Genomic DNA, 144,179 nt, shown 5'->3' on the forward strand with positions numbered 1-144,179 from the left:
TTGAGGGAACTAAAATGCACTATTTCCCTCACGTGTTTTAGGAAAAATCGGACAGAATAGCTTTTTTTAAAGATTTTATTTATTTATTTGAGAGCGGGAGAATGAGAGAGACAGAGAGGACGAGAGGGAAGAGGGTCAGAGGGAGAAGCAGACTCCCCGCCGAGCAGGGAGCCCGATGCGGGACTCGATCCCGGGACTCCAGGATCATGACCTGTTAACCAGCTGAGTCACCCAGGCGCCCCAGAATGGCTGTGATCAGTAAGCCATGTTGGCTGAATCATGGACACAAGATTGCCTAGAGTCAGATAATCTTGACTGTAGAACTGGTTCTACCAATAACTCTGACCTTGAGCAAATTGCTTAGTTTCTGCACAGGTAAAATGAGGAAGTTGTATGAAATGGTTTTTAAAATCCCTTCCAGTTATAAAATTCTGCAGTTTTGTGGATTATTCTAAAATTCAATGCAGGAGTGAAAGTGACTCTTTTTAGGATCATTTTCTTTCCTTCAAACTCTTCCTGACTGAATGTTAGTCCTTGAGAATAGTTTCATGTTATGCAACAGAACTGTTTGTCAGTCTCAGGTCTGAAACTATGTCACCCCCCACTACCACATTCACCCCACTTCACCCCATCCCATTCCACCCCCTCCACTGACTTGGGTTAAAAGTCAGACCCAATGTCAGACCAGGGGCTCTGCCAGGGAATTAAGGAGACAATGACAGGGAGAAGTGGGTGGAAGGCTGAAAGAGGGTGGAAGGAGTCAAGATCCAGGATCCTTAGCTTCAAGGCCTACGTCATTGGGGTGGAATGTTCCAGACTTTGTATCCTGCTGCATGAAAAGGGAAGATCCCGAGTACATTGGATGCACCTTGGCAAAAATGAACCCATGCTTGGGAAGTTTTGCCATGAGCTAACCAGGGTAGAGACTGAGTGAGGACAAGAAGCACCCTCCCCTCACTCCCGAACTTATCATGAGTAGGGTTAACTGGCAAAGGTCCACAGTGGGGTTGGCCAGAGCCACATCTCTATGGGACAGTGGGGGCTCTTGACAGGGTGGTCAGCAACCATAGAGAACCACCAAAGACACCAGTGGAAAAATCTCTGGCATTTGAGACAACCAAAACCAGAAGGCATGGCAAGAAGCCAACAGTTACAGTTTAACCCCAAAGGGCGTTTGAGTTCTCTCTCCTCTAGTGGACAGTAACAGGGAAACTACAATAATCTGGGGTTGGGTCGTGGGCAGTGGGGGAAGGCTGCTAATGAAGTTCCAGGTTCTTGGGACCATTATAATTTAGAGTATTAAGGTAATTGTAATCTTATTTACACATTGAGGTTGTTGAAGGCTGCTCTACATAGATTATGTTTTCAACTTTAGAAATTTCTTACAGTGAAGGTCAGCAGGAAGTTAATAAGAGGGTGAAATGGTCATTTCTCCATATTACCCTTAAATATTCATCAAGAAAACATGGTCAGGAGAAGTAAGAACCCATGTTCTTTTTTTTTTTTAAAGATTTTATTTATTTACTTGAGAGAGAGAATGAGAGAGGGGAGGGTCAGAGGGAGAAACAGACTCCCTGCTGAGCAGGGAGCCCAATGAGGGACTCGATCCCGGGACTCCAGGATCATGACCTGAGCTGAAGGCAGTCGCTTAACCAACTGAGCCACCCAGGTGCCCAAGAACCCATGTTCTTACAAGAACCCTAACTCAATGAATGCCAGTCCACATTTTAAAATCTCCTTTTATTTATTTGCTTTATCACCTGAAAGTTGTTCTGTGTCCTAAGAACTGTATCTTTGTTTGAATGTTTCCATATAATATTCCATCTTCAGTCATGTACGTTGTGACTAAAAAGAGTGCTATGTATTCAAGGAATACTTGTCAGCAAACACTATACTGAACATATTAACATTCTTTAAAATCTTATTTTTATGATTTCAAAACAAATCACTTTTATAAAGCTATTATAGGAAGTAGTCACTGAGCCACTGTTTGGGAAAACAGAAAGAAACTTTCAAGGATTGAGGCATATTTCCCCATTATATTCATATGTAATTTAATACAAAGCTATAAGTGCCATTTGTAAAATAGTTTTGACTAAGACGTATAAAAGGAAACTTATTTTCAAGTCCAAAAAGGAAATCATTTTGGCACATATCATGTCTTAAAGTTGTGTATGTTGCTAACCCCTCCATCAGCTTCTCTGAATTTGCAGCCTTTTCTATTTCATACAGTCACTCAAAGATCTGCCCAAGACAGGCTCCAGAGCAGATACCATCATTCCCACAAATGCTGGCAAATTATGATCATATGTCTATGTGCATATTTTATGTGTGTATGTATGTATACGTATACATTATACACACAAATATATAGGCATATATTATATATATACATATAAATAGGAAGACACATTTCTTAATCTGAAAAGGCATATATCAAAATGTTAATCGTGGCTAATTCTAGGTTTAGAATTATTCGGTAAATTTTATGTTCTGTCGGCTTATTTTCCAGTTTTCCAAAATGGCCAGGTACTACTTGTGAAATAAAAATATTTATTAAAATACTCTAGATGAATATTTTGTGGTTTGGAAACATGTTCATAATGAAGGGTGACTATTCTGACAGCAAACTTTCAACTTCCGGAAGTATAATCGATGAAGGGTCTCACCTGCTGTGCTCTGAAATATCGTTAACATTTGTCCCAAGGTCACTCTCTCCATGTCTGCTCCCAGCCAATGACAACCTGACAGGGTGACTAAGACATGGGACTCCTCCGATGGCCAATTTTTATGCAAGGACTCCCTCAGACACTTACTGAACTTTCCCTAGACTGGGCAGACCCAACCTCCTGTCCCTCTCTCCTTCACTGGACACCATGGTCTGATGCCTTGCCCAGTTCCTCCCAGCTCCCTCCCCATTTTCTCTTAGAGGTGTTTTCCAATGAAATTCATGTGTATTTAATCCCATCTTGGTGTCTGGGGGCACCTGGGTGACTCAGTCAGTTAAGCATCTGCCTTCGGCTCAAGTCACGATCTTAGGGTCCTGGGATCGAGCCCCGATGTCGGGCTCCCTGCTCAGCGGGGAGTCTGCTTCTACCTCTGCCCCTCCACCTACTTGTGCCTGCTCTCTCTCTCTCTGTCTCTCAAATAAATAAATAAAATCTTTTTTAAAAAATCCTATCTAGGTGTCTACTTCTAGCAGAACCTGAAATAACACAGGCTACAAAACAATATAGCACATTATTATATTTTGGCTGGAGGAAAAATACACATGTGCATATATGTGTCTGTGTGTGCACGTGTGTGTACATTACGCATATACACATATATCTAGGTGTATTTATAAATAGAAAAACTAGGACGAGTGGCTCTCTCGGGATAGAAAGAGTATATATAGGCAATTTTTGGCTTATCTGTATTTTCTTAAATTTCTACAATAGGTAGGTATTACTGTGTAATATAAAAAAGTAAACCTTTACCTGTCACTAATTTAGTTGAATCTGTGGCAGAGTCATTTATACCTAATTTTAGACTTTACCAGGTTGGTTAAAGAATCTATCCGTTTGTTCATTTCTTCACAGAAACATTTGCTATGCCTGCTCTGTGTGAGCCCTGTGCTGGGGTCCATGGCAGGTACAAGAGTAAAGAGGAAATCAGCGACATGAAGGAAGCAGGAATCTGAATGGAGAGGAGGGGACCTTGGGAAGTGCCCTGAGAGAGGCACAAAGCAAGTGTTAGGACGGTGAAGGAAGGACACCTGTGTGGAAGACCAGGGAAGTTGGTACAGAGGTGGCATTTCATCTAGACCCTGAAGGAACGGGCAATTTTTTTTTCTTTTACTTTGGAATATTATTAAAACAGTCTCAACAGTTTGGATCACAGTTTGGGAGTGCTTCAAAGTTTGAGCCCCAGTTTTTTATACTCTCTCATATGTCCTGGTGCAGGTAACATTGTTCATGGTACTTTCCACCCCTGCTTTTCCCATCCACCATCTTTCTCCTTCTAGGGGTCTCCTTGCCAGCCCAGGCCTGCACCTGAATCAAGGAGTCATTATCTAAGGTTCCTGTACTCTCGGTTTTCTGGCCAGCTAGTGTGGCTTCTTCAAATTCTTCTCTCAGCTTAAAGAAGATCTCATTAATTCAATTTAATTTAATTTTTTAAGTAGGCTCCATGCCCAGGGTGGAGCGAAACATGGGGCTTGAACTCATGACCCTGAGATCGAGACCTGAGCTGAGATCAAGAGTCAGACACTTCACCGACTGAGCCACCCAGGTGCCCCAAGATCTCATTAATTCTAAAGAGGCTATTGGTGTTTATAAAAAAGTGATCACATCTCCATTTGTACCAATGGGCACAGTGGGTTTTACCAGACAGCCTAGTTTCTTGCCGGCTTTTCCTATTCCTTCAGTAACAGAAGTCTGAGCATCCAATCTTCAAGTATCTGTTTCAGTTGGATCAACTCTCTTTTTGGAGCTTCAAATGTTGGGCATGCCCTGGTGCATCAGAGGCAGATGTTGTAAAACAGGTTCCTTTTTGATAATTAAAGATGGGGGGGAAATGGTAGGCACAAGAGCAAAAGGCTAGGTCCCAATGCTCTCTACCTTCAGTTCATGGAAGCAGTTGACTTTACAAATTAATAACATGCACCTGGTTTCTCTGTGGAAAACAGCACAGTTTTACCATGATCAGGAGCTCACCAGATTTCTCATCATTTCACCTAAAGACCTAGACTCATTTGTTTCAAAGTGGCTTAGTACGGTAGTCTTTCCAGATTCGGAAACACCCTTGAAAATGTTGAAAATTATTTTGTCATGAACAGAACATCTTTCTTCCTGTTCATGTATAGTTCTGAATTGTTGATGATTAGTATAAGTGGGGTGGAGTTGGGGCAGGAGTATACATTACTAACGTCGTCCAACGTCAATTTCTGCTACCTGAGTCCACAATGTCCCTTTGGCTCACCACGAGTTTGTAATTCACATACTGCAATCGCTTGTGGTCTTGAATGTATTTCCTTTTTCTAAGAGTTCTATCCAAATCTCACAAGACTGTCCAGATTCGGAACCTGTAAACGTATAAAAGCACCTCCTAATCACTTCCTTATCGCCAATGCCCTGCCTGTTCTTTGTTGTTAATAGATGAGCTGTTAGAAACTAAGAATCTTGACATCACGTGGAAAGGAAAGTAGTTCGAAGAAAAAAACAATAGAACACAAAATTCTTCAGTGAAATGCTGACTTCGAGTGTAACATAGACAAAGCAGTTATTCATAAATCTGAGGTAACATTCTTTTAGATTTTATTTCAAGAACTGCTATAGTAGCTGAAACTAGAGTCTACAAGTATTTCCTTAACATGTCATTTTTTCCTCCGATTCAGATACATAAACTTATTATTATAAAGTTCTTCGGCATTCATAAGGTTTTCCATTTTATAATAGCAAGGATTTCAACGTTTATTTTGGAAAAAATGCTTAGAAAATGTCGTGAATTTTTCTAGTAAGTAAACCAATCATTAGGTCTAGGAACATGCAGAGTATCCATCTAGGGCCTCTCTTCACCCACAACCCCCCTCCTGAAATGTCAAAAGTTAGTTTTCTTTCTTTTTTTGGAATTTATATAGGAATTTTGCTTGATGAGAAGGTAAGGGGAAGGGAAAGAAGAGGGGGTACTCTTCTGTAGGTCTATAAAATCCGGACGAAATTGTCTTACTGAAAACTTCCTGTGTGCTTGGCATCACGTTTCTGCTGGGATTCACCAGGGCAAGGAAGGAGAGCGGGAATGCCCGCACTCTGCGTACACAGACATATGAAGCCTGGAGAGACCATACAAAGTTTATTATCTGAATTTTGTCATTTGTAAACTTTTTGAGAATAAGAACTAACTCCTTTTTAATCGAAGTGTGTCTTAAAAGGTGGCCCTCTACACAACAGCAATCATACTTTTGTCTGTTTCATTTTCAGACCATACTTGGGACCTTTGTGAAATCACGGACTCTTTACAATCACCCCACAGTCCACAGTCCCCAGAGGACGTCCCCTCCTCCTGCCCCAAGCTCTGAGGCTGAGACACAGGTCTTTTCTGTTCATTGATGAAAAGCATTGTGAGTCACAGAGCGATTCTGTTGCAAATACGATAAGCATTAGGGCCCCGAGTCTCAGAAAAGCGTGGGTTAAAAATTAAGGATTTTCAGCCACCTTAGCGCAATAATGGAGGCAGAGCGGAGAGGACTTAATGTCCAGATACTAGTGCAAATAAGATCAGGTTCAGCAAGGATGGGAGAAGAGTGACAGGGGCAAGGGAAGGAATTCTGTGGCACCCTAAAGCCTGATTTACGTGGAAATTTACACACGTTGGGCAAGATTAAGGCAGGATGGCAAACCAAGGAAGAGGCAAACTCTCCACCTCTCTCCCATTCCACTACACCCCCAGCCCTGCCAAAGAACCTACTGCAAATGTAAGGCCAATGCTGCTCAGACTTTTTGTCTGCTGCCCTGTCAATGTTCCTTTTTCTTCAATTCTTTTTCACCAACGTGGAATGAGGTCAGTACTCTGTGATTGTCATTTCGTTCCAAATTCTTGAAATATTTTATTATTTACAAAAGATTTCCCTACTGACTTAGGACAGGAAAAAATATGAATGTGCAAACCCTGAGAGTCCCAATAATAAAAATTTCAATTGTCATGGCTTTAGTTAAGCAAAGATTATTCCTGAAGGACTTTTGAAGGAAAATATTTAGGAAACATGGTTTAATTTGTTTGTTTTTATTGAAGAGTTTTGTTTGTATGTGTATAAGTAACATATTCATTGTTTAAAATTTAGAAAAATACCACCAAAAAAAGTATAAAAACTAAAATGAAGATTACGTCTAATGTCACCACCCAATGTTATATTTTGAAGTCTATCTTTCCAGATTTTTTTCTAAACATACCCACATTCAGGCATATGCCCACAGTTTTAAATGTGATCAGAGTATTTTTCATAATCTGGCATGCAATCTCTCTGCCTTTTGCACTATTTATAATATTGTGGCATCTTTTGGTTTCAAGGTATATAGATCTACATTATCCTTTTTAATCATTGCATTATATTCTATCGTGTCAAAGCACCAGCTCATTACTTATTAACATATACTTGGGTTGGTTTCTATTTTTTTACTATCATAAAGAAGGTTGAAGTAAACATCCTTGAACATTTTCAAATATACCTACACCTTCAAATATATGTCCAATTATTTCTTCCTAGGAGCAGAATTGCTAGGTCAAGCAGTTTTCGTATTTAAAATTCCAATACACATTGTTTAACAGCCTTGTGGGATGCTTATACCAATTCTACTCCCACTCCTAGGCTATAAAAATACCTCTGTCTCCACTGTGCCAAGGCTGGGCTTTCTCTTTTTTTTAAACTGTAGCATTAATCAACAACAAAAAAAATTAAATCTCATTGTTTTTGAGTGCAATTGGCTATTGAAAATGAATTTATTTTCTTGTATTTATTGACCATTAGCAATACTTCTAAAAATAATCTGTTTATGACCTTTGCCCATTTCCTGCTGGCCTGTGGGGTTTTCACCTTATGATTTTTAATAACCTTTTGTATGTTAGGGATAGTAACATTAGTCTGTAGAGACTCTAAATTCTGTGAGGGCCAAGACCATCTTCAGTACCACACAGCCAGTATTTTAGTGTGATGCCTGATGCAAGGCAGACCCTGCCCATCATATATGTTGTAAGTTAATTCTCCCAGTTTATGTTTCTCTTCATATTTTCTTAAAAATGTTTTTCCTGTCCAAAAGTCTTTAAGCTTCATGTAGTAAAAATCTATAGATATATTCCTTATGATAGATGAATATTTGAGTCACATATTTCCCATATGAAAATTATAAAAATAACAACAAACATTTACATACACACTACATGTGTCAAGAACTGTTGCAAACACTTTACATATGCTCATTCATTTAATCCTTGGAACAAGTCTTTTGTCCAGTAGAGTATGTCCCACTCTGCTCCCCACACAATTACCCATCCTTTTAAAAAACTATTCTAGCTATTCTTCTCAACTGATCTCATTAATTTTAATAAGCAATGCTTTCACATTTTCTAAATCAGAAGGAGGAGGAGGGACAGAAGAAGATTTCTTACTCCCCTTTACTTCAGCTGCCCTCATTTTCCTCCCCAGTGCTTGTGTGTGATTTTCCCTTTCCTTTACACAAATTGTAGCATGATATACACACTATTCTGCATCCTGGTTATTTGATTCACTTAGTAAAATATCCAAATGCTCTTTAAAATCCCTTTGTCAGGGCGCCTGACTGGCTCCTTTGGAAGAACATGCAACTCTTAATCTCAGGGTCATGAGTTTGAGCCCCGTGTTGGGTGTAGAGATTACTAAAAATAATAAAGAAACCAAAAAATAAAATCACTTTGTCAACTTTTAATTGTGATTGAGTTAAATTTATAAGCTTGGGGACAATTTTCATCTTTAAAATATTGTCTTCCCCCTCAAGAATATGTTATTTCTGTTTTTTTCTGACTTTCTTCTGTGTCCTTCAGTAGTTTTCAATTTTCTTCTTATAAATCCTATATATTTCTTACATTTATTTCTGAATAGTTGGTCTTTTCAATCTTTATCTGATAGGCTGGAAAAAATGTCTCCTTTTTTTTTTTTAACTTGTATTTACGTTATTACCAATGAGGTAATACATTCTCATACATTTATTGATCATTATAGTCTCTATAATCTGAATTACAGATTACAGACCTCCTATACATCTGAATTACAGAGAAAGCTTGAGAAGGTCCCCAGGACAACTAAAATAATTGTTCAACACATTAAAAATCTAATTCACCATTCCCACAATGCAATTTCTCCACTTTATTTCTCTGTTTCTGTTAATAGGTTGATAATTCCCCGTTATTCAGGCTCAGAATCACATCACTTTCTTTGATAACTTTGTTACTTTCACCCCCATCTTATCTCATTTGCCTAAAGTGATTTTTAAAAATCTACTATTGCAATTTCTCTTGCTTCTGACTCTTCCTTTTCATCCCCACAGGTTTGTTCATATGTTCTCTATCCCTTTACCCAGAAATAGTCAGCCCTCTGGTCTCCCCACCTCCCTCTCCCCTTTCTGTACCTGAGAGACAATAGATGAAGTGCAGACCAATTATATTCCATTGTTCATAAAACTTGAATGGTATACCACTGCCTCCTATATTTGTCTCCTACCACTATCCTACTTTTTCCTACAGTTCGGTAAAACCAAACTACCTAGTATTCCCAAAATATTCTCTATGATTTTCTGACTATACTTTTTCTACTGCCATCACATGCACCTGGAATGCTCTCCTTTTTTTTTTTTTTTGCAAACCCATTGTTTCCTCAAGACTCATCTGAAACATCATCTCCAAGAACCTTTCCTGTGATCTCCAACTCTTCTGAACTCCCAGAGTAACTTTGTTTCTCTTAAACTACTCACCCTATTATTATCACCACTATAAATTCTTTAAGCAAAGAGAATATGTCTTATATGATGGTATGATGAAAAAAATCCTGGGATATGTGGTCAGAGGATCTGTTGAAAGCCTCACTATTCACTTACTAATTGTTTTAGATGGGGTACGTCATTTAACTCTTACCTTAAGATCTTTAGTTGTGAATTGGTGGTGGTAGTAATAATGTATATAACAAAAGAAGCTGTGAAGAACAAAGAAGATAATGTATGTGAAAAAAACTGTAAATTGTAAAGCACTGTATAAAAAATATTGGCTTAGAATTGATACATTTAGGGTGCCTTGAGTTCCTACCCGTTTGCACATCACGCAATGTATCAAGGTGCCATATTCCATATAAGATAGTAGGAATAATTTGTAATAAGATTTTGCATCACAATCTAGTCTCAAAAATAGAAACTGTCATTATTAAGTGGTTGAGAAAATAACAGACTTTTTAAACACTGGTTTTATTAAAGGTAAAGAAGAGCCTTAAAAATACAGAACACCCATGCCCACATTAAAGATAGGTGACTGTTGTTACAGATTGTAAACAATTGCTAATCATGCTGACAGAAATCTTTCTGAATGACACATATTTCTATTAAAGAGTCTATGATACATGATGACAGGGAGAGATAAAGATGAGATTAGCCGTTCTAACTCCTGTTTTCAGGTCTAGTCCTGAGGCAAAGGATAGCTGAGTAAATGAAGACTGTTGATTTCCCATGACTTCATTGTTACTATTTTCCTGAAATAAATTTTTAAATTATTCATAGTAGCAGTGTCTGGTGCTTCTCCCTACAGTGGCATCACACAACACATACATACCATATTTCGTACACACAAGAGCATGTGTACATAAAGCCACCTTATTTATCCTAAAAGAGAGAAGACAAAAATGGATGAGTGATTCTCTTCCTTCATATCACTATCTTCTTTCCATGAATTTGTAATCCCTTATCCAACACTCTTACTCCGAGCAAAAGACCTTGCTTTCCGCATATCTGAAAGGTTGGAGAGCCCCACAACCTTTCTACTGTCCCTCTCTCTCTCACTTTAAGATTTATTTGTTTATTTTAGAAAGAGAGAGAGCATGAGCGGGAGGGGTAGTGGGGGAGGGAAAGAGAATCCGAAGTGACCTTCACACTGAGCACAGAACCCAACAGAGGGCTTGATCTCACAACCCTGAGAGCATGACGTGAGCAGAAACCAAGAGTTGGACACTTAACCGACTGCCACCCAGGCTCCCCTGTCTCTCTCTTTCTGAGCTTAAGTTCTCTACATTGTCATCCATATTTCTTCATTTTTGTAAGTGTTTTTACTGAAGTAAAAGATATATTCAGTAAAGTGACAAACTCACACTTAATTTTAGTTGTATAACTCAATAGATTTTTGCATATGTTTGAATCCAAACAACCACCACCCAGATCAAGATGTGGAACACTTCTTGTACCCCAGTAAGCTTCCTCATGACTCCTCATAATCAAACTCCTTACCCAGTGTCCTCTAGAGGTAACCACTATTCTGACTTATATCACTATCAATTAGTTTTGCCTATTCTTAAACTTCACATGTATGAAATCATACAATGTGTACTCTTGTGTCTAGCTGTTTTCTCTTCCCAGAGTATCTATGATATCTATTTTGTTAATCAGTAATTCATTCTTTTTACATATGTAACAGCTTTATTAAATATAATTCATGTGCCATAAAATTCCCCCTTTCAAAGTACAAAATTCAATGGGTTTTGGTATAGTGTTATGAAACCATCACAATATATAATTTTAGAACATCTTTATCATCCCCACAAGATACCTTATACCAGTTAAGTCATTCCAAATTCCTCCCCTTTCTCCAGCTCCTGGCAACCATTAATCTACTTTCTCTCTATGGATTTGCCTATCGTGGACTGTTCATATAAACAGGATCATACAGTAGGCAGTCTTTTGTGAGTGGCTTCTGTCAGTTAGCATAACATGGTCAAGGTTAATCCATGTTGTAGTATGTATCAGTACTTCATTTTTTTTTATTGCCAAATGCTATTCCATTGATGGAAATACCACATTATGTTTATTCTTTTACGGGCTTTGGAGTTGTTTCTACTTTTTGGCTATTATGAATAATGCTGCTAACAATAATTATGTACACATTTTTGTGTGGACATATATTCTCATTTCTCTTGAATGTATTCCTAAGTTTCTAATTTTTATGAAGCCCAATTTACCTGTTTTTATAAGTGACAAAAGAAATAATAGTAATTATGGAGACTGTCAAGTTCAAAATCTATAGGATGAGCTGGCAGGCTGAAGACCCAGGAAGAGCCAATGCCACAGTTTTAGTTCAAAAGAAAGAGTTGATGTTCCAGTTCAAGTCAGAAAGCCATCTGCTGGAGAATTTCTCCTACTTGGGGGAGAGTTGGTCTTTTATTCTATTCAAGCATTCAATGATTGGATGAGGCCCATCCACATTATAGAGGGCAATCTGCTTTACTCAAAGTCCACCAATTTAAATGTTAATCTCATACAAAAACACCCTCACAGAAACACTCAGAATAATGTTTGACACAGACAAGTGACACATAAAATAAACTAACAGAGTTGGGTCATAGAGTGGGCATATGTTTAGCTTTAGTAGATACTGCCAAAGAGTTTTCTGACATGGATAAACCAATTTACACTCCCATCTGTAGTGCATGAGATAGTTCAGGTTGCTCTCTATCTTTCTTTTGACAACACTTGGGCACTGTCAGTCCTAAATTTTAGCCATTCTGGTAGGCAGGTAGTGATTTGTCATTGTGTTTATAATTTGCATTTCCCCTATAAGAAATTATATTAAACACTTTCCTCCCTATTGACCATTTGGAAGTCACCTTTGTAGTATACTTCTTCAGGAGCGTTTCCTCATTTAAAAAATTACATTGTTTGGTTTTTCTTATTGATATACCCAGAAGTTTCCTTTTTTTACATATTCTGAATGTGAGTCCATTGTCAATATATGTACTGAAATATATTCTCTCTTCCTTACCACTCTCTTGGTAGTGCCCTTTGATTAATAGAAGCTTTTTTGTTTTTAATTTCCCATTTAGGTCTATGATCCATCTTGAATTGATTTTTATATATGGTGTGAGGTAGGAATCAAGTATCTTTTTTTTCCATATGAGTAGCCAATTGCCCCAGCACCGTTTGTTGAAAATATTATCCTTTCTTCACTGAACTGCAGCAGTGCCTTTGTCATAAATCAAGTTCTATTTCTGGATTCTCTATTATGTTCCTTTGGTGTATTCATGTATCCTGGTGCCAATACCACACTGTCTTAATTACTGAGTCTTTTAATAAGTCTTTAAATTTGGTAGTATAAGTCTTTTAACTTTGTTCTTGTTTGAAATTTATCTTGGTTATTCTAGGCCCTTACATTTCCATATAAATATTAGAATCAACTTTCAATTTGCATGCACACGCACGCATACACACACATTGGGGGAAATTTTCTTCCTTTCTTATTTATTTTTGTCTCAGAAAATATCCCTTCTCCTAAAAAGTTCACACTCTCCTTTTGTGCCTTCAGTGTTAATCCCCTAGGCTTCTCTTGCATGCTCAAGCATCATCACCTCATTCTTGCATCTTCAGTCTTTCACTGTCCTTTGAATTGTTCCCTTCAGCAGATAAACACAGCTAAATGTCTCTTATTTCCTGCCAAAGCAAAACAAACAAGCAAAAACAAATGTTTTTCAACCTTACATTTCCCTCATTTCCTGTACTACCTTTGCCATCTAATATTTTTAAATATATGCATATACATTTTTAATTATAAAAGACTGTAACGTTACACAAAATCTGGAAAACTCATTGTTCAACCACTCCAAGATAATTATGATTATTTCATAGTATCTTTATATACATGTGCATGTATGCTTTTTGGTGTTGTAATCTATGTGTGTTTTTTAAAAGTCTTCTATCTTCTTCCTTCACTTAATAGTATAAAAATTTTTCTGTACTGTTCCATAATCTTAATAATTACTTTAAATAACTGCATCGCACACAATTGATTACACAAATCCTAATTCTTAAAATTATAGTATATTCAGAAATTTTTGTTCCTTCCAATTTTTATTCATATAAGTAAATATTGCTATAAACATCTTCATTCATGTAGCTTTCCCTTTCATGACTACCAAGCCTTTGGAAAGAATAGTCTGTATTTCATACTTCTACCTACCTATCTGCTCATTCCTTGACTCCTGAAATCTACCTGCTCCTACATTACTATAAAACAAAACAAAACAAAACAAACAAAAAAACTCTCTTAAAGGTCACGATGATCTTTTAGTCAGCAACCCAATGCCTCTAAGTCTATATCATCCTGAATCTCTTCATAGCACTAAACACTGTTGGCCTTTTTGAAACTCCATCCATTCTCCTTAATTTCTGTACTATATATAGCCCAACTTTGCCTACTTCTCTTGCTTTCCCTGTTTCTACTTCATCCTCCAGGGTTGTGTTGTAGATCCTCTCCACTCCTCCTCTCCTTTGACAATCTCCTGGCTTCATTTATTTTCTCTCTGCAGATGACATCCAGTGTATATCCCCAACTCTGATCTTCTTTCTGAACTCCAGTCTCATGTTTTCAGATGCTGATCATCTCCATCTAGATAACTCTTTAGCATCTCAAATTAGAAGGACTATTGCGAAGATCATCATCTTTCCTTCCACAACTTTTCCTTTTCCTGTGTACCGTAGTCATTTAGGCTTAAACCCTGAGTCATCTTTGACTCTCATCTCTCTGTCTTTGACTCCTCAATACTTGTTCCATCATATAAACCAGGAACTGTTTCATGAATGGGCATGGGATTCAATTATGGCCTAAAAGATGGGGTATGGGTGGGAAAGTGGTTCTGGGAAACATTTTCCCTTTCTTCAGAAGACTTCTCCTCTTCCTCTGGACATTATGACTTCGAGATATGATCATTGGGACTGCCATCTTGCCATTAGCCAGACAATGATGCCAACACCCAAGACATCAGAGCAGAGATGGAAAGAACTTGGTCTTTGGTGATATTATCAAGCTTCTGGATCTTTTAAACCTGAAGTCTACTCTAGTTTACAATATCCAAATTTACGAGATCTAAATTTCCTTATTGCTTAATCCATTTTAAATTGAGATTTGTTATATGCCAGGGAGAACATCCTTACTGATAGACCACTTTATATCAATTCTTCATTATCTCTAATTTGGGCTATTGCAGTGCTATGTGATCTTTATGCCTTCAAACCTAATCTATTTCATACATCTGCTGCTAGATGATCCTTCCTAATGAACTATTTGATCATGTCCTTGGTTTTCTCCAAAGACCTTTAGTAACTTCCTATTGCCTAGAGAATAGTTCAGACTCAGCAGCTCAGCGTTTGTGGTTTTATGCTTTCCATACCTCGTGTAACAGATACACAGAATTAAGCGCTATCCCGCAAATGTACCTCTCCCTTTCCTGCTTTTTTCCTGCTTTTCTTTCCCTGGAATACTCTTGTTCCACCTACTCCTGTCCATGTACAATTTTCTTCGTGAAGCTATCCCTTCCCTATTTCCACCCCCTGGAAAGTAATCTCTCCTTCCCCTAAACTTCTATGGTCTTTATTATTACCTTGAATTGGTATTATTTATCTAGCATAATCTCTTCTACTATCAGTACTGTTCCATGGAATTTTCTGTGAAGATGGTTAATGAGCACTTAAAATGTGGTTAGTGCAACTGGTGGCCTGAATTCTTCATTTTGTTTCAATTAATTACTTTGAATATAAATAGCTACAAGTAGGTAGTGGCCACTGTATCAGACAGCATAGTCCCAGACTAAAAGGCTCTTGAATGTAGCACAGGGGTTATGTCTCTTTTCTCTCTAATCACTACAAAGAGCATTGGAAAGGCACAGTATATTTTATTCTCTCTTATTTTCTCCACAGAGCTTTGTGGCCAATAGACACTGAATATTTATTAGATCGTTAAATTTGGAAATCACATTTACCAAATACGGTATATAAGTAAGCGTTCTGAACTATTTTTGTTCCAAATTCAAGTAGATTAAATAGGGGAGAAGGGTAAACTGGATGGACAAAACTCTCACCTGTTACTGAGATACAATGGCTCGCCCATACTAAAAGGATCTATTTCTATTGACCTGTCTACCTTCCAACTTTACTCTCTTCATCAAGCAGAACTCTGCAGTTTAAAGCCCTTTGTTTTTGAAAACTTTTAATTTTGCAGTAATTTCAAACTTAGTGAGAAATTGCCAAGAACAGCACATAAACTTCCATATTCACCAGGTTTTTAAAATATTTAAACATTTCTTGGAATTTAAAAATACTCCTGCAGTTGCCCAGGGCTGGGGGAGGGGAGAGGGATTTAGTGTTTAGTTGGGTATAGGGTTTCAATGTTGCAAGATGAAAAAGTTTTACAACTCTGTTGTACAATAATGTGAATATACTTAACACTATTGAACTGCACACTTAAAAATGCTTAAGATGGTAAGTTTTATGTTATATGGTGTTTTTACCACACACACAGACAATACACTCCACCACCTTCAAGCACGAGAACAGTTAAACCATCTTTGAAAAATAAGTTATAATTCTATTACAGACCCCAAAAAAGAAAATATCTTTTATCCTCTGAATTATTCTTCCAGAAATCAATCTGTTTTGTGTTTTCAAATTCTTTTATTTTCAAATTCCCTATGGCTCATTTTAAATTCCTTATTTTATAAGGGAACCCCTTTTTCATCATATTCCAACCTCAATAGAAATAAAATTGATTCTTTAATAAAAATAATAACTTAGATTCACCAATCTTTAAATTTTTTTTAAAGATTTATGGTCTGTGTATGTGTATGGGAGACATGAGAGATATGTCTGTGTGCATGTGTGTGTGTTTGTGTGTGTGTGTGTGTGTGTGCGTGCGTAATTTCTTTTTTCTGAACCATTTGGGAGAAAATCCCATACATAATGTCCAATTACCATTTAATATTTCAGTATGTTTTCTTATGAATAAGGATATTCTCGGACATACCATATTCAGGAAATTTAACATTGATACAATAGTTTTATCTGCTCTGCAGTCCATATTCCAACTGCACCAATTATCCCAATAATGTCCTTTATAGCAATTTTCTGCTCCAGGAAAGGATCCAGTTTGGGGTCACATTTTGCATTTAATTGCTATGTTTCTTTAGTTTCATTTAATCTGCAGCTTTGTTTTGTTTTGTCTTTGATGACATTGACAATGTTTTAAGAATACAGGCCAGTTATTTTATAAAACTTTCTTCTTTTGGGGTTTGTCTGATGCTTCCTCATCATTAGATCGAGGTTAAAGCTCTTCAGTGTATGTTCACACCTATCATACTCATAAGTTTATAAAGCATTCTGTTTCTATTAAAATACACTTATTTCATTAGATAAGTTTCTAAAAGTATTTTTGTATAAAACACACAATTCTACTATTTCAAGACGTTGTTGGCTTTGTGCTTTTTAGTGGTTTCAAAGACCAGTGAAGTTTAGTTAATAATAGATCCAATTTCTCTAAACTCATTTATTCAATTACTTTAACATTAAGTATGGAAGTAATTCATCAGACAGGACTACTAAAAGTATCAAGGTTTGGTGATTTTTTATTACCCACCAGTAAATAAATTAAAACTATAGCATTTCCTTTTTTTATTTCTACATCTCTTAATGATATCAACAGGAGAGAAAATACTTGAATTCTGATATTGTAAACAAGTACTTTTGGCTTTTGAAATGGTAAAGGTTTTGAGTTGGTTCTTTATTCCAAGATTACAAGTATTTTTAAATGATGAGTGGGGAAAAGAGAACTGGGAATAGTCCCTTAACTGTATAGAAAGCTGTACGTCTTAAAAGATATTAAAAGAAATTTTCACTACAGCTATAGCGCTCATTCTGGAAACAAAAATAAAAATGGTCCTTCAGGATTTTTCTGGGGAATAAGTAAGAATTGTTTCAAGGAAGAAACTGGCAGGGATGTGGACATTTTGGACAGGGACAGAAAAATGCCGTAGTGTTTTGGACACCATGAAAGTACTAGAATCTTTAAATAAATATTTTACATTGTGAGAAATGTCTGAGTGTTAAACACGTTCCCCCCACACACACACCAGGGGAAATTAAACAAATATTTCTTTAAGAAGATAGAAACAAGTCTCCCCTTCTCCCCCCAAGTTAAAGTGTCTTTGGCTCTGCTTCTAGGACTTCTAGGAACGTGCAATTAAAATAAAATCGAAACAACAAAACCCTTGCAGCATTTAGATTTTTTTTTTTTCCAAGCGCTCTAGAAAACTCAAAGTCCGACTCTTTTCAAGTCAAGTCTCGACGGTGGGAGTGCCGAGGCTTCCAGGACTTCTCCCACATACTCTATAGAGACGGGGCTCTGGCCCCGGTCACCTCCGTCAGCCGGCGGCCCCGGCGCCGCCGGGCTCCAAGGGGGTGTGTCCCGGCCCCACGGCAGCCGGACGCCGCCTCCGCCGCGGGCCCACCTGCTGCCCCCGGCGGCCCGGGCCCACGGGAGGCGCGGAGCGACCGTTGCGCCGGGGCCGCCCCCCCGGCCCCGAGCACGAGCCCCCCCCCCCCCCCGGCGGGCGCAACCGCCCCGGAGCAGGTCCCGCCGCCCGCTTCCGGACGGGCCGTGCAGACGGAACTGGAGCTCCTTTCGCCTTTCAGCGCGAACTGCTACCGGCCCCCGTGGGTTGGGGGAATTTGCACTTTCTCCGCACGCACGCACGCACACACACACACACACACACAAACAGAGCCCTCCAGAGTATGGGAGGTCGGGAAAAAACGTAGGCTCCCGGGCCCTCCCCGAGCTCTTTGCGCCGGCGGCGGCCAGCGCCAATTCGCGTCGCGGAGCAGGGTTCTCCCTCCGGCCTTCGCTAGGCGGGCGTGGAGTCTGCGGGTGTCGGGGGAGGGGTGCAGGGCGGAGAAAGAGCATCCCCGCGCCGCCGCTGCGGCCGCCGCCGGCCGGCTGGGGGAGGCCTCGTCACAGCCGCCGCCTCAGCAGCGGCCGCAGATCTCGCGGTGTTTGCCGGCGGCTGTGCCGCCATATTGTGTGACAGTATTTTGATTTGCACTGGGCTGGCGGAGCCGCGGCGAGAGCGAGCGAGAGCTGGGGGGGTGGGGGGAGGGCAGGCGAGCGCGAGGGGGGTGGGGGCAGAGGGAGGTAGGGAGGCCGAGCGAGCCGGAGCCGAGGAGCGGGGAGCGGCGACGCCACCCAGCCAGCGTTTTTGATCTGCAGCAGCCGCCGGCGGGGCGACCCAGCCCGACCCCCTCTCCTCCCCTCCCCCTCAGCCACGAGCAGCGGCGGCAGCGGCCGGAGGGAGTTGGCGGCGGCGGCCGATCGGAGGGGCTGAGCGGGGAGGGAGGGAGGGCTGAGGTGTCCCCCCTGCCGGGTGGAATCGGAGGCGGCGGCGGCGCTGGCGGCAGCCGTGGTGGTGGAGGCGGCAGCGGCGACGGTGGAGACGGCTGCCCTAGTGGGAGAGGCGGCGGCGGCGGCCGAGGAGGAGGAGGGGGAAGCGGCGGCGGCGAAGGGTAAACGGACAGCACTGCCGGGCCTCGGCGGGATCCCCAGTCCCGGCTCTCCCCTCAGCTCCCCGCACCCCCCCCCTTCGTCTGGAAGGGGCTCTGCTGACTCGCAGGGCCCTTGCGGGGCGTCCGCTTCTTCCTCTCACTCTTCCTCCCTCCGCCTCCTTCCTCCCCCAGTGGCGAAGCAGAGTGGGAGGCCCCCCAATTCCTCCCGACGGGGTGGGGGTGGGGAGCCTCGGGCCGGGCCTGGGCTCCGGGGAGTATGTGTGTAGGGGGAGGGGGGCATTCATTGGAGTCAGGAGCTGGGGAGAGCCCCGGGTAGGGGAGGGTGCCAGGGGGTGGGGAGGGCCCCTGCCTGCACCGGTGCCCCCGGCCCGCCCCTCAGGCATGTGTGAGATGGGGGTGGGGGAAAGGAAAACTTTTTGGGGAGCCGTGGTCCAGATAAAGATGACTTAGCGAGGGTGTTGGGGAGAGAGACTGAAAGAGTTGTGTGGGGACGGGGGGAGAACTTCGTTCCCTTTGCAGTGTTGGTTTTCTGCAGCCTTCTTGAAATGGGGAGCAAGCCCCGCTGTGATTATGTGGCCCCCTCGATTTCACTGGATAATTCTAGTGTTCTGTCCATACGACCTCCAACCCTAAGATTGTGGTTGTAGCAGGGAGGCTGAAAGGGTCTGGGTATTGCTGAACAGGTGACAGGTGTATCTTTCTGTTGCTGATGCTGTCGGATTGCTCGGGCAGGGTTGTATACCAAAGTCTCAGAGACCGTGTGAGTTTGTATTTATGTGTTTGGCCACGTTTCATTCCATATATAGTATATTTGGGATGTTAGGTTTCCATTCTTCAAGTCCGCTTAATTGTTGTGGAGAAATTCTTCAAATGTTTCTGATAAGAGGGGTTTCCAGGAGAGCGGAGGGAATTTGCAGCTTCACAGGGGTTTCTCAGTAGTTCATGAAATTCAGGTCCCCAATGCGAGGCTGTTTTCAAGAGCTTTTTATTCACTGGAAAGTTCTTGAACGCTAAGGTCGTATTCGAGGCAACAGTGAGGCAGTATAATTTTGCATCCATTTTGTCTGTTTTAGGTAAGTTTGTAAAGTGTCAAATTTTAGGGTCAGGTTGATTCACTTTATAAAAGGAACTGGTCTGTGCTTCAGCTCACTCAGAAGAGAATGTTGCTCATTATGCAATATCAGATTTGGCTGGGAATTTTGGTGGGCATGGAATAGAATTTTTGCTTTCAGTTTTTACAGTATTAACTGGTTGCCACACTTTTCTTCCTACAGTAGCAGAGTATTGGCACCCTTTTTTTGTGACAGTGAAATAGTGATTGGTTTTAATAAACCCTGCAGTTTGAAACTTTAGTTTGAAAGCATTGCATTTTCTAATAAAGGAAGACATGCTTTTCATCTTATTGTATGTTTTGGCTGAGCACTTAAATTAGAAACAATGGAAGGAATTGTCAGATAAATGAGTTACAAATTAAATTAGGGCCAAGTTAGTTTAAAAGGGATCCTGAAGTATTTAAAAACGTGTATGAAACAAATATATTGAGTGATGGTACCATCAGTGTGTTAACAGGAAATAGAACAAAAATTCCAATGATTCAGAACTTCTGTTGGGGTTTTTTTTTTTTTAAATCTAATCAGTTTCTAATATAGGGTCTTATGATTTAAATCTTTAAAGAATCAACTGAAAGTTGAATGTGTTCATTACATGAGTAGTCATTCACTGAATATACTCCATTATTTCATTTTTTCTCTTGGGTACATGGAATAACTTTCTGAGTTTAAAAGTATTCTCATAGGACACTGATGAACTGCAATTATTCACCCCTCTTTAGTGAACTGTCAAGTAGTAGAGTCTGTGCTTTTGTAACTCATTATGAAGAGGGTAAAGGGCACCCGGGTAGCTCAGTCGGTTAAGCGGCTGCCTTCAGCTCAGGTCATGATCCCAGGGTCTTGGGATCGGGTCCCACATCGGGCTCCCTGCTCAGTGGAGAGTCTGCTTCTCCCTCTCCCTCTGCCTACCTCTCTGCCTGTTTGCGTTCTCTGTCAAATAAATAAAATCTTCAAAAAAAAAAAAAAGTAAATGATGGGAGTCTCATCTGATAACCAGTTTCCTGAAAAATACATTTTGACTTAAATCAATCCTGTTTGATTGAAATAACATCTATATTTGGACCTCTCTTTAGTGGAAAGAAGGATTTGCCTTCAACTGAGGATTGTTTTAAGATTTGCATACAATTATTACATCTAATGAAATGAGGCTTTTAAACTGTGCAGAGTTAGGTAGACACTGCCCAGATCCCCAATTATGTTAATGAGTATTCCTTCGTTAGTATTAGTAATATGGGTAATTATCTTAACATGATACAAATAAAAGTTTATTCTATTTGTCATTTTCTCTGTAAGGAAAATTCTTTTCTCAAAATACTGTTCAGGATGAAATGTACACATATATCTGTGAACACACTGTATTTTGAAAAAAGGTATAATGTAGATCCTTTACATGAAACTAAACGTTACATGCCAAAAATTCCTTGAGGGATGTCTGAATTTTCTAAACATTTTTTAAGATACATAAATTGATTAAGACTAAATGTTTATTTTTTTTAACAATCATCAACATACTTTAAGTGGGAATCTTTGTCTTTTATAGATCGTTTAGAAAAAAGTATCTGATAATCTTTCCAATATGTAAAGTTTGTAAATTAAACTGTAATTCAGAAAGGCTTCAATTCTGTTATATCTCTGCCTGGTCAGCCTCCCATGACCCAGAGAACAGTGGTAGCACTTTTCCTTTGTTTCACTTATGTCATCTTTATTTGATCCATCTGAGATTGGGACTGTCTGTAATAGAAGGATTTTGAGGTAATTACAGAGGCAAATGTGAAGATTGGGGCAAAATAGTAATGAGGAGAAGATAAAGGATTATTAGATGAACAGCTTTAGGTAGCTAGAAATATGTAGATGTGGGTAGTGGTGGCTGCCAAGCATAAGAAAATGATCATGCTGAACTGTACTAAGGAGATTTGCTCTGAATCTTTTGAAAGACTCTGACCATATGTATGTCATCTTATTTGAAGCCTTCTGTATCAAGGGACGCCTGGGTGGCTCAGTTGGTTAAGCGTCTGCCTGTGGCTCAGGTCATGATCCCAGGGTCCTGGGATTGAATCCCGCAGGGAGCCTGCTTCTCCCTCTGCCTGCCGCTCCCCCTGCTTGTGCTCTCTCTCTTTCTCTGACAAACAAAATCTTTATTAAAAAATGAAATAAACCTGTATCAAAGTGGTAAGGAAATTATGTGAAATTTAAATGTATGTACATATTATTTACCTTTGGCTCATATTTTGAAAATACTTTACAGTAGTTTAATATTTCATTTCTTATGATTCTGGTCCTATAAAATCAAGGACACTTGCTTAATCAGAAAGCTAAAAAACCTGAGAAAGTACTCCTAGGGTAGCTAGTATTGTACTTTCAGCATTCTCTTTTGTTGACCACTAAACCTGACTGTGATCTTGATGGAGTCATAGATTAAGAATGGCTTTCTTTTTCTTTGTTTTTTAAATATTCCATTCCTCAGAACACAGTGTTTAATACCAAGTAATACTACTGACCTTCTAGCATTAAATTTAAGCAATTCATTTAGACTTTTCACTCTGATTTTTATTGAGTCACTTTACAGAATATGCTTAGTTTCTAATTTCTTAATCCTCAAAAAAGGAATGAGCTACTGTTAAAAGCACAGTAAAAAGTGTCAGCTGACAAGTTGATATTTCAGGAGATCCAAGTCAGAATTGCCACAAACTAAAGTCATAGATGTTAATATCAACAAAACATACCTATGAAAATAGATTAAAGTTTAGGCACTTAAAAGTGCATTTTTTCAAAATACGATTTATGTAGACCCCCCCTTATCTCTTGATGCTTGATAAATTGCTGAATGTCTTTTCTATTTGCTTCTTAATATTTTTTATGTAAAATTTTAATCTATTGTATTTCTAATCTGTTTCAGTTCAAAATTTGGTTATCAAGGGAACGATGACTTTTTTTTGACCTTTAATAACTTAATATCTTTTAGTGTTTCTTTCATAGTAAAGGAAAGAAAAAGACACTAACATGTACCAAATGCCTACTGGGCGCCAAGCTTTCATTCACTTCACAAATACATATTGAGCACTTACTATGTGCCAGAGACCTTTGCAATAATGGAGATGGCAGCAGTGACTGACATAGACAAAATTTCTGTCCTTTGTTTTGTTTACATTTAGTAGTGAAAAACAAATGAGTAAAATGTAGTATGTCTGGGATGAAAAAGTACTGTGGAGAAAAACAAAAATGGATTGGAGAATGGACATTGTTTATTTGCTGTTTTCAGAACTGAGGGATACTATCCTTGATTTCAAAAACAAACTTACATAAGTTTTTTCTTTAAGAATATACTTTATAACTTGGGAACACAGCTATGTTTGTACTTTAGCAGTGCACTGATAGCAGTTTCCTATTGTTAGTACTTCAGAAAACTGCTTTGCCCCTCAATAGAAAATCGAGTCCACGATCCTGGTTTTGCCACTGACCAGCTTTGTGATTTGCAGAGGATAACAATTTTGTAGCCTCTCTGAACTTGTTTTCTTCTCTCTAAAAGGAGTGTGATATCAATAAGGGTGATGTGATTACAAATTATACATTTTGTGTCAATTATCTGCTATATAGAAGGGTTTGGGTAAGTTGTAACATTTTTGTTTACTGCTTCTCAGAAAGTTCTGTCAAACATAGTTAAAGTTGGTGACCCTTCCAAGAAGCTCTCCTAACACTGTGGGTCATTGTTTAATATATATTTCACTTAAACTAAAACATTCTTGTCTGATAGCATAAGGTTAATTAAAATGCACCTGTAACTTAGCCACTAGTACTGTCTGGGAAATTGGTACACTTGCCTAGTCAATGTGGTATCAGGTATAAATCTACAGTGTTTTTCTGGTGACAACATTGTGACATAGCTTATTAAGGTTGACGAGCTGGATCTCAGCATCTTGACGAATACACACAATAGTGTATTAAGATTCCAATTTATGCAAATAGTTGTGAAACATTTAGTACAGCCTGGCATATTGTAAGCATTCGATAAATGTTTGCTCTTTTCATTATTTATTACTCCTTTGTTGTGTGAAGGGAGTAATCCAAAGAATTCACAAAGTATTAAGGAAAACTTTTACAAAGATAAAAGTGCAAATTGTTGATGAGTTTTTTTGAGGGGAGAGTAGCCAATCAAATTGAAGTATTTGTTTTTCATTTTTATTCTGGAAGATTACTAACTGAGCTTCTCAGAGACAGACCATGGCTTATTTTCATTTCAGTCTTGACTTCACCATATCTTCAGTGGTTGGTCTCTGCTTAAGAGCTCAAGAAATATTGTGTGTTAATTGTTGAATGGTTCTTAGTTTTTCTGTGTATCACAACTCATTTTGGTGGTAAGCCACTTCTGAGTTTGAAAAGTGACTACTGGGCTTAAGTCTTTGAATCTCTAGTATAAGCGCAGACTGAGGTGTCAGGCAAGGTCTCCTGAATGCCATTTTTTTTTTTTAATCTAACCAAAAATTTGAAAAATACCATAGAAATTGAAAGGAAGAAATCAGTTATTTGCAGCTAGATTGGCATTTATTAACCTATTCCTATGCAGTTGTTGACGTTCAAGTGAAAAAGTGAATAGCACTGTTTATAAAAAGAAGAGAAAAAAAATTCATGCATAATTATATGCCCTTAACTGTTAAAAGATAAGTTTATTTTTCTCTTTAAGGCACTTTCAGTGAAACTATAGAATTATACTGGCTTTATGAATTAAATGGCTCAGTCACGTTGTTACATTCTTGCGATGTGGGGAATATTGGTGTTTTCACAGAAAAAACATCGCACCCCACCCTACTTTAACAGTAACCATTTTTCATATGTTTAAATCTTAGCATCAGCCAGCTTTTTCCTGTTCTGTGGCAAGTTATCCTCTGCCTAATAAATAGTAATTTTAGCTTTCTTAAAACCCAAGATTTCCTCAAGTTCTAAGACATGCAGTCATTTATATAAAATATTTCTTGGCTTTTTAAAAAATGTTCTTCAAAGGTATATAGGAGCAAATTGCTTTATATTCAAATTTGATGTGTTACAATACTGTTTTAGAAATGAGATAGAAATACATACAATTGAGTATTTCTGATATTCTTGTGGGTTTTTTTTTTTGCTTGTCTTGAACTGTAACAACCTACCACTAAAAAGGAATATTCCTACAGAGTGTCAGTTTGAGTGGCTTCAGAAAGAAAGTCTGATTTATCCAGAAACAGGGAGAACATAGATGAGGGCATTGTAAGAATTTATAGTATTTTAATTGTGTTGTTAAAGAAAGTGGTGTCATTGCTTCACTTAAGAAAAAAACAGTCCTAGTATAAGTCACAGAAGTCAGATAATAGAGGTTGGGAAAGTCCTGCAGAGAAAGAGACAGGAGAGAAGCAAGAGTAATGTAGAATTTAACAAAGATTTTGGTGGAAATATATGAATGCTGGTTGTAACCAATAAATTATTCAAAAGAATTAATCCATCAAAGCGTGTGATGCCTGCAACCGGTCCCCCCACCCAGTCTTGCCAAAACAGTAAGTCAAAGCAATGCCACATTCCTAGATATATGACAGAGATTAGTGCTACCAGTAGAGTCTTGAACATTTCTGGGGGGTAGTTCTGACCATTTAACTTGCCTGTTTGGCTGGTGCAGAAGACAGGTTCTGGGAGAATGACAGCAAATTACTGCCCCCTCCCCAAAAAAAGTGTGTGAAAGAGTCCTTTTGATTACTAAATTCTACTTATTCCCTGGTTTATTAACCATACTTCTGTCTGAATTAATAGATAATATTGTTTTGAGTTTTAGCTTAAAGTTTTACTCTTAACACTTATATTAAGGAAAATTTCTTTTGGCCTATCTTAATGTTAACCTTTTAGGTGTTAGCAAAACTGAGCACGTCACAGGTTTGCTTCTTGTCATTTTGCCCGCTGGGCAGGCAGAGATACTGCCTGTTTCATCAGTATAGAGCCAATGGCAGTTCAGTGAATGATTTTCCTTTCCCTATCAATGAGAGAAAATCCTTGCCCATACAAACAAAAACTTGAAATCAGCAACTTGACCTTGCAGAGAACATGGTTCTCACACCAGGCAAGTTTTGCTTAGTCAGACAAATCAACAAAAACAGTAATTCTGATATGAACTGGAGAAAGAGGAGATGAGGGGAGTTTACTTAGTTTTAATTCTGTTAGCAACTGAAGAAAATGTTACTTTTTGATTTTGAGTTGATCTCTCTTGTCAACTTGTCAGTCTCTACCCCTTTAACTAAATATCTTAAGATTACCATGGTGAGGTTCACTGAGGCTTAGTAAGAAAAGACCTGGGCTTTTTAAAGTCAGATGAGCCAAAGTTCAACTGCTGGGTTGTATTGCTGGCTATAAATCTGCGATCTTAGATTAATCACTCAAACTCTTTGAGCCTAGGACTTTTCTTTAGAAAAATAATGTATACTAATACATGTCTTGAATGGTAGTTTTAACTACATTATCTGTATTTCTTATGTTAGTACTGTACTGACATGGAACCTAGTAGGCATCAATAAATAGTCAAAATGCAAAATATATCCTATGGTATCCTGTGCTTTTCAAGGTAGCTTTTCTTCCCTGTAACTTTTTCATGTTAGCTTCATATTGAGCACCTTCTGTTTAGTCAACTTTAATTTTTTGAAGTATTAATCTTTCAAATAGAACAGGCAAATTCTTGTTGTAGTTACATTAGACATATAGCTTAAATAATTAGAAGTAATTTTACATTTGGAATTTTGCTTTGTTAGGTTTTTCCTTCGGGGCACTTACTTTATTTTTCCTCAACAAATAGAATGAAAAGGAAATAATTTCTCCTCCTGTTTAATTCACTATTACTCTTTAGACCAAGGATGAAATAAACAAAGCATCATCATTTTTTAATCACAAAATAAACATGTGACTTCTTTGTATTTTCCTTACCCTTTCCTGTGAAGAAGCCTACATTTTCAATTTGAAAGTAGTCCATGCTCATAATTAAGTTCTTTCTAATTAGAAAATTGGCATGGATCATATTTGAAAACACCTTAAATATGAGGTTAAATATAATACCATAAAACTGATGCTACTTTATGTAAAATGATCTTTGTACCTTTTCTGTTTTAAGTTCCTAGTTAATATTTTTTTAGTTACTTTGATAATACTCTTCTGTGTCTGTATTTCACATTCAAAAGGAATATAGTGCTAATTTTCCCAATGTTTATTACTGGATTAACTGTGATTTTTTTGCTTTGATTTTTCCTAAATGTTTTTTATCTTAATCTATTGAGTGAATTAATGTGAATGTTGTAGAATATTTTGCTCTACTAGTTAGTATTAAGTGCTATCTGCATAAATAATATTTTAACATATTAATAAATACCATTTGTTTATCAATCACCCAGTAAACCTCAGAACTTTTCCTGATATTATAAGTAATACAAATAACATTACTAAAATGTAAATCCAGCTGCTGTGGTTACAGTTAAACAGTATGAATGAATGAATAAAAGGTATGTTTAGAACATTTTGTAGTGTGTATATGAAATCTCTAACCCTAGAGGTAATAAATACACTTTACTCTTACACGCATGCAGTTTTTGTGCAGTCTGTATAATAAAGCCAGAAGCACAAAGAATAATGGAAACCTAGCCATTAATCATTAGATAAATAACATTGCAGAGAGGATTATAGAGTGTAGGTCTTTTCAGTATTGTTTCTATAGCTAAATAGTTTTTCTTTTAGCAAAGTCAATATGTAGTGTGTAGGATTATTTATATACTTTTTGTGTTCCTCAAAGACCATTTTTGTTTTCCTCAAATACCATTATTTTAAAAATTTAACATATTTTCAGAACCTTTCAGGTGGGTCACCTAATGCTAGTAATAATTAGGTCAGCAAATTAATTTTGCTTTTTTGCCCTTTGCAACAGAGTTCATCTTACATGTAGCAGATCAATAATTCCATAAGAATTTAAATTGAAGAAGTCTACCTTTAAAAATTCAAATCTATGGTATAGAGATAAGACACTTGCTTCCATATTCTCGACTTTCTATGGGCAGTCCTGTCTCATACTAGCATTTCCTGATCTTAGGTTTTTACTGGTGCTAAGTCATCTCTAGAAAATAGTTCTAGAGAAGACAGTAATATAGGCAAAAAAAAAAACCCTCGTTTTTTGAAAGGAATTCAGAACATAACGTATGTTCCATTTTAATCCATTGAGCACAGATTGTATAGTTGCAATTAGTGACCTGATAAACATGAACTGAAGCAGATGTATGTAGGCATCACCGTTAAGTAGTTGCTAGAATTGAAGAGAAAAAGTACTTAAGGAGATAACCTAAGATATCATTGTCAAACAAAAGTTGGTGGAAATACAGATACTAAGAGCAACTTGCTGTTTACCTTGTAACTAGCATTTACCTAAATGGTACTTAACTAAGTACTGTTTGCCACTTTATGATGATTTTCTAAGGAAATGGAAAAATAAACTTCCATTTGCATGTGGACAATTCTGCTTTTTTACATGGGAAAATGTATTCACATGTATGGTTAAGCTTGCCAGCTTGCCTTTTCCTTCCTTCTTCCTTTCTTTCTTTCTTTGAGGTTTGGTTTTTTTTATTTTTTGGTGTTTTTTTTGTTTGTTTTTTTCTTTTTCATGGTTTTTGTAGGTGAAGTAGTTGGTCAGCCTGAGTGAGACATCCTCATTCTCTTCAGGAGATTTTCCCCTCATGAACAATGGCATGAATTTACAGGATTGCTGTTCAGAGCCATTCCTATAGGTCTGCAAGTGGAACAAGAAGTACTTTTGAGGAAGGTAGCTGGTTCATGGGAAAATTGAACTGGTGATCTTAGCCAAACCAAGCTACAGGATTAGTACTTCAACTTTTATAGGCTGTCACGTGATCAGAGACAGAAAGACACTCCACAGAATCTGTTTCAGATGCCTTCTATGACACACCTGTGCAGAATAGTTGGCTAACCCAGGGAATCTTGCCTGACTCATTCTCCCACTGTGTCTCATTTCTTCATTGTTTATTAGTCAACCTAAGTCACTTATCCAATAGTTTTGACTTAGTTTTGAGTTTCTGCTATGTGCTAGGTATTTTGCTAGGTGACAGAGATGGAAAGATGAATAAGATATAGAGGTTTGCCTTCAATAGACATGTATACAAGCTAATACGCTGTTCTGTAACAAATACAATGGTAGTGTTAAACATAAAACCCTTCAGGAATCTGTAGGAGGAGTGTTTGACTCAGTGAAGGATAAAGGGATACGACAGTGAAATCTTCATAGGAAAGGTGATGCTTAATCTGAGCGTATGTCAGACAAGGAATACAGGCTGGGTGAAGAGAGGCCATTTCTGTCAAGAGAAAACATGTATGAAGGATGGAGGGAGGAAAGTCCCCACACCTTTAGTAACTGAGTAGTTTCACCATGCATAGGCACTAGTGAGGGGTTAGTAGGAAATGAGGTGGAAAATTAGAAGACAGAGCATGAAAATACCTGTATGCTCTGTAAGGTAGATTTGCCTTAGTCTAAAATGATGGAAGGCAAGTGCTTAAATTTACATTCTAAAAAGATACTTCTGGCTGTAGTGTACAGAATATTTAGAAAAGAGCCAGGCTTGGAAGGGAGGGGCAGGCCTTATAACTACGTATTTGGATAAGGAACTGGATTAATGAATTAAGGCAATGATTAAAGAGAGGAGTAAGTAATGAATTTGAAAAGAGAATACTGAGTGTGAAGTAAAACAAGGTAATGGTCACACATGCCCTGGCTTGAGTACCTGAGTGCATAGTGTAATGCCTGCTGTTCACCAGCGTAGTAACATACTAGGGCAAGAACAGGTGAGAAATACGTTTGAGTTCTTGTTGTTCGTTTCAAGGTTCCTACGGAGAGAAAAGAGAAGGAAGATACCACTTTATTGGGGAAAGACTGGGAAGACTTCTCTAATTAGATGACATTTGAGTAGGTACCTGATGATGTGATAAAGGGAAAGAGCTTTTCAAAGAGGAAGTAGCAAGTGCAGAGGCCTTTAGGTGGGGGCATACTTGCCATGTTCCAAGAGCAAGGCAGCCACCGTAGTTGGAGCTGAGAGAGAAGGGAAGGGTAGATGAGATCCAAGGATGCGTTTCATGTAGTGTCTTTAGATTGTAATACCAAGAGTTTAAATTTTACTCAGGATGTGATAGGAAGCCCTGAAGGGTTTTAAGTAAGACGTGATCTATTTGCCTTTTTTCCCCTCATTTTTTAGAACATGTTTATTTGTTCACATTGTGTATGTATGGCTGTATATCATTTATCATATGTAAGATTGGTGTAGCCATCGCAGTCAGGATATAGAACTAGAACTGTTCCATCACCATAAAGAAACTCCTTTGTGTTACCCTTACATAGTTATACCTTTTCCCCAACCTTAACCCCTGGCAACCACTGATCTGTTCTCAATCACTATAATTTTGATGCTTCAAGAGTGTTATATAAATGGAATATTATCTTTTGAGATTTTTTTTTTTACTCAGCATTATGCTCTTGATCCATCCAAGTTAATGTGTGTATCAGTAGTTGATTCTATTTTAATGCCAAAGAAGTATACCATTGTATGGATCTACCAGAGTTTGTTTAACCATTGACTGATAGAAGGACTTTTGAGTTTCTAGTTTATAAAAATAAAACTCTACAGGTTTTTGTGAAAATACGTTTTCATCTCTAGAGTAAGTCCCCAGGAGTGCATTTGCTGGGTTGTGTGGTAAATACATGTTTACCTTTATAAGAAACTGCCACTTTTCCACATTGGCTATGCCATTTTACATTCCCATTAGCAATATATGAAAGATCCAGTTTCTCTACATCCTTACCAGTATTTGGTATTGTCAGTATTTTTTATTTCAGAAATTCTATGTTTATAGTGGTATCTCATCAAAGCATCAGTTCGCATCTCCTTAATGGTAAATGATTTTGAACATATTTTCATGTACTTTGCTCTCTGTATATCCTCTGCAGTAAAGTGTCTGTTAAGTCTTTTGCTCATATTTTAATGGGATTTTGTTTTCTTCTTGTTTAATCTAGCGAGTTCTTTAAATATTCTGGATACAAATGCTTTGTCAAGTATATGATTTGTAAATACTTTCTCCTGGTCTGTGGCTTATCTTTTTTTGTGTGTGTGTGGCTTATCTTTTTATCTTGGTTGACCTTTGCAGAACAAAAAAAATTAATCTTGATGAAGTCGAACTTATCCTTTTTCCTTTTGTGTTTGTGCCTTTGTTGTCAAGGCTAAGAACTCATTGCTTAACCTTAGATCCCAAATTTTCTTCTCTTAAGTTTTCTGAAACCTTTACATTTTGGATATATAGATCTATGACCCATTTTGACTTAATTTTTGTTTAAGATGTAGTTTTTTCTTCAAGAATTTTATTTTTAACAAAAGATTTTATTTATTTGAGAGAGAGAGAGCACACAAGCAGGGGGAGGGGGAGGGGCAGAGGGAGAAGCAGACTCCCCACTGAGCAAGGAGCCTGATGTGGGACTTGGTCCCAGGACCCCAGGGTCATGACCTGAGCCGAAGGCAGATGCTTAACCAAAGCAACTGAGCCACCCAGGCGCCCCTAAGATGAAGTTTAGATTCAGGTTCATTTTTGTCTGTAGATGTACAGGTTGTTCCAACACCATTTGTTGAAAAATTATATCCTTCCTCCATTGAATTGCTTTTGTACCTGTGTCAAAAATCAGATGGTTGTATTTGTAAGGGTCTATTTCTGGATTCTCTGTTCCGTTCCATTGATCTTTGTGTCTGTCCCTCCATCAGTAACTATCTTGATTACTGTCACTATATATAGTAAGTCTTAAAATCAGATGGTAAAATTCCTCCAGTTTAATTTGCCTTTTTTCAAATTTTTTTTAGCTATTCCAGTTCCTTTCCATGTAAAATTTATAAAATTTTACAAAAATCCTGCCAAAAATCCTGGGATTTTGGTCGGAACACCATTAAATCTATAGATCAATTTGAAGAAAATTTGCATTTTTACTTTGTTGAGTCTTTCAATCTGTGAACACAGTATATCCTCACATCTAGGTGGTCTTTGATTTCTTTCATCAGCATTGTGTAGGCATAATAGAGAAGTCAAGGATGACTCCTAAGATTTTTGGCCCAAGCAATTGGAACTATGGAGTCACTGTTTACTGAATTGGAGGAGACAGTGAAGTAGCAGGTTTGGGCAGTCAAGAGTTTGTTTTTGGACATGTTAACTTGAAACCTTGTACATGTTTTGTTGGACTTATACCTATGTACATATTTTTGGAGCATTTATAAATGACAGTGTTTTTAACTTTGGTTTCTAGTTGTTCATTGCTAGTTTATAACAGATTGATTTCTGTCAGTTGACCTTGTTTCCTTAGACCTTGGTAAACTACACAATTTTAGAAGTTTTTTTTTTTTAGATTCCATGGGTTTTCTGATGTGTCTGTGAATAGAGACAGTTTTATTTCTTCTTTCCAAGCTGTGTGCCTTTTATTTGCTTTTCTTGTCTTACTGCTCTGACTAGTACTTCCAGTACTGTGTTTAATAGGAGTAGTGAGATCAGACAACCTTGTCTTGTGCCTGATCTTAGAGGTAATGCATTCAGTCTTTCACCATTAAGTGTATGTTAGCTGTAGGTTTTTTGTGGATGCTGTTTATCAGATTGAGAAAGTTTCTATTTCAAGAATTTTTATCACGACTGGCTATTGAATTTTATAAAGTGCTCTTTCTCCATCAATTAGTAGGATCGTATGTTTCTTCGTTAAACTGTTAAACTGATGGTAACTTTTCTTTCTAAAGATTCACTGAGGCCTGCTGTGTGGAATAAACTATGGGAGTGGGGCAAAGTTATAAGCAGGGAAGCCATATTGGAAATTATTACAGTAGTCCAAATGAAAGATGATAGTGGCTTGGACCAGGGTAGTAACAGGAAAGGGTGAGAAGAGGTCAGATTTTGGATATGTTTCAAGCCTTGTGTGGGCAGGAATTGGTGATGAATTGGATCTGAGGCATCAAAGAGAAATCAAGGATGACTCCTAAGATTTTTGGCCCAAGCAGTTGGAACTATGGAGTCGCTGTTTACTGAATTGGAGGAGACAGTGAAGTAGCAGGTTTGGGCTGGGCAGTCAAGAGTTTGTTTTTGGACATATTAACTTGAAAGGCCTATTAGACTTGTAAATATCAAGTAAGTGATTCGGTATACAAAATAGAATTCCAGCAAGAGACCCAGGCTAGAAATAGAAATTTGAGAGTTATCAGTTGAGTTGATGTATGAGAAATTTATAGTCATATTTATTAAAAACTGTACCTGTAACCTTTTTCTTTTCACTGTCATCTAAGGTTTATTAGCAAAATGCCACATTTTCCTACCACATGAAGAATTTTTACCAAGTTTCAGTTTGGATTGGTTCTATTTATCAGCCTACTGTTGTGTATCTGATGTTATTATGTGATTGGGATATTTATTTCCTGTAATAATGTATTTAACCATGCTTATTTGATAGGAAGATGACTGTAATAGTCATAGTGTAGACACATGTGTCTTACTTATTTTCAGAGGTTTGTCCTGAACCTTTATAAAAGGAAATACTTCTGTGTGTATTGTGAAAAAGATTTGACACTATTATTTAAATGCCTTATAGGCTTTCTGTGGCAATATTTCTCTTATAGGTAAAAACAGGACAGCCAGAGAGACAGATCAAAAACAAAAATTGAAAACAGGGATGCAAAATAGCTAGCAAGGAAGAGACTTCGATTACTGACTTAGACCCAAGAATAAATCGGTAAAGGGGAGAGGGTGAGCCTCAAATTACGGAACTGGTAAAAAGACAGATCTTCTGGGTTCCATTCAGATGTTTACTTCATATAAAGGTGTTTCAGAAAATACTTCTTAAATGTCACAGTCTTTTCTGTTGTAACTAATTAACTTAATAATATTTTCTTATCGATAACATGTATTTCTAGCACTTTGTTTTAGTTCCTCTATTGTAGAATTTACCATATTGTGTTATAATATTCTGTTTACTTTTCAGTTTCTCCCACTAAATACAAGTTTTTACAGCATTAGTACAGTGCCTTGGCACTTAAGCTTTCTGTAAGTATTTGTGAATGAATAAGTGAATACACATACACACTACTAAAGTTCAGAGCTAACCTTGCTTGCTTTTGAAAGTAAATGAGTTTTTGAGGTTCCAGAGTATGGGTTATGGTCATATGTCTCTTCCAAGTACCACATTTTGAGTTGATGCTTTCAAATGAACGTTGTACTCCTACAGAATGCACATAGCAACAATACTAAGTTAGTGAGGCACAAATTTGCCTATTATTATCTGTTCTTCTTTTCCTTGTGGTAATGGATTTATGCAAAAATCATCTCAATTTTGGCCCAGACTTCTTGTATTGAATGGGGCACAGATTGCGAACAGTAGGCTGAGCTTAGAATTTAACCCAAAGTAGCATGTCTCATAGGAAATTCCCTGCATACATTTTTAAAAATCTGTCTTTTCCTAGTCCTTCTCCCCATTTCCAGGTAGATGGTAGATTTATAGGCCAACTTTCTCTTCAGTAATAATTATACTTTCAAAAGCATTAGGATATTTATTTTTGCAGTGATATATTTTATTTCCAGATCCATAGTGTGTTTGTACATGTATGTGTATATATATATATGTGTGTATGTATGTATCTGTATATACATATATATGTCATGTTAGTTCATAACAAATTAATAAATTTTATAGGAGGAAGCTTTCTCTGATATTGTTGATGCAATAATAAGTGCTTAATAAATGTTACCTGTTTATAGAAAATTTTTATATTATAAATTACCTAAAAAATTATTTTCCAAAAAATATTAAAACTCTACAATCATTATTGTTATGCTTATTTTCATTTGGCTTTCTTGACCCCACTCCTTCCTGAATTTTATCTAACTCTTCTGACTCTTTTGTTGTAAGTTCTTGGTCTTCAAGTCTCTTTTCCTGGTTAGCACGTTTTCCATAATTCCCTAGGTTGGTGTCACCACCTTCTACTGAAACTCAATACTGTATAACTCTACAAAGCCTGTTAACCTCTCTTGGGGAGGAATGTGAGTAATTCAGTTATGTTTTAAGAGCTAGAAAGTTTGTTACCACTATGAAATAGAGCTTAGCAAGGTCTAAGAATAGAATAAGCCATCAGATATAAGAGACTGTTGTGTTACTGTGATTGTTCAGGTATCAGACACCTGAACAAGGACATTGCGGATATAGAGAAGGGTATGAATGCAAGAAATATTTGTGGGAGTAATCAGTGGAACTTCGCTATTGATTGTATATAGGGAGGAAAACAATTGAAGACCCTGAAATTGCCAGCTTCAGAATCATGCTGTTATTAATAATTGACATAGAGGTACATTACTGGGTGGAAGGCAGTGAGCTAAGTTTTGGACGGGATAACTGTGGGTGCCTAGTATGGCACTGTCAGTCTATTAGTTTTACTTGCTCCAGTCCTTCCACACCTGGCTCTTGCTAGTCTTTGCCCTCACTCACCGTGCATTCTAATACTATTGGTCTAAGAACTTCCCTTTAGGAAAAGTAAGTTCTTTTTGGTTATAATCAACAAGAGAAATTGTAATGTATGGAAAGCAATTCCTTGTTTCCTACCCACATTCCCATTATCCTCATCTTTTGACCCTTCCCTCCAATGAAAAAATTACTTAGAATGATATTTACCACCATCACTACTACCACCTCACCCCACATCCACGCAACCTCTGGGATATTGGTACATAAGTTTTTATATTTTTTGAAATAAATGAGTCAGCTTGGTAGAGATCTTTGAAGAAAAACAAAACTTTATGAAGTGTTTGTGAATAAAACATTAATCAATGAGTAGAGTAACACCTCATTCATCTGGTTTCATTAGGTAGTAAATACACTACATAAGATAATTGAAACTTAACCCAAAATATTTTTATAGATTTTATGTACAGAGATTTTTATATTACTTAAATATACACTACATAGTTTTACTTATATATGTGTGTGTGTATACATTTAATAGCTCTAAATATGTTTATAATGTTTTATATGATTTACTACCTTCTGAAATAGGGAACATTTCCCTTGCTCCACACTTAACCTGTTCTGAAAGATAGAAATAGCTTTTTGTTTCAGAGCTTCAGAATAAGAGTCAGGAGCCCTAGGTTCTAGTCCAAGGTCTAACAGTAAATTCCTATGTGAGATACTTTGTTTTTTTACCATTGAATCTGTGGAATCTGGAATAGTGCCTGGCATGTAGTAGGTGCTTAGCAGATATTTTTGAAACAAATCATTGTTTTATGTCTACTTTAGCACTCCTTTTCTGATTTATTACTTGGACTTCATTACTACTTAGTAAATAAGCTTCTGAGTTTTTAATATAATAGGGGTATCTAGATTTTTATTGAAGTGAAGTATTAAACTTAATTTATGTTGTCTTTTAGCTGCTTAGTGGAATTTTGGCCTTCTTGATGTATTTTCTTGTATACTTAAATTTGTCAAGCAAATGATCTAATACTCAATTTATTGAGAATAGTTTCCTTACTGAGTACATTCTGTGTGCCTTTATTATATGTAAGCAGTGTCTTATTTACAAGGATATATCCTTATTACAAGGACATATCCCATGTCCCCAGGGATCTTATAACCTAGAAAAAGAGACACAGAAGTGAAACTAAGAGAAAAATGTTGGATCGTGAAGCGTTGACCCACAGGTACAGTGGGAGTTCTAGGAATAGAGTGATCCATGTGGGCTGAAACAGTAGCAAAAGAATTCAAGAAGGAGATGAAACTTGAATTGGTTTTGGAGAGTAGTTAAGATTTTGATAAGCATCAAGATGGAGAAATGACATTCTAAGCCAGGGCAGTAGCATAATCAGGAAAGAAAGCTGGGTTAAACATGTTCAGACAAGCCTGACAGGATTCCTATGGGTGTGAGGACTAGTGGGAAATGAAAGTAGATGGACTTAGTATGAGTTTTATTCTAGGCTCCATGAAACTAAAAGGGTCTGAGGATAGAATTTAACGGAATCCCTCTGTTAAGGTGAGAAAAAAAAAAAAAAACCCGCGTCTTTATGTTTTCACTAACAGGAACCTGTAACTGAAACTTAGCATTTCCTTCTACTGACAGTCCCTATTTAAAATGGTTCAACTTAAAATTTTTCAACTTTCTGTTGGTTGAAATGAGACACGCATTCAACAGAAATAATACTTCAAATTTTGAGTTTAGATCTTTTCCTTGGCTAGCAATATGCAGTACCGGACTCTTTTGTATGCTGGGCAGCGGCAGCAACCCACAGCCCCCAGTCAGCCACAAAATCATGAGGGTGAACAACCAATATGCTTACAAAACCATTCTGCTCCCAAACAGCCATTCAGTTTTTCACAATTCAGTACACTATTCAATAAATTACATGAGATATTCAATACTTTATTATAAAATAGGCTTTGTGTTAGATGATTTTGCCCTTTTGTAAGTGTTCTGAGCACATTCAAGGTAGGCTAAGCTAACCTGTGATGTTCTGTAGGTTAAGTGCATTCGATGCATTTTTGACTTACAGTGTTTTCAGTTTACAATGGGTTGGGACACAGCCCCATCATAACTCAAGGAAGATCTGTATTAACAGGATTTTAAGCAGTAAAGCCCAGTAGTATTAGCAGTGCCTAGGTACTAATAGTAAAGCACCAGATATTTTCATATTACTTTATAATTGTTGATATTTCTGAATATAGTTCATGTAGATTACTACTTCAAAATTATGGTTATTAGACTTCTGCTAGATTTTATTTTGAGTGCTAATAAAGCAGCATATATATTAACATATCACAAATACAGGTTTTTAAAAGAAACTTGGTAATTTTCAGTATAATTACTTTGTAATCATTTATGCATTTAAAACATTCATATTTTAAAAAAATAATTATATTTTTAGTAAAATTGACTTTCTTTGTAATCCTGTATACCGTATTTAATGCATTTAAAAACATTCTGAGAGGATATCTGTAGCCTTCTTCAGACTGCCAAAGGGATCAATGACACCAGATCTAGTGAAACCAAATGGGAAAGGCCTTGAAAACCATACCAAAGAGTTTTAGTTGAAATGATAAGTAGAGAAGGAGTCTAATAAGTTTTTCATTTGTTTGTTTTAATTACAGAATAAATACAAGTTAACTTGAAATTTTTTTTAATTTCATTAAGTTTAAAAAAGAGAGGAAGTTCTTTATTTTACAGCTACTGATAAAGTTTACAAGGTAACAAAAACTTGTCTATAATCCCACATTCATTACCCTTATACTCTTCATGTGTCTGTTCCAGTTTATTAAGTTGTTATGCCAAGGAGTGAAATATTTATTAAAGTGGTTATATAGGAGCATTTTTAATCTGCTGTACTATACTTGATAGGTCAAGTAGGAAGACTGGTGGCAGGGAGGTAAGCTATGGGTCTGGTAATTTAGATGTGGGATGATTGGGTAGCGGTAGAGGTGGAGTAGAATTGGCGATACCAAGAGGTATTAAGAAAGAACTTAAAGGGCTTGGTGGTAAACATGGGAGCTGAAATGCATGGAGTGGAGTAAGGGAAAGTAACAAAGTTAAGAATAGAGTACCTAAATCAGGATTCCTGGAGTAATACTGTGTAGGTTCACAATACTTTATCTGTAACCCGAGGCCAATTGTGTTTTGGAATTCAAAATTTTTTTGGATTTTAGAAAGGAAACATAGTATTTATATTGTATATTACTGTAACACCCCCAGCAAGGTCTGAGGCATCGCCCAGTAATTAAACACTAATATTTCTGCAGTGAAACATGGAAATAGTCACAGTCAGTAGGCTAATTAAAGCCTTTAAGTAGGCTCGAGTCAGCTTAAAGCAGGTTTTTTGCCACTACCAGATGAGGTTTTGTTGTTTATTTTTTTTTTAAGGTTTTAAGTAATCTCCACACCCAACCTGGGGCTCAAACTTACAACCCCAAGATCAAGAGTCACATGTTCCTCTGACGCCAGGCACCCTGTCCAGATGAGTTTTGACATGAAGTTTCATGAAAAAAATCTTTTAAGAACTTTTTAGATTTCAGAACTATGGACGTGATTGTAGACTGTATTGACTAATACATCCAGTGAGGAGAGTCTTAGGAGTTGTGTTTTGAGAAATGTTGATTATGAAATGGTTAAGATTGGAAAGAAAGAGGGGTATAGAAAGGCGGGAGAAGAATTTAGACTAGTTTTCAGGCTAAAAAGAGAATTACTATTTCTGATAAAAATGGGAAGTTAAAGAAGGAAACTATTTTGGTGAGGAGCTTAAGTTTAAACTTCCCTTTTATTTTTCAAGTATTCACAGCTTACAAGTGGAATATAAAATTTCCTTTTAAAATGATCTCTTAATTTTCACAGCCTATAACTCTGGTGTTGAGACATGAAAGTACTTTAAGGCTGAGAGTGGTTAAAGAGGTGTTCCTAGATATTTAAGGGTTGTGGCCCTGCTCACCAAAACAAAACCTGGAAAATAGACCAAAAGAAGTAGAGTGAGGTACTTGTACCCCAACAGGATTCTTGTCCATGTGGTTGAATCATTGGTATGGCCATGTTTATAATGATGTGACTATATACAGTAGTAGTAACTGTTGCAGCAGCGGTGGTAGCGGACATGTTTGTTTGAATGCTTTCCACATGCCTGGCTCTGTTCTAAATGCTCTACAGCAAGCAGCCTAGTGGTATCTTTCTTCCTTGTAGATTGGGTCATGACTGCAACTAGGAGGGAAGCATTAGCATAGGCAGAGGTATGATTTTGATTCCCAGTTCACTTTAAAAGTCTAGAATGTAGATAATTCATGAATATGTAGAATTGAGTAGGTTGTGTAACTATGGCCATTCTGTGATTTTTTTTTTAAATCTACTTTGATAAGTGGACTCATGTTATTATTGTTATGAAAGTAAAATCTCTTAGAAATAGGGACAAAAGTCTTTAACAAAAATGAAATAAGGTTCAATAATTACTCTTAAAATTAGTTTAATTACTTTATATCTATTGTATATAAATGTATACATTTACTTTATGGTTCATAGTTTTAAAAGGCAAATTTTGTCTTCAACCTTTATTCAGATTCTGCTACTGACTTAGATAATTCGAACTTCATGTTTTTATTAAATAAGGATGTTGGACTAGATAACACATAAGGCTCCTTTCATCGTCAATCTCTACGATTCTGAATGTTTAGGTTTCATCAAGTAGAAGAGAAAGATTAAACTAGAACTTAAAGGAGATTCTCCTTCAATTCTGCTGTCAGTGCAATTCTGAATGTTTAGGTTTCATCAAGTAGAAGAGAAAGATTGAAGTTGAAGGAGATTCTCCTTCGATTCTGCTGTCAGTGTGATTCTGAATGTTTAGGTTTCATCAAGTAGAAGAGAAAGATTGAACTAGAACTTAAAGGAGATTCTCCTTCGATTCTGCTGTCAGTGCAGCTGAGATGCCCGAGGAAGACAGGCGAGGATGAGTGTCCCACTGCACCTGCATCCTTTGACAGACGTTAAGAAGCCTAGAAATAACAGTCCTAGGAAACTAGAAGAATGTGCACACTGTTGACCAGAAAAAATTTTCAAGAAAAGAATGATCAGTAATCATTCAAGTTAGTAATCAGTCAATCAAGTTAATACAACATAGAGGAGGGAACTCTGGACCAGAAATTAGAAAGCCACAGATACATTTCTGGCCTTCAATCTGACACAGATTGAAGTTTTTGATAATTAGTATATTACTTAATTTTCTGAACCTTGCAGAGTAAGAGTAATAACTACCTAGCTTTCTCAGTGGTTTTTCATGAAGATCAAATGATACGATGAATTAGAAAGTACCCAATAAAACTTAAAATATTCTATGGAGTTACTGCAAAATGGTGGATGAGGATCCTGAAAGGGTTATTATATTTGATGATCTGAATAAAACGATTATCAAGGGAGGAAACTTGGAGGCAGATTTAAAACAAAATTGAAGCCATAGTATAACTACTCGATAGAGAAGTTTGGCAAGGCATGAATGGTAAGAGACAGATGGCCTAGCATAGCATATTCATTCCTTACATTGCTATTGCAGGTTTTTGTATGTGTTTCTCAGTTGAGGAGGAGGAGGCAGAGGCAGGAACTATAGTTCATTCTCTTTCCTCAGTGCCTTGAATAAAGTAGCTCTTTTCATAAATAGCTTTGTGAATAAACACTTGCTGGACAAGACTTAACTGGTAAGGAAATACTTTGTGGTATGAGTATATACATGGATGTACGTTTAAGATGGTTAAGACTTAAACACGTTCATAGGTTGAAAGGAGAGATTGAAAAGAAAGGTGTGGGTTTCCTCAAGATGTGAACGAAGGAGGATAGCATCTGGAGCCGTAGATGAAAATGATGGTCTTACTAGTAACAGACTATTCCCTGCAAAAAGCACCAGACCTAGGAGGTTTTACCATTGAATTCTTAAAACTTCAAGCCCTAGATAACTATTTCAGAGTGTAGAGAAAAGTAAGATTCCCAGTTCTTTTTACAAAGCTAGCAAAACATGATAAAATAGCGTAAAAGATTACACACCAATCTCACAAAAGTTGGTTCAAAAAATGTTTTATAAAACTATCAAATAGAAACTACCATTACATTAACAGAATAATACTGTAATGAAGTAGAATTCAATGTATAAATGTAGAACTGTATTGATAAATTCATATGTTAGTAGGTGAGGAACCGGGTTATGAATATCTTGAGGGATAACAAAAAGTGGGAGATCAACATTTATTCCTAATAATCCTTCGTGAAACAGGAATCAATGAATAGACGTAAGATTTTGCATGTCTCAGACCAGAAGTCTACACATTTTGTTATTAGAAATGATGAAATACTAAATTCCTTTTTAAAAGTCATGAGTCAAAAAGGTCTGGCCAGCATTAACTATTCTATGACATTGTCTTTGGACTACTGTCCAATGTAATTAGACCAAAAAACAAAATAAATATTGAAAGGGAGGAGGCAAATTTATTTATAGATGACATTGTATATCTGGAAAAGACAGAATCTATTTACACTACTGTTTAATCTACTTACATTACTGTGAGTAATGGGATTTCATTATGACAGCTAGTTATAAAAACAGTAATTGTTTGAAGTATTTTTCTTGACGGTCTTAATACTAAAAGTCCATCTATATGGATTAATGAATGGGAATCCTCATTCTTAAATACTTTTTTTTTTCTTTTGCCTTCTAGGGAATACACAGACTGAATTTAATCTTATCATCTCTAAGTAAATTGTAGTGTGTTTTGAATGAGACACTTTCCATGTTAACTATTTTTTTTAAGATTTTATTTATTTGAGAGAGAAGCAGACTTCCTGCTAAGCAGGGAGCCCAATGTGGGGCTCGATCCCAGGACCCGGAGATCATGACCTGAGCCAAAGGCAGATGTTTAACTGACTGAGCCACCCAGGCGCCCCACCATGTTAACTTTTAAAAAACTGTTTTGAAATAAAGTTGTAGCAGTGAATAGAGTGACTTTAAGAAAATCTTTTTTTTAAATCCTTGTTACTTTGATACTTGCTGTATTACTTGGTAATGCTAGGGAAGGTGTAATCTGATCTTTGAGCCATATTTGGTAAATAATAATTTTGTATGGAACCCACAGTTCTATCAGTAAGAGGAAAATTATTGCCCAAATGTAAGGCTTTTCTTTGCTCTTAAAGCATTTCCTGACTTAAAGACCAAGTTATATCATGCATGGAAATCGTTTTTTTTTTAAAGTATAGCATATTCCAGATCTATAACTTTCTAACAAGAGTGTGTGGACAAAGATATTTTCTACTTTACTTGTAGGGAGAAGAATTACATTTCTCCTTCTTTACCACTGATTCTGTTTATATCCTAAAAGTAAATTGTTTTATTTTTATTCATCATCAGCTCTTGACTTGAGCTCTCTCACACATTTCCTTTATAGCTGTTCTGAAATCAATGTTGATAAATCAGTTATATCTCTTTGGATGTGATGCTGTTATATAAACCTAAAGCTTTTTACATAGCTGTTGCTTTAGCATATATAAAAATGAAAACTTAAGTATACCCATATGTTTAGAATAAAAAAATGTGTTTCATTCTGTAGTAATGCAGAAAAATGTATTGAATATCCACCATGTGCCAGGTTGTTAGGTACTTCTATACTTTAGCTAATTCTCTTGACAGTCCAGTAAGGTAGGGTGTGGTATCCCACTTAATAGAAAAGAAATTTGTTCAGAGTTTAGTCCAAGGCCATCCTGAAACCAGATTTGAACCTGGATCTGTCTCTTCCAGAAGTTCTCACCGACAACACGCCATCACAAAGGATGGGAAATTTACATTTTTCTTAAAAACTACTTCGATTTTGTTTCACTTTGTTGTGTTGCTAGTCATAAGAAATGCAGGAAGTTAAGTTCTTTGAATCCTCCTCTTCACCGTTTTTTTTTTTTTTTTTGTCCTGTTACAGTTCTCACAGTCTGCCATCATTTGACAGTAGCAGAGGCATTCAGTTTATTTTGACTGCTATGACATTTGTTTCTTAGAGAAATTCCTATGGGTGCCAGTTCACCAAGCATAAGGACATCGTTTCCAGGCCCTCGTACAACAGTCTGCTATTTCTAATATCCTACCATTTCTGTAATCTTTGTAGTTACAGTGTTCTTTTTTTTTTTTTAATAAGGACCTAACAAATTTATACCAAAAAAAAAAAATTGAATCTATTTTGGTAATGGAAAAAAGAATTTCCAGTGTGGTTATGAACCACATCTTATGAGCTGTTCTTTGCCTCCCACTTTAAGAATTACCAAGTATTTTTAAAAATTGGAACCTGAAATTCAGTTCATTGCTTGGATGCATTTCTTAAGAAACCTCTGAGAATTGATTGTAGGAAATTAGGGGAGCAATTAGAAGATGATTGGAAATAAGATAGTGAGAGAAGAGCAAAATGACCTGAAAATGAGGACTTTACAATTTTAATTTTACCAGTGAAAGTGGATTTGTTGTTTTTCTCTTCCTGTTATATACTCTATGGTCCCATATTGGACAGTCTGTTGCAAAAAGCTATTATAGATTTCATATAGGCCACTGTTTGAGTATCTGGAACCGGGAGTCTATAGAGTAGAATTGGGTAAAGTAAGACGATGACTTAACTAATGTAAATAGCATCTTCTGGTATCTTGGAACTTAAGAGATACTTTTTCCACCTCAGCATATTTTATGTGAGACACACTGGGGACTACCTCACTGCTATTAGATCTCATAATGTTATCTGGTCACGTTTCTTATTCTGCCTACCTCTAGTTTACTCTAGTTTCTCTTCTGCTTTCAAGGCTCCAGACCCAGTTCCTGGACCTGCCCTGGAAAAGAAGTATCCAGTAGAGATGAGCTCACTGCAGTTACTTAATTAAAAATTTGTAAGCTACAAAAATGGCAATGGGCCAACCAAGAACAGCTACAATTTGAATTTTTCTATTTCCAGGTATGCTAAAGTCCATGGCACCAGTCAAGCTTAGCCTGCATAACTGCCTTACTATGACATCTATAATAACCAAAACTTTACTTTCAACATCTGTGGTCCTCTTGCTTTCAAGTTTAGTAACATTCCTAACATCTAGGTAACATGCAGCTACTCTTGACTTTAACATACCTTTTGCCTGACTATTTCTAATTTAACTTGTTTGTTAGTAGTAGCAAAGTAATGAAAAAATGATTTAAGAAAAATAAATTTGAAGTGCTATTGAGTTAGGCCCTGTAAATGTACAAAAAATACTCTGGTCTTCATTGAAAAGTAAACATTAATGACAACAAAACTGTCTTCCTTTAAGAGGTTCACATATAGTATAAGTAGTACAGGGAATTAAATAAATGATCCTAGTTCTCTCAACTATTCTACACTACAAACACCTTCCCATAGAGTTAATATATTCTTCAGTAATTGGAAATCATAGGATTTCTGAACAGAACCAGATAATTTTTATATAGTACTTTTTACCTGAAGAATTTTAAATGTAAGTATATAGCTAACATTTGCTATATTTTTACTTAATTGTTCAAAATTAGATAAGAAAGTCATAGTAGTTGGAATTGTCCTGGAATATAACAACACAACCAAAAACTGAGGTTTCCTGTTGCCTTAGATTTTAACGAAGTAAAAACTACTTATGGATGGTTAGAGGTCAGAGGGCAGTTAGCTTTTAAAGGCTTTTATTGCTTTTACCCATTTGTATAGATTTAGAAACAGGATTAATCCATAAAAGGTGACTTTATTTACTAAATGGGTGAATAGCCATATATACCTCTTGTTTTTATTTATTCTAAAGATTTATTTGAGGTGGGGGGCAGAGGGAGAGAATCTCCAAGCAGACTCCCCACCAAGCGTGGAGCCTGACATGGGGCTTAGTCCCATGACCCACGAGATCATGACCCAGCTGAAACCAAGAGTTGGACAATTAACCAACTGAGCCACCCAGGCAACCCCCCGTATCTTTTGTTTTTTAAAGTTCAATTCAGAGGAATTGAACAGAGGAATTTTATATCCCAACTGTGATTTTGAAAGATGATTCTAATATCCTAACTTGTGCTTTAAAAATTCTCTCCTCCATTGTTAATGTATAATGAATTTAATGTCAGCCAGTGTATTGAGCAATGGGTCACTGATTATGTCCCACATGATTTGTTTGGTATTGAAAGGGTTGTATCTCATGGAGTGTTGAATTAGGACTGGAAAGGGAGCTACTGCCAGAGTTATTATAGGATCATTACTGCTGTCAGGGGAATTGGAGGGGAAATTCAAGAGAGAACTGCATTTGAATTTCAAGTCTTATTAGTTATCACTAGGGCTATTAGTAATGGTGAAATTTTTCTACATTCCTGAATGCAATTTTTGTATAAAACACTGTACTAGGTACAGTAGGTATGCAGAAATGAATAAACCTGGTTTTCAGTGACCCTACAGACAAGTAATAGCAAAGAAGTACCATAATAGTGGTATGAACCACGTACTGGAGAATACCAGAAAGAATCAACTTTGTGGGGAAGGTAACATTTCTACTGAGCCTTGAAGAATATCTATTCTTTTGAGAGAATGGCAAGAATATTTCTCAGTTATGGAAATGAAAGTATATAACATGTTCTAGAAATTGTGAGCAGTCCATTGTGCTTAGACAACAGTGTACGGGATATGATAGAAGTTGGATCGATGTCATACATGCTTTCAAATGTCAGGTGAAAGACTTGGGACTTCAGTAGTAGGTAATGGGAATCTGTTGAAGATTTCTTAGCATTGGCGCACTTAAGTAGGTGAGTCTTTTGAAAAGCTGACTGGTAGAGTAAGGGTTGACTTGATGAAGTCAGATTAGGCAGTAGTAATACCTAATTAAGGACAACATTTATTGTTATATGTACCAGACACTATGTGTGAAGAGTTTTACCTGCAATTTCTCATTTAATCCTTATTACGGGAATGTGAGAAGTAACTGAAATAATACATGCTAGGCATTTAGCACAGGACCTGGCCCAGTAATGCTGAACCATAGTGATTATACTATAAACTCAGAGAAAAGTATTCTTGTCCACCTTTATGTGTGATAACTTTCTACAAGAGTATTGTGTTTATTGAGGGACTCTTAAGAAAGTAACAATAAACCTCTTTTTTTTTTCTTTTTTTTTTTTTTTACTACTCCCTACCTCTTTTAAACAATTAAACTATCCCATTGGTGGATGAATACTTCTTATTCAGTTTGAGAGCTGAGCATTAGTTGACATTGAGTTAGCCTTTGGTCAAAAAAAAAGGGGGGGTCTGACTTTTTTGTTTTAACAGGACTGAGCATAGAGATAGTCATGCACCTAAACATAAAGCCCATACATAAGGTTTAAATCAAAATGTAACTGTAGGGGCGCCTGGGTGGCTCACGTCGTTAAGCATCTGCCTTCGGCTCAGGTCATGATCCCAGGGTCCTGAGATCGAGCCCTGCATCGGGCTCCCTGCTTCTCCCTCTCCCGCTCCCCCTGCTTGTGTTCCCTCTCTCGCTGTCTCTGTCAAATAAGTAAATAAAATCTTAAAAAAAAAAATGTAACTGTAGATCTCATCTGTCAAGCATCTGGAAAAGTGATAATTGTTGCAGCTGTTAACTATAACAGTAACAGTTTTAGCATAGATAACATAGGCTCTAAGTTATTTGGAAGTATATACAGTTGGCTAAGTACAGTTACTTTCAAATTATTCTGCTCTTACTCTCCTACCCATGTAGGAATACAAGTAATGGTGGATCATCTTCCATTCATGTGTCCCTTTAGCTGGCCCCCTCTCCAAAAGAATTAGTGTGTGTTCTTTTTTTTTAATTTATTTAGAGAGTGAGAGAGAGCATGAGCAGGGGGGAGGGACAGAGGGAGAAGGAGAAGGAGACTCCCCGCTCAGCAGGGAGCCCTAGATGGGACTTTATCCCAGGACCCTGGGATCATGACCTGAGCCAAAGGCAGACCCTTAACTGACTGAGCCACCAGCCGCCCCCAATTAGTGTGTGTGCTTTCAGAACCTTTCCTATGCATTCATATAATAATGTTTTTTAATCTATTTTATCTTTTTCTTTCTAACCACAAAGGGTATCCCTATACATGGGTTCTGCATCTTTCTTTTTTCATTCATTAAAGTCTTAAAGGTCTTTCCATTTAATTGTTTGGATATCTTACTCCACTTTAAAAAAACCAAAACAGCTGCATGGTATTCCTTCATATTGCTCTGCAATGATGTACTTATTCATGCCTCAACAGAGGTTGTTTTTAGTCATACACACTTAAGGTGACTGTATGCTCCTCTTTAAGCATGTGTTTGTCTCTAGATTAAATGCTTTAATTTATATAGATAAAGAGCTAGACCTCACACACTTTGTTATTTGTAACAGATTTCATTCAGCTCACCTCACAGCTGATTGCAGTAGCAATGTTGGTGACACCTCAGTTGTGAATTGCTGGCTCAGAATACTGATCTGCAACTGACTTAGTGGGAACTGTGTGTATATCCATGATTCTCCTCCATTAAAAGAAACGGTATTAACAATTGGCCTCTCTCCCTCACATGTGGGAAGGATAAAGTGAGATAATGGATATGTGCTTATGGGAAATCCAGTATAAATCTGAATTCTACTAGACTATAATCTTCTCAAAAGCAGGGGCTGTATTTTATTCATCTTTGCATATGTAGAGCAAAGACATTGCCTGGCATGTCATGGGCAGTTTTTGTAGAGTGGATCCCAGACATCAACGTGACCAAAAAGTGGTTCAGGCCAGTAGAATTTTCTTAGATGTATTTTCTACATTACTAGGAATCTGTACAGTTTTCACTGAAAATTAGCCACCTTTTCAACCTTATCTTATTTTTCTGCTCCACTCAGCCATAATTCTTCAGATTTGTCATGTTCTTTCATGGTCTTTCCCCCAACACAGTTGTCAGGGATATCTTGTAAGACCTTTATTATTCCTAATGACTAAAGTCAAGCATAACATTCTTTGTGATGTTTCTCCTGCCTTTCTTTAGTTTCTAAGTTTTAGGTGCTTCTTCCTCTTAACCTTCACTGCAGCTTATACACCTGTAAATGGCACAGTGTTTGTTGCTGTCTGAAGACGTACCTGCCCCTGGGGCATGGCAGGGCCTGGAACTTCAGAGATAAATCACCTGCATCGAGAAAAAGAGGCATGTTGTTTTTGCTGACTTGTGGGATGCAGCATATATGATGCAGAGGAGGGCCATTAAAATCTTGTGTGATATGCCCCTCCTTACCCTACTTCTTCAGCCTCATCTTTCATCACATGGTCTGTGAGTCTTTCTCCCTGCACTTCAATGTTAGCCAGCTACCTATGGCTTCCTGAACTTGCCACGCTGTTTCACTCCTTTAAATGTTCCCCTAGGCAACTACCTATGCCTGAAATACTCTTTCCCTCTCACCTGTCTACCTAGTGAACACATTTTATCTTCTAAGACCCAGCTCAGGTATCCCCTTGTTTAATGAATCCTTTCCTTAAATCCTCCCCTTCCCTCAAAATTGACCGGCCCCTCCTTTGTCTCCCCTGTTTACTGCACATTATATCTGTAACAATTCAGTTATTACATTTATTTATTGAATGTTTATCTTCCCCTACTAAAATGTAAATTTCTTGAACATAGGCAACTGTGCTTTTATTAATTTTAATATTTTCACCCACAATAGTGTAGAGTAAGTAGGCACTCAACAAAGCTTGAGTAAGCAGTATATCATACATATGAAAAAATATAAAAAGAATAAATTAGAAAATGGGTTATCATAAATAAAAATGTTAAGTAGATCGTCACTTTTATATATTTTTCAGTTCAAATTTCCTGTTAGAAAAGTCTTTGTTGATTTATGGATAAGTATTTGTAGGATGAGATTTCTGGTTCTTTATTTAATTACATTATACAATTTAAAATATTGAATATTCTCTAAGAGTATCTAAATTGGAGAATTGTGAAATAGATTTATATATAATAAATTTGCTGATAAAACTTTCCGTACAGTTCTGAGATTATTCTTTTTTTTTTTAAAGATTTTATTTGAGAGGGAGAGAGAGCACATGAGCAGGGGGGAGGGGCAGAGCACAAGGGAGAAGCAGACTCCCCGCTCAGCAGGGAGCCTGATGTGGGACTTGTTTCCAGGACCCTGGGATCATGACCTGAGCCGAATGCAGACGCTTAACCGACTAAGCCAGCAGGCACCCCCTGAGATTATTCTTGACTATCTAATTAAAAAACTCATTCACCATTACTATAACAAGACTAATAGCCAACTGTATACAACAGTTTCAGAGTGTAATATTTGAAAGACGAGCACATACTAAACAAAATTATTGCATTGTGTTGTCTTTTAGAGACTTGATTCAATTTAATACTGTTTTACCAATTCCACGTTTGCTCATTTTGAATTCTCTGTAATTTCTTTTTAAGGTTCTGAGTACTGTTATAGTAATGAAATATTTAATTTAAATGTTCTTTACAAATAAATTTTTATATATTTTCTTCATTAGCAGGCTTAGCAGTCTCCATTCAGCACAGTTGTATTACCAATCAAGTGTATATGTATAATTTTAAAATTGCCAGTTTAACTTGTTAGTTCTTAAAACTTTTTGTTATTAAGAGATCACGGATACCTATTTACACTATGTGTAATTCATGAACATAATCGATGCACACCCAGTGCTATGACACACACCCAATGCTATAACACACAGACATCTGGCACCTGGTCAGGAGTCCACTCTGGGGAAAAGTCATTTGAGGGCCATGACATTAGAAGGAAGATGGGCAAAGTTATATGCGATGTACCACAAAAACATGGGGCCAAGTAAGTGTTTGGAACTGCATGGGGATTAGTTGATCAAATTTCTCATAACTTTCTCTGAATCTTCATATTAAGATGCCATTTTAGATTAATATTTTAATCAGATTATTATAATCTTCATACGCCATTGAGTTCACTGGTTCATTACAAATGTTTATGGTTGATATAAGATGCTAACTAATCTTTCCAAGTGCTTTCATTTTCTTTTATCCTCTCTTTTTCCCTCTTACCCATAATAGGAACTTATTGTCGTATCATTTATTTATATCATGTTTTCTTTTAAAGATATTTATGCTCAGCATGGATTATCCAAAAATTACAGTAAAAGGGGGGCACTGAAAAATAACTTTGTGTCTCCCATCTTAAAGCCCTAATGGGAAAAAAATGAGATATGAACTGGAAAATACACCCAAGGTAGTTAGTTATATAATATGTTTTGATGAATTATTACCATTCTGTCTTAGATTTATTGTGCTTTTCTTGATCCTTAGAAAATGGTAGCACTCACCACAAAACCACAATACATAAATTGCCAAGTGTGGCTGACTTTCACATTCCTTTAGAAGAACTTATAACTGGTAAGCCTTTTAACCATAAGAAATGGCCAACATTCATGGACTTGAGGCAATGTATTAAATGAAAAAACTGGGAACTTTTCTTTTTAGGAGGAGGTAGTATGAATCATTATGTACTTTAGCCTTTGATGTTTATTTTTTCCTTTACAAAGTAAATTATTGCAGGAGTATAAAGTTGAGGAATCGATTTTCTGCTAACATGATTCTTTGCTGCTTTCAAGCTTTTAAATAACACAAAAGCTGAACATGTTAGCTAATTTAAAGTAGTAGCATTTAGATTACTGATTTGGTATGTTTCTGTTATTTTATTTTTGTAAATAACTGGCTGTGTAAAATGATTCAATATTACTGTTTCATGCTGAAATTTATGCTAAAGATGGATTACAATTACCTTGTTTTTAGGCTTAAATAGTGATAGTATTTGAATTTTTAATTACATAGCTATAGTTATTGCTTTTTTTTTTAAAGATTTATTTATTTATTTATTTATTTGACAGAGAGAGAGAGAGACAGACAGCGAGAGCCGGAACAGAAGCAGGGGGAGTGGGAGAGGGAGAAGCAGACTCCCTGCAGAGCAGGGAGCCCGATGCGGGCCCGATCCCAGGACCCCAGGATCGTGACCCGAGCTGAAGGCAGATGCTTAACGACCGAGCCACCCCAGGCGCCCCTATAGTTACTGCATTTTAACTCTTAGGAAAATAACTTGATATTGTATATTTGGTCGGGGGTGGGGTTTGCTTTGCCTTAGTAAAGTTGTAACATCATGTTCCAAGAAATAGAATTCTAATAATTTGCTGTTAAAATTTTTTTGAAACTTTTCATGTTCAATTAGGGGCATTTGCAAATTCTTTTGAGGTTAATCAGATGTGAAGTGCATCAACTGTTCCCTAACTAGCATTTGATGAGATGCTTAGGTAATGTATCACTGAAGTAAAAGGTATTTAAAATAGTGTATGTAATTAGGCAGGGAATATATATATATATATATATTTTAAAGTTTAATTCTGAAATCATATTGAGGCTAAAAGCTTTCAAAATCTGCTTTAATTTTAAAAATTATAGCATCATTTAGCTATTCTTACTGCATATCAGTGCTTCTTTTTCTGATGAAGATACCCTTTAAGAATTAACTCACTGCCCAGTCTGATAATGTCAGCCAATCCACAGAAGACACACAAATTGTAATTAGTTATGAGAAACTATTAATATCATTTTGACAACAAAGAGAGAAGTTGAAACATTCTGCCTTCCCAGTAGGCATCCTGGGGAAGTTAGTATTCACAGTTGTTGAGGTCAGAGGGGCTTTGCAGTACAGACAGTTCTGTTAAAATTTAACATAGGTGTTTCTAAAAATCACCGTGCTATGCAAATCATGGGGAAAAAACCACAGGGCTTATGGAAAAAGCAGAATTTGGGATGCAACACTCAAAAACTTTATCAGAGAACATTAAAAAAAGATAGGAACCTTAAAAAAATGACAGAATAGCTTTACACAGGTTAAATGATTAAGAAATATGTACTCGAGTGTATACAATATGCAAACAAATGTTGTACTTTGAAAAAGTTCTGAAGTTTGCTTATGGAAATGAGCGTAGATGTGGCAGCTTTTTATTGTGAAGTGGTCAAGGAAGGGTTTTCTGAAATCAGAAGGAAAGTTATAACACAAGGTGTGGATAGGTGGGACCATGCAGAGATAGGGTGAACTGAGGTGGCTGGCAGATGTTTAAAGTGTGTTCATATTTACATTTTGTGTATCCACATACAACTTGTTTCAGCTGAGTATGGTTTTTCTGTGTTCACCTAGTGTTTCTTGCTGGCGAAATCACAGCAAAATTCACTTAATGCTCAAATTGTTCCCTATTATATCAATTGCATTAGAACAAATTTTGAGTTTCCAAACAAGTACTGTAGCAGCATGAACTTACAAGGGAAACACTTGTTTGGACAGACAGATGCCACTTTTTATAGTCTTCAAAATCTAGGCATTTTCTGATGGACGGAGATTTATTGCAGCAAATATTTATTGAGTGTGTACTATTTGGCCTACACTTTTTTTTAAGTATTTAGGATACAGCGGTGAACAAGGTCGTCTTTCCACTTTGGGACTAATGGGACTTGTGTAAAGAATTTTGTTTGTCATCAAGGTTTGGTTTTAAGAAATAGGTAGCTGGAAGAGAAGTCTAATAAAGGAGTCTACTGGGCAACAGGCTTTTCTCTAACCTTTTAAATTGTATACTTTTACAAGATAATTTCCTGGGATCCTGTCCGACTCAAGATTCCATTGTTTACAGAAAAAATTATCTCTCGAGGTTATTAAGCAGAATTAAATTTTGATATGGTACATATGTTAAAATGGGAAGACCTCCTTACCTTCTGGTCCATAAGCTAAAGGAGAATCCTAATGCAGTTGAGAAGTGAATTATAGTTGTATATATTTCATTCTATTTCTTTTTGATACTCAACATGAACTATATTCTTCTTTGTTAGAATAATTAAATTTGTTCAGTAAAACTCAATCATGTAAGAATGGGGCAAAGATAAAATATGTATATAGTTTTATATAATAATATTAAAACTTTAGTGTTATTGTCTCTCAAGGAAGGTCTTCTATAATAAAGGCCTTTCTCATCTTGTCCTGTAACTACTCCCCACCCCAAACGCCTGCTTCAGAATCCACTTCTTCCCTTCTGGCCCTCCTTTCTTCTAGCCAGATAGGTGACTGATTCACCATCTCCAGGATCTGCCTCCTCTTTGGTTGCCTTGCCTCATACTTTAACCTTTTTTTAAAAATGTTAACTTCCAGTCAGTTAGCATACAGTCGGATTAGTTTTCGGTGTACGATACAGTGCTCCAGCAGTTCTGTACATTACTCAGCGCTCCTCGCGGTAGCTGTACCTTTAACCCCTTCACCTCCTTCACCCCTGCCCCCTCCCCACTCCCTTCTAGTAGTTACCAGTTCTGTATTGTTAGGAGTCTGTTTTTTGGTTTCTCTCTTTTTTTTCTTTGTTCTTTTGTTTCTTAATGTACACATATGAGTGAAATCATTTGGTGTTTTGTCTTAATTTACACATATGAGTGAAATCATTTAGTATTATACCCTCCACATCCGTCCATGTTGTTGCAGATGGCAACATTTCATTCCTTTTTATGTTCTTAAACTTGTTAAGTACCCATGATTCTAGAGCCTCCCATTCTCTCCCTCAGCCCAGAGAGCCCTTTAAACACATACAGCACAGTTTATACCACTGATCTGGCACTCACGTACAGCCTAGTACCGTTCGCTTTCTCAGGGAGCTTTGCCTGAGTTTTAGTTATGCAAGGTGTTTGTCCATATACCTGGAAGGGGAAGGCTTCAAAGGCTCAGTCAGCTTTCTCGATATTCTATAGCCAGGGTAGCATGCAGCCCTGTTTTTGCTGAGGTTTTGTTCCTTTGTACTTTGTGAGAATTCATGGTATTTAGAATGAAAATTACTACCAGTGTGTATTTTTTGCTACAGGCCAGGCAGGTGCAATGCAATTTACTTTTACTGTGTTATCACTAATCCTTAAAATTCCTTGAGCTGTTTTCTCCATTTTACAAAGAAGAAGTGATAGTATTAGTGACTAGCACTTACATAGGCTACTTTATTTACTTGTGCGCTTACTCTGTGCTCTTTTTAATTATTTTGCATGTATTATTCATTTAATTTCATAATAATATGCGATAGCGACTCCGTCATCACCGTTCTGTAGATGAGGAGACTGAGGCACAGAGAAGTTAAACGATTTGCCCAAGAAGGTACTGTAAGCAAGTGGCGGATTCAGCTTCGTAAGTGAGTGAGCACAAATCACAGCGTCCTGGAACTTACACCTAAGCAGTCACCACCCTGTGTCAAATACTGCGCCTTATATACATTATCTCATTTATTTATCGCATTAAATGAGACAGTGCCCACTAATTCAAAATTCAGGTTGAAATATTTAGCAGTGTTATCTCTGCTTTTAACCATTAACATGCTCTTTTGCCTGAAAATTTTATAAACAAATGGCTAAAGTGTAGAATATGGTTTCTTGAAATGCTACTTTTTGGGAAAATTTTAAGCCTCTCTAGAGTGACATTTAATTTATTCACTGATTTCTTTTTTTGATAAGACTTTAATAGTAAAAGCCAATACTTTGTCAAGCTTAAATTATACAAGGTACATTACGAGTTACTCATTTTATTTTAAAAGTTGGATCTCATCATTTGTTCCTTTCATTTTAAAAGTTTGCTCCATTATTTACTTTGTATGGTACCTCCTGGTCAGGAACAGTCAACCTTAATCTTTGATATACTTTTTCATATCTCCATAGTCATTGTTTATCTTATCAAGGCAGTTTGCTTGCTAGAAAGTAACATATCTCATCTACATCTATAACTTCAGTAGAATGGTAGTGTCTCCCCTTCACCCCACCTCACCCCATTTCACCCCCTTTTCCTCATTTCCTGTGGGGTGAGAATTGCAAAAGCTTTGTTTATTGTACTTGATGGAAAACTAGCTTTTGATCACATATGATTAATATTCTACAGTTTTTTCATTAAGAACTCTCACACTGTTCTTCCCCAAATGCTAGTGTGGGAAAGCACCTTGGAGATAAGAGCTCATCCCCCATAATAGACCAAGTGGCTAGGCTAACACTGCTTACCAAAAAAAGTAATATAAACACTACGGATTTAAGCAAAAATTGTGGAATAAGTAATTGGGCAGATGGGCATAGGAGTCGAGAAGCATGGTTGTGTGTGTGTGTATATGGGAACTGAATTACAAAGCTAAATCTTCATTTTCTACAACAGGAAATCCATAGATAATGTGTAAAATTGGAAAGTCAAGAAATAATCCTATAATCACCTTGTGTAGGAATGTGGAGAAACAGCCCAGTGTTGACAGTGGTTACTCTATAGAATAGAATAAGAGTAGGAAGGCATGACGTAGGGAAGTTGCTGGTTTCCCTGATAAATTTTATAGTACTCTTTGGCTTTTAAACTGTGTATGTGTTTTTGTCTTTACAATTTTATTGAAATTTTTCATTATAGGGTATGTCATGTTAAAATATTTCCTGGACAAATGATTAAGATTTTTTAAAATCATTTTTTTTGTATATACTGTTTAGTTGTTTAGGCTGGAAGGAATGTTGGCCTTTAGGGAAAAATTAATGACTGTATAATGTTTTATACATAATATAACCAAGAATATTTTTCTTCAAGTGTTCTTAAATTACATGGTAGGATTATCTACACTCAGGTTTTAATTAATGCCAGCACCAGAGATGCCTCTCAAATGTTTACCTGCAGCCCAAACCTGCTCTCTGAGCCCTAGACCCATCAATCTCTACTCCTTCTGTGATATATCTATTTGGATATTTTAAAGGTTCCCGAGACTCAACACATTCAAAACCAAACCTGTAAGCTACCCCTTTGTTTTCTTGGTCCTGTTCTATCATTTACACATCAGAAACCAGTCTTGACACCAACTTCTTCACCACAATATTTAATCCATCAACAAGTTCTATTAATTTTTACTTCCTAAATAACCCTTCAGTTTTTCCTTCTCAGCCTCCACTGCTGTTTCTACAGGGATGAGCTATTAGCATTTCCTGGCTAGCTAGCCTCCGGCAGTGGTTTCTAATGGAACTTCTCCTATATTTTACTCTTTTCTCCATTCTGTAGCCATTCTTCGTACATACGTGATTTCTAGATCGCATCTCCTTCCCTGCCTCTGAGCCTAAATCTGCAGTGGCTTCCCATTACTCTGAAAATAAAACTTCCAAATTTTAATGGCCACCTAAGGCACATCATGACTTGGGCCCCACATTTTTCTCGCTCTCTGCTCTCTACAATTTTCCCTCATGTGCCATGCTCCCTTCCAGCCTCTTGCTGAATATGAAAGAGAAGAAACAAATATGGTAGCAACAAGCTAGACTGAGCTGGCAGCAGGAGGCAGGCAGAAGGTAAAATAGTGTGCAAGTTCAAATAGCTATCTGACTTAAAAACTTGGGTCGGTGTGCCTCTAATCCAAGAATCTCTGTGACCTGGAGAGCAAGGGCACAACTCCTACTTGTATCTTCAGCACAGTATCTGCTGCATTCTAGGCACTCCTTAAATGTATGGGTTGTGGATAATTAGAGGATGATTGTCCAATTTTAAATACTCTTCGTATCTAGTTGCCTCATAAATGCCCAAATTTTGATCAGACCTGTAAGTCCTGTTGCTTTTCTCTTTGTTGTTTTTTTAATCGGGAACTCCCAACTACAAACTCTGGGTACAGTTAAACAGCTGTGTTACATACTCTTAACAGTCCTGGAAAAAATCACCATGACAAATGATGGTGAATGTGAAGACTTGCTTAACTATCAGAGCTTGAGGTGTCAGTGAGCCATGTTCCCATACTTGGTACTCTGCACTGTCATGATAATTATTGAGGGGTCAGAAATAAATTGTTTACGTATTCTTTAAGAAAGGAAAGAATAAGGCATATTTTATAAGGCTTTCCAGTATATTTACTGTTAGATTCTGTAGTATTGTATATATTCTGCTACTATTTAGAATCCTTAAGAAATTAATCCTCATACATCATTTGAGGTGGTGACAGTTTAGGTGCCAAAAGTTTGCACCTGATGCTAGAAACATTTCTAGCAAATATGATTTCTTTATTTTCTCAAAAGAGCAGTCATGTTGCATCTTAACTATAGAAAATATGTTTCCATTTATTATTCGAAATAATTTTCCAGATTAGGTTATATTGCATGGTTTTCCTTTTGAAATTAAATACCACCTGCTGTTTGTTTCAGTAATGAATTTTTTTGTAAAATTTATTTACTCACCACAAAGGCTACATGAAAAAGTACCTTGCCATGTCCTTAAAGTTTCCCTTGCTGGATACAGAATGTGGGTTGATGTTTTTTCTTTCAACACTTACATTATGTCATTTGACTGTCTCCTGGCCTCCACAGTTTCTGATGACAAGTCGACATTGGAATTGTTCCCCTCTGTCATTTCTTTTGCTGCTTTCAACATTTTCTTTGATTTTCAGCAGTTGGACAGTTAGGCCTATGTGTGGTTTTCCTGGGCTTTTCCTGTTTAAGGTTTGAGTCTAATCTGTTTAGGTTTTGATATTCTTCAGTAGGATCTTTGTTTTTGTGTTGTTGTTGTTGTTGTTTCAAACAAGCTCTGGCTGGTTTTATTAAACATTTTGCATGATTTACTTTTCACCAGTGTGTTCTAACATGCTTCTAGTGATATCAGAATCACCTGGATCAGTGAAAGCCAGTGCATACTCGCAAAATGTTCCACATGCTATGCCCAATCCAGTAGTAGTGCCACCGTAGTGACGGACACCATTTTTGGCCTGTGCGGCTTAGTACTGTTTCAGATTTCCTCAAGGCTGGGCAGTTGTTACAGATGGCAACCAGTTTTGCTTTGCCTTGCTGATCATCTTTAGAGTCTACTCCTGCCCCAGCAAGGACTTTCCACTTCTCATGAGAAGTTAGAGCTTAGAGTTGATTGACTCCAGCAACTTTTTTTGTTGTCTTTACAGCCACCATCTTCTGCCTTATGTGTGGGATGACCCCCAACCAAAAGCAGTCACCAACGTGTCTGGGGAGGTGATCAAGATCTTCTTGGTCTGTAAATTTATATCTTTTACTAACTTGGGGAAATTTTTAGTATTTCTTCAAATAGTTCTTTTCTACCCCATTGCCCCTCCCCTGTCCTTCTGAATCTCCAATTACAAGTACTTTAGCCTTTGTGGTATTTTCCCACAGGTTCCTGAGATTCTCTTCCTCCCCTCACCCACCCCACCCCCGGTCTTTTTTTTTTTCTCCATCCTTCAGGTTGGAACAATTTCTATTGCTTTGTCTTCAAGTTCACTGACTATTCTGTCATTTCCAATATGCAGTTAAATCCATCCAGTGAATTTTTTATCTCAGACATTTTATTTTTCACTTTTTGATTTGAGTTTGGTTCTCTCTTTTTAAAATATAGTTTCTGTTCATTTGCTTTTTTTTTTTAATCTGAGATCCAAGCATATTTGCCCTCACATCTTTAAGCATGAAGTAGCTGCTTTAGAATCCTTATGTGCTAATAATTCTACCATCTGGGTCATCTTGGGCTTGGTCTCCCTTGGTTGCCTTCTCTCTTGAGTGTGGGTCAGTTTTTCCTGTTCCTTATATGTTTAAGAAAAGGACGTGTAGAAACTTTGGATTCTATTGTGTTCCTCAACTAGTGAGCATTGATGTTTGGTTGGTTTGCTTGCTTGCTTGCTTGCTTGCTTGCTTGCTTGCTTGCATTTAGTAGGCAGTTAACTTGGCTGAACTCCCAAATACAAACTCTGAAATCTTAGTTATTTTAGCTTTGGCCGGGCTGCTTGGAATCTCACATATGTGTAGTTTGGGGATCAGAGATGTGTGCAGAATTTATACATAGGATTTGGTGCTCCTCTCTTTCTGTGATTTACTTACTAGGTTTTCAGCTGGTGGGGTTATGCCAAAGTCTATCCTTTGGTTCATCAAGCAAGTAGGGCTGTAGGTTTTCTGTCTAGGTTTCAGCTACCCAAACCAGCTGGGGCCTGCTCTCTGGCTAAGTGCCATTTAAAAAAGGGAAAATCACCCTGTGCTGTTACCTTCTAAGTGCTGACTCCCTTCTCCTCCCCACCATCCTTCTGTTGCTGTTTATGCTTTCTGCCCCCAAGTAGTTGTTTTTATACTTTGTCTAGTGTTTATAGTTGTTTTTTTTTAAAGATTTTATTTATTTATTTGAGAGAGAGAATGAGAGATAGAGAGCACGAGAGGGAAGAGGGTCAGAGGGAGAAGCAGACTCCCTGCTGAGCAGGGAGCCCGATGTGGGACTCGATCCCGGGACTCTAGGATCATGACCTGAGCCGAAGGCAGTCGCTTAACCAACTGAGCCACCCAGGCGCCCTAGTGTTTATAGTTGTTTATGAGAGAATTGATCTGGTAGGAGCTACTCAGCCATTACAGGAAGTGGAATCCCTAAAATACAATTGTACATTTGAACGAAGAATCTTGGAAATGTATGTTTTAATGATGGAATCAGTTGAAATTTATATTCATGATTCATCCTCCTCTAGTAAAGGTGGTCTGACTCAGAGTGAAAATTTATTTGCCTCTCCCTCAAATTATGTAAAAATTTCCAAATCTAGATCATTTGAAATGTGTTTTAGAAGCAAAATAATATGAAGAAACCATACAGTAAAACCTTCTTTTCATCCAACAAATGTTGCATCTCTGACCTAGGTCCTGGGGATGTAGCAGTGAACTTCAGAGTTCTTGATCCTGCGGAGTTGACGTTTTGGGACTAGATAGATAGATAGGTAATAAATGAATACATGTCAGGTGTGGACAGCTGCTATGAGGGAAAGCAGGGCATGAGGATGTGATGGGGGGAGCCCGTTGTGGCATTATTTTAGGGAGATGGCTCCAGGACGCTGCTTCTGAGGAAGTAGCATGTGATCAGAGATCTTAACGAAGTAAGAGATGGGGGGGCCACGCAAGTATCTGAGGATAAAATGTCCCGGGCAGAAGGAGCAACAAGTGTAAAAACCCTAAGGGAGGACAGAGTGGCTTTTTTGAGAACTGGCCAGACCTGAGGGAACTGGGAGAGTGATAGAAGGGAAAAGTCCGAGGGGTGGGAGTTAGCCAGGGGCCTTGGGTTGTAGAATTTTGAGCAGGGGATTTTGCCCTGATTTACTTTTCACACAGACCACGTGGCTCAACAGAGGGAGGGGCAGGGGTGGAGCAGAAAGTGAAGGCAGGGAGGAAACCAGTTAAGAGACCTTTGCAGCGGCCTTCTAGGTGACTTACAGTGCTGGCTCAGACAGGAGCCGTAACAGGTGGGGGAAAGTAGTCAGATTCGGAATATTGTTTGCAGATACAGTCAACGATGACTTGATGCTGGATTAGATATGGGATGTGAAAGAAGGACGGGATAAATGATGGCACCGTTTACTGGGATGAGAAAGACTGTGGAAGGATTGGTTTGGAGGGGGGATTCAGAGTTTAATTTTGGACATGCTAAATTTGAAGTGAGTTTGAGATGTCAGGCAGGTAACTGGCTATATTAGTGTGGAACTCAAGGGAGAGAGCTCCCTTGGCCTTGCAGAAATAAATGTGCAAAGCCTCCGTGTAAAGCAGTATATTTGGATGAGATGACCCTGCAGAGGAATGTAGGTGTAGTTGAAAAGAAGCCCTAGATTTGAACTTCATTGTCCGCCAACATTTAGATGTCCAGAAAAGGAAGATCTGACAGAAGTGAGAAGGAGCCCCCGGTGGGTGGGAGAAACACCAGAAGAGTATAAAGCCAAGTGAAGCCGAAGCCAAGTGAAGCACTTGTTTAAAGAGGGATTGGTTGACCGAGTCCTAAGCTATCATTGGATGAGGACTGAGAACTGCTCGTTAGGTCTGACAACCTGAAGTTCTCCGACAGCTTTGATAAGTATAGTTTCAGTGGACAAAAACTGGGAAAGCCTGATTGGGGTAGGTTTAAAAGAGATTAGAAGGGAGAAAAGGAAGATACTTAGGTATAAACAACCCTTTCAAGTAGTTGTAGCCCAGAAGAGGAAAGGGGCAGAGAAATGAGCTGATAGCTGAAGTGAAGTCAAGGGTGGCTTTCTCAAGTTGAACACGCCTTAGTTATTTTTAAGTTTCATTTACTAATTTTCAGTACTTCTCTTTTTTCCTATAACCCATTGTAGCTTTTACCTATGAGAAGTCACATAGACGAAAGAATCAAGGGATTTAATTAAATAATAATAAAAAGCTGAAAGGCTTTACTCTGCATATTTAAATGAGCTTATATTCTGTTGAGGATTCAGGAGTTCTGCCATAACTAAATGTAATAACAAATATTGTAGTATATACTGTTGCACTGAACACTGCCTACACAGTGCTAGCTACAGAAAAAGGGACAGAAGAGACCTGATTCCTATATTCGTGGAGTTTCCAGGTCTGTATTTTTTTTAAGCGTATGTTAGCAAAATTAAGAGAAATACTACAGATAAGAAATCAGTTTTAAAGAGATTGTCTTATTGTTAAATTTATCATAAACGGAAGTGATTAAGAAAATTGCATGATATTTAAACGTTTTAATATGTTATTTAGGTTTAATATACTTACATACTCTTTATATCCCAAAGAGGCTTCCAAGATTAAACATGGTTTGCATTAAGAATAAAAACAAGTTAGGTAGGTCTCAACTTTGTCCACACATGAGAATTACTTGGGGAAGTTTTTAAAAATCCATATGCCCAGACTACTCCCCAACCAATTAAATCAGGACCTTTGGGGTTGAGGCTCAAGCATTAGTATTTTTTAAATATTAATTTTATTAAAAACAGGGAGTAAAATGCTACTAATCTCCTGAGGATGAATTCATTGCACATTTAAGGATTAAGTATATCTGAAAATTAAGATACCAAACATACTGGGTTATAGATCATTTTTAGACAAAGCATGTAAAGTCATTTGTAGAACCAGACTTTATCAGCATCCAAACTTTAAAAATGTTAAGTAGAGTAAATAAGATTATGCACCTCAGGCTGTCCTCAGGTTATTAAGAAAAATGTCAGAAAGTTATTCATTTTCCCCTTTTAGAAGAATGAGGGAAGACATCCTTGACAATAATTTCTTAAAAGCCTTTTGGAACAGCCATCATAAAGCATCCAAATAGATAGGAATTAGTCTAAAAGTTTGCCAGCAAGAGTTTCAAATCGAAAAGACATAACTATATGGAAAGCATTGTAGGACTAAATAATTTTTTGATAACATATTAAATGTGAGTTACTAAAGCACGTACCCTATGTATTGAAATTTTAAATCCACAACAATATTCATTCTCTAATCAGTTGTCATTAAAATTTTTTTTCTTTCTTTCACAGAAAATGCTTGGACAGAAGAGATGAGTACTATTTCCACTAAGGCCTAGAATTGCCTACTGTACAAATAGTCCTGATCAGGCAATATACGAATGGCCCAAGGAAGCCACCAAATTGATTTTCAGGTTTTACATGACCTGCGACAAAAATTCCCTGAAGTACCTGAAGTTGTTGTATCCAGGTGCATGTTACAGGTCAGTGTGCATCAATTTCTGAACTCATTCATACAAACCTGGGTGGTGTTTTTTTTCATATTGGAAGAAAACTCTTCTTGTTGGCATTAGTGTGCTATGATGAAAAGAAATGAACTTTGGTGTCTCATAGTTAGGTGGCCTTACACAAGGTATTTCGGCTCTCTGGCATACAGATAATACCTACCTTGTAAAGTAGGTATGAGGACTAAACAGGAGCCCTGTAGAAAGTGTTGGTACGTGGTCCATACTTACTGTGAGCTTGCTTCACTTTTCCCCCGCCTGTTTTGCCAGAATGTTTTTAAATTCCACATCTTCATTGAAAGTGAGAAAATCATTAACTAAGGAGTCAGGAAACATGGGTCTAATCCCAAATGAGCCACCCCAAGCTGATTTGGCGAGTAATATGCCTTCTTTGTACTCTAGTTTGCTTGTCTGTGAAACAAAGGAATTTGACTTCGACAATGCCTCAGGTCCCAATTCTAAAGAAAAAAGTTTGTTTTTATATTTTTAAGTTAATCTGTAGGTTTTCCAATTACTATCACTAACCATCTAATAAATTTTTACTTTTTTCTTGTCTGTACAATTTTAGAAATCCATAATTCTAAATATTTAGTGATAGTGCCTTCTCATTTGATAAACTAGAAATCTTTCCATCAAAAACTATCTTTCAGCTTGTTAAAACAGAGATATAAAAAAGTAATTTTGGCTCAGATATATTTACTTGACAGATTGTTTTTAAAGTTTGAAATTGTATGAAATTTTTAAAGGCTCAACATCTGTACTTGATGCCAAGTGACTACATTTTGTTCATACCCTTACCACCTTTTATCTGTACATTTAATTACCTGCCTTTAGTCTAATCCAGTTTTGGTCTCTCCAGTCTATCCACCTCATTCCTGCCAAAGTGTCTTTCTAAATGCAGATTTTTGTCATGTATTTACCTGCCTAAAAAACCTCATGATTGTTTTCCGTACCCTTCAGAATAAAGTTCATATATCGTAACTAGGGCATACTAGGTCTGTGATCTGGAATCCTGCCTTCTTCTGCAGCCTGGTCTCTTGCCTAGTCCTTCCTCTTCACACCCTATGCTGCAGACGTCCTCAACTGATTGGAATTCTCTGAATATGCCTGACTTTTTCTACAGTATAGTGTTTAAGAGAATATGTTTTGAGTTAATAATACTGTATTGTGTCCTTGAAATTCGCAAAAAGTGGATCTTAAGTGTTCTCACCACCACTGAAAAACCACTTGGGAGTGGGGGAAGACTGTAAAGTGGTGGATGCATTGATTAACTTGATTGTGGTGATCATTTCACAATGTATAAATATATTAAGTTGTAACATTTTATTTACCTTTAAAGAATCACATTGTACAGCCTAAATACATACCATTTTTGTCAATCATACCTTAGTAAAATTGGGGAGAAATAAATAAGTAAAAGTAAAATTTAAAAATAAATAATAAATAGCATATGTTTTGGTGATAAACAGACTTGAGTTCGAGTTTTAACAGTTACTAGCAGTAATTTAATTAACCTGACCCTCATTTTCCTCATCTGTATAGTGGGAATAAAAAATTTCACAGTGAATTAAATATGATGCAGATAAAACAACTGGTAGGATACCTGATTCATAATGAGTGCTCAGTAAATGTTAGCAGCCATTACTAATAACAATAATAATAGTAGAAGACCTATAATAAATATTTGGTGAATGAATCAGTAGTCCACATTAGTTGATATAGTATGTAAAAGAAAAAATGAAAAGTTAAAAAAAAAAGTATTGACTGGAGTCAAAAGTATGGGGAAGAGCAGAGATAGTGGGGCGGGGGAGGTGTTTTCCCCATAGAACCCAGGTACCTCTTTCTAACTTTTCAAGTAGACTTTATAATAAAATAACATTATACTGAGAGAGTTCAGTGAGTCACTGAAAAATAGAAAAATAATATAGGTTCTTCAATAAAATGTTATAAGACTCGATATGAAAAAACTGTCCAGAACACTTTCCCAGTAGCACAGCTGTAGAGATTTTGAAGAACCTTAACTGGGAGCATTTTGTATAATTATTTAAATTATTTTCAAAAAAGAGTGCTGCAGTATGGTTTTCAGGGTGTATTAAATTAAAACAAAATGCAGGGTAGTATGTATAAAGGAGGATGGGGGGTGCACCTGGGTGGCTCAGTCGGTTAAGGGTCTGCTCCTGATCTCACGGTCCTGGGATCAAGCCCCACAAGGGACTCGCTGCTCGGCGAGGAGTCTGCTTCTCCCTCTCCCTCTGCCCCCTGCCTCGTGTGCACATACAAGCACAGATTCTCTTTCAAATAAAATCTTTTAAAAATAAAATAAAAATAAATGAGGATGGGGGAGTAAATATTCACATGTATATTTGCCCTTGTTTACATAAAGAAATACCAGAAGGATTAAAAACAAAACTAATAAAAGATAATCACCCATAGTGAGCAAGAGGGAAAAGGCCAGATGGGGCTGGAGATAGAAGTGAGACATCTCAACATATATCTTTCTCTATTGTTTTGATCTGTATAAATGAATTACCTACTTTTTTAAAATGTAATAAGGAAGCATGTGTTCAGTTTTACCAAAAAAGAAAATAAAGGATTTTGAACTTCTTTTGGGTACCCGCTAATAACACTTTCACCGTGTTTATCCGGTTTTACAAAGACAGACCTCCCTAAGGCATGCTTCCCAGCATCTAGTGATAACTAAAATGAAATCCATTTTGCTTGCAAATTACCGTTCTTTTAAATTGAGTTGATAATCATTCTGGGCATCCAAGTAATGTGGGTTTTAGCTGATATAACAAGAAATGTTAAAGGAATGGGGAAGGCTCCTCTGGGAATACAGCTAGGGTGTACATCTTCCCAAATTTGGGGAGACATTTTTAAAGTAAAAGTAAATTTAGCTACCTCTAAATGTACTTCCAAACATCTCTTAGTTGGTGACAGACTTTTCTTTTGGGAGTTGCTCTCCCTTCCTCAGTTGGGTAGGATTCTGTCCTTTCTCTGGGGAGAGCCTGCCTATAAAATACTGGTTCTGAACTTTTCTAGATGAAAAAACCATGGTATAGAAAATATAAGAAATTTAGTCATCAAAGGATCATGCTATGCTGCCACTTTGTATATTTGCTCTTAAATATCTTGCTTCCTAAGAGAAGAACAAGTATCTACCCTCTGTTCTCTTTTTGACTTTATTTACTGCTCACATTCTTCTGTTGGAACTACTTCTATCATTTCCTTGTGCTGTGGATTCTCTAAGATGGCAATAATATCAGCAGGTGTAACTCATATCTTTAAATTTTATTTATATTTGGTAATTGAATCTTAAAATAGTGTAAAAATATTGCATAGTTGACACACTTTTTTCCTTTTTTTAACTGAATTTTTCAATTCTCTTAAAGTGACAATTTATGTTTAAAGTTTGCTGTTCCTTTTCAAAGCAATGTGTTAGTTGTGTTCCTTCAGTATTTGTAAGACTTAATATTTAAGTACCATATACCTAGTTGAAGCCTTTTCAGATGACCTGCACCCATAGTCCTTATCCATATTCTTATTAAAACACCTGTCATTCTGTATTATATTTATTTGTGAACACATTAATGTCCTCCACTAGACCATGAGATCCTTAGCAGCAGTTGTATTCCTTCCTACTCGCCTAATGGAAGCTCAGTAAATTGGTTGAAGGAGTGAATGAATCAGAGTTAGAGAAGGATGATCCTAGGAGATATTTTGATACTATCTGTAATCTCTGTGTCTGTGCAGGAAGCTTGGGGAAAAATGCAAGAGGAACAGGAAATAATGAGTCAGACCCTTTGTAGCTTCAGAGAGAATGAATGCAGATTTGCATATATACAAAAAAGCAATGATTTTCAACCTTTTAGAAACTCATCCCACACCTTTTGTTACACTTAAAGGGAGTCTCACTGAAAGTAATTGGGGTGTCTTTGGGAAATAGATGATTCCAGATCTAGGGTAGGAAGTGTACAAGATGATTTGGACTTCCTGTCACATCAGAAAACAAAGAAGCTATGAAAGACTACTAGGTTCATGTCGTATGTACACATGAGCCAACTTGAAATCATTCCCACTAGCCTAAAGATAGGTTATAATGACCACAGTCAGTTGATACACATCAAAATGTTAAAGATACTGGAGTTTATGATGATACTGAAAATAAATCTTAGTAACTCTTAGAGGTTGCTAAGGGCATCAATTTGTTATTCTAAAAAACCAGTAGAGAGAATTTATTTATCCTTTTTCTTCTGTGCAAAGAGTATTAAATAGTTGAAGAGAGCAAGTTCTTTGAGGAAGAACCGCAGCTCATACACAAAGAAGGAATCTTATAATTGGGATATCACCAATATCACCATTTTGCAACCCCTAATGAAATAAAGATTCTAAAGAGTGATCATCAGTAACTGCTTGAAATCATTAGCTGGATCAGGCTGATAACATCAGAATCTGCCTGTCAGCTTTCAGATCACAAAAGGACAGACAGACGTTATTGTGTCTCCTTGTGTGATGCAGTAAGAAACAGACCCTATAAAGAGTGTTGCCAAAAACTCATACATGAACCTGCTTACACTTAGAGTTACAACTACTAGTTCACAATGAAATACAGCAGATATTGACACCACAGAGTGCACCTATCCAGTCTAGATGGGAAATTCTGCTGCACAAGTGATCAAGCTTTTCAACAAATGACCAGAAAGTTTTTAGAAGAGGGGAGGATTAATTATTATTAGAACTTTAAGAGACATATCAGCCAAATTAAATATGTGGACCTTCCTTAGATCCTCTTTCAGACTAACTAAAAAGACATTTATGACACAATCGGGATTTCAGCACTATTTAGATATTAGCTGATATTAAGTATTGAATATTTTAAGGTATGATATTGTCATTGTGGTTATGTTTTTATAGGTCCCTGTTTTTAAAAGATACATACTGAAGTATTTACAGATAAAAATGAAATAATGTCAGAGACTTGATCTAGCTTGGTGGGGGGAGAAGCTGGGGCACATCCATTAGATGAAAAAAGATTTGCCATATATTGATATTGTTAAAGCTGGATGATGAATATAGGTGAATTTATCATGTTTACTCTATTTTTGAATTTTAAATTTTTTAAATAAATTTAATAAAAAGTGCATTTTCTTTTATCCTGTCGTAGCTAAGAAAGTGATGTCTATAGAGGGTAAATAACCTAAGGCCATGTGAGTTACTAGCATAACTGGGACTAGAACATATTAAATAATCAGATTTTATAAAGGATTGAAGGGATTTTTGAGCGGTCAAGAGAATTAAGGAGGAAGACTTTGTAAATATGAGTATGCGCTTTTAAAAAGGAAGTGTGGGATTGGATTAAGTAGACAATACACATTTTAATTTGGGGATGTTGGCCAAGAGGAGGTGAGAAGATGGGGTCTTTGTGAGCTTTGGTTTAGTAGGGAGAATTTACAGGAATAGCAATAAAGTTAGCTTGAAGCAAAAAGCACCAATTAGGTTTGGCAAGAGTCTAACTATAATAACAGTAATTGGTTGATAAAGATCGTGGTGAAGTTTTAAATTTTATTTCAAAAACTAATATATATCAATTCAGAGTTAGGAATAGGGTAAGAAATTTTTTATAGCATGAGAGATTTGAACTGTTAGTTTGGGAGGAAAAAAGTCAAACCTTACTCACTAACTTTGTTTTTGCATTACCCATTCAAACTGCGGACTGCCATTTCTTAACAAGACTTCAAGATGCCTTTTGTAGTTCAGTTTCCTTTAATTAGATTTTATCTCCTATCAGACCACCTATAGACATTTTAACTTGGTTATTCATCTTTTTTATGTCTAAAACTGACCTCTTTCTGTCAGACTTCTAATCTTCCAACCCTCTTTGAAGTCTCTTTCTCTCTTATAGCCAAATTGTATCCATTGTTTATTTGTAGTCTTTCATAATTTGTGTCCACTCTCAGTCATTATTTCATGTCTTCCAGTGGTGGTCAAGAAATTTTCCCTTTCCCATTCATCTCGAGTATCAACAGACTGCCTCCCCAGAATGCCCTTGTGTCTTTACTTCTCGGTTCATTCATGTAAAGTGGCTTCTCCCCCATTGCCTATATCAGAGTCCAGATGTTAGTGTGACTCATTTTTCAAAATCCTTAATTATAGGCATACCTTGGAAATACTGTGGGTTTGGTTCCAGACCACCACAATAAAACAAATATCATAACAAAGCAAGTCAACTGAATTTTTTGGTTTCCCAGTGCATATAAAAATTATGTTTACACTATACTATAGTCTTGATAGTGCAATAACATTATGTCTAAAAAGACAATGAACATACTTTAATTAAAAAATACTTTATTGCTAAAAAATGCTAACCATCATCTGAGCTTTCAATGAGTAGCAATCTTTTTGCTGGTGGAGGGTCTTGCCTCCATGTTGATGGCTGCTGACTGATCAGGATGGTGGTTGCTGAAGGTTGGGTGGCTGTGGCAGTTTCTTAAAATAAGACAACAATGAACTTTGCTTCATCAACTGACTCTTTCACAAACGATTTCTCTATAGCATGCAATGCTGTTTGATGGTATCTTACCCACAGGAGAGCTTCTAAATGGGAATCAGATCCTGCCACTGCTTTCTCAGCTTAGTTTATGTAATATTTTAAATCCTTTATTGTCATTTCAACAATCTTCACAGCATCTTCAGCAGTAGATTCCATCTCAAAAAGACCACTTTTTTTTTGTTGTTCATTCATGAGAAGTAACTCCTCATTCATTAAAGTCTTATCAGGAGATTACACAACTCAGTCATATCTTCAGGCTCCACTTCTGATTCTCTTGCTCTTTCCACCACATCTGCAGTTACTTCCTCTACTGAAGTCCTGAACCCCTCAAAGTCATCCATGAGGGTTGGAATCAGCTCCTTCCTCACTTCTGTTAATGTTGCTATTTTGACCTCTTCCAATGAATCAAATGCTCTCGAGGTTTTCAGTTTACTTTGCCTGGATCTATCAGAAAAATCACTGTGTATGGCAGCTATAACCTTAAAAAAATCTATTTCTTAAATAACAAGACTTTAAAGTCTAAATGACCCCTTGATCCATGGGCTGTCAAATGGATATTGTGTTAGCAGGGATGAAAACAAGATAATCTCGTTGTACATCTCCATCAGAGCTCCTTGGGTGATCAGGTGCATTGTCAGTAAGCAGTAATATTTTGAAAGGAATCTTTTTTTCTGAGCAGTAGGTCTCAACAATGGGCTTAAAATATTCAGTGAATCACGTTGTAAACAGATGTGCTGTCATCCAGCCTTTGTTGTTCCCTTTATAGAGCAAAAACAGTAGATTTAGCATAATTGTTAAGGGCCCTACGATTTTTGGAATCGTAAATGAGCACTGGCTTCAATTTAAAGTCACCAGCTGCATTAGCCTCTAACAAGAGAGTGAGCCTGTCCTTTGAAGCCAGGCATTGACTTCTTCTCTATAGCTATGAAAGTCATAGATGGAATCTTCTTCCAATATAAGGCTATTGCATCTACACTGAAAATTTGTTATTTAGCGTAGCCACCTTCACTAATTATCTTAACTGGATCTTCTGGATAACTTGCTGCAGTTTCTATATCAGCACTTGCTGCGTCACCTTGCACTTGATGTTATGGAGATGGCTTCTCTCCTTAACCTCACAAACCAACCTCTGCTAGCTTTAGACTTCCCTTCTCCAGCTTCCTCACCTCTCTCAGCCTTCACAGTATTGAAGAGAGGTTAGAGCCTTGCTCTGGATTAGGCGTTGGCTCAAGGGAATGGCGAAACTGGTTTGATCTTCTATGCAGACCGCTAAAACTTTCTCCTGTCAACAGTAAGACAGCTTTGCTTTCTTATCATTCATGTGTTCACTGGAGTAGCACTTTTAATTTCCTTCAAGAACCTAAAATCCTTTGCATTTACAACAGGCTCTGGCCTATCTTGGATTTTGACATGCCTCACTAAGTTTAATCAGTTCTGGCTTTTGATTGACAGTTGAGATATGCACAGCTCTTCCTTTCACTTGAACACTTAGAAGCCATTGTAGGGTTATCATCATCATCATCATCATTATTATTATTAATTAGGGTCATTTCAGTATTGTTGTGTCACAGAAAATAGGGAAGTCCAAGGAGAGGGAAAGAGATGGGGAAACAGTGGAATAGTCAGAATACACACATTTATCAATGAAGTTCACCATCTTACATGGATATGGTTCATAGCACCCCAAAACAATTAGAGTAATAACATCGAAGATCACTGGATTGGGCGCCTAGATGGCTCAGTCAGTTGAGCATCCAACTCTTGGATTTCAGCTCAGGTCATGATCTCAGAGTCATGGGATCGAGCCCCAAGTCAGGCTCTGTCTTCCTCTGCCTGTCCCCCCATTGGTGCGCTCCTGCATACTCTCTCTCTCTCTCATATAAACAAGTAAACCTTTAAAAAAAAAAAAATCATTGGACCATGGATTGCCCTAACAAACACAATAGTAATGAAAAGGTTTGAAATATTCTAACAGTTACCAAAATGTGGCACAGAGACATGAAGTGAGCAAATGCTGTTGGAAAAATGGTGCCAATAAATTTGCTCAATGCAAAAAAAAAAAAAAAATTTCACTCAATGCAGGATTGCCACAAACTTTAAATTTGTAAAAAACACAGTATCTGCAAGGCGCAATAAAACGAGGTATACCTGTATTTAATCCCAATCTGCTTTTATTAATATTTGTTCCACAAAATCTCCAATACAAACCTTTAACTCCCAACTAAATCTGTTCCAGTTAACCTTGTTTAGAATATGCTTTTACTTATTATCACACTGATACCTGTCTTTACTCGTGCCATTCCCTTCACTAGGAGTCCTTTTTCCCTCTTCAAGTCCTGCATATACTACTGTGTGTGAAGCCCATCAGACTATGCCTCCCTTATTAACATAGTTCTTTGTACAGTAGTCTACAATACTAACTCTCTGTTGAACTTAGAAACCACTTATTATTTGGCACAGAGTCATGTTTTAATAATGTTACCTTTTCATAAACCCATGGTTTGTCTAATTGAGTTGCAAAACTTTTCTAGGGAAAATTTTGGTTCTATATGTCATTGAGTCCTCCACAGTCTCAGAGTACTATGCATAATTTAGATGTTCAGTAATATTTTTATGGATGATTTATGACTGGTGATTGGTCAGTCTCTTGAGGATTCTTTAGAAATAATCTGGTTGCTTTTTTGTTTTTGTTTTCATTTCTGTGGAATAGATTTATATGGTGCTATCTAAAGGCAGAGATATGAGCTCAGTTGCTCTAGGTGCTACCTTGAGTTTAGAGGAAGCATATAAGGAATTGAGATGACTTTGTTGTGTTATTTTAGGACTTTTTCTATTTAAATACCACATATATAATTTTTTAAAGAGTTTATTTAGAGAGTGAGAGCGTTCACAAACAGAGGGAGGGGCAGAGAGAGAGGGAGAGAGAATCCTAAACAGATGCTGTGCTGAGTGTGGAGCCCGACACAGGGCCTGATCTCACAATCCTGAGATTATGACCTGAGCTGAAATCAAGAGTTGGACACTTAACTGACTGGGTCACCCAGGCACTCCCTACATATCATTTTTTAAAAGGTCATTAATTTAAAACAATTCATATAGCACTTGAATGTGCAAAACATTTAATTATATAGTATTATATGCCTAATGAATATAATACTTGAATGGTTATGTTTTGTTCAGCATTCAAATCATGTTTTTAATTAGGTTATAATTTTTACTGTATTTGCATGAATCCATTTTACTGTAAAATGGCTCCTTAAACAGAACAGTGACTTGGTTTGCTGTCAGCTATTGCGAGTTAGAGAGCTTTTCCACTGTGTTAGTAGTGAGGATTTGTAATTCAAGCATTTGCACAAAAAAATAGTTCTTCTCAATAAAAAGGTTCAAATATGTGTGTTAGAATTGTATTAACTAATCACTTGTTAATCACGTATTATTTTAGTAGTGATGAGAGTGTAACAACCAGAAGGTTGTTAACATCAAGCTATTTTTATTTTGTTTTATAGAATAATAATAACCTGGATGCTTGCTGTGCTGTTCTCTCTCAAGAGAGTACAAGGTATCTTTATGGTGAAGGAGACTTGAATTTCTCGGATGACTCTGGAATTTCTGGCCTCCGAAATCACATGACTTCTCTCAACTTGGACTTGCAGTCACAGAATGTTTACCACCATGGAAGAGAAGGAAATAGAATGAATGGAAGCAGGACTCTGACGCACAGCATTAGTGATGGACAACTTCAAGGTGGTCAGTCCAATAATGAACTCTTTCAGCAGGAGCCACAGACAGCACCAGCTCAAGTTCCTCAAGGCTTTAATGTTTTTGGAATGTCTAGTACATCTGGTGCTTCAAATTCAGCACCACATCTTGGATTTCAGTTAGGCAGCAAAGGAACATCTAACCTTTCTCAACAAACTCCCAGATTTAATCCCATTATGGTAACTTTAGCCCCAAATATCCAGACTGGTCGTAATACTCCTACATCTTTGCACATACATGGTGTACCTCCACCTGTACTTAACAGTCCACAGGGAAATTCTATCTATATTAGGCCTTACATTACAACTCCTAGTGGTACAGCTCGACAGACGCAACAGCATTCTGGCTGGGTATCTCAGTTTAATCCTATGAACCCTCAACAAGTCTATCAACCTTCACAACCTGGTCCCTGGACTACTTATCCTGCATCTAATCCTATGCCACATACCTCAGCCCAGCAGCCAAACCAGCAAGGCCACCAGACCTCTCATGTCTACATGCCCATCAGTTCACCTACTACTCCACAGCCACCAACAATTCATTCATCTGGTAGCTCACAGTCTTCTGCCCATAGCCAATATAACATTCAGAATATTTCAACAGGACCTCGAAAAAACCAGATTGAAATCAAACTTGAACCCCCACAAAGAAACAGCTCTTCAAAATTGCGTTCTTCTGGACCTCGAACCTCCAGCAGTTCCTCTTCAGTCAACAGCCAGACCTTAAATAGAAATCAGCCCACTGTTTACATAGCTGCCAGTCCCCCAAATACTGATGAGGTGATGTCCCGTAGTCAACCCAAGGTCTATATTTCAGCTAATGCCGCCCCAGGAGATGAACAGATCATGCGGAATCAGCCCACCCTCTTCATATCCACAAACTCTGGAGCATCTGCTGCCTCCAGGAATATGTCTGGGCAAGTGAGCATGGGTCCTGCCTTTATTCATCACCACCCTCCCAAAAGTCGAGCAATAGGCAATAACTCTGCAACTTCTCCTCGAGTCGTGGTCACTCAACCCAATACAAAATATACTTTCAAAATTACAGTTTCTCCTAATAAACCCCCTGCAGTTTCACCAGGGGTGGTGTCCCCTACCTTTGAACTTACAAATCTTCTAAACCATCCTGATCATTATGTAGAAACAGAGAATATTCAGCACCTCACGGACCCTACTTTAGCACATGTGGATAGAATAAGTGAAGCACGGAAGTTGAGTATGGGATCTGATGATGCTGCCTACACTCAAGGTAATAATCCTGAAGGTGGGGTCACTTTCCATGCTGGGCTTATTGGTGTACATTTGATTTTACTTGTAGAAATGGCTATCAGTATTATTACTTCATCTTTTTTAAGTGTCAAATCATACTACTTTTAAAACCTCAGAGTATTCATACAAATTGTGAATTTCATTTTTACTATCATATAACTTAAAGTTTGAAGGATAGGGTTATTACATCTTCAGCATAATCCACCCTGGTATGCTTACTTTCTTAATGTTTTAACCCTTTCTTTTCAGTTAATTCTCTTCTCTGTGGTGATGTTGACTTGCTCTTTAAAATTTTTGTGAATAAAAATTCATAAAAACACATCTTAGTAAGATATTAGTGGCCTTGTATAGTTGGTAAATCTGCCGCCTTTGCCCAGGCGATTTCTCTATTCTTCAAGTATTTTCATTTTTCTAATATAACATTGTAAGTCTTGTTTTATATCAAAATCTAACTTCTTACAAGTCCTAGAATAATTTACCTCTAAGAGAGATTTTGAGTTCTGTTCTCAATGTTAGTTTCTTTCAGCCTACCTTAAACATCCATTAATGCAGCCTTTATCTTTATTTGGAATTGTGGATAAAAACATTAGTCTATCTCATTTGATTATCCTTTTCTGAAATAGGCTAGTTGATATCAGCATAATACTAAATTATATCTGTATTAATTCAAGTAGAGATAATTTCTGTCATATATGTTTTATTTGGTCCCTTAAGTTACTTAATCTTCAGTAGGAAACCATTAAACTCCTTCAGATACAAACGTGGCGGTTAAGAGTTTGTTTTCTTGAATACTGATGCGGGCTTTTAGATCGGCTGGGAGCCCTTTGGAGCAACAGCGTATCGTAGTCATCTTTGTGTCAGCAGTGAGCTGTCCCGGGCATTGCAGGTTGGAAAATAATAGATCATCTCCCCCATGCAACATGCAGCCCCATACAACCACTAGTACTCTTGTCCTTTTAAAAATTTCTAAAAATAGTGATTTTACTGCTGAGTTTCTCAGAGGAACCTCATTGTTATGTTTTAAACTACTATATTCTTGTGATTCTCAACTCAAGCTGGGCTGTGATGCGTTCAGGTTTCATAAACACCTATGGAGCTTTCAGATAAGGATGCCCAGGGCTCATCCCAAACTTGTTCAGTTAGAATCTGAATGGCGAAGTCTAGGTGTGCATGTGTGTTTTAAAGGTCCATGGGTGATTCCGATTGCACTAGAAATTGTGCTAAAACTGGACCCATTTTTGTTTAGTTTCAGGCAGTACATGAATTTTAATATACCATTATTTATTTCACTGATATTTAATTCCTATTCTTCTCCCACAGTCCTCTTCTCCTTCTCTCCTTCCATCAAATAGCAGATTTCCTGTATTTAGGTAGTTGCTGTTTCTTAAATGGAGAGTAAATTGTTGTATGAAGATAATTTGATAAAGGGAATTTTCAGTTGAAATAGACATAATCACCTTTAACTGGAGTGTGAATATAAAGTGTTGCTTAAACTTGCTATCTCCAGTTTCTCTCATTCTCTTTTGAATCTAATCTAGTCAGGATTTTATCCACTATAGTCACCCAGAACTGCTCTTGTCAAGGTCATGAGTGACAGCATTGTTACGAAACCCACAGTCTCCTTTCGGCCTTCATCTTCCTTGATGTATGTATCAGCAGCATTTACCAGTCAAGCACCCTCTTCACTGTGAAACATTTTGTTCATTTGACTTCTAAGATACTACTCTAGAATTTCCACCTCTCTTTTTATTCTTAGCTGGTTCTCCCTCCCTCATCTCTTGCCTCTTTATCTTTCCATTTCTCAAAGAAATAAGATCAAAGCCTCAGAGCTTAATCCTTGGGCCTTTTTTCTGTCTGTACCATTCCCTAGGTGATCTCATTCAGCCTCATGACTCTAAATATTAGATGCTAATGCCAGAGTGCATGGGTGGCTCAGTTAAGCGTCCCACTCTTGATTTCTGCTCAGGTCATGATCTTAGGATCATGGGATCAAACCCCAGGTCAGGCTCCATGCTCAGCGCAGTCTGCCTAGAGATTCTCTCTCTCCCTCTCCCCCTCCCCACGCACACGCATGCTCTCTCTAGATAAATAAAATCTTTTAAAAATAATATAAATAAATAAATATTATGTGCTAATGGTTCCCAAATTTGTAACTCTAACCTAGACTTATTCCCCAAATTTCAAGCCAGTTTATTTAACTAGTCATTTAACATCTCCATTTGAATGTTTACTAGGCATCTCGAATTTTCTGTATCTGAAATACCTTCTGACATTCCCCCAGCTTACTCTTCCTATGATCAGTCCTCCCATCTCAGTTAATGACAACCTAATTTTTTTAGTGCTTAGGCCAGATACTTCAGAAACAGCCTTGACTCCTCCTTTCTTTCATATTTCACATCTAATTTGACAGTAAAATCTGTCAATTCTAACCTTCAAGGTGTATTAAGAGTTCTCTCTCTTCTTACCACCTGTGGTCACCACTCTGGTCTGAGCTACCCTCATCTCTCAAGTGGATTATTGCAGTAGCCTACCTGCTTTCACTCTTGCTTCCTTATGGTCTTCTTTCAAATCAGCAGCCAGAGAGACACTGTTAAAAAACAAGTCAGATTATATAATTCCTCTGCATATGATGGTTGTTTCGTTCAGAGTAAAAGCTGTGAAGCCTTGCATGACCCACTGCCCATCCCTCAGCTCTTTTCCATCTGCTTACCACTCCTATTGGCCTTCTTCCTATTTCTTAAACATGGAAGGCATGCCTTAGGATCTTCGTACTTGCTGTTTTCTCTGTCCGAAATTCTCTTCTCCCAGAATCCACAATTAACTCCCTTCAGATTTTTACTCAAATGTCACCTTCACCTTTTGCATGAGATTATCTCTAGTCTTTCTGTCTTAATCTCCACCCAGCATTTCCTATCTCCATTTTTGCTTATATTTGCTTAGAGAGGGGGGAAATGAATAATCTAATATTAAGACATATAATAACTAATACCTGCTGAAAGCTTACTATGTGCTAGGCAATTTTCTGAATGCCCATTTATTTCTCACAACCAACTATAATGTAGACACTAGTATTCCTATTTTCAGATTAAAATATTTAGGAACAGGGGCTACCTGGGTGGCTCAGTCAGGTAAGCATCCAACTCTTGATTTCAGCTCAGGTCATGATCTCGGGGTTATGAGATGGAGCCCCACACTGGGCTCCACACTGAGCATGGAGCCCACTTCGGATTCTCTTCTCCCTCCGCCCCTCCCCCTGTGCTCTCTCCCACTCTCTCTCTCTCTCCCCCCTCTCTAAAAATAAATAAATAAATAAATAAAATACTTATGAAGAGACTGGGTAAGTAAGAACCTTGCCAAAGGACAAATAGCAGAGTCAAAGATTCTAACCTAGGAAGTTGCCAATGGAGCCCACACTCTTAACCACAGCACTGTAACATCTTTCTACATTTGCAAAATAAGCCCTCTGGAAGGATGCTTTAAGTTTGTCTTCTAGCTTCACATAACCCCTGGTACATCATTGTGGGGGCCACATGTTCCCCAGTTTAAGAAGTGTGAAGCTAAAAGATCACTCAATAAAGAGTAAAACAAGAACAGGCAGCTGTAGGGAAAGAAATCACAACATACAGATATAATTAGGAAAACAACTTGAAAAATAAAGTAATACCCTGGAGTGGTATGGGGAGCACCTTCCAAAGGCACCTAAAAGTGGAAAAAAAAAAATGCTGATGAGTGAAGGCTCTGGTTTGAGAACTCAAAGCCTACCCACATAGCAAATAGCAGGGTTCCTCAGAATCTACCACTCAAATTACTCCTCTTCACTAACAGCCTTCAGACAGTTTAAACAACTACACTCACTTTCTTTAAAACATATCTACATACCTGTGGAATTTCATAACTTTCGTGTGGCTGCGCATCCTTGTATTATCTCTCTGCATGCACTCTGTATTGGGGGAGGTACTGTTCTGCAGCCTTTCATCTTGTTTCCTTCTGTTTCATATGGAACTGCTGTTGTTGACCCAGATTTATGCATATCCAGTGACAAAGTCTTGATTGAGTGTTTCTTTGACTTGGTTCTATTAAGATCAAAGGATTGTTCTTTTCTGAAAATGCATCTTTTATGATGTTACCTTACATGTGTGTAATGCTCTACAGTTTATATAGCACTCACTACATACTACATACTACTTCATGCGGCAACCCAAATAATACTGATCTTTAGGCAAGCATCTTTTCTCAACTCTGATTTGTCTGGTGTGGGTAATAAAGAGAAAAGAAAACTCTCTGCCTCCTGCAGTGAAATTGATCTTTCTAAAGCTCCTGGAACATACTGTTTCCGAGTAGGAAAAGAAGCTGAGCCAGGTGTAGAGTCATAGGAAAATATTTTTCTCAAACTGAGGAGGGAACATACATAAATAAATTTGGTAAACAAAATGCATTATTTTTCATTTATATTTCATCTAACATTTAAAATCTACAATAAAACATTTCAAAAATGAGTATTTATGTTTATAAAAGATACATTGTTGGATATGCCCTCTGCTATAGAACGAGCAGAGGAAAAAGAGGTAAATTAATGAAACTTCTACCACTCTCCTGCTCATTTCGTCACCATGTCTCCCACCACCACTGTGAAAGGAAATAAATTACATTTGAGTCTTTAAACTACCACAGGAATCAGAGACACCAATGAGTTCCCAATAGAAAAGACAAATTCAGGTTAGAGAGAAATTCCATTTCATAGTCTATGGATATGAGGAAGACTCTAACTTTACCTAAGAAGAACAAATATTGAAGCGAAAATTGCTCAGCAGTAGAAAGGTTACTGTGTGGCCAAATAGCTACATTTCCCCCCGCCTTGAGTCGTACTACCTGACTCTACCTAACTTCTGAAAGTACCAGTAAATACCTGATCATTCACTGTATTCTGAGACTCTCTGGTGTTTTCTGTTCATAGAAGTATGCTTTTAGTAACACTGGCAATTTCTATGGATATGGAGAACAAATGCTTCACTCATTCAAACCAGTTTTCATGGCAGGGGAGGGAAAGGGTCTGCTTTCTATGCCAGAAGCTCTTACAAACTACCACTGCTGCCAAAAATGATTTCTTCTCTGTTATTTCTACAGAAATCCATCTGTGCAGTGTTAAAAGTTACATACATAAGGTCAGAAACATTTTTAATGATACCTCAGTACTTTTTTTCCAGTTATATTTATGGTCCTATCATATTGTTAAGCAGTAGCCTTGACTTTGAACCTAAAATAGAAAAATAAATAGGAAAACTTACGACATGAAAATTAGCTTCTCGGACTTTGTGTTTCTCATTACTTGTCTTTTTTTTTTTTTTTTTAACCAATGCTTCTCTCCGAATCACAACACCTTTCTATCGAACAAGATTTAATAAAAATGCTTAAACATGACAAAAATTGAGAGGGCTAAATATTCTTTTCAAGAGGAGATATAACTTCAATTAGTTCAAATTTTTAAATTTGCAATTTGCCTTTATTTTATGCATCTGCTGATTGGAAATGCCTTTTTTTAGAATGTTGACTTACTATGTTGACCTTGAGATTATGTTAAGTAATTAAATCAAAAGTAAGCTTAATTGACATCAAACCTGTACAGAATTTTCATAGGTTCTTCCCAATCTCAAGACTAACTACCTTTTTTAATTTGAAATAAATCTCAGGGTTGGAAGAGACTTTAAAAGTGATCTCAAATTCTACAAAGGTTATCCAGGCCATTTGCCCATCCAACACTTGGTCCTACAAGGTCCCTAAGTAAGTGTAAATCCGTTCTGTACATGCTTGCATACCTGAAGAAGCACACTCCACACTCTGCCTCCTAGCAGGTTATTTCCTATATTAAACTGATCTCATTAAAAAGTATTATGCAACATAAGCATATGATAAAAGAAATTTCAACCCCCCAAAAAAGGAAGATAGAATAAAAATGTGTCTCCTTTCAGCCCCTGCCTATATCTTCCCACCAACCCTCCCACCACTTTTAACTCTCAGAGGTAACCTCCATTACCCATCTTTATCTGCCTTGTTGTCATAATCACATGCACACACCCCTTCTATAATGCGGATATACTATCCATATATGGGTATATGTAAATACGCATGTGCAGGGTTGTATAATCTCTGCATACCCTTTGGTATATATAATGAACATTGTAAAGAGAGATAGACAGTTTTTGCTTAACATCTTAAGATCATTGCATTTCAGCATGTACAAATCTATTTCATTCTCTTTTAAAAAGTTTAGTCATGGGGCACCTCGGTGGCTCAGTCAATTAAAAAGTTTAGTCATTATTTTAATAGCTTTATTAAAATAGAGTTAATCCCATGAAGTTCACTTATTTACAGTATGCAAATCAATGATTTTTGGTATAGTCACTTACGTGCCACCATAAACACAATATTAAACATTTTTGTCACCTCAGAAACTCCACACCCTTTAGCCATCACCTGCCTGTCCCAGTACCCCCAGCCTTAGCCCTAAGCAACCACTCATCTACTTCTAGATTTACATCTTCTAGACACTTCATATAAATGGAATTACATAATAGTTTTCTGTGACTGGCTTTTTTCACCTAGCATAATGTTTTAGAAGTTCATCCATGTTGTAGCATGTGTTAGTACTTCCTTCCTTTTTATAGCTGAATAATGTGCTATTATATAGGTAAATACTCTGTTTTTGTTTGTTCCTCATTTGATGGACATTTGGTTGTTTGCATCTTTTGGCTATTATGAATACTACTGTAAACATTCATGTACACTTTTTTGTGGACATTTGTTTTTATTTCTCTTGAACATACGCTCTCTGGGAGTGGAATTCCTGATTCACATGGTAATTCTATGTTTAATCATTGAGGAACTGTCAGACTGTTTTCAAAAGTGACTGCACCTTTTGGCAAATTCCACCAGCTGTATATGAGGATTGATTTCTCTACATCAACAATATTTGCCATTGTTTGACTTTGAATCTTGCCATCCTAGTAACTATAAAGTGGTATCTCATTGTGGTTTTGATTTGCATTTCTCTGATGGCTAATGACATTGAGGATAACTACATGTGTTCATTGGCCTTTTATGTATTTTCTTTGGAGAAATGTCTATATCCTGTGCCCCTTTTAAATTGGGTAATTTGTCTTTTTATTATTGAGTTATATGAATTCTTTGTATATTCTAAGTGTAAGTCTCTTACATGATATGTAATTATTTTTCCCATTTTGTGAATTTTCTTCTTTTCTTTTCTTTTTTTAAGTAAGCTCTACGCCCAGTGTGGGGCTTGAACTTACGACCCCTGCAATCAAGAGTTGCATGCTCTACCAACCGAGCCAGCCAGGCACCCCTGTCTTTCCATTTTCTTTCTTTCTTTTTTTTTTTTTTTTTAAAGATTTTATTTATTTACTTGACAGAGAGATAGAGAGCACAAGTAGGCGGAGCGGCAGGCAGAGGGAGGGGAGAAGCAGACTCCTCACTGAGCAGGGAGCCTGATGCGGGGCTCGATCCCAGGACTCTGGGATCATGACCTGAGCCGAAGGCAGACACTTAACCTACTGAGCCACCCAGGCACCCCATGTCTTTCCATTTTCTTGATAGTGCTCTTTGAGGCACAAAAGTTTTTAATTTAGCTGTAGTCCAACTTACTTATGTTGCTGTTTCTCCTTTCATTGCTCATGTTTTTGGTGTCATATCTAAGAATCAGTTGCCAAATCAGAGGTCATGAGAATTACTCCTATATTTTCTCCTAAGAGTTCTGTAATTTTAGTGCTCATATTTTGGTCTTTGATGTATTTTGAGTTAATTTCTATATAAGAGTATGAGGTAAGGGCCTAACTTCATTCTTTCACATGCGGCTTACCCAGATATCCCAGCATCATCTGTTGAAGACTTTTATTTCCTCATTGAATGGTCTTGGCACCCTCATAGAAAATCAGTTGACCATAAGCACATGGGTTTATTTCTGGACTCTTAATTATTTTTCATTGATCTGTATGTCTACCTTTATGCCACACTGTCTTGATTATTGTTACTTTGTAGTAGGTTTTGAAATAGAGACATATAAATTCTACATTGTTTTTCAAGAACGTATAAATTTATAACAATTATAAATTTTAGAATTAACTTGTCGATTTCTACAGAGAAGTCAGCTGGGATTCTGGTAGGAATTGCACTAAAATATTTTTCTACATATACTTGATTTTTTTTAATTTTTTTTTTAATTTTATTTATTCTTTCGAGACACAGAGAGAGAGAGCACGAGCACGAGCAGGGAGAGAGGCAGAGGGAGAAGCAGGCTCCCCGCTGAGCCAGGAGCCAGACATGGGGCTCGATCCCAGGACCCTGGGATCATGACCCGAGCCGAAGGCAGATGCCTAACCATCTGAGCCACCCAGGTGCCCCCTACATATACTTGATTTAAAAAAAAAAAATGCAGTCAGAACAAAAGGGTGGGTGTATAGTGAAAAGTTCCCCTCACCAGAGATAACCAAGAGCTATTCACAAATACTGCATTTTGTATTCTTCTAAAAACTGAAACTGTATATCAAGTATGTATATATATATGTATTTGTATATAAGCATATAAATATATGCATATATTTATATACAAGCATATATATATATTTACACCTCTTTTTATTTAAATGAAATATAGCATTTAGCTTTTTGTCTTTATCATTTTTTTGTCTCTCTTTGAGAGTATTCCATGTTAGCAGGTGCAGGTAGATCTCTTTTCTTAAAAAATGGCTGCATGGTATTTTGTACCATAATCCATAACTAGGCCTTTCTTGATAGATAGACCTTAAGTTCTTGTTTTTACAAACTGCTGCAGTAAAAATCCTATACATTCATATTTATGCCCATGTCCAAGTATGTTCGCAGAAGAGATTACCAGGAGTGGAACTGCTGTGTCAAAGGATATGTGTATTTTTAATTTTGATAGATATATCATTTAGGCTTGGTTATGCTTCAGTAACAAACTGTCTTTAACAACCAAGGTTTATCTCTAGCTCACTTGCCACTATAGATAGCTGGTGGGCTCTGTTCTTTATCATCCTCACTTAAGAACCCAGGTTGAGGGAAGCTCCATTCCATGCCTCCATGATTGTTCAGGCAAGACAAAAGAAATACAGCAAATCAGTACTGACGCCTTAAGCTTCTACCCTGACATGTTACTCTTTAGTAAAGCAAGTTACAGAACCACACCTAACCACATCTGATTGCTAGAGAATGGGGAGGCATAATTCTACCATACATACCTGGAAGGCAGAGAGCCAGAAATATTTGGTGAAGGACACTGATGACTACCACGGAACATGTTGCCAATTTTGAGACTCTTTGCTACCAGTTTATACTCTCATATTTGTAAATAGGGAACACTTTAGGCAACATTTATAAGAATGTTCTTTGACTTCTTCCCTCCCCTACCCATCACTATGTAGGTGACTGAAAAAAAGAATACATCTTTGTCAGTCTGGTAGGCAAAAATGTACTGTTTTGGATTTTAAAAATGTGCATCTTTAAATATGAGTGAGGTTGAGCATCTTTTCATGTATTAATTTTTAAGCTGTTTGTATTTTGTGAACTTGCCTGTTGTGGGATATCTGGTTTTTTTTATTACTTTTAACTTGATAAATTTTTTTGTTTTATAATTTCTTTTTTACTTTTATATATTCAAACTTATCAATCTTTTTTTTCTTTCTGGTTTCTGGGTTTTATGTCTTATTTAGAAACTAGCCCTTCACAACATTCCAAGATTTCAAAAGACCAGAAATCTTGCACATACCTTCTCTTAAATTATAGTGATATTCTTTGAAACTATATTGAACTGGCCTTCATTTCTCTTTCCTCTGGCAACCCTTCAAAAACTTGAAAATAATTAACCATATCCCCCTTTAAAAGGATAAGCCTTTCTAAGCTATAAATGTCCCCAGTTCCTTTAATGGTTCATCCAGTTGTATTTCTTGGAGGCTCTTTTGGTATCTCTAGGGCCTGGTTTTCTTTTTCTCTAACACAAAAATTTTAGACAGTATCTATATCTTAATGCTATAAGATTGCATTTAGGATCTTACTTATGTACAAATTAGGCCAACAAGGTGTTTATCTAGCAGAAGCCTCATACTCATCTATTATTAATATGAAGTATAAATACTTTAAGTTTCTTAAAAATAATTACAGGAGTTAAGCATCATTCCTCATGGTCTTGTTATTTCTGTTGCCCAGATTACAGGTCCAGTTGCAGCACTGTTGAAAGATCTGATTTCAAACTCTTCTTAAAAATGACAAAATAGATGAAAACATCAGGATGTTTATTTTAATGAGTAATCGCCATCTCTGAGTCCTTTGTGACTCCATCACTAAATAAGTGACAATAATTACACATTGGCTTATAAAACAAATACCCCTGCTGTCAGCAGTTACAGTCTAGAAAAGTCTTGATTTATTTTAGAAGCTGACATTGTACCTTGTTAGGTACAGTGACTTAAGCATGTACCTGACTTAGGCATATAAAATTGTCATGACAGACAAAAGTATAAAAGACATTAGAAATAAATACCTATTATGTTTCCAATGGCAAATTTCTCTCTCTCTCTCTCTTTATAATAAGCCCAAGATCTTTGTATCCATAAATAACTGTTACATTTTCCAGTGGCAGAGGTATTTTTAATATGCACACTGCATCCTCCCTTTTTTTTTTTAACTTTTGGAGGAATTAGATGTTATTTACACTATAAAATACCTAAAATTAGTAAAGCTAATACCATCTGAAACTTGAAGTGTGTTTTTCTAATTACAAATAAAGTTGAGTAAGAAATTGTTTCCATCGTTCACTGGAAGTTGACAAAAGCTGGGTAAAGACTAAGCTTTCTAAAACTGTGGCTTAAAAAAAATGCCTAGAGGAGTGGTTTAAGGGCCCTAGTATTTGAATTAACTAATATTTATTTTTAACAACCACAAGAGGGAGTTGCATGCTTAAATTACCTTTATCTATTAAAATGTAATTTTAACTGAAAGAGGATTTAAAAGGTACTGAATTTTTTTTCTCCATTATTCGTCCTTCCTTTTTGTGTATTTCAAAGGTAAAGTGGATAGGTAGGTTTAGAAAACAAAGTCAGTGTGTGATCAAGATGTTAAATACATCAGTTATTTTATTTCCTTGGTAGAACTAGCATATTAAAAAAAGCCACCTTTCTGCATTGTGAGCAACCTAGAAGTCTTGCCATATTTCAAAATGTATTCAGTTATGCTAAGTGTTAAATACTAAAACTAAACAAGGAGACTCTAAAATAAATTTCACATTTCTGTTTTATCAATATTTCTATTTCTTGGACCAAAAATTAGTATTTTACTCTGTCATTCACTAAAAGTCAAATTGTTGTCATTATTTGGCATTTAACAGATATTTAACAAGTGCCTACAATTGTCAGGGTTTAATACTAGATACCCCGTGGTACAAAATTGCATTCAGTGTTTACTCTCAAGGAGCTTGAGGTTTAGTTGAGAGATGTACTTAATGAAAAATCTAAAATGCTGAATTTTTCCAAGTGTGAAATGAAATGAACGCATCTAACAAAGTTTCTCCTTTAGTCGGATACTGATTTATGAATACAAAATAATAAAATATAAGCTCTTGAAATAATTCAACTTTGTTTCCTTCCTTCACATTTTACTCATGGTATTAATTACTGCCCTTTGAACAGGTAGTATAGAAATTAACTTAAGCTCCTTTACTATTACAATTATCTTGAGAGTGCCTGGGTGGCTCAGTTGGTTAAGCATCTGACTCTTCAGCCCAGGTCTTCATCTCAGGGTTGTAAGTTCAAGCCCTGCACTGGGATCCACATCCAATCCAGAAAATCTTGGATTCCAGAATAGTAAAAATTTAATTAATGTGTTTTTGGCTGAATGAAATACTGTTACAAGGCAAATATCACAAATAAAACTAAAGCACGGTCTTTACTGATGCCTTATTATAGTTTAACTACTCGTGTATGATGATATTATTTTATCAAAGATATACATATATACATACATTTATATATATTTTATAACATCTGTATATTATGAAATATATTTTTTAACATCTACATATATATAACAGATATATAAATAATAAATACATATTTTATAACAAATATAAAATATATATGTATCTTCTATATATAGACACAATTATTATCTAGGTTTAGGTTTTTCTTTAAATTATCCTTGTTCCACATTCAGTGAACTGCTTCAGTTTAAAGGCTAGTGTCTCCCTTCAGCTCTGGAAATCCCCTCCTGATTCCCAGTTTCTCCATTGTCTCTTTCTAGAACTTCTCTTATTCAGCTATTTGACATCCTAGACCAGCCTATTTCCCATCATTATATCCTCAAATATTCTACCTCCTTATCTTTCTTATTCTGTAATTGAGTATACTTCCTTAATTTTTGTTCCAACCCGTATATGAAATTTTCATTTCAGCAATGATGTTTTTAATTTCTAAGAGCTAGTTCTCTAATTCCTTTCTCAGAGCAGATTGTTTTATGGGTGTATGAATATCTCAGATCTCTTAATGATGCTAATTAGGATTTAAGTTTTTGTCTATCTCCTGAATTATCTGTGCTTAATCTGGTTTTAGTCTTTATATAGATCTTTTACATGTCAGGTGTTCCTGAAATGTATAGTGATCCATGGCTGTTGGTTTCTATGTAAGAATGAAGGACTGAAAGCTAACTCATTAGGTGGAGCCTGATTCAGAGCAAAAGTTGTCTTTATAAAAACACTGTAATTATGTTTCTTCATTTTGAGTCTAATAATGGTTCTTAATGGATATGTACTGTATAATGGTTTATATGGTAAAGGTTAAAACTGGGAGACCACAACTAGAGAAAAAGAGTTCATTGGCTTTAGCTGAATTTTCATAGTGATTCACCTTGACACCCCTCTTTTCTTTGTCATTCATCTTTCTCAGATTTCTATCTAAAAATCTCAAGCCACAAATGAAAGTGAACTAGACACATAAAAATCCAGGCAACTTAGAAGAAAGAATTGCTAAGAAATAGAGGGTCATTATCTCTTTCCTACTATCTTCAGAGCACTTTTTATTTTATGATTAACAGACGAACTTAAGAAATCCTGAATAGTCTTTAAACTACATTTGTCATTTCTAAGTAATATAGTCATTATAACTCTGCTCTCAGATTTTGTTTTCACTGGAAAGAAATCTCTCATAAATTCTGAGACCATGGATTCACAATATTTTACTTTAGGGCTTCAGTCTAATCATAGGATATATCTTGCCATTTTTCCCAAAGGCAGGCCATATCTTTAGCCATTGTAAAAACTCCTCTCTTTGTAAATTCCCAGGGATGTAGTATTTTTCTTATTTCAGAAACATTCTGAAGAATTTACTCTTTAACTTCAAAATATCCCCACAACCTTCAGCGGCTCTGGCTCCTTCATTTCTCTTAAGTCTTTTGAATCAGATTTCTGCCTGTAACTGTTAAAGGATACCTCCTACTAATACTGGTCTTCTGTGTAGCTCTCAACTCTGGTTTACTTCCCTATTTTGATAGAAACATTAAAAATATCATATTGGGGATTACTGATGGAGCTCTCTGTGACTGGGAGAGTGTTCAGCCCCTGTCCTGGAATGTACGTTCTGAGATGCCTTCATTGGAAAATAAATTTGAATGTTCTTCTATGGTTTTTGAAACTAAGTTGGGTGCTAGCTTCCCCCCCACCACCCTTTTATCATTAAGTAAAGAAGCCTTTTTATCTCATAACATATTTTGCCCTAAAGTCAACTTTTTTCTCTGAAATGAGTATTACTACACTTGCTTTATTTCAATTTTATATTCAGCTGGTATGTCACTTTCAAGACTTGTCTAGTGGGGGCCCCTAGTCACTCGTTTGGGCGGCTGGCTTTTGATTTCAGCATAGGTAGTGATCTCTGGGTCCTGGGATCAAACTCCCTGTCAGGCTCTGCGCTCAGCAGGGAGTCTGCTTGAGGATTCTCTCTCTCCCTCTTCCTCTGCCCCTCCCAAATCGCATACATGCGCACGCTCTCTCTTTCTAAAATAAATAAATCTTTAAAAAAAAAAAAAAGAAAAAAAACACTTGTCTAGTGGCCATCAAGATTTTCTCTGTATCTTTGGTTTTTAGTAGTTTGACTATGATATGCCTAGTTTGTTTTGTTTTCATACTACTTGGAGATCTCTAGGCTTCTTTGATCTGTGATTTATTGTCTTTCCTTAATTTTATCAGATATTTGCCCATTATCTCTTCAGATATTTCTTCTGACTTGTTTTTCACTGAATACATGTATATTAGACTGTTTGATATTTCCTGCATCTCTTGGATGCTTTGTTCTTTTTTTCACTTTTTTCCACTTTTTTCTTTGTGGTTTGGGTAATTTCTGTCTCTAAGGTTCACTGAGTCTTCTGTGTCCAGTGGTAAGTCTGTTGAAGGAATTCTTTATCTCTGATGCCATATTTACTTTCTAGCATTTGACTTTTTTTTATAATTTCCATTTCTCAGATTATCTCTTTTTTCCTGCCTGTTGTCCACCTTTTTAACTAGATCCTTTAACATATTAATCACAGTTATTTTTAAATTCCCTGTCAGGTGGTTCTAGCATCTGGGTCATCTTTTAGTATGGTTCTATTGATTGCCTTATCTCTTGGTGATAAGTTGGTTTTTTCTCTTGCTTTTCTGTGTGTCTCATAATTTCTTGTTGAATGCCAATTACTGTGTGTAAAAAACAAAACAAAACAGAAAAGGCTAGGATAAGTAGTATTTACACCCAGAAACAAGAACACATCTCTTTTCTGCGGGTTATTAAGGGGCTGAGTCAGTTTAGTCAGGAGCGGAGCTGGGTTCAGGTTTTGATAGTGACTTCAGTGTACCACAGACTTTGAATATCCCCAGCAATTGACTACTCTTACTTTGTCTCTTAGAGTGGTACCCGAAGCACAAAATATTTACTTTACTTTAGTCCTTTACTCCTGACCTTTCTGTGCTATGATGGGTCCCCTTTTACTCAAACTTCCTAATATGATCAAGTCTCCACATGATCTGATAAAGGGCCAAATAGTAAATAAACTATGTACGATTTTGCAAGCCATGCAATTTCTGTCACTGCTATTCAGTTCTGCTGTTGTAACACAAAAACAGTCACAGACAGTAAGTAAACAAGTGAGCTTGGCTGTACTCCAGTAAAACTTTTCACAGAGCAGGCATGGGCCGTTTTTGTCCAGTGGTCCACAGTTTGCTGACCACTTGTTTAGAGCCTTGTTCTTGCACGCACGCGCACACACACACACACACACACACACCCATCTCTCCTACCTCTATAATGTAAGCTCCACAAGGGCAGGGATTTTTGCCTGTTCATTGATTTCACAAATAGGCTCTCAATATATTAAAAGAATGTGTGAGTAAATTGTTTTAAATGTGTTTCTTATGAACAGCATATAGCTAAATTTTAAAAATCTAATGTGCAAATCTCTTGTGTCTAAACAAACACATTTAACTAAATTGCAGTTGTGATTACTGATATATTTGGAATTATTCTTGTCATAATTTTTTTATTTTCTATTTCTTTTTTCTTCCTGCCATCTAAGTTTAATCAGATCTTTGTTAATTCTCCTTTTGTTTGTTTGGTCTTTTAATTTAGAAACTGCATTCTATTTAGCTTTCTCTAGTAGTGATTCCTAAATATTTAACGTGTGTATATTTTTTTTTTTTAAGTAGGCTCCACACCCAACAGGGGGCTTGAACTCTACGACCCCAAGATCAAGAGTCACATGGTCTACTGACTGAGCCAGCCAGGTGCCCCTAACATGTATATTTGGTTTAGCAACATTTCAGAGTATTCTTCCTAAATACTTTTAAGACCTTAGAATGCTTCTCTGATCTTCATATTTCCAATTTCTTGTTATTTTCTAATGTTTTAGTTTTACTTTTTTCTAAGCAATTTATGCCACCCCACCCACTACCATGGTCTTTCTCCTTTGTTTTAGAGTTAGAACTTTATTTGGATTTATCCATCTATTCTTTCCTTTTGCGTTAATTTCCTTCTTACCAAAACATCATTAATAGTTCCTTCAGCAGCAATCTGTGGTTGGTAGATTCCCCCAAACTTTATCTAAAAATGTATTCATCCATGCTCTGATAATCTAGTTAGATGATCAAATTATGCCATGATCTTCTGGATTCTGTTATTTCTTTTCTTTAGTTTTGGAAAATTTTCAGCAAGCATCTCTTTGAATTTTGCCTCTCCTCCATTCTTTCTATTGTCTCCTTCTGGAACTTCTTTTTAGATTTATGTGAGATTTTTTAACCCCTTTCATGTTTGCTCTAGCTTTATCTCTGTGTGTCTGGGTAATGATCTTAGATTTATCTTCCAGGTCACTAACTGTGTCTTTGACTATGTCTAATCTGCTGCTTAATCTGTTTGACTTTTTCATTTCACTGACTATTTTTCATTTCTAGAGGTTGTTTATGGTACTTTTCCTTTTTTTTCTTTCCAAATTTTTATTTAAATTCTATTAGTTTAATACATAGTGTAATATTGGTTTCAGGAGTAGAATGTAGTGATTCATCACTTACATACAATACCCAGTGCTCATCACAAGTGCCCTCCTTAATGCCCATCACCCACTTAGCCCATCCCCCACCCACCTCCTCCATCAACTTTTCTGTGTTCGCTCTCTGTAGTTAAGGGTCTCTTATGGTTTGCTCCCCTTGTTCTCTCTTTTTTACTACCCTCTTCTCTCTCTCCTATGTTCATCTGTTTCCTAAATTCCACATTAAGTGAAATACAGTATTTGTCTTTCTCTGACTGACTTACTTTGCTTAGCATATCCACTCTAGCTCCATCCAAATCGTTGCAAAAGGCAAGATTTCATTCTTTTTGATGGCCGAGTAATATTTCATTTGTGTGTGTGTGTGTGTGTGTGTGTGTGTGTGTGTGTGTGTGTGTGTGTGTACCACAGCTTCTTCATCCATTCAATAGTCAATGGACACTTGGGCTCTTTCCATAGTTTGGCTATTGTTGATAATGCTGCTGTAAACATCAGGGTGCATGTACCCCCTTCGAATCTATATCTTTGTATCCTTTGGGTAAATACCTACTAGTGCAATTTGCTGGATTGTAGGGTAGTTCTACCTTTTTGAGGAACTTCCATTCTGTTTTCCAGAGAGACTGCACCAGTTTGCATTTCCACCAACAGTGTAAGAGGGTTCCCCCTTTCTTTGCATCCTCCCTAACATCTTTTGTTTCCTGTGTTAGTTTTAGCCATTCTGACAGGTGTGGGGGTGGTATCTCATTGTAGTTTGATTTGTATTTTCCTGATGATGACTGATGTTGAGCATCTTTTCATGTGTCTGTTAGCCATCTGGATGTGTTCTTTGGAAAAATGTCTATTCATGTCTTCTGCCCATTAACTGGATGGATTCTTTGTTTTTTGGGTGTTGAGTGTTCTTTGTAGTTTTTGGATACTAACCCTTTATCATATATACCATTTGCAAATATCTTTTCCTATTCTGTAAGCTGCCTTTTAGTTTAAGTTTGGGGGGCTCTTTCTGGGCCACTGATTCTCATGGTAGATCATTTTCTTTTTTGGTCATACTTTTCTGTTGAGAGCTTCTCTTCATTGAGGATTTTTCTGTATGGATCCCATAGTAATAGCTCCCTGGTAGTGGAAGTGGGTTGCCAGAGCAGTTTGCATTTGCTTCTGCCAGGCACTCCAAGGAAATCACTAGCCTGGGATAATTGTCATAATAATTTCTCACCCTGAGGTTCTCTCTCTGCCCTTACAATATAAATTTTGATCACTCAAATGTGTTATAAGTTGGATTTCAGTTTCTCAGGAAATCTGTTCTCATCCCTGCTTCATAATATAATATTGACTAGTGCCACAAATGTATATCTTGTTTCATAACTTCAGCATAAATATAAACCATCATTTAGTCATTAGAGAATATTGAAGAATTCAGTCATTAGGGAGAAAATCTTGAGTATTAATTTTAAGAAATGCTACTTTTAAATAGAATCACAAATTTGAACAAATTTCTAAGTAATGCCACTTGAGACACATTGTTGGTAGATGGTTGGAGTTTAGATATAAAGGAAAGTATATTATTCTTCATCTTCCTTCGCCTTGTCCTTCATTCTCACTGCAGTCTTGCCTCCAGCTTTTCTTCTCTTTGTGTCCCACTCAAAAAATAACAGCGCACATCCTCATCTTTTTTTGGGAGAATGAACAAACCCTAATGTAGAATTCTTATATTTTGGAAATAGAGGGATAAAACTGCAGTTCAGATAAATAAGCCAAATTGATTAAAGCTTGACAAAACAAGCTTCATAGGAAAGTAACAAAGACACAGCGAGTTTTCAACCAGGAACATGTTTATCTCCAAAAACGCCTCTCTGCAGTTACAGAATATATATTAAAATGGGAGAAAGGTTAACAGGGTTTTAGTGTTTATCAAAAAGAATCAGCCATGGTTTTTTAAACTTGAAACATTATGCCCTTGTATTTATTTCTTCCAATAAATAAGAAAGGAGAATTACAGAGGGAAGCATGTATGGATTATAACAGTGTCAGATTTTGTTGGGAAAAATTATCTACTATTTAAGGTTAATTTTTAAGTCCTTAAGCCTAACAGCCTCCCTCACTTCATAGCCTAATTCTGGTTCTACAGTACATTACTAGATTGAATGGCCCAAATATACCTTAATATGCCATAGCCTTTTTCTTATTTTTTAGATTCATCTGACTGTTCAGCATTAACCTAATCTGTTTAGTCTACTTGAGTTTTTCATTTGAATAACTGGTTTTCATTTTTAAAGGTTGTTAATTGTACTTTTCTAAATCCACCTGTTTTCTCATAGTAAAATCATCCCAAGCTGACTTTTTATAGAAGTAGATACAGGTATCTTCACTTCCAGTCCAGTATACTAAAAGAGGCCTACATTGTCCAAGGATTAATCACAAGAACATACACAGATTTTTATGGCTTAGTAAGGTTTCCCAAGCAGTTTATCATTCATGCTACAAGATTGATTGCATAATTTCTTTCTTTAAAAATCTTAGGAAAAAAAAAATCTTAGGAAAATAAGGGCACCTGGGTGTCAGTTAAGCATCCAACTCTTGATTTCAGATCAGATAATGATCTTCAGGGTGGTGAGATCGAGGCCCGTGTCATGCTCTGCGCTGAGCGTGGAGCCTGCTTAAGATTCTCTCCCTCTCCCTCTGCCCCTCCCTACCCTGTGCTCTCTCTCTCTTCCTAAAAAAAAAAACAAAAACAAATCTTAGGAAAATATTTTCATAAAATACAAGGGATTTCTCTTAAGTGGTATCATTTTGACTTTGTGATTTGAACAATTTAATACTAACATTTCACAATTTGGAGCGCCTGGGTAGCTCAGTTGGTTAAGTGTCCAACTCTTTTTTTTTTTTTTTAAGATTTTATTTATTTATTTGACAGAGAGACACAGCAAGAGAGGGAACACAAGCAGGGGGAGTGGGAGAGGGAGAAGCAGGCTTCAGTGGAGCAGGGAGCCCGATGTGGGGCTCAATCCCACGACCTGGGGATCATGACCCGAGCCGAAGGAAGATGCTTAATTGGACTAAGCCGCCCAGGCGCCCCAAATGTCCAACTCTTGATTTTTGGCTAGGGTCATGATCTTGAGGTCTTGCGATTGAGCCCCACATTAGGCTCTGTGCTGAGTGTGGAGCCTACTTAATATTCTCTCTCTCCCTCTGTCTTCTCTCCTCCCCCACCCCTGGTCACGTGGCTGCACTCTTTCTGTCTTAAAAAAAAAATTAACAATTTAATGTTAATATTCATGTGGATTGAAATCAGTCTGTTTTATTTGTTGCCTACATCAGAATGGATTTAGCTTAACCCACGTTCCCTTTTGAAATGTCTATAAAGTGTTCATATTAGAATACCTTATGCAGAGTCCAAACACGTCAGGCTTCTTATCCTTTTAGAGGGTCAGATGTGAATTAAATAATAGTTAGTAGATTAGTTGACTAGACTGGAGCCTTTAGAGAAGTCATAGGCTACTAAAAATACTGTCCTTAGCCATAAAGTAGGTTTATCTGAACACTTTTTAAAAAATATTTTAAACAAGTAGCAACATTTGTCTGCTTGAATAATTAAAATAATTTTCAAGTTAAATATTTTGAAATTTTAAACACTTAAACTCAGAATAGTTTGTTTTAAGGTATTTTGGCATGCTCTTGTTTATAGCAGAAATATTTACTTGTTTTGTTTTCCCAAGGCTGCTTAAAGGTTAATTGACTAAAGTGGGTGGGTCCTCATGTTTACTAATATGTGTTGCAGCTCTGTTGGTACACCAGAAGGCCAGAATGGAACGACTTCAAAGAGAACTTGAGATTCAAAAGAAAAAGCTGGATAAACTAAAATCTGAGGTCAATGAAATGGAAAATAATCTAACTAGAAGGCGCCTGAAAAGATCAAATTCCATATCCCAAATACCTTCAGTAAGTCTTTCTATAACTCTTGTGACCTCTGTGCTTGAACATGAGAATAGGCAATCTGCCGTAAGTGTAAAAGGTTGATCTGGTTTCCTAGAAATGCTCTTAATTCATACTTGTTTCTTTGCCCTTACCCTCCCCTGCCAAACTCCACTCTTTCTTAACTAAATGACAAGAGAATTCAACGTAGATCCTTCTCACACGGAATTATTTTTCAGCTCGAAGAAATGCAGCAGTTGAGAAGTTGTAATAGACAACTCCAGATTGACATTGACTGCTTAACCAAAGAAATTGATCTTTTTCAAGCCCGAGGTAAAGTTCAGTGCATATTCAACTGAAATTCATTGTATTAATTTATCAACTCTTTTCCTGTGGCTGAAAACAAACTTATCAGTTGTAATCTTATTGTCTCAGATTTGACTTTGGAGCTAGAAAGTACTAAAAAACTATTGGGTTTTTCTCCCGGCCCCCTCTTCCAGAGAGGTTTATGAATACTTTGATAAAATTTGTATTATTCAAACCTGCTTTAGTCTCGTGTTAAGGGAAGACAATGATTAGTATGGTTGTATTGTCAAAAGTATTGCTGTAATATATTGTAGCATGTATAATACTTATAATATTTGTTATAATATTTAATAAGGTTAAAATATAGGTACTCCTGTCTTTTTCCTATTTCCCTTCTTTACTTTTAACTTTCAAGAATCATGCTTTTAAGATCATAGTTAAAAAGACATCCCCACTCTAATGGCACTATCTTAATTGATAAAACAGAGAAGGGAATAAAAATATGGCTTATACATTTTTAGAACAATGATAGCTTATTAGGAAGCCTGAGCTATTAGTGATAAGCAGTACTTGGTTATTGTAGCAAAAAATCTTGACAATTTAATTCAGTTCCACAGACAACTAAAAGGAAATTTTATAACTGAAACCTAATTCTGAAGTTAGGGAAATAATAGAAATATATGAAATGGAAAAGACAGGATAAGAGAAGGAAGCCAACAAAAAAGAAGTCCTTAATTACTCTTTTAAGTGTGTGCCGAAAATTCATCAAACTGAAAGATGATAATGTTGTATTTTCTTTTAAAACCTTAATAAATCATGTATCTTGAAACATTCACTGAAGATGCCATAGTTTAAAAGTGTTGGTCTAGCAGCTATAATTCTTGAACTTGTTCCTTTTGTCATCTGAACCATTATATTAAATTAGTGCAAGGTTTTTAATACTTGTTTGGGGCCAAGGTATTTAGTTGCTTAAGACCATGTTTGATCATTTGAAATTATATTTTAAATTGTTAAATTTTAAGTTATTTTAACTTATCACATAGAACCAGTGGTCTGGTTGTAATTCTGTTACTGTCTTACTAACAGTTTAATTTGACCTCTTCCTCCATTTACCACGTAGACTTCTGTTGTGAGTACTGTATTATACCTACCTCAGCTGTTTTCACAACTTTACATGTAATTTAAGATTAGAGGTACAAAATAAATGAAAGCATTTCTTCTATTTATACTGTGATCTTTTTTAGAAAGAAAATATTTGCTTTTTAAAAAATAAAATTAAATATTTTTGAGCTATAAACATTGATATATTTACTTTTTATGTATTTCAGGACCACATTTTAATCCCAGCGCTATTCATAACTTTTATGACAATATTGGATTTGTAGGTCCTGTGCCACCAAAACCCAAAGGTTAGTGTATTCATTAAGTGTGAAAACTGTTACATTTTAAAAAGCAAGATTTTAGAAAATTTTGTTTTTAGCAGCCTTCCACTGTAGAAGTGCTTCAAACTTTGGCATTCGTGGATGAATTCATTAGGAAGATAGTTGCTTATTTTCACTTACATGCTGGGATGGGGGAGGATGCAAAAGTCTAATGTACTTAGCTCTTTAAAAGTAATATGCATGTCCTTAGGATTCATTATATACTCCTAAAATAGCAAGTCTTGGGAAAAAATAATCAGGTGCAAAAATTTGTACTCTTTAAAATTTTAGATAACTGTTGAGAACAATACCTTAAGAAAGTTTATTTTTCATGAGTATTCTGTTTAATTTATGCATAATTCTGTATAATCACAATACTCTGAATTTCAAACGAATGATTTTTAAAAATTGTTACCTGCTATCATTTTATATCATTGATAATCAGATTTGTATGCACGTGAAACTAAGGTATGTCAAAATATGTGTGTGGATTTTTTTACTCTAGGAATTAAAATATAGAGAGAAATGAGAACAAGAAAGAATAGGTATGTTACTAACTCTTTGGTTTGTTACAAGACTTCGCACAGTCTCACGCAATGTCCTGTTCTCCCCACTCCCTGATTTTTGTTTAAATATAAATTGATTAGGACTAACTGCATCTTCATGGGTTGGTTTGTTTGTTTTTAATTTAAATGTTCCTAAACATAGTTAGCTGGAATGCAGTGCACTATTATTACAGCAGAGCAAAAGTGAGAATAGGGCATTTGTCACAGTAAGCAGTGGTTAAAATACTGGATGCCATTTGGATGTTAATTGAGTAAAGGAATAAAGAAAACAATGGCATAGCCTAGCTCCTTAAAATAAGCAAAGTGGGTATTTCCAGACTCTGAATGAGTTGCTCTAATATAACCGTTTCACTCCCTCAAAAACTAGAATTGTTCTTATAAAAAGATTCCTGTTTTACTTCAGCATAATCCAGTACTTATGTGTTGAGTGTAGGAAGGAGTATATAGATGGAGGGGGGGTGGAGGGTAGATGGAATAAGAGTGGTCTTGACAATTTGAAGCAGGATAAGAACGTGAGGGTTTATTTTACTATTCTCTCTATATAAATTTGAAATTTTTCATGGAGATAAAAAGTAAGGAAAGGTAGAACAGTAGAAAGCACAGATGGAAACCTTTCCTTAAATTTATAATGTGTCAACGGGAGGGATACAAGATGGTGTCGTAGGAAGAACCTAAACCCACCTCTTCCCGTGGACATACCAAATCTATACCTACATATAGAGCAATTCCTCCTGAAGAACTGAGGGCTGATTGAACCGCTTTTGCACAGCAGAGGATAGAAGGACCACATAGAGATTGAAAGGCGAGATGGAGACACAGTAACCATGGGAACCCCACCCCTACACTGTAAACTGCAGAGGGGAGAGAGAGCACTGAGGAACCCATGCACAGATTTGCCCGCCCACCCCCAAAAAAAGCTGTGATTTAAAGGGCAACTAGTGGGGTGCCGGGGTGGCTCAGTCAGTTAAGCGTCTGCCTTCAGTTCAGTCATGGTCCTGGGGTCCTGGAATCAAGCTCCACACTGGGCTACCTGCTCAGTGAGGAGTCGTCTTCTCCCTCTCCCTCTGCCCCACCCCCACTCTCGCGCTCTCAAATAAATAAAAATCTTTTTAAAAAATAAAGGGCAACTAGAATATAAGTGAAGAAAACCCATATTCCAACTCTAGAGCATCTACCATATGGTGGGAAAACTGCTGGAACTCTCTCTGGGGTCAGAAGTGCAAGCAAGCACTATGTTTACCTTCTCCCACCTCCTTGATAGCATAAATGGGAACAGAGTCTAGCCACTGTAGCCAGCCTGCCCTCTCAGGAAGACTTGTGCCTCTGTATTATACCTCCGTCAGCTCCAGCCATCCTTCCAAAAGAGCCCCCTGCACCTGTGCCCACCTGAGCTCCGGCCATCCCAGCAAGGTGGCCCACAGTGCAGTGCACACTAGTGCATGCTCATTCTATACCCACTACAGCTCCAGCCATCCTACCAGGGCATCGCTGCACGGCGCACCCTAGGACTCAGCTCACACTTGCTACAGCTACCACCAGCCAGCCAGAGCTGCCAGGCACAGGTAGTCTATTCAGGGACATTCCTCCACAGAGCCTCTCCTTCATGACTGGGAGGGGTAGCTGTTGCCTAATTCATAGAAACAAATACAGAAAGTCAAACAAAATGAGACAGAGGAATGTGCTCCAAATAAACAAAAAATTTCAGAAAAAGAACTAAATGAAACAGAAATAAACAATCTACTTGATAAAGAATTCAAATTAATGATCATAAAGATGCTCATCAAACTTGAGAGACGAGTGGATGAGTTCAGTGAGAACTTAAGAGATATAAAATATAAAAAGAATCAGAGTTGAAGAATACGATTAGTGAAATGAAAAATACACTAGAGGGAATCAGCAGCAGATTGGAGGATGCAGAAGAACGGATCAACCATCTAGAGCCAGGGTAATGGAAAGCACCCAAGCTGAACAGCAAAAAGAAAAAGGAATGTTAAAAAATGAGGATAGGTTGGGGCGCCTGGGTGGCTCAGTCGTTGAGCGTCTGCCTTCGGCTCGGGTCATGATCCCAGGGTCCTGGGATCGAGCCCCGCATCGGGCTCCCTGCTCCACGGGAGGCCTGCTTCTCCCTCTCCCATTCTCCCTGCTTGTGTTCCCTCTCTCGCTGTGCCTCTCTCTGTCAAAAAAATAAAATCTTTAACAAAAAAAAAAAATGAGGATAGGTTAAGGGATCTCTGGGACATTAAGAATAACATTCACGTTACAGAGGTCTCAGAAGGAGGAGAGAGAAAGGGGCAGAAACTTACTGTAAGAGATGATAGTTGAAAACTTTCCTAACCTGGGAAAGGAAATATACATCCAAGTTCAGGAAGCACAGAGAGTCCCAAATAAATCTGAGCCCAGATAGGACCACACCAAGACACATAATTAAAATGTCAAAGATTAAAGATAGACAATCTTAAAAAAAGCAGTAAGAGAACAGGAACTAGTTATATATAAGGAAGAACCCCATGAGACTTATCAGCTGATTTGGGGACAGAAACTGCAGCCAGAAAGGAGTGGCATGAATTATTCAAAGTGCTGAGAGGAAAAAACCTACAACCAACATACTACTTGGCAAGATTATCATTTAGAATTGGAGAGCTAGAGTTTCCCAGACAAACAAAAGTTAGAGTTCATCACCACTAATCCAGCCTCGTAAGAAATGTTAAAGGGACAAGAAAAGACCATAACTAGAAATAAGAAAATAATGAAATGAAAAAATTTCCCAGGTGAGAGCAAACATATGGTAAAGATAGTTGATCAGTTGCTTATAAAGCTTAGTATGAAGGTTAAAAGACAAAAGTAGTAAAATCAGCTGTACCTAAAAAAAAAAAAAAAATTAGTTAAGGGAATCACAAAATAAAAAGACATAAAATATGACATATACATAAAACATAGAGGAGAAAGTAAAAATGTAGTGCTTTTAGAATGTGTTTTTACTGCAGTGATCATCCACTTCATATGGACTGCTTTATACTTAGGGTGTTACATATGAACTTCATGGTAACCACCAACCAAAAACCTGTAATAGATACACAAAAAATAAAGAGAAAGGAATCTAAGCATAACATTAAAGAAAGTCATCAGCACAAGAAAGGAACATAGAAGAACTACAGAAACAACCAGAAAACAACAAAACGGCAATAAGTACATACCTGTCAGTAATTACTTTAAATGTAAATGGTCTGGGTGCGTGGGTGGCTCAGTCAGTTAAGTGTCTGCCTTCAGCTCAGGTCATGATCCCAGGGTCCTGGGATCTAGCCCCATATCGGGCTCCCTGCTCAGTGGGGAGTCTGCTTCTCCCTCTCCCTCTCCCTCTGTGTGCCTGCCCTTGCTCGCTCGCTCTCTCAAATCTTAAAAAAAAAAAAAAAAATGTAAATGGTCTGAATCCTCCCATCAAAAGAGATAGGGTGACTGGATGGTAAAATAACAAGGCCCATTTATATGCTCCCTACGAGAGACTCACTTCAGACCTAAAGATGCTGACTGAAAAGAAAGGGATGGAAAAAGATACTCCATGCAAACAGAAGCAAACAAACTGGGTAGCAGTACTTATATCAGACAAAGTGGACTTTAAAACAAAGACTGTAGCGAGACAAAAAAGGGCACTACGTAATGATAGAGAGATCAACAAAAGGATATTACAATTGTAAATATTTATGCACCCAACAAAGGAGCACCTAAATATATGAAGCAAATATTAACAGACGTAAAGAGAAAAATTGACAGTAATACAATAATAGTAGGGAACTTTAACAGTACACTTAATATCAATGGAGAGATCTTCCACACAGTAAAAAAGGAAACAGTGGCTTATGAGCAACCCATTAGAATACATGGACTTAACAGATAGAGAACATTTCATCCAAAAACAGCAGAATACATATTGTCAAGTACACATGGGGGGACATTCTCCAGGACAGATCACATGTTAGGCCACAAAACAAGTCTCAATGAACTTAAGAAGACTGAAATCATGTCAGGCATCTTTCCAACCACAATGCTATAAAACTAGAAGTCAATTACAAGGGAACAATTGGAAAAAAACACAAATATGTGGAGGCTGAACAACATACTAAACAACCCAATGCATCAATGAAGAAATCACAGAGGAAAAACCTGTAGACAAATGAAAATGGAAGCACAGGTTCAAATTCTCTGGAATGCAGCAAAAGCAGTACTAAGAGGGAAATTTATGGCGATAGAGGCCTACCGCAAGAAACAAGAAAAATCTCAGATAATCTAACTTTACACCTACAAGAACTAGAAAAAGAACAAAGCCCAAAGTTAGTGGAAGAAAGGAAATAATAAAGATCAGAGTGGAAATAAACAAAATGGAGTCTAAGAAAAATAGAAAAGAGCAATGAAACCAAGATCTAATTCTTTGAGGACATAAGCAAAATTGATAAACCTTTAACCAGACACATTAGGAAAAAAGAGAGGGCTCAGGGGCGCCTGGGTGGCTCAGTTGGTTAAGCGACTGCCTTCGGCTCAGGTCATGATCCTGGAGTCCCGGGATCGAGTCCCACATCGGGCTCCCTGCTCAGCAGGGAGTCTGCTTCTCCCTCTGACCCTCTTCCCTCTCGTGCTCTCTATCTCTCATTCTCTCTCTCTCAAATAAATAAATAAAATCTTTAAAAAAAAAAAAAAGAGAGGGCTCAAATAAAATCAGAAACGAAAGAGAAGTAACAGCCAACACTACAGAAATACAAAGGATTATAAGGGATTACTATGAAAAGTTTTATGTCAGGATTTCAACAACCTAGAAGAAATGAATAAATTCCTAGAAATAAACACTATTCCAGGACTGAATCAGGAAGAAACAGAAAATCTGAACAGACCGATTACTAGTGACAAAATTGAATCCAGAATCAAAAAACTCTCAACAAACCAAAGTCCAGGACCAGATGGCTCCACAGGTGAATTCTGCCAAACATTTAAAGAGTTAGTATCTATCTTTCTCAAACTATTCCAAAAAATAAGAGGTAGGAAAACTTCCAAATTTATTCTACAAGGCCAGCATTAGCCTGATAAACAAAACCAGACAAAGACACTACAAAAAAAAGAAAATTACAGGCCAGTATCCCAAATGAACATAGATGCAAAAAATCTTCAACAAAATATTAGCAAATGCAATTCAACAACACACTCATTCGCCACAATCAAGTGGAATTTATTCCAGGGATGCAAGGATGGTTTAATATCTACAAATCAATCAGCATGATACACCACCTTAACAATGTGATGCAGAAAAAGCATTTGACAAAACTCAACATCTCTTCATGATAAAAACTCAACAAAGTGGGTTTGTAGGGAACATACTTCAACAAAATAAAGGCCATATATGACAGACCCATAGCTAACATTATAATCATTGGTGAAAAACTCTAAGATCAGGAGCAAGACAAGGATACCCACTTTTGCCATTTTTATTCAACATTTATTCAACTGGTAGTTCTAGCTGCAACAATCAGACAGGAAAAAGAAAAGTATCCAAATTGATAAAGAGTAAAACTGTCACTATTTGCAGATGACATGATACTCGATATAGAAAACCCTGAAGACTCCGCCAAAAAAACTATTAGAACTAATAAATGAATTCAGTAAAGTTGAATTTTATTATATATACAAAATTAATATGCAGTAGTCTGTTGCATTTCTGTACACTTAACAACAGTGTAGCAGAAGAGAAGATTTCAAGATACGGTACTGGCACAAAAATAGACACATTGACCAATGAAACAGAATAGAGTGCCAGTCAATTAATTTACAACAAAGGAGGCAAGAATATACAATGGAGAAAAAAAAAGTCTCTTCAATAAATTGAGAATATTAGACTGCTACAAGCAAAAGAATGAAACTGGACCATTTATATCATACACAAAAATAAGCTCAAAATGGATTAAAGACCTATATGTAAGACCTGAAACCATAAAACTCTTAAAACAGGCAGTCATCTCTTGGACATTGGCCTTAGTGACATTTTTCTAGAAATGTCTCCTCAGGCAAGGAGAACAAAAGCAATTATCAAACTAAAAAGCACAGCAAGGAAATCAGCAAAACAGGCAACTAAATGGGAGAAGATACTCACAAATGATGTATCTGATAAGAGATTAATATTTAAATATATAAAGAACTCCTACAACTCAACACCAAAAAAACCCCAAATAATCCAATTTTTAAATGGGCAAAGGACCTGAATAGACATTTTTCCAACGAAGACATGCAGATGGCCAGCAGACACATGAAAAGATGCTCAGTATGACTCCTGAGGGAAATGTCAATCTCAAAACTACAGTGAGATATCACCTCACACGAGTCAGAGTGGCTAGTATCAAAAAAACAAATAAAAATTTAAAAATAAAAAAAGGACAAGGAATAACAAGTATTGATGAGGATGTGGAGAAAAAGGGAATCCTTATGTACTGTTGGTGGGAATTTAAATTTGTGTAGCTGCTATGGAAAACAGTATGGAAGTTCCTCAAAAATTAGAAATCCCACACAGTCCAGTAATTCCACTGCTGGGTATTTACCCAAAGAAAATGCAAGCACTAGCTTGAAAAGATACATGCAATGCCTATGTTTATTGCAGCATTATTTACAATAACCAAAATACGGAAGCAACCTAAGTGTCCATTGATGAATGAATAAAAAAGATGTGGGGTGTATGTGCGCGCGCGCACGCAAGGGACTATTATTTGGCCATAAAGAAGAATGAAATCTTGCCATTCTCAACAGCGTGGATGAACCTAAACAGTACTGTGCTAAGTGAAATAAGACAGAGAAAGATAATATACCATGATTTCACTTACATGTGGAATCCAAAAAAACCAAACACAACAAAACAGATGCAAACTAATAAATGCAGAGAACAAACTAATGGTCACTGGGGTGGGAAGAGATGAGCAAAATAGGGGAAGGGGATTAAGCGGTACAGACTTCCAGTTATAAAACAGATAAGTCACAGGGATGAAAGGTACAGCGTAGGGTATATAGTCAATATTGTAATAACTTTGTGCGGTGACAGATAGTAACTGCATCATGGTGAGCATTGTGTAATGTATAAAATTGTTGAATCACTCTGCAGTACACCTGAAACTAATACAATATTGTATGTCGACTGTACTTCAATTTAAAAAGTTTATAACATGTCATATATGAAATATGGCAATTACTACCCAAAAAAAGGAAAAAAAATCTATTAAAAGTTTTCTCACAAAAGGTAGAAGGTTTTCTGTGCTTCTATCTATGCTATTTTGGAGAAATAGAGAATCAAATATTTTTGCCTTCAGCTAAAATAGAGAATTACTTTTTTCATTTACAGTTTCATTTACAGAGATTTCTTTAGTTAGAAAAAATTTTGCAGTTCTGCTTTACACTGCAGTGTTTTGTTTTGTTTTTAACAGCTAAAATTAGTGTGGAAATCACAAGCCATCCTTTGCAGTCTAACTTCCTCTTTAAATTCTGGTTTCCAAATACCTCTAATAAAAAGATTTGTAAGTTTAAGTACCAAATGGCAATTGCGCAGATATAAGAAAACCATTGGAGATTTTTCATTTAAAAAAAAAAAAAAATGTGTAGGTCCCCATTGATTACCTTAGATACTACTTAAATAATGAAGACGGTGCTAGTATTTAATAATAAAGTGTTAATACAAATAGTCTACTTTCCTAAAAATGTTTGTAGTTAAAAAGGATAGACGAAGTTTTTTAAATGTGTCAGGTTGGAATGTTTTCTAACACCTAAGTGAGACAAAAATTCTATTAAGTAGGATGGATCCCCAGATTAAAACAATCATTCGATAAAATGCTTCCCAAATATGAGGTGTAAAATCATTTTATATGTAAAAAGTCAAAGCAAAATTTTAACTATTTATTTTAATGTGGTTTAAGAAATATTAACCTAGTATTGTCAGATCCTCAATTTTTCAAATATTTTTACTAACATAAGCTGTAGATATTTTTAAATTACTCAATTTAAAGAAAATTTATTACTCAATTATATTACCCAATTAAAGAAAATATTTGTTCTATAAGTAGCATTCTCAAGTTGCTCTTGAATGTGGCAAAAATTGTCATGATGCCTAAAAATTGTGACCAATGCCTAAAGTTGATAGTTTTGCAATAAAGTGTTCCTTAAGACTAATCAATAAATAAGATGCTGCTAAAGGGGATCAGAAGGGTGCCTGGGTGGCTCAGTCAGTTAAGCGTCTGCCTTTGGTTCAGGTCGTTGATCTCTGGGTCCTGGGATAAGGTCCTGGGATCGAGCCCCAAGAGCCCCAAGTTGGGCTTCCTGCTCAACGGGGAGTCTGCTTTTCTCTCTCCCACCCCCCCCCAGTTGTGTGCACATGCACACGTGCTCTTTCTCTCAAATAAAATCTTTAAAATATATATTTTTTAAAAAATAAAGGGGGCAGAATACCAAACATCACTTAATTATTTTAGATTTGTTATAAAAGCTTGATTTCCTCTATTTTGCCTACTAGATACAGTAAGTTTATCTTTTAAATTATCAGAAAAGATACCATTTAGTTACCAACTTAGTAGAGTAGGTGGAATTTGCAAATTAGTATACAGTGTTTTAACATAGTTTGAATCTTTATATTGTAAACCTTGACAAGACAGCTCCAACAGTGTATGCTCCTTTTACTTTAAGCCTCCCCAAACTAGTTTGTAGGAATATTATCCTAAATTTCTAATGGGATCCCCCCTCAAAAAAAAGTAGTTTCATAAATGTAATTTCATCTTAGACACAATCTTGGAGGAATGTAATTATTCCTTAAATTTAACATACATTAATCCTTTCAAAAACTCTAGAACATTGGCCTCTTAAGGCTGCAGTGGCTTCATTATAGCAAAGTTTAGACCTGAAGGGTATGTGGGTTTATCTAAGATCACAGAACAGGGAAGTCATGAGTGAGCAGCAGAGCCAGGAGCAGAACTGCGTTCTCGCAGCCCTCAATCTAGTGTTCTAAGTGTTCCGTAATAAATATGGTTTTAAAATAAACTGAGAAATAAAGAGTGGTAGAATTTTTACAGTGATTTGCTTCTCCAAATCTATCGTTGATATACAGTTAAGATTTTTAGAAATTAGCTCATCTTTCTATTTTTATTTGTGTTGTTCATGGCTTACATTTTTAGCAAACGGAACATTTGACAAAAATGTCCATTCCTGGTAGAAAACAGAAATATAAGTACTTCTTCAGTGGGGAACGCAAATCTAACTTTACTGAGACACAGACTCACTGTCAGTATGGTGGTAGGACACCTTTTCACAGTCCTGCGGTGACATTACGGGAATCTTTGCTGTTGGGTCCCCTATGAATTAATTTCCCTTTTCTCCTGTTCTCAACTGGAGAAAATGGCGCTCTCTTCCCCACGAAGGAGACAGTGAGGTGACGCCATCGTGTCCCTGTCGGTGTTCCCCAGCAGAGAAGCACTGACTCGCTAGAGGTGGGGAGACCCGAGCGCGCGTGTCATTTGGTTAACAGGCTGCTTCATTCTGTGCAGTCCACATTGCCAGTCATTTATGACTTCGCCATTTTTTTTGCTTCAAAGACCATTCTTTTGCTTCCTTACAGATCAGAGGTCCACCATCAAAACACCAAAGACTCAAGACACAGAAGATGATGAGGGGGCTCAGTGGAATTGTACTGCCTGTACTTTTTTGAACCATCCAGCCTTAATCCGCTGTGAACAGTGTGAGATGCCAAGGCATTTCTGAGCCAAAAGGCCCTATAGCTCTAAAACCACATCGGAAGTTCAAGAAACGAGTCTGTCATCAGGGGAAAAGTTTCACTGCTACATAGGATTTTGTCAAATTGAAGGTGTGACGAGATGGTGTTGTGCTAATGTTAAATGTCAGCCCACAGAGCTAATAATACCTCAGTCTAATGTCATGGGCAGTTGAAATTCATCACATGAAAGGGAATCTGCTGAGAGACTCAGTTGCCCGCTGCCTAACCATGTACAGTGTTACCAGTAGCCCGTTGTGGATAATTCTCAATATATTAATGCCTAGGTGTGCCCAGTACCTTTTCCCCCTCATGTCACTACTGAATTTTGACAGGAGGAAGGAATAGAACGATGGCTTTTTTTTTTAAAGCTTTTGGTGAAACACTACAAACATGAAGAAAAAGAACAAGGTGTAACTATTTAAAAACTGTTTGCTGCCGCATGGTGCCAATGAATAGGGGAAGAACTTCATGAATCTGTGGTACTCTTGGCCTCGTCTTTGTCTTCCCTGAAACGTCTCCACTCTGTGAAGCCAGCATCTGGGGTCTAAAGATGAAAAGGAAAGCAGCATGCATTGTCTGTACAAACATGCAGTGAGATATCCCAAAGCTTTTCCTACTGTACAGATCTCTCGAGTCTGCTTTAAGTGATTTCTTTTCTTTATTATTTTCTTATATTTCTATATGTATAGTGTAATAGTCTTTTGTTAACTAATTTTCTTTTTTCCTTTTAGTGATTAAGCACGATCATGTCCCTTTTTAAGCCTTACCTGAGAGAAGCAATGCCTTAAAATAAAAAAGCATTAATGAAATGAAACTGTGCACAAAATAACTTTCCTCTACTTACTCTGTGCTTTGCCCTCGTGAGTGCCGATGTTCTGTGAAGACATGGGGATGCTGCACACTGACTTGCAGGAAATACTACAAGACTTACGTCTAAGTCACACTATATCTGCCGACTTCAGCAGTGGGTCGCACAGCACACTGATCTTCCACAGGGAAGCTTAAAACAAAAGGTATTTTTAACCCACTGACAGAGCAACGAGGTTAAGCTTGCTTCATCTGCCTGGTGTCCCACAGAACTGTCACAAGAGATTACTATGGGGAAAGTACAGTTTGCAAAACCAGCCACAGCAGCAGAACCTACAGCCCTGGTGTGGGGAGAAGCGTAAATGCTTTACTGTTGGGGCAGTCCGTTTCTAAACCTGACTTGGTGGCAGTATCATGTGTATTTATAAAACGAGGCTAGTCATATTTAGGACAACTGAAGGAAAGCTGGAAAAAAGAAAAACAAGCAAACTTGAACACTGAAGCAACCTCAAGCATCTCTTTATTTTGATGATATATTTTTATAAGGAAAATAAATATTCAGATGATCGGGAATGTATATAACTAAATGAAATCAAGAAAAAGAAATGACAGTATGCATTTAAAAAACAGAATTATGAAATTATATATCAGTACTTAGAATGGGGCTAGGGGAAGTGCTGAAATATAGCAAAAGGTAGGAGATAATGTTGACTGTCACCCATTGTAAATGTCTGCAAATGGATATTTTTTAAATAAGCAGGATTATTACAGGTGATCTATATGAATGTCAAAGCCTTGACTTCCGGGCTTTGCATCTTGTATGTGGGAAGAAATATGACAATCCTAGTTAATTAGACCATAGACCCAAAGCCCTTACAATTGATGCATTTTGTTTTAAAACTAGGCCTTGTTTTTCAGCTTCATCTGCAGTTCTATGTGAAGATTGATAAATCAGTTTTTACTTGTTTTATTAATAAAACGTAATTTGGATATCTTGAGTTGATGGTTTTGTGATTTAGCTGGGTAAACTATCTTTGTAACAGATAAGTTATTTATAAAAATTAAAAAACTTATATTCTAATGTGGATTCTGTGACTTGTTTTTAAAGTTTGTGGGATAGAAGATAATTTATACCCCAGCAGCACATTTGGTAGCTAATTGAAATCAGAGAAAACTCATTCTTCTCTAGAGTCTTCTCGTGACATCATGGCATTCAGCTGCATTTCTTGGATTATTTTTCTCAGTTCCCCCAAGCTTTTTAACTAATGAAAGAGAGCGACCGTGTTTCAAACTGAGCCAAAAATAATGAATGTTGCTTTCTCATAGTTACTGCTTTTCCTTTAGTTTCTTTTGGGGGTTTTAAAGTTTACCTCGTTGAAAACAGGATATCTTGGGCCATTTGGCCTGAGGAGTCATTCAGTTAAGATCTCTTTTATTCCATAATTGTAGGTGCTGGGGATCTCAGTGGTGCTTCTCTTGGAGAGAACCTTTATATTAAGAATTTTCAAAAAACATCACTCAGGTTTCTGAGCTTGAAAATGGCAAAGCATTCACTGATTTCTTTGTTATAACTGTGGAAAGCCCTGCCTTGTCTCCATTGGTCTTTTAAACTTAGTGGGACAGAAATATTCTTTGCCAAGGAATATGAGGCTGGTGGTCTAGAAACCACCTTCAGGAATTATTGCACTAAAATAGAATTACAGGTACGAAGAACCTCAGACGATAGACTTCTGTTTCTCATCACTAATTATCCTGGGTGCTGACATTCTCTATATTTAAAGGTGAGGTGGGCAATTAGCAGTTCATGTAACCTGGACTTCTCAGGAAAACTTTTATATTAACAGAACAGTGGCCAGTATTGCTATTATAACTAATACGTCATACAAAGATGCATGCGGATTTTTGTGGGAAATACGAAAATTAATTTTTCTTTTAAAATTTCTAGATCAATCTGCAACCTAATATTAATTGACTTTATATTAGAGAACTGAAGTTGTACAGAAAATCAAATCCATGGACAGTCAAAACCGTATTAGCTGTTAACTTCAAATGTATTTCAATCGAAGCGTTATAAATAGCAGACTTCAAGGACATTTCGTCAATTACCTCTATCCCAGCTGCATGTTGATGGGACAGTCCAGTGAGCAATGACGGGTTTAAGAAGTGAATGGTGTAAGGTGTAATAATGTCCAGTCCATGAGTAATTGAAGTTGGCTGAATTGCCTTAGAAAAGACTGTTGGATCTGTAGTGGCACCAAGGGCCATTCCAGATTTAATATCTTCATGCTGGGTATTAGCATAGTTTCCCTTATAATATTACAAAATACTTATATTTCAAATGAACATATTTTTGGCTCCAGTTTTTAGAAGCTACAATTATTATAGCCATATTATTTGAAGATGAAATTGTTTAGGGCTGCATTTTAATTTTTATTACTTCCATCTGAAAATAAGGCAACTTGAGAGAAAAGACCTTTAAAGAAAACAGAATTCTGTAGCTTTATATTTGTTAAAGTGGGATTCCCCCACCCGACCCCAGTATGTTTTGGTAGTCTTGTTTTGTTTTGTTTTGTTTTGTTTTAAGAGAGTGTAATCATACAAAAATGCTTGGTAATGCATTGTCTTTGCAACTATAAGTTTTTTCCTATATTATATGTTCAAAAATAGAACTGCCATGTTACATTATAATAGTTCACTGACTTGCCTAGTTATTTAGAAAGTTTATGAAAGCACTTGCATTTTTTTATTAATTTTTTAAATTCCAGTGGAGTTAACATACGGTGTTATATTAGTTTCAGATGTATAATACAGTGATTCATCAAGTCTATACTCAAGTGTGTTTGCATTTTTAACACCATGGCACCTTGTTCCCTAGATAGACCACTCAAATCTTAATCAGGACAGTTGAAGTCCAATTCGGGCATCTCCCTAGATTTACCCTGTAACCTTAGATTAGTTCTTTGCTTTTATTTCTCAGCCTTGTTAAATGAAGATAATTATATTAATTATGTTCAACCTGCCTCACTGTGGCACTGAATGTGAAACTAGCTGAGCCAACCCCTTCTCACTAGGAATTTCATTGTCCTTAAACTGGGTTATGTTTTTGAATGAATGGGCTTTGATGCATTTTTCTCAACAGTATCAGTAAATGAAACGGTAAGTTTGCAATTATTTCTCTGAATTGGGCTAGGGACACATCAGTGGACCAGAATTTGGTATTTCAGTCACTGCGATTAAATTCTTGCCTTTTAATGTCAAAAGGTTAGTTGCTTTGCAAAGATTATAAAATTATCAAAGGCTGACCTGAAGATCAGGTGTGTTTATATTTCTGTTGTATGTCCAGCTATCTAAAGAATGTACATTTTATGATGGAGTATAACAAATTATTTCTCCAGGAAAATAAATAATTTCTTCAAAGACACCTCTCAAATTTTTTTTTAATCTCCCAATTGAAGCAGAGGGTATGGGAGAATATTTTTTCCTGAGAAAACTGGTCAAGAGGGGCACCTGGGTGGCTCAGTCGGTTAAGCATCTGCCTTCGGCTCAGGTCATGATCTTCAGGTCCTGGGATCAAGCCCCCCGTTGGGCTCCCTGCTCAGCAGGGAGCCTGCTTCTCCCTCTCCCTCTCCCACTCCCCCCTGCTCGTGTTCCTCTCTTCACTGTGTCTCTCTCTGTCAAATAAAATCCTAAAAAAAAAAAAAAACTGGTCAAGAGAAGAAGGAAAAAAGAAAAATGCAAACGGTGTAATAACCCTCTCCTCCCCTTTCGCAGGAAAGGTGAGAAGGCAGCCTTCTGACTAAAGGAATAATAGAGACCAAGACTTCCTGTGTGATGCACACCATGAAACTAGCATACATTTTATACAATTCGGCTTGGAGCCTAATGATGACTACCTTTTTGGCTTTTAATAGAATTATTTCACAAGCCCATATGCTGAAGAACCAGATACTTAGAACAGTCTAGACATTCTTAGAAGGCCACTAACCCAAGCAACCAAGCTCTACTAAGCGACTGAATGAGAAGCAAGCCGTGCATCCTCATTGCAGTGAATAATAGGTATTCTTTGTTAAGATCGTGAAGTATCCCAAAGTATATTTAATATCAAATGGCAAGAACATACAGCTAAGTTTCTGAACCTTGCCACTTGTATTTCTCTCTCCTACCGTTCATAACCATTAATAACCTACAGTTAAATGCAATGGGTTCACATTACATGAAACAAATGGCCCCCACATTTTAAGGCAAGTGAAATAAAGAATAAGCAGGACTCACTGAAAACTTTAGACCAACTGTCTTTTTTTTTCCCTCTGAGCATCTGTGCTGTGGAATCTACATTTGCTGCAGTGCGGAGATCTTGAGACCCCCTTGGAGTTGTACAAGGCTCTCATTTTCATAGCATTTTGACAGACTCATCCATTCCACAAGTAAAAGGATTTTGTTACTGTAATGAGTCTCACTGATTCTACGTTCTCAGTTTTCTACAGGCATGACGCTGAGAAAGAAATTCCGTCATTCTCAAAAAGTGCAGTTTAGTAACATTTCAGCTTCGTCTTCTCTAGACAGAATACCTCCAGCCGTTCCTCGTTCCTCATACACATTCACATAGCGGCGAGCTTCCTCTAACCATGTTTTACGAATTACGGTGGGACATGGGACCCTTGGCATCCTGATTCACGTAGGGAATGGGGGTCATACTTGTCTCCTGGCACTTGCATGTCATGTGCTTTCGCGGATGTGTTAGGGGCACACGGGAGGTTTCCTACCGTGGTACTCGGCACAACACCCTACGTGCGCATTTCAGAGTGATTCCATGGAACCTCACTGACCTTGGGATGATGCTCTCCAGTCACTCCCTCTGCTCTTTGCTCATGTCTGTTTCCAACCCATCAGTGCTTGTATCTTCTGTTGACTTTACATTGTTTTTATAGAACCATTTTTTTGTAATGGTTCTATAAAAAATTAACTTAAACTTTTATTAACTTTAATTTCTCTTTCAGTGTTAACAATCCATCTTAAATCAATCCTTCTCTATGTATCTGGGCATTTTTTCCAGTAGGTTTGTACCTCACTCACCAGAGGGCTGAGCAGAATGGCCGTGCTGATTCTCGCCTCAGGACCAACCGTGGTTCACTACTGTGGGGTCAGAACATCTCTTCTCGGCACATCGTTGAGTGGCCAAGACTGCACTTTCCTAGCCACACAGAAGTAACTACCTCACATTCCACTTCTTTGTTTCTCTTACAAACATAATCAAATTGATCTGACAGGACCTACTGCTTCAGCAGATAGATTGGATGCTATGCATCTTTTTAGATATGACCAACACGCGCTTACTACATGAGGCACGCTCCTCAGTGCTTTGCAGATATGAACTCGTGTGATCCTCAGAAGAGCCCAAGTGGTAGATATTATGGTATCCCCATTCCACAGACAAGGACCTGAAGCAGAGAGAGATTAAGTGACTTGCCCAGGGTCACACAGCGGGTAAGACGCGGGACCAGAATTCCACATCGGGCAGTCTCAATCCAGTCCTGCTTTCAACCAAATTGATGTTTATTCCTACTTATTCCAAGGTGGCTACAGTGAGTGATGAGTTCTCAGTCTCTGGAATCGTCTTCCTATTTTAGATGACACTTTACCTTTCTCCCTCCTTTGCCAGTCTTCCTAATCTTATTCTGATGGGTGAGGCCAAGGTCTCTTTCCGTGTTCACCACCGTGCAGCCTGCTCCCAACGTGGACGTGGCATGCACCAGACGCACAATAAGTTTTAAGTTCACCTTATAAATTTGGTGACCTAGTATAACTTCATTTTTCTGTTACTTCCCTCAAATGCTTCTCAGTAGGCTCATTCCTGCCACCGGCCGGGTGGCCTGTCACACAAGGGAGGGAAAGCCGCCACCTTGGAGCTTCCAAAGGGGAAATAGGTGTGCACGCACGGTCAGTCCTCACTGTTCTCAGATTCTGTGGCTTGTGAATTTGCCTGCTCACTATAGCCATTCGTGGACGTGTGCAGGGCGGTGCAACATCTGGGACCGCTGGCCCTCACGTTCCAGGCTGAGGTCAGACAAGTGCCAATGCTCTGCCTTCTTGCTTCAGCTTTTCCTACTGTAAACAAGAGTCCGTGTTTACGGTCTAGTCGGTGCCACGCTTTTCGCATTGGTGTGCTGCTTGTTGGCGATTTTGCTGTTTAAAAACGATCCCCAAGCACAGCGCCGAGGTGCTGTGTAGTGCTCCCAAGGACAAGCAGGCTGCCATGTGTCTTCCGGGGAAAATGCACTTTGTTCAGGCCAAGTCCTAGTGTCGTGGCCTGTGAGTTCAGTGTTGGTGAATCAACAATCTATTTTAAACAGAAACGCATATAAAGCAAGGTCATGTATCAATTGGCTGATGAAAACGTGACCAGAGGCTGTGGGAACCTCACCCTCTATTTGCCCTAGGAGCAGTGGTTTAGGACTTGCTCATTCAGTTGTTTTTATAGAACCATTTTTTCTAATGTTTATGTTTGAGATTAATCTTTAGTTTCTCTCTCAGTGTTAACAATCCATCCTAAATCAATCCTTCTCTATCAGGGCATTTTTCATTGTGATGACTTCATAGGACTTTATAGGGCATATGGAACATAGGGCAAGGGCTGAACACAGAGGGTCAAAGCTCCGTGGAGTGAGAGATGATTTCCAATGGTTGAGTCCCGGACAATTCATGAAAGGGAGGCATTTGAGAGGGGTCTCAAATGGCGGGTGAGAATTGAGCGAGGGGGCAAGGTGCTCCACAGGGCAGAAAACAGAGTGAGCCCTGGCAGAGCCCAGAAACCACAGGGGCCCCACAGAGATCCGCAGGCTCACTTGGCTGGAAGGGGACTACAGGAGGGAAGGGTCATTTGAACCATTCCGTGAAGCAAGAGTAAGCGTGTGCTTGATTTGATAAGTAAAAAGAGCCATGAAAATAATTTGGGTAACTGGCCCAAGAGAAATGAAAATGTAAGTCCATGAATGTTGATAGAGGCTGTATTCCTAGTAGCCAAACAGTGGAGACAACCCACATATCCACAAATAGGTGAAGGGATGAACAGATTACGGCCTCTCTGTTGGGAATACTCAGCATTAAAAAGCAACAAACACTGTGCAATGGTATCAATGACTCTCAATGCCTTATGCTGAAAGAAGCGAGACACAGGAGTACATCTGCATGACCTCATGTACATAACATTGTAGAACGGGCAAAACTATGGTGCCCCCCCCAGAGCGGCAGGATAGGATTCCCTGAAAAGGGGCACGAGGCAACTTTCTTGGGGGTGACGCATATGTTCTACATCTTGATTATGGCAAGCCCCCATGGGTGTCTGCATTTATCAGAACATTGAAAAATGGATGCATTTGGGGGCGCCTGCGTGGCTCAGTCTGTTAAGCATCCCACTCTGGATTTCAGCTCAGATCATGATCTCAGGGTGGTGAGACCGAACACTGCACACTGCGTCAGGCTCTGTGCTGAGTGTGGAGCTTGCCTAGGATTCCCCTCCCTCCTCCCCACCCCCACCCACCCCACCCCCGCTTGTGCAGTCTCTCTCTCTCTCTGAAATGGATAAATCTTTAAAAAGACAGAGAAAGAGGAAGGAAGGGAGGGAGGGAGAAAGAAAACATAAACATATGGGAAGGGGGAAAAGAAAAAAAGGGGAGAGGGAAACAAGCCATAAATGCCAACATAGGGAACAAACTGAGGGTTGATGGAGGGAGGTGGCTGGGGGATGGGCTAGATGGGGGATGGGCATTAAGGAGGGCACTTGTTATGATGAGCACTGGGTGTTGTACGTAAGTGATGAATCCCTGAATTCTATTCCGGAAACCAATATTGCACTATATTTTAACTAACAAAATTTAAATTAAAAAAAATAAATGGATGCATTTGTTACATAAAAATTATGCAATTTATATTAATGTATTTTATTGTATGTAAATTAAAATAACATTTGTTTTAAAAGAAGCTTTAGGAGGGGAAGCATCTGATACATATTTCAATACCTTCCCCCATTCTGATGAACAAACACCCATGGGAAAGGCAAGTAAGTGGAAAAGCAGAAACACAAAACAAATTACCAACTAGATGCTCCCTTAGTAATCATCAGGTGTAAGGTAAAACCTTGTCATATCTAAAGCATCATCCTACTGGGGAATTTCCGTTATCCACACTGTTGCTAACTAGTATTTGACAGCTTCCTATTAGTAGGATATATACCAATTCCTGTCTATCACCACTATATACCTGGTGACCAGCATATCTGGTTGGTTTTCTTCTCAAACTGTAATACTATTGAATTAAGGTAACTGCATGAGGTCATCCTGTGTTTAGGAGCATTGTGTTGTCATCTTGTTCTTGATGATGAGCTCAAGTGTGAAATTGGTGCACACTTACATACTGTGAAGAGGCCTTCTTGTGGCTTGCATTCTGCAGAATAAAATAGAAAATCTGCAAATAGAATTCTCCAGGGAGCTATCCACCTTTAGTTTTCCCAGTCTTAAGTGTGTTTTCATTAAAATATGTTTAATTCTAGTAATTCTTTTACATGTAAAGTTAATGCCTCTGCTTACACTCACTATGCAGCATCTTATGCGGACAAATCCCAAGCAACTATCAGATGTTCCGACTTTCTTGAGTTAAACCTTGATTTAGAAATTTAATTTCTTTTTTATTCATTCAAAAAATGCAGTCCTATGTGCCAAACATACTGGGTTTTGGTATGTAAGAGTGAACAAGACCCAGGGTTACCCTTGGGATCTCCCAAGGCTCAGGACTGTCATGCTATCTGCTTCATTGTGTCCCTTCTCTATATGTTACCCACTTGTTTTGAGAGTGGTCTTGTTATATTTTGTTTTCAGATTCCCTCTTAAATAGCATATGCTCAAATTCAGAAGAATAAATTTGTGTAAGTGAGCAAGCATTACCTTTATTGAAAACTACACCCTTTAATGCTCTCTGGCTTCTGATTTTGTGATATGAGAGAGACTTCCATCAGTCAGGGGATGTTACTAAATGCCCAGAACATTAGCTTTTAATCACTTCAGAACTGGTTTTAGTGGTATATTGGTGAGGCGTGAGGGAAAGGGAAATAGGCAAGTAAGCACATTGACCTTATAGCTCCCTAAAGGCTGGTACATTTTGCTCTAAATACTGCACTCTTCGTATCTTGCATTTGTGGTATGCTGAGCAGCATCTGATTTTCTTTTTTTTTTTAAGTTGGATGGATTCCTAAATCTGACAGTTTGTTTGTTTTCTTTCTTGCTGTCTTTCGATCAATATTCTCTTTAAGAAGGAAGGAAGTGTGGAAGGTATCTCAAAAAGTGGATTCCTCCCCCACCTAATGCCGCATTGGGGAAAGCACACGTGTGGTTTCTTTCCTTGGGCTCCGCGTTCTTGCTTTCTAAGCACATCATGAGGGCGTCTCTCATCAGCTGAGCCCTATGTGGCACCGTTCCTAACTGCTGAATAAACAGAATGGAAGTCAAGCAAAAGAAAAGCACGAATACACACAGAGGCATAATTACAAGGGAACATTTTTAAGTTGAAAACATTGCTCACCCGGAAAAAACTTTAGAGAGAGAAGTTTAAGCTGTTTTCAGTTTTCCCTTCAGAACTATTCTCTTACAGGGCTGATATTTCCATTGCTCTAAAGAAACTAGTAGAGCAGAGGATTCAAGTTTTGATTAATTCCAAAAGACGGCACAAGCATGGTGTGGTGGGCTCCAAAGCACCTGATGTTGATCACAGGCCACGAATGACGAGCGGAGGAAGCCACGGTTGGTTGGCGGGTGGGGGGGAAGGGTCCTGGGCCCAGTGGAGTCGTCAGCATCCCCCCCCCCCCGCCACGGCCCCGCAGCGGCCCCTCTCAATTCCATCCGGGACGGACTGCTTGAAAACCCACGTGAAGCCATCACCTCCACGGCATGCGAATACAGGCCTTCCGGCGGGGGGCATCCACCCACCACTTATGTTAGCTGTGCGGGGCCTTAAACTTGAGTCAGACCCCTCCCCACCATCCTCGCGAACAATAGCAACTGCAGCAAAGCAAGCCCCACTGAGGGCCCGCATCCCGCCCAGGAGCAGCCAAGGAGCACCAGATGGCAAGCTCCGAGCTCTCCTCCCCCGCCACCGCCCCCCCGCCCAATCCATCACCGACTCTTTCAGGGATTCGGAGCACCGAGGAAAAACGGGAACAATGTGCTGAATTTGCATAAAGCAAAATCGATTTCGGTTCAAAGTCTGCTTTTTGTTCTAACATCCATAAACTTCTTTATAGACCGTCAGCCCCTTGAGAAGTGGCCGAAGAGGAGAGCTTTCCCAGCCCGGGGCGCCCGGGTTAGCCCCCAGCCTCCTAGGCGCGGGGACGCCGGCGGGGCTGCGGGAGGCCGGGGCCAGTGCCGGGAGGGGCCCTGCGCACTTCCAGGCGGGGCCGCGGGGAGGCCGACCCCCGCTAGCCGCCGCTGCTGGAAGAGCGTCCGCGGAGCCCCGCGCCCCCGTGGGCTGGGCCTAAGGAGCCTGGGGCGGGGGGGCCCGAGAGCGGCGGCGGGAAGCGTCCCTGCGGACAGGGCGGCGGGGCGCAGAGGGGCCGGGGCGCCTGCCGCGGTCAGCGGCCGGCCGTGCGCGCCACAGTCCGCCGTCCCCTGGCTCCCGTGCACGAGGTCGGGGGCCGCAACCAGGGCTGCCGCCTCCCTCCTCCGCCGGCCCGCAGGTCTTCGGGGCGCGGGGGCCCGCGGCGCGATCCGCACCTCCTCTCCGCGGGCGGCGGACGTGCGCGAACGGGCGCGGCGCGGCGGGAGAGGGCCCCGAGGCGGCCGCGGGGATCATCCGGGCCCCTCTTCCCCCCCCCCCCCCCGCGGATCAGGAGGGTGCCCCCTCACCCGCTGGGCCACCGCAGTACCTTGCAGGTCAGTGGAACTTGCTAGGACCTGCAACCCCGAAGGGCCCAAAGTTGGAGGGAAGAGTAGCACGCAACCTCCCGGCGGGTCCTGGGTGGGGATGGTGAGTGGAGACACTTGTGTCTCCCCCACTTGTTTCCTAGCCCCAGCTGCTCTTGCTGGGGACACTGCTGGTCGGGTTTTCTGACTTAACGCCTGAACTGTTTCCCGAAGGGTGGCCCCTGTCCCTTCCGAACGCTACTGCTCAGCCAGTGTGTCAGCGGAGCTGCAGGGGAAGACGGGGGCCTTCCACAGGCTTCTCCAGGGCCCCCTGCTTCAGCCGGGTGCAGTACGTGACCGCCCTGCGGAGCTCATGCTCCAGGCCCGCTCCTGCACCCCTTTCTCCGGAAGAAGAAACCCCTTGTCTTATGTTGGCTGTGTGGGCATGGGTAAGGCATTCAGGAAGCCCCCAGCAGTGATGCCGGCTGAAGCTCTGCGGGCAGAAAGGAAAGGCAAACCCACACCAAGACTGCGTATCTATCTTTATGAAGAACGCTGGCCCCTCCATGACAGAACGGGCCAGATGTAGTTGACTTGCTACCAAGGGGTTGGTTGTCGTCCTTAAGGAAAAGGACCAGACCACATCAGGGGCTCGACTTTGGCCTCCAGTGCTGACAGGTTAGAAAGAGGCAGTCAGTAACTCCATTGGCCTTGGTGGCAGTTTCTCTGCTGGGCCTGTGCATAACCGCCGTCATTGCCGCCATATCCCTGCTGCGCATGTGCCTAACCGCCGTCATTGCCGCCATATCCCTGCTGCGCATGTGCCTAACCTCCGTCATTGCCGCCATATCCCTGCTGCGCATGTGCTTACCCTCCGTCACTTCCGCCATAGCCACTCCATTCGTGTGCCCCTCATGGCAGTTCCAAGGGGTCCACGACAACATCTGACCATGTCAACCAAGTCATTTTGTCTCCTTGGTCGTTCAATGCCTCTTCTGTAGTGATGCTTTCCAGTGGACATAATGTGTGATGCAGAAATCTTACTTCATGCCCCCTCCCATGTAGCCATCACATGCCTCTACCCCACACCCCTTTCTCTCCCATCGTCCGGTTCTTTTCTTTCCTAGCACCTGATGAGACAGCCAGGCCATTGGCTACTGCCCAGCCATCAGTATGAGTCTCCTTCCACTCAAAGTGGATGGCCAGCTGCACGGCTCACAGTTCCACACACTGGAAGATTTTCCCTCTCCACTGTCTTTCAAGGTCACCTTGAGTGCAGCTGTAAGGTAGCCACCCTGCATTTTCAGCTCATGCCCACGTACCAAACCGGACCCCATTCATAAACCAAGCTTGGGCTTTTTCTTTCTCCTTTGCTGGTCATATAGGACCCACCCCCATTTTAAGGCTCTAAGTGTGAGCTGGGGAAGGGCTCCTGGTGGTGTCATGGGGCCTGGCTACCTGCTCATGTAGCTTACATGTGCCCTCTGGTCCTGCTTGGCCTTGATCCTGGATGTATTGCTTCCACCTAAAAATGGACTGATGATGGGCCCATTCAATTTTACAGTTTGATGGGTCTGACAGAACCCAGCTTACAATGGACAGTTCTAGATGCATGGTCAGTTGGTGCCCCACAACCAAGGCCCAGTGCTCTTTCTCAAAAGAAGTATAATTTTCTGCTGTGGATAACATAGCCTTGCTCCAAAGTCTGGGGGTCTGTGTTGTGAGTGTCCCGCTGCGGCTTGCCATCAGCTAGCTCTACCTTGTGTCTCGTTCCACCACTGACACCTTCAACACCACAGGGTCTCGTAGACCTCATGGTCCAGGCAGCAGGGTTGCTTACACTGCCTCCTAGGCCTGCTGCAAAGCTCTTTCCCGCTCCTAACCCGACTCAAGCTGACAGCCTTTTATGTCACCTGGTGTACGGACTGGGGGAGTCTTTGTGTGGAATGTGCTGCCTCCAAAACCCAAAGGAGCCCATCAGGCACAGTGTTTTCTTTGGAATGGATGAAGTAAAATACAGCAGTTTGTCCTCTGTTTTGAAGGAGACATCTGATCATGCCCCTGGCCAGTACGAAAAACTTCACTGAAGTGGTAAGTCTCTGAAACTTCATAGGGTTTATCTCCCACCTCTGGGGAGCTTGTCTTACTGAGGCTTCTGCTTAGTGGTCACCTCTTGCTCTTCCCCTCTGATCAGCATGACATCATCAGTGCAATGGATCAGCGTCTCAGATTCCTTTCGACTGAATCATGACAGAAGGCAGGAGAGCTCACATGGCCCTTAGGCAAAACCGTAAAGAAGTATTTTCCATCCAACATGACTACAAATTGTTTCTGATCCTCTTTTCTAACTGGAATAGAAAAGAATGTATTGCCAGCTCAGGGACTGCATACCGTGTCCTTGAGATCTTCCTAACCTGTACTGCTGTGGCGGAGTATCATATGTGACACGACAGTGGACATCAGGGCTAGTACTCAATTGAGACTACAGTTGTCTCCAGTCAGACTCTAGGATCCAGCCAGTTTCTGCAGGAACCCGACTGCTAAGGAAATGCAGCTAGGATGGGGACTGCCATCTCTGTACTCTAAGTCTTTAATGGCTTTACTAATCTCCATTTCCCCCAGGATGCAATATTGTGTTTTATTTACTTTCTTGGCAGGGAGTGGAGGTGGCAAGGATGAGAGGGGTAAGTCCCACAGGCCAAGGACCCAATATGGTGGTGACTTCAACCACCAAGTGTATCGATTCCAATTATATACTCAGGGCCTGGGGAAATGATCCCTGGATAGGTCAGTAGACCAGACTTTAGCTAGGACTTCACTAATTATCTGACCTCAGTGAGTCACATCTCTAAAAGAGGGTCACAGTGACACTTCAGATCATGCATGTTAAAATTAACTCAGACCCTGTGTCCATAGTTCTCAAAATGTCTGGGTATTGTTCTTTCCCAGTATACAGTCACCTGAGTAAATGGCTACAGGTCCCTTTAGGGAAGGACCAGGAGAATATTACTGTCTATATTTGTCATGGTTGTAGAGGATCCTTCTTCCTAGGGACATGGCCACTTCTTCAGTTAATGGGTTGAAAATCTGAAAATAGACTCTGTTCCAGGAACTGAAGAAGGGGCCACGGCTTTATTTAGGCAACTTCCCTTAGCTTTCTGCTCTTCCATTCTTGACTTTTTCTCTTCCAGATGTTGAGCAGCAACTCTGTTGGCTGTAGGGTCATTGTGCTCTACCAGCCACCTCCATGATTCCTTGCTGGCCAAGTCCCCATGGCCACCCCTTCCCTCTTGCTGGTCATTGTAGTCATTGCAACCTCCCAGCTTCTGGTGGTGAAGTGCTGCCATTGACCTCTATTACTTCGTGGGGGTGGAAAATGAATACTAATGAGCCCAGCCCTTTTACCATCCACCCTGGGCTGCAGAGGAAAGCCACCACTGAACTTCCTTGTGATGCTGAGTCCCTGTCACCAGGGCATTCCTGATGGCCTTGGGGAACCCCAGAGCCCTCCCTGGAACATTTTCTCTGGCAGGTCTTCCAGCTTCACATGAGATAGGCTTCCCAGCATGACCAGTCCCCTCTGTCTCTGTATTCCTTCCTTTACCATCTGGGGCAACTCAGGCATTTTCACTTTGCTCAGAATTGGCCACTCCTAACAGCCATTCAGCAGGACTTTGCCCCCTCCTCTGGAGGCCTTGCTAGGGGGTTAAATCCTGTGTCCAATAGAGTGCCCCCAATCAATAAATTCTACTTATCCAGTCTTAATTTCTAGCTCCCTTAATCAGACCCCCAAAAATCTAATGGCAGGGATCCTCCCTAGCTCCTGCCAGTATATTAGCTGATTCTTGCAGCTCCTTTGGGATATAATCATCTTCCTCCCTGGTGAAGTACAGTCTGTAGACAACCAGATTCTGCTGGTATTGGACCGTAGTTCCCAGGCCGGAGAAGGGGTGAGGGTGACTCTGTACAACAGAGGCATCTGCAGTGTCTTCAGTGCGGGGACGTGTCATTTCCCACTAAGGAAGGCCTGGCCACTTCTGCGAGCCCAGAGGGTTCAGGGGAGTCTGCAGAGCCAGCATCCCGGGAGGCATCCCTCCTGGTGTCCCCACTGCATGCTTGTGGGGCAGGTTCTCCAGCCAGAGCGATGATCTTGGCAACATGACCGACCTGCCTGGACCAAGTACTTCAGTGTCTCGGAAATTATGTGACTGACAGGTCCTGCGTTCACAGTTCGGCGGTGTCAGTTCCTCGTCTGTGGGAGACAAAGAGGCGCTCTGGCTCTCACGCCCGGCCTCGGTCTGCTCATTGAGAGCCTCTGGTCCTTGGGATCTCTCTGGAAGGCCTCGATATGATGCGCCCCCTGTAGACATCGCTTTCCCGTCTTCGCATCTGAAGGACAGGTTGACCGCCAGGACCTTCTCCTCGAGTCACCACTGGTGGGATCCTTAGCACCCGGGCTGCCACCACATACCAGGGTCTCTCTGCCTCACACGCCACTCAGAATGGCAGCCTCCTCGCTCGCCGGGAGTGAGCTACCCTGTCCTTAACTGCCTCTCGTTTCCCTGGGCCTCTCCTGGCAACACTTGTGTTGGTTCAGGTCCTCTGAGGGCTGAGATGGGTGAGAGAGGCAAGGGGGGCAGAGCTGTGGAGGATAAAGAAGGAAGAAGCGGGAGAAGGCAGGAGAACCTCTGGACGGCACTGCCGACCTCGGCCCCGGAAGGAGAGAGGGGCGGGAAGGAGGGGGCTGAGCTGGGCTCAGTACTTGCTCAGGGTCCTGGAAAGAAAGCTGCGGAACAGAGGAGCTCTGTCTTTCAGGAAAGGGGCTGAATGAGTGCTCCCGTCATGCTGTGCCTGGCCAGGAGCAGCTCGTCGGAAAAGGGGCCTCAGCACAGACACAGCGGTGGACCCAGAGGGGAACAGCTGGGCCTGTCAGTCATCTGTGCTTCCTGCAGTGAGGGATCTGAGGGTGCATTTCTCTGGCTGTCACAGCCAAAGCCCCCTCCCACCTCCACCATTAGCTCCAAGGATGGCTGACTCTCAAAGAACAGCAGGTTTCAATAGCTCCCACAGGAGGCGCTCCGTGACCGTGACCGTCAGACAGGGGCTCTTCCTGGCCAGTGTGGAGCAAGGTGATTCAACACGGAGCCCGTCTAAGTGAGATAGGTCAGAGAAAGGCAAACACCTTATGATCTCACTTACATGTGGAATCCAAAAATGCCAAGCTGGGAAACTGAGCAGAAGAGGGGGCTGGGGGACCTGGGGAGATGCTGGTCAAAGGGCACAAACTTCCAGCTATGAGATGAAATAAGCTCTGGGATCTAATGCACAGCGTGGTGATTCTAGTTTATAAGACTGTGTGGCATGCGGGACAGTTGCTCAAAGAGTAACTTCAATGTTTTCACCACACACAACAACAACAACAACAAAAAGGTAAATGTGTGAGTAGAGATGTTAACCAGCCCTACCGTGGTTATCATTTCACACCATATAAGAAAATGGAGTCATCACATTGTGTAGCTTAAGCTCACACAATATTCTAATATCTCAGGAAAGCTGGTGGGGGGGACATCGAGCAGGTTGGCAAAGCTGCATTTTTGGGGCCGCCTGGGTGGCTCAGTCGTTGGGCATCTGCCTTCAGCTCGGGTCATGATCCCGGGGTCCTGGGATCAAGTCCCGCATCGGGCTCCCTGCTCAGCAGGAGGCCTGCTTCTCCCTCCCCCACTCCCTCTGCTTGTGTTCCCTCTCTCGCTGTTTCTCTCTGTCAAATAAATAAATAAAATCTTTAAAAAAAAAAAAACTGCATGGTTTTCAGGCTCTCTTGGTCTAGTATTAATCACACAGCACCATGATTTGACTTTTTCTCTTGTGAAGCACAGTGTAGATGAGATTTAATAACATTCTGAGAAAGTTGTCTTCATTAGCCATGAAAGAGAAAGGGCAAGTAGTCTGGTACCTCAGACAGCTTTGGGGCGAATATTTGTCATTATGTGTATTTTTAAATCTCGTGACAGCTTACAGCCTTGATATATTTAGAAATGGTATCTTTTCTTCCCAACTCTGACCCACTTGTATCCAGCAAGGGCTTGAGGAGATGGGGCGGATGTGCCCCCTCCTTCCCCCATTTAGTGAGGGGAAAGAGGAGGGGAGAGATCTAGCACCTGTGAGCCCAGGGCCTTGTCCTGCCCTAAACAAGACAAGCAGACTCCCAGGATTTGGATTCACGGGGTGGGGTGTGAGGACCCGGGAGGAGGGAGGCCGCCACCAAGGCAGTGACTGGTGAAGGAACCCCGAAGCTCCATGCTGTTCTGGGCGTGGAGAATTTCAGGAGTTTGGAGGGGAGGTGGGGCATGAGCAGAGAAAAGTGATGCAAAGGCCCTGTGGCAGGAAAAACCTGACATATCTGAGGAACTGACAGAAGTCCAGGCAGCCTGGGGTCCAGAGAGAGGAAGGGAGTGTGCACGAAGGTCCGAGTGGGAGGTACTGGCTGGATGTGCAAGTCTGAGGCCACGTTATGAGTTTGGGGCTTAGAGAGGCCCAGGGCTGCTAAACAGAGTGGGTGTCTGGTCAGAACTGCCTTTTCTAGAAGCTTGCTCTGGCAGCAAGTGTAAAGAATGGATTAGAGGGGTAAGAGGCCCTTGTTGGGCAAAGGTCACAAACAGGCAATTCTCAGACACAGAAAACACACAGCCAAGGCTCAGCGGAAAAGAGCTAAGCCTCACTGTAAACAGGAAAGTGCAAATCAGAACCACAGTGACATCAACAAGAGAAAGGATAAGAACCATATGATCATTTGAATAGATGCAGAAAAAGCACTTGACAGAGTACAACATCCATTCATGATAAAGACCCTCAACAAAGTTGGTTTAGAGGGAATATACCTCAACATAATAAAGGCCTTATATGAAAAACCCACAGTTAACTCATACCCAATGGGGAAAAACTGAGAGCTTTTCCCCCAAAGCCAGTAACAAGACACAAGACAAGGATGTCCACTCTCTCCACTTTTTTTTCAACATAGTACTGGAAGTCTTAGCCCTGGTAATCAAACAACAAAAAGAAACAAAAGGCATATAAATTGGTGAGGAAGAAGTAAAACTTTCACTATTTGCAAATGACATGATACTATATGTAGAAAGCCCTAGAGATTCCACCAAAATACTTCTAGAACTGATAAATGAATTCAGTAAAGTTGCAGGATACAAAATCAATATACAGAAATCTGTTGCATTTCTATACACTAATAATGAAGCAACAGAAAGAGAAATTAAGAAAACAACCCCATTTACAATTGCACCAAATATAATAAAATACCTAGGAATAAACTTAACGAAAAAGGTAAAAGACCTATACTCTGACACTATAAAACACTGATGAAAGACATCAAAGATGACACAAGAAATGGAAAAACATTCCACACTCATGGATTGGAAGAACAAATATCACAAAAATGTCTATACTACTTAAAGCAATCTATAGATTTAATGCAATCCCTATCAAAATGCCAATAGCATTTTGCACAAAACTAGAACGAACAATCCTACAATTTGTATGGAACCACAGAACACCCCAAATAGCCAAAGCAATCTTGAAAAAGAAAAACAAAGCTGGAGGCATCACAATTCCAGACTTTAAGTTATATTACAAAGCTGTAGTCCTTAAGACAGTATGCTACTGGCACAAAAATCGATACATATATGAACAGAACAGAATAGAAAGCCCAGAAATAAACCCACAATTAGATGGTCAATTAATCTTTTACAAAGGAGGAAAGAATATGCAATGGGAAAAAGTCTCTTCAACAAATGGTGTTGGGAAAACTGGACAGCAACATGTGAAAGAATGAAACTGGATCACTTTCTTACACCATACACAAAAATAAACTCAAAATGGATTAAGGACCTAAATGTGAGACCTGAAACCATGAAAATCCTAGAAGAGAGCACAGGCAGTAATGTCTCTGACATCAGCCATAGCAACATTTTTCTAGATAAGTTCCCTGAGGCAAGGGAAACAAAAGCAAAAATAAACTACTGGGACTCTATCAAAATAAAAAGTTTCTGCACAGCAAAGGAAACAGGCAACAAAACCAAAAGACAACTGACAGAATGGGAGAACATATTTGCAAATGACATATCCGATAAAGGGTTAGTATCTAAAATATATAAAGAACTTAGGCAACTCAACACCCAAAAACCGAATAATTCAATTAAAAAATGGGCAGAAGACATGAACAAACATTTCTCCAGAGAAGACGTGCAGATGACCAATAGACACATGAAAAGATGCTCAGAATCACTCATCATCAGGGAACTGCAAATCAAAACCACAATGAGCTATCACCTCACACCTGTCAGAATGGCTAAAATCAAAAACTCAAGAAACAAGTGTTGGCAAGGATGTGGAGAAAAAGGAACCCTTATGCACTGTTGGGGGGAATGCAAACTGGTGCAGCCTCTGTGGAAAAGAGTATGCAGTTTCCTCAAGAACTTAAAAATAGAACTACCCTTAGATCCAATAATTGCACTACTGGCTTTTTACCCAAAGAATAAAAAAACACTAATTCAAAAGGATATATGTACCCTGATGTTAATAGCAGCATTACCTACAAGCAGCCTAAGTGTGCACTAATAGATGAATGGAAAAAGAAGTGGTGTATATATACAATGGGATATTACTCAGCCATAAAAAGAATGAAAACTTGCCATTTGCAATGACATGGATGGAGCTAGAGAGTATAACGCTAAATGAAATAAGCCAGTCAGAGATAGACAAATACCATATCATTTCACTCATATGTGGAATTTAAGAAACAAAACAAACCAATGAAGGAAAAAAGAGAGAGAAATCAAAAAACATACTCTTTTTTTTTTTTTAAAACATACTCTTAATTCTAGAAAACAAACAGATGGTTACCAGAGGGGAGGCGGGTGGGGGGTTGGGTGAAATCGCGGAAGAAGATTAAGAGCGTGATTATCTTGATGAGCCCTGAGTAATCACTACAGTGATTGTTGAATCACTATATTGTACACCTGAAATTAATACAACACTACACTGGAATTAAATTTTTTTAAAATAGTTAAAATGTAAAAATAGATAGGGGCGCCTGGGTGGCTCAGTTGGTTAAGCGACTGCCTTCGGCTCAGGTCATGATCCTGGAGTCCCGGGATCGAGTCCCGCATCGGGCTCCCTGCTCGGCGGGGAGTCTGCTTCTCCCTCGGACCCTCCCCCCCTCTCATGTGCTCTCTCTCTCATTCTCTCTCTCAAATAAATAAATAAAATCTTTTTAAAAAATGTAAAAATAGATAGATGATAGATAGATAGATAGATACATAGATACATAGATACATAGATGATAGATAGATAAAACCACAGTGAAATGAGACTCACACCCATCAAGTTAGCAACAGTGGAAAAGTTGCCAACACCTTTTTGTTGAGAATGTAGGCAAACCAGGTCTGAAACCCGGCAGGAGGAGGAGTCAGGAGAATCTAAAGAAGTTGAGGATGTGTTCTGTCTGCAATACTACTCTAGGGAGATGCCCTGTGGGCGCTCATCCCCATGCCAAGAATGTGAATATAAGAACGTTTATTGAAGCATGCTTTGTAATGCAAGAAGAACAGGGGCGATAACGTAAATGTCCACCAGTGGGGGAACGGTGTGTGACTAGGGCAAAGTTCACACTATGGAATCCATTCAGGAGTTAAAATAACCTGTGCTAATGCAGCTATGTTGCAAAGTGACAAAAGCAAGTTGCAAGCAGGATTATCTGGCATTTGGTACCGCTTATGTAATATTTTAAATGCAAAATAGTATGTATTTTCAGATATCTCTGGATGTGGTGAAAGTATGAACAAGCAGAAATGAGGGTAGAAGTCAGCTTTAAAATGGTGGTTACCCCCAGAGAGAGAAGAGAGATGACAAGATTCAGAAAGTCAGAACGAGGGCTTCATTTCTATAATATTCACATCCTTTTAAAGATTTAATGCATTTATTTAATGGCTAATGTCAGCATTTATAAAATCTGAATAGTAGATGCTTAGGTATAAGTTTTAACATTCTTCACTTTTGTACATCTAAAATTTTTTATTGAGAAAGTTTGGGGGTGGGGGGAGCGCCTGGGTGGCTCAGTGGATTAAGCGTCAGACTCTTGATTTCGGCTCAGGTCATGATCTCAGGGTCCTGGGATCGAGCCCCGCACCACCGGGCTCGTGCTCAGCGGACCGTCTGCTTGAGATTCTCTCTCTCTCTCTCTCCCTCTCCCTCTGCCCCTCCCCCTGCTCTCATTCTCTCAATAAATAAATAAATCTTTTAATAAAATAAAAGGCACTAAGACCTTGCTGACCAAGTAAGTAAGTTGCTTGAACAGACGGTTCACCAAAGAGGAAACAAACGTTTTAACCAAAGATGAGGAGTTTAACCTGCTCTCCCATCAAGTTGCTGGTAAGGTGCTGCTGGTGGTGGGGGTGGGGGTGTTTCTAATGAATTCTTGCTGGTGGAAGGGGGTCATTAAGTCAGGTCCTCGTGCATTCCTGGGGAGGGTATGAATTTGCATGTCCTTTTGGCAAACAATTTGGCAACAGGCATTGGAGGCCTTAAAATATCAATTACTTTGCTTGTGTCTCATAATTCCACAATGGGTAAACTCTGAAATGGTGAAAATGCTTTAAGCCAAAGATATTTATATTTATAACAGCAAAAAAGAAGTAAATTGTAGTCTCTCCACTACGAAAGATATAGTTCTAACAGATGATGTTTACAAAGTTTGTAATAAGCTGAGGAAATGCTCATGTTAAAATTTTACAAGAAGAAAAAACCCAGAATTTTAATTATCTCTGGAGAATGATCTCAACTATACATCTGCAAACCAACAACAACAAAAATTTCTATACTGAAAGCATGTCAGAAGGAAGTACACCAAAACGTTAAGCAGTTGATTTTTTTCTAGTCATTTTCCTGTATCTCCTGTTTCCTCTAATGAGTATGTATTTCTTTAATAATGCAATGCACATGCACATTATTTTCCAAAGACAAATCAATGTTAGGGGTCTTCAGTGGATGCGTGCATGGTGTGGTTATAATGAGATAGAGCGCAATCCCCTGCTCCTCAGAAGGAGCACAGAGCAGGAGATTCTGGGGTGGTGGCTGATCCGGCCATCATGTGTCTTTTTCATGTGCATCGTGATTTGGGTTCAGCTTCAGTTGCTTTTTTATATTGCCCTAGGTAAAAGGATAGTCTTGCATCGTTCATCACATTTCCTGAAGAGCCCATTCTAGTGAGGAGAGCAGAACTGAGGGAAGATAAAGTCAAAGCTACATCCCAGGCCAGCACCACACACACAGTTAGACTTTGTGCAGTATAGCAACCCTGAGCTCTGTGTGGCTTTTAGATTTATAATTAAATTAATTAAAATTTAAAGTTCGATTCTTCAATCACAGTAGCCATATTTCAAATGCTTAATGGCCACATATGTGTAATGACTATTCTCTTGGACAGAGCAGAACATTTCCATCATCCCAGAAACTTCTATTAGTCAGCACTAATGGAGAAAAGTAACTGGCTTTTCCCATATGCAAAGATGGCTCAACATTAAAAAATTAGAAAAGCACCTTAACAGATTAAAGGGGAAAATGTAATCATCTGAATAGATGTAGACAAAACATTCAGGGAATTCAAGATTTGTTCATACCAACATAAATAACACCAATAATAAAGAAAAAAGAACCAATTCATAATAACAATAAAACTACAAGGTACCCAGGAATAATTTCAATAACACATGCACGCATACCTTTGTAGAGAAAATGACAAGTCACTCCTACAGAAAATAAAGACAACCTAAATAAATCTAGAGATATGCCATGTTCCTAGATGGGAAGAGTCAGTATTACTAAGATGTCAATCCTCCACAAATTAGTCCATAAACTCAAAAAAAATTATAATAAAATTTCCATTAAGGTGTTTCATAGAACTTACCAACCGACCCTGACATTATCCAGAACAATTAAGGACCAAATATAGCTAAGACATTCCTAAAGACAAAAAGAGAGGAGAGACCTGCCCTATCATTCATTCGTTCATGTAGTCATTCGACAAATACTGAGCACCCACTCTATATTCTAGCTTGAAGAGCCGTGTAGGGTACATAGCCGTTAACAAAACAGTCAGCAATTCCTGCCCTCATAGAGCTTGGTCACATTCAAATATCAAGACTTGCTCTAAAGCTCTAATAACGGAGACGCTGTGGTGTTAGCCCCGGCACAGATAAACACAATAGGGAGACCGGAAACAAAAGCTTGACACGGGATAGGGTTTGATAGAGGAACAACATGTCCACGTGGAGAAAACAATTTCTCACCACACATGAAAACCCATTACAGGTTGATTAAAGACCTAAAGTGAAATGTAAGACTTTAAAAGTTTTAGAAGAAAATACAGAAGACTATTTTTGTAACCTTGGGAGAGGGAAATCCTTCCTATAAGACATGAAGAAAAGCACAATCCACTAAGAAATTGTTGATTATTTGGCTACATAAAAATTGACAACTTCTGCTCAACAGAAGTCCCTAGAATTTAAATAAACCACAGACTGGGAGAAGATATTTCCAAAGCCACATAACTGAAAAAAAAAATTATCACTGTATATAAAAGACTGCTACAAATCAATAGGAAAAAGGTAATTAGAAGATGAGCAAAGGATACAAATAGGCAATTCACAGAAGAGGAAACGCAAAAACCCAACACCAAAAGATAGAAATCAGGAAAATGCAAATTGAAACAATGATATGGTTAAAATCAGATTGTCAAGGAAAGGAACAAAACTAAAGAAAAGGACAAAAGAGATATGTGTGAAGTCCACACACCACTGGTTAAGAGTGGTAGTTGATTCAACCACACAGAGCACAATGAGGCAGAATTTGAGAACTGAAATGCGTGTTGTTACCATGGCGTTTGCAATTTTCCTCTTAGGTGGACAGAGAAACTCTTGCTCATGAGCACAGAGACCTGTGTGAGAACAGCCATTGCACAGAAAGTGGATTAGTAGTTGCCTAAGCTGGGCTGGGAATTGACTATAAATGGGCACCAGGGTCTTAAGGGAGTGATAGAAATGTTTGACTGTGGTAATGGTTGCACAACTTTGTAAATTTACTAAAAAATCATTGAATTGTATACTTTAAAGGGGATAAACTATATGGTATGTAAGTTATACCTAAATAAAGTTGTTTTTAAATTGTCATTTCAGCCTTATCTGCAATGATAACAAAAAGGAAAACAGCCAATAATTTTATAAATTGTCAAAGAGATTCAATGGAATACAATACAGTGACTCAAATAAATAAATCAGAGCTACTTACAGCGACAGGAATAAACCTCCAAAATGAAAAGTAATGGCTGAGATGGTAAGAGCAACTTGCCAGATGATATAATGGAAATGGAAATATTTACAGAAGATTTAAAAACATATAGAAAGATGCTACATAATATTTATGAATACATATAAATATAGCGATGGCATTCAAACAGGCACAGGAATGATAAAACACTAAATTCAAGATCATGATGGTCTCTGGAGAGCAGGGAATGGGGATACAACTGTATCAACAATGTTTCATTTCTTTAAAACAAAGCGAGACACTGAAGCAAAGATAGCAATTCAAGTGTTTGTTACAATACTCTCTGTCATTTTCCTGCACATTCGACATAGTTTATTGTGAATTTAAAAATACAGCATAAAAATAGATTTTAGTTGCCCTTCTAGATGCTCCAAATACCGGCTCTTTTACATCTCCCATCACAAAGAGCTGTTAACTGCCAGGGTTCAAAGTCTTGGTAAGTTTTCCCTATATTTCATAATCATCGTCAACGGTTGACTGGTTACTGGCCTCAGGATGGGCACTGCTGGACTTTTGGGAACCCGCGATGATGCAGAAGGCCAGAGGCGGATCACGTGGGAGCGCTGTCAACGGTCGGGAACCCCAGGTCAGTACATGTTGTGTGCAACAGTGACACCTAATGGTCAGTGTCGGTACTTGCGTGCGCTCTTGGGAGAACACTCCTTTGGGTTCGGTGGCTTTTCTTCTAGCGGCTCTTACAAGAAAAAGAACGAAGGATTCAGACTGGAGAATTTTTATATTTGATCAGCTGCCTTCTCAGTTGACCGAAGTCGGTGAACACCCCCCAGAGCCCCTAAACTAGTTCAGAGATTGTGCTTTTCCTCCTCTTCCTGGAGTTAAGGGCGCTGAGCTTTGTGTCCTGAAGAAGTTGTTTACTCCTAGCATCTGGGGCAACACCGAGGCAGTTTCTGAAGTCCTTTAAAAATAACGCCTTGGGGGGAGGCTGGGTGGCTCAGTCGTTAAGCATCTGCCTTTGGCTCAGGTCATGGTCCCAGGGTCCTGGGATCAAGCCACGCATCGGGCTCCCTGCTCCGCGGGGGGCCAGCTTCTCCCTCTCCCACTCCCCCTGCTTGTGTTCCCTCTCTCGCTGTGTCTCTCTGTGTCAAATAAATAAATAAAATCTTAAAAAATAATAATAATAACGCCTCAGGCCCACATATGGAGTGAGATTTCAGGCCAAGAAGTATTTCTGTAGTTGGGCAGGAAAGACGGCATGGGGTCGGAACACGGTGCTCTTTCCCATTTCAAAGCAAGTTGGTGAGTGATGCTACATAGATGGGTGGGGTCAGTGTCGAACGATCATTGTATGTCAGGACCACACGAGACCTTAGAGTTTATGTTACCAGCTCCACAGGCACTGGGATGTCTTGAAATGTCTGAGAACGTACGTGTGACTGAGAACAAAACGGACCCAGTAATGCCTGTATTTCTGACACTCCACACAGAACGAGGAGTACTGAGTACCTGTTCCCCAAACAGGAGTGGAGCAGACCTTCCTCCCCACCGCCATTCATAAATTCACTAAATCGGCACAATAACAAGCCACTAACAAAACTGACCACTTCCTTGCTTTGACATTGAAATCATCACCAGCCTGAGTCTTCCAAAACTACCCCAAAGCAACATCTTCATTTGAAAGCTATTAGCTAAGGGACGCCTGGGTGGTTCAGTCTGTTAAGCATCTGCCTTCAGCTCAGGTCGTGATCTGCGGGTCCTGGGACCAAGCCCCTCATTGGGCTCCCTGCTCAGCAGGGAGCATGTTTCTCTCCCTCTGCCCCTCTCCATACTCGTTCTCTTTCCCTCTCTCACTCAAATAAATAAAAAAAATCTTTTAAAAAAAACGTAAGCAAGCTGTTAGCTAAGTAGTGCAGGGAGAGAGCTGAACTTGTCAGTATATTAGTGTTCTTCCAAAAAAGAACCGACAGGAGAGAGATTATACAAAATTGGCTTGCATGAGTATGGAGACAAGCAGGCCCCATATCTGCAGCTGAGTTGACAAGCCCAGGAGAATGGATGGTTTAGTTCCTGTCTGAGTCCAAAAGCCTAAGAACCAGAAGTGTCCAAAGGCTTGAAACCCAGGAAGAGCTGATGTTTCAGTTTGAAGGCTGTCAGGCAACAAGAATTCTCTGTAAATCAGGGGAGGGTCAGCCCTCTGGGGCTATTCTGGCCTTCACCTAATTAGATGAAGCCCACCCCATTCAAGAGGGCAATCCCCTTTACTCAGTCTACTAATTCTCACCCAGAAACATCCTCACAGACACACCCAGAATAAGATTTAATCAAATATCTGGGTACCCTGTGGCCCAGTCAATTTGACATATAAAACTAAGCATCACAATCAGTGACAGTTTACCCCTTCAAGGGTGAGGGTGAGAGCTGAGGGAAGCAAGTGCCTGCTGGGCCCCACAGGTGGCCCTGATCTGGAGACTCCTGCCCAGGGCCTTGGAGTGGCCACACTGTCCTGACCAAGGGCCTGATTCCCTCAGGTCTGGCTTCTTGTTGTTTTCTGTTTCTGGAAAATGCGTTGCCAGGCTTCCAGCAAGACCCTCCTCCCTCCCTTCTCCAGGAGTTGCTTCAGTCATTGTGGATATTGGAGCAGAAGGAGAGCAAAAGCCAATTCCTGTCCTCTTTCAGGAGTCTTTCGGTCTGGCCACTTGCTTTCAGGGATCTGTGAGGAATCAGGGTGACCAGCTGTCCGGTTTGTCTGAGAATGAAGGGTTTCCTGGGATTGTGAGGTTTTGAATGCTAAAATTGGGACAGTCCTGGGCAGCCTGGATGAGAATCACCCAAGGACCCCTGCCCCATCTGAGGGGATTCAAGTGACCCCAGTTTCTTTGCCTGCCTCGATTTTGATGCCAAGTCAGCCCTGGACCCACAGAAGTGTCTAGCGGTCTCGTAGCTAAAGGGCTCTGAGACCACGGTCAGCTGCAACCTTGGACCCCAGATGTTTTCTCAGTGGTGCTATACTCATGGAAGTTTAGCAGCTGCTTTGGGTCCCTTCTTACAGCCCTTGATGTGGTAGCAGCCCTGTCGTGGGGCTCACCCCTCTTCAGTTCCTAGATGGCTGGTCATTACTTGCTCAGCTCTGAAAGCCAAGAGGCAGGCGGATCCCTATGAGTCTAGTGGTGTCACATGCTGGCCCTCTACTCACCTCCCATTCATGGTGTGGCTTCAACAAGAGCCCCGAGATGTCAGACCTGGAAAGAGCCACGGAGTTCTCAATGCCAAGTATTTCTGAAATGGCCCTCGCCCCGCTGAGCTGTGCAGGGAGATTCGGGCTTTACTGAGACCAGCTGTGTTGTTTTTTTGTTTTTTCTTTTTCTTTTTGCTTTTCTAACAGCTTTATTGAGGTATGATTCACAGACCATAGAGTTCAACCATTTAAAGTGTACAGTTCAGTGCTTTTTAGTACAGAGTTGTACACTGACACCACGATCAAATTTAGAACATTTCCACCTCCCCAAAAAGGAACCCATACCTTTAGCTCTCATCCCCTACTTCTCCCAACAAGCCCCCCAGCCTCAGGAAACCACGTATCTTTCTGTCTCTGAAGAAATGGCTTCCATTACCTCTCTATTTTAATGTCTACTGGGGAAATTGCAGCTAACGTAGCACCCCAGGACTTCACAGATATTACGGCTTGGAAACTACTAGGTAAAAACAAGTAGGTATAAAATCGATGGTGGTCTGCCACGGGGCCAGAACCAGGAAGGTGTACTCTCCCCCCCCCCCCCCCCCCCCCCCCCCCCCCACTTTTCTCAGTTGTTCCTGGAGCACTTAGGAGGCTGTCTGTGCTTCCCCCTCCTTGTCTCGCCCCAGACCCTCTCTGGGGCCCTTTGGTGGCTGGGACTGAAATGGGAGCAGCTGCCCACCTCTGGGATTTCCCCCGGCGGGTGTCCATGAAGGGGCAGGGAAGAAGGCCCCGGCTGACAGAGCAGAGCCTGGATGGGGCTCAGGGCCCGCCTAGCTCCGCAGCAAGCAGCCCAGCCGTCAGAGGACCCACTCTGAGGGAGGATGGAGAGCCTGGGCACAGCCGGACCCAGCAGCCCCGGGGTCTCTCCACAGACCCCCCCCCCCAGCTGCCCCTCAGGCTGAGACGGGCACAGTAAGACAGCACATCCGATGGGCGCGGACAGGGCATGGGCGCCTCCTGCTGGGCTCAGTACAGGACAGAAAGGTGACAAGGGGAAGCTGGGACCAACTCGTGGTGAAAGTCTGTGCTAGCATCATCAAACCCGCCAGAGTTAGTTCTTCTGGGAACACATATTCTACGCAGGTTCCTTTTTCTTTTAAAGAGCTTCACTGGGGCACCTGGGTGGCTCTGACTCTTGATTTTGGCTCAGGTCATGATCTCAGGGTCCTGAGATTGAGCCCCATGTCGGGCTCTGTGCTTAAGAGTCTCTCTCTCTCTCCCTCTGCCCCTCCCACCCCTGCACACAGGTTCTCAATCTCTCTCTCTCTCAAAAAAAATAATAATACAGAGTTTGACTAAGGTATAATTGACATACTATAATCTGCATGCATTTGAAGTGCACAACTGATGAGTTCTGACATCTGCACACACCGTGAAACCATCACTACCATCAAGAGTATGACGTATTCTTCAGTCCCTCGGTCATCCCTCCCCCTCCCCCTCCCTCATCTCCAAGTAACCTCTCATGGGCTCTCTGGTACTAGAGATCAGTTTGCGTTTTCTAGAGTTTTATATAAATGGAATCATACGGCACGTACTCTAACTGGCTTCTTTCAGCATAATTATTCTGAGATGTATTCGTGTGGCATATACCAAAGGTTCATGGCAGGGGCTTGCAGGCCCCTGGCTGTGCCCACACACTCTGTAAGGGGGCTCCCCCATTGGCATCAATAATAATAATCCATTCGGCCTCCAGCAGCCCCTCAGCAGAGGAGCAGGAACCCAGAGAAGACGGGGAAGGGGCTGGGCTGCAGGTGGCATTGTGCAGTGGGAGAAGCCGCTTTGGGGAATTTCTCTGGGGGCTTCTTAAAAGGGGTTAAAACCCGGAGACTGAGTGACGTGGTCTAGGGCATCCAAAAGATAACTCGCTCTGTAGAAAATCTGAGGCTGAGCCCCACCAGGGTGTGAGCCCTGAGGGCAGGGGCCACGCGGTCAAGTCCTGGGATGGAAGAAATAGGAAAACCTTGGCACTGGAGGCCCTAAATCACCCTGGGTTAACAAGCAAAGGAAACCCTCCCCAGGGACCCAGGCAGTGCTTTGCCAATGAATCAAAGGTCAGCAAAGCCATAAATCAACTGCATTTGCACCGAACAGATCGTGAAGAGTTATTTTGAACTTGGCCAAAAAAATTCCCTGGCGCTGAATCAACTCCAAGAACACAAACAGAGAATGGGGAAATGTCCATCTTCCTCCTCTCCTACGCAGCAAGGCCTTGAGGCTCCAGGGCCAAATTCCCCACAAAGAGGGCTGCCTCCTTTCCTGCAGCATCATGATCCCCAATGTACATGTTTGTGACCTAGGGTGCCACAGGGTGATGGGTCTTCCACAGAGCAGCCCCAGCAGCTGGTAGGCGTAGAGCTTTGGGGTGGAGGGGGTACCTCCCCAGGTCCTTCAACGCTCCTAGGAACCAGGGCCTGCACAGGATTTTCTGGCCGTGGAACCAGCATGTTGCTCACCTGGGCCATCATGTCACTGACATGGGCCCCATGCTGTCCAACCTCCGGCCTATGAGGACTCTCTTTCAATTAAATATGCATGTGCTTATGGAAGGAGGTCTGGAAGGATCTACACTTCGGTGTTATCACATGTCAAATCAAGGTGCCTGAATCTTCTGAATCTTTTATAATGAATGTATAGTTTAGCATGTTTTTTAAAAGGCACTGGTGTGTAGCAAGGAATTTTTTTCTTGTTATGAAAGCTATTAACTCTAGAAAATTTAGAAAAAAATACATAAAGATCAAAAGGAGGAAAGGGTCACCTGGAATCATAATCCCACCACCCAGATAGACTCTGTCTTTTCTATAAATAGAATATGCATTTTTAACAGAAGAGAAATATGGTTCATTCTTTTTTATAATCTACTTTTATACTTCATAATCTATGCTCAGCATTTTCTTTTTTTTCTGAACTTTAGTTCATCTTATTGAAATAAATGGTATTTTTATTTTTTTATTTATTTTTATTTAAAGATTTTTATTTATTTATTTGACATAGAGAGAGAGAGATAGCAAGAGAGGGAACACAAGCAGGGGGAATGGGAGAGGGAGAAGCAGGCTTCCCGCGGAGCAGGGAGCCCGATGTGGGGCTCGATCCCAGGACCCTGGGGATCATGACCTGAGCTGAAGGCAGACGCTTAACGACTGAGCCACCCAGGCGCCCCAAAATAAATGGTATTTTTAAAAGCCTATCTTCGTGATAGAACTTAAAGGTAAACATATTTATTTATTTATTTATTTATTTATTTATTTATTTATTTATTTATTTTAGTTTCAAGTTTTTAAATTCTAGTTAGTTAACATATATGGTAGAATTGATTTCAGGTGTAGAATTTAGTGACCCATCTCTTACATATAACACCCAGTGCTCATCCTAACAAGTGCCCTCCTTAATACCCATCACCCGTCTAGCCCATGCCCCACCCACCTCCCTCCATCAACCCTGTTTGTTCTGCGTTGTTAAGAGTCTCTTATGGTTTGTTTCCCTCTCTTTCTTTTTCCCCCTTCCCATATGTTCATCTGTTTTGTTTCTTAAATTCCACATATGAGTGAAATCATATGGTATTTGTCTTTATCTGACTTATTTCACTTAGTGTAATACCCTCTAGCTCTAGCTCCATCCATGTCATTGCAAATGGCAAGATTGCATTCTTTTGGGGGGCTGAGTAATATTCTGTGTATATATATACCACAGCTTCTTTATCCAATCATCAGTCCATGGACACTTGGGCTCTTTTCATAATTGGGCTACTGTTGATAATATCGGGGTGCATGTGCCCCATTTGAATCAGTATTTTTGTATCCCTTGGGTAAATACCCAGTAGTGCAATTACTGGATCATAGGGTAGTTCTATTTTCAACTTTTTCAGGTAACTCCATAGTGTTTTCCAGAGTGTCTACACCAGTTTGCATTCCCAGCAACAGCGTAAGAGGGCACCTCTTTCTCCGCATCCTCGCCAACATCTGTTGTTCCCTGTGTTGTTACTTTTAGCCATTCTGACCAGTGTGAGGTGGTATCTCATCATGATTTTGATTTGCATTTCCCTGATGACGAGTTGATATATGCTCAACATTTTCTGTCATTAACATCCTCTGACAATATCATCTTAATGGCTTATAGTATCCCATTAAATGGATGTGCCATGCCTCATTTAACTCATTTTTTCTTTCAAGGTTTTCAATCAATAAATATTTCTCTGTTGCCATTCTCCAAAGATGCCCACCATGTGCAGACACAGGAGGATTGCATTTTCCTGCCCGGTGCAGTTAGGTGCTGCATTGCCACATCTGCTTGGAAGTTTTAAGAATCAGTGCACAGTTGAGCATGTTCTCTTCTTCAGCCCCCTCCTCCCTCAGCCTTGGTCTCTGTGTGCACAGCCCCAGCTAACCTACCCTGGACATGGAGTACAATGTAGCACAACTCTGTGGTCCGAGCTATTGGGATTCAGGACTGTTTTGTTTCAGTAACATACCCTCACTGGTCCTGACTGACTGGCCTCAAGGCTGATGGAAAGACAAGGTTAAAGACACAGTCCCAACCCTCCAAATGTGTATAGTTTAAAGTGCAAGCCTAAATACAAGGAAAGAGTTCAATAATGAGTAACAAATAACCATTCAGAGCAAGATCATTCCAAAGAGTGCCTTGGAGCAGTTGGAAATGTTCAGCCCCCGAAAGGATAGCAGTGAAGAATCCGGGAAGGATGGTTCACAAGTGCTAGAATGGCCTGGTCCAACTTTGTGGAGGAAGGAGGAAGAGAAGAGCTTTGAAGCCTCAGGAGATTTGAGGGCAATGATGGGGGCAGGAGATCGAAAAGGATAGGAGAGCAAAGGAGTTACATACAATCAAGTGAAACATGGAACCCGAAGGACCCCTGAGTAGGTGATTTTGTGTGAAGAAGGGGCTTTTAGAAAATGAGAGCTAGAGACAGTCTCAGAGAAAGGAAAAGGGGCCAGACGGGGAAAAAAAAATCACTGGTGCAAATAGAGGGACCTCATCTCCATCCTGTGCTTCCCATCCTTCCTTTGGGGGAAAAAATGCCTCATAAACTACCTCAACAAGAATGGCATCAGTGAGACTGACTTTTGGAGGCTTAATATGGCTTGTTTCAATCACGCAGACACTATTTTCATGAGTAAGTTTGACTTCAGATAAAGTCAAAACTATTGTGGTTTGCTAACCCTATTTGAGTAATGGCTCCCAACAGCTACAGGTGTCAACCACACTTTTAACCTTGTCAGCCATGCAGTCAGTGTCAGCCAGCCAGGGTTTGTCAGTCAGTACCAGTTAATGTCTGCCAGTCAGCCAGCCAGTGTCTGTCAGTCAGTCAGTGTCTGTCAGACAGTGTCAGCCAGCGTCAGTGAGTCACTCTGTCAGTGTGACAGTGTCAGTCAGTACCAGTTAATGTCTGCCAGTCAGCCAGCCAGTGTCTGTCAGTTAGTCAGTGTCTGTCAGACAGTGTCAACCAGTGTGAGTCACTCTGTCAGTGTGACAGTGTATCAGTTAATGTCTGCCAGTTGGCCAGCCAGTGTCTGTCAGTCAGTGTCTGTCAGACAGTGTCAACCAGTGTCAGTGAGTCACTCCGTCAGTGTGACAGTGTATCAGTTAATGTCTGCCAGTCGGCCAGCCAGTGTCTGTCAGTCAGTGTCTGTCAGACAGTGTCAGCCAGTGTCAGTGAGTCATTCTGTCAGTGTGACAGTGTCAGTCAGTACCAGTTAATGTCTGCCAGTCCGCCAGCATCTGTCAGTCAGTCTGTCAGACAGTGTCAGCCAGTGTCAGTGTCATTCAGTGTGAGTCGACCAGTCAGTGTCAGTGAGTCAGTCAGTGTCTGTCAGACAGTGTCAGTGTCAGTGAGTCAGTTAGTCGGTCAGTGTCTGTCAGTCAGACAGTGTCAGTGTCAGTGAGTCATTCCAACAGTGTGTCAGTCAGTATCAGTGTCAGTGAGTCAGTCAGCCAGTCAGTGTCAGTGTCAGTCATTCAGTATTGATGAGTCAGCCAATCAGTGTCAGTCAGTCAGTGTCAGTCAGTATCAGTTAATGTCTGCCAGTCAGTCAGCCAGTCAGTGTCTGTCAGTCAGTCAGCCAGCCAGCTAGTTAATATGAATGGCATTCAACTGTGCCCATTTGCCTTTCTGCTTATTTATCCAGCATCTTCCTGGGCATTGGGGATAGGTGTGTCATTCCTACATAAGGACAGAGAGGTGACATTGTTTCCCCAGGAACTCAGAGCAAAGTAATTACAAGCTGGGCCAAGCCCTCAGCCCCTCATTTTCAGTTCAGCTGCCAGGAGCTGGGCTGAGTGCTCCGACTCCGAGAGCTTCCTGAGTTCTAAGGGCATCAGTTCAGAAGTGAGTCAAAGGGAACAAGGTCACCTCTTGACTCTGAAGAGCCACTTCCTCCCCTGTAGGGGTTTTTGGCAATGGCCCACCGAAGCGCTCACCTGGCCACAATCTGGGACTGGCAAGATTAATGCAACGATACCTCAGGCCCTGTAGCAGCAGGCCCTCCAATTTCCAACCACACAGAGCTGTGTTGTCTGTGAATGGGCAGATGCATGGTTTTTCCTGACAAAGCAAGAAAGAGAATAAACACAGCGGCTCCTTTCTCAGGCAGGACCAGAGTGGAGGTGGAGCAGGGCGGGGCCATCCTAAGCCCTGGCCCAATGCCCAGACTTGAACATTGCTGTGGGCATTCCTTTTGTCTGCCTGGACACTGTCTCCCTTCTCAGTTCTGAGGGAACTGCTCAGCATCCCCTTAAACCTCCCGACGCCCACCAACCACGTAGGTTCTGGCAGAAGCTGACAATCCCAGTACATGCCCTCATTGGAGCCAGAGTGGGGCATGAGACCCAGCTGCCCCCATTGTAGCACGTCACAGTGATTGGTCCAGGGGTGGGCGCATGACCCAAGCCAGGCCAATCGATTCTTCCCAGGATTTTTCTGAGGCCAAAAGTCCTTCAGCTGAAAGGGTATGTGCCTAGGTCTGCCAACAGAGAGGCTTTCACTGTGTAGAGAAAATCTCAGGGGAGAGAATAATCCCACAGGCAGAAGAAAACCGAAGAGACAATCCTGACAGACAGGGATCAAGCCCCTAATTCCAGCCAACCCCGAAGCTGCTTCCACCCTGGCCTCTTGCCTCGTGGTTTGTGAGCCATGCCTGTGACCAAACAGCCTCACCGCAGACAAACCAGTATACTTGCTGCCCAGTTAGGCCTACCCCTACTGACTTCATCTGGACATCACTGATCCTGTATGTGGTTTGCTCAAGACCCTCAACTTCTTCTCTTGAGCCCCTTATAGCAGAGGTGGGCAGAGAAAGCCAAGGAAGGCCCTCTCAGCCCTCAGGAGGATGCAGTGGACAATCCCTGAGGGAGAGGCCCTGGGGGACCAGCACCAGCCTTGGACACGTGGTCTTTCCCAACTATAAAGCATGCACGTCTTATCTTGTGTTCTGACACTCTGAGTATGGGAAATGTTCTCTGGCTTGTCCCTTTGGTAACTCCACACAGGGCAGCTTCATGGGCAGGAGGCAGTCCCACAGGACCTCTCCACCTAGAAGGACCCCGGGCTTGGCTGAATTCTGTGCTATCAACTATCTTGGCCCTGCATTTTAATTTTACACAGGGCCCCACAAGTTATGTAGCTGGTCTTGGCCCCGTGCATTTGCTCACGGTGGGATTTGTGATTTCAAGCAGTTGCTCCGGCTCCCAGAGCCCCCTCCCCCACCCCATCCCTTCATGCCTCTTCCCCTCCCCCTGACCATGACCATGCTCTTCTCCCTGCAGGGACTGTTGTCCCAGACACAGGGAGCTGTCCCTGCGCCAGCTGGCAGTCGGCTCATTGCTCCCTGACGTGAGTTCTAGGTAAAATCCGGAGGGCTGGGCTTTGTTTTATCTGGAACAATGTGGACATGAATGGCTCTTCTTGCTTCTACCCCCTTAGCCTCTAATATTCTGTGGTTCTGCCTCAAACTACCTTCCAGAGGCTTCTGGGAAAGCTGCACCAGCAAAAACACGGCCCAGCACCCGGCTCCTCAGGTTTGGGCAATCGAGGATGCTGGTGCAGGTTGACACAAGAAGAGTGGCTTTTATGCGATTGCTTTGTGGTTCTGTAATGAGGATTTTAACAGTCTAGCAAGCAGCCCGTGTCCTTGCGAACAGCCTGCTGAGCATCTAACAAAGGCATGTCCTCGCCTTGGGCTCACTGCTGCCCCTGGAAAAGGTGGATTCTAGCCTCCTCACCCCCAAGAGAGGAGTAAGACCACATAAAGCAGCCATAACATCAGTCTTCACACCCACAATATTTAATGTGAAAACCTGACCTACAGGGAGAAGCCGACATGGGAGAAAATGATATGCAATTTAGCAATAGAGAGCCCCAGGCGTGGATAAAAGTGATTTATTTTTGGATCATGGTAACAGTTATGCAACCAGGAACATTTCACTCACCCGTCCGTCCATGTTTTGTGTCATAAAGACATACCAAGACTTTGGAAAAGATTCCAAAGGGGA

At 39.1% G+C, this 144,179-nt stretch overlaps 2 protein-coding genes across 10 annotated transcripts in view; one reads left to right on the forward strand and one right to left on the reverse strand.

Moving 5' to 3' along the window:
- Nucleotides 1-18,672: 18,672 nt before the first annotated feature.
- TAB2 (TGF-beta activated kinase 1 (MAP3K7) binding protein 2) lies at nucleotides 18,673-109,196 on the forward strand. 7 transcript variants are annotated; one of them, XM_025866305.2, is made up of 9 exons: nucleotides 18,673-19,079; nucleotides 44,557-44,705; nucleotides 51,066-51,152; nucleotides 63,059-63,249; nucleotides 73,327-74,827; nucleotides 95,198-95,358; nucleotides 95,571-95,664; nucleotides 96,966-97,046; nucleotides 107,244-109,196. In XM_025866305.2, the coding sequence occupies exons 4-9, from the start codon at nucleotides 63,148-63,150 to the stop codon at nucleotides 107,384-107,386; spliced, it is 2,082 nt and encodes a 693-aa protein (XP_025722090.1). In that variant the 5' UTR covers nucleotides 18,673-19,079; nucleotides 44,557-44,705; nucleotides 51,066-51,152; nucleotides 63,059-63,147; the 3' UTR covers nucleotides 107,387-109,196. The 7 variants fall into 7 exon arrangements, with proteins under 7 accessions (XP_025722090.1, XP_073750169.1, XP_073750167.1 ...); XM_073894068.1 differs by lacking the exon at nucleotides 51,066-51,152 and adding an exon at nucleotides 58,703-58,787; XM_073894066.1 differs by lacking the exon at nucleotides 51,066-51,152.
- Nucleotides 109,197-144,050: 34,854 nt separating this feature from the next.
- The window catches only part of ZC3H12D (zinc finger CCCH-type containing 12D), a 28,964-nt gene continuing 28,835 nt past the window's right edge, over nucleotides 144,051-144,179 (reverse strand). For all 3 annotated transcript variants that reach the window (XM_073894073.1, XM_073894072.1, XM_025866308.2), the window contains one exon: nucleotides 144,051-144,179. This exon is cut by the window's right edge and continues 2,673 nt beyond it. The gene's annotated coding sequence lies outside the window, so the exon portion shown is untranslated.

This window comes from Callorhinus ursinus, unplaced genomic scaffold (genome assembly GCF_003265705.2).
Source record: "Callorhinus ursinus isolate GAN/ISIS: 27379988/994484 unplaced genomic scaffold, GSC_fseal_2.0 scaffold6, whole genome shotgun sequence".
Lineage (NCBI taxonomy): Eukaryota > Metazoa > Chordata > Mammalia > Carnivora > Otariidae > Callorhinus > Callorhinus ursinus.

What these genes read in the sequence shown, in the direction of transcription:
- TAB2 (XM_025866305.2), top strand. Translation starts at nt 63,148, where the DNA reads ATGGCCCAAGGAAGCCACCAAATTGATTTTCAGGTTTTACATGACCTG. An exon ending in TGATGCTGCCTACACTCAAG is followed by an intron (nt 74,828 to 95,197) that starts GTAATAATCCTG and finishes TATGTGTTGCAG; the next exon opens with CTCTGTTGGTACACCAGAAG. An exon ending in TGATCTTTTTCAAGCCCGAG is followed by an intron (nt 95,665 to 96,965) that starts GTAAAGTTCAGT and finishes TATGTATTTCAG; the next exon opens with GACCACATTTTAATCCCAGC.